Source organism: Furipterus horrens, unplaced genomic scaffold (assembly GCF_987537825.1).
Source record: "Furipterus horrens unplaced genomic scaffold, mFurHor1.1.pri manual_scaffold_4, whole genome shotgun sequence".
In the NCBI taxonomy this organism is placed as follows: domain Eukaryota; kingdom Metazoa; phylum Chordata; class Mammalia; order Chiroptera; family Furipteridae; genus Furipterus; species Furipterus horrens.
In genome coordinates this window covers 171,828,088-171,971,656 of record NW_028327174.1, presented here as the reverse complement: position 1 = coordinate 171,971,656, position 143,569 = coordinate 171,828,088, and the positions used below count along the sequence as shown (strand labels likewise).

Below are 143,569 nucleotides of genomic sequence, written 5' to 3'. Positions count from 1 at the left end.
ATACATTTATAGTGCACCTGCTATGCACAGTATGCTATACAGTCTAGGTCATCACCAGGAAGCTGCCTGCCAAAGGCCCTGTCATGCCTGAGTCTCCTAGCCACTGGGTGAGCTGGTGATTGTCGGTGGCTGTGCTCATGCCCAGACCCAAGGAGGCAACCAGGGAGTCAAAATCAGTGAGCTGAGTGGCCAATCTGCACTGGGAAGGGCTGGGAGGCCAGGTGCACCCAACTGGAGAGGCTTGAGATCTGGGTGGAAGTCCATGGACTTTGGTCTTGCTGTTTGTGGAATGAGCATAGTAATAATCCACCCCCAGCCCTTCTACTTGGCCCTGGTGTCAGGCAAGAGTCCATCAGGGCAGGAGGGGTTAGTGCAGGGTCCCCTTCCTCAAACAGGCACCCTCTCTACCACAGAGTGTTTACTCTATACTACGCACTTGCCACACCCTTTACCAACTCAACCTATTCTCCCAAGAACCTTGAGAGGTGAGGATTGGTATCTCCATCTTACAGATGAAGACACCCAGTTAAATCGTCGTCGTCGTCGGCAGCCGTCCGTCTCGAGAGACGATGGTGTAGCTTCTTAAGAGTCTATCTGCACCGCCGAGAATGGCTGTGCAGTCCGACTCGGGAGTGACACGGTATCTGTCTCCTCCCGTGTTGAATCGACATCTTACGATGACGCTGGAGTGTCCTCTCCAGTGAAGCTGAAGCTACAGAGCCTGGGCAGGGTGATATGGAGGGTCTGCTGTTGCCCATGCAGCAGACCCCCCCTCTCTTCGCAGCTGAAGGGTCCAAGGGAAAGACGGAGTCAATACAGCTTGGCTTCAGGTGCGCCGCAGGAGTTGCCGATGTTGACTACAACGTCAAACCGCCTTAGGGACTCCGGCTCCGGATTTTCTGTCGGGGTTTACTCCCTTAGCCTTTCCCCTGAAGAGGTATGCCGCAAGGCAGCGGAGGTTTTTTGGAGTCAGAGTTTTCCTTCTCTGATGTGCCCTGACTGGAAGATCGAACCAGCGACACTTAGCTCGCAGGCCGATGCTCAATCCACTGAGCCAAACCAGCCAGGCAAACCCAGTTAAATATCTTGTTCAAAATAACCCAAGTCAATTAAGAGGCTGAGCTGGATTTAAGCTCAGATTGCCTGGCTATAAAGCCTGAGTTATAAACCACAGCTCACTACCTGGGTGGGGGAGTCTTCCCTCCCCATTCTTAATGCCAAACTCCAAATCAGTCCAAGGCTCAGGTGCCTGGCCAGAAGGCCCCTGGGTTTCCCATTGCTTCTTCTGCCACCACTTCGCTCTTTCAATCTTCTTGTGAAGTCTCTCGGATCATGACTCTCCTCTTTACTCTGATTAATCAGGTGCCAGAGACTCCATTATTATTAGACCTTTCTTTTCTGTGGGTTAAGAAATTGCTGTTTGGAGCTTCTTTAAAATGCTTTAGTGTGGAAAAATTTTGAAACTGATTAAAGCAAAAATCAAAGGATGAAACTGGAATGTGAATGGCTGTTGGGGAAACTTGACAGTGGAAGGATCAGGCTGCTGCCCTCTGAACCCACTGATTGTCCTGCCTCACGAAGCAGGGGGCAACTAGAGAATATGCGCCTCTGAATGGGATGCAAGAGGAAGCACACAGCACTATTCACAAAGGATTCCCCTTATCTCACCAAAACTGAACCTAAATAAAATCACACCACTAGAGCTAACTTCCTGTATATTTTGAGAAATACAGGAGATGGAGAAAAAGTTAAATGACAACACAAGGAAGCAAGCAGACCAATCTAGAAAGTGGACTTCCTATAGAATCACATTTATTCAACAAGTAAGTGACATGAACAAATAATAGGGTGAAAGGGGTACTGCTCATGTTTAAGAGAGCACTTTACCTGCCCTGGCTGGTATGGCTCAGCTGGTTGGAGAGTTATCCTGTAAACTGAAAGGTCCCAGGTTCGATTCCTGATCAGGCACATGCTTAGGGTTCCAGTTAGATCACAGCTGGGGTGCATACAACAGGCAACTGATCATCTCAATATTTCTCTCCTTCTCTCTCTCCCTCCCTTCTCTTCTTTTTAAAATCAATAAGCACTTAACCCAAGGGATGTGTGATTTTGTTTGGATCCTGGCTCAAACAAACTAACAAACTAATGAAAAAAGACATTTTGAAACAATTGTGGGGACTCGATAATTTCATGGAATTGTTAATTTTGTTAGATATGGCATTTTGATAATGTAAGAAAGTGTTCATTTTAGAGATGAATATTGAAGAATGTAGAAGTGAAATGACATAATGGCTGGAATTTGTTTTAAAATATTTCATAAAAAAAAAGAAAAAACTAGGGCAGACAGTTTGGGAGAAGTTTAAATGGGGTTGGGCTGGAGCAGGTGAAGGCAGACAGTTCACTAGATGTATGAGAGAGAGAATATGAGAGGGCTGTTGGGTCATTTGTCCTAGAGCAGTGGGGTGAGATCTGGCCTGGGGAGATGCAACTCTCGTGTTGGTTGGAAAGGGCACGGGATGTGCAGGGCTGACTTCTCCAGGCACAGTGCCTGCAAAGTTGCTCTATTTAGAGGCTCACAAAAAACTGTTTTGTTTTAGAATAAGAAAAAAATGAACTTGTAGGCTGAAAAAAAAGTTTTTTAAGATTTTATTTATTTTATTTTTTAGAGAGAGAGGAAGGGAGGGAGAAAGAGAGGGAGCAAAACATCAATGTGTGGTTGTCTCTTGCACGCCCCAACTGTTGACCTGGTCCACAACCCAGGCATGTGCCCTGACTGGGAATCAAATCAATAACCCTTTGATTCACATGCCAGTGCTCAATCCACTGAGCTACACCAGCCAGGGTGAAAAAAAAAAAGTTTTAATATACAACATTAATATATTCATCTTTATATCAACACAGTTGTAAAATATAATTTATTTTTTTTTTTAATTTATTGATTTGAAAGAGAGAAAGAAACCTCAGTTAGTTGCTCCACTCATTTAAGCAGTCATTGGTTGATACTTTATGTGCCCTGACCATGCCACCTGCAACCTTGGCATATGAGGATGATGCTCTAACCAACTGAACTACTTGGCCAGGGCATAAAATAGTGCTTTTTATTTAATCTTTTCAAGGAGGAGAGTGCCCACAAGGCAAAAGAGGTAAGGGCTAGGAAAGTCAGAAGCGGCCCTGGGGCGGGGAGGAGGCAGCTCAGAGATGGAGCCTGAGGAAGGCAGGAAGCCACTAAGCCTGCACCGTGGGGAACATCTTGCTGGGGGTCGTGATCCTCCCTCCAGCCTGCATCCTTATCTCTTGTTCAAAGATGCATTAGGGCATCCTCACCCTGGGCCAGGAGCCAGGACTGGGTTTGACTCACCCTGGATCTTGGGCTGTGCCCAGAGCAGAAGAGACTCTGTCCGCCTATCTAGCCCAATCTGGCCCAGCCTGCACCCCAGGGACCGGTGCAAGCGTGGGAGGACCCTCCATTGACACTGGGAGGGGCCCAGGAACCGGGAAGGCTACACCCAGCTAGGGGTCCCAGTGTTCCACCAAGCCTTCCTGGCTGAGGCACAATGCCAGTAGGTTCCCGTGCCCCAGTCCCTGCCCACATAGACCTCTGTGCGCAGGCCCTTGGTGTAACCACTATATTCTTGGAAAGTTGTAAATAAAATCCCACAGGATGGCATGCTTTCCGGCTGAAGGGGGATAACTTATGATTGTTTCTTTCAGGTGTCTACTCCCTGTTTGTCCTCAGTGGAGTGCCTGTGTTTGGAGAGGCCTTGGGATTTGGACAAAAATAAGGGAGTGGGGAGGTAGCTCAGGGAGCTGCTGGCCTTGTCCATTTGCAGAGAAGGACAGCTGCCCCACTTGGGGAGCTCCCAGTGTAAGTGGGGAGACAGGGCAGTCACATCACACTGGGGCTGCCAGGCCACTGGGCCTGCCCACTTTGTCAGGCTGAGCAGGAGAGTGGAGAAAGAGTAGCTTGCCCTGGGGTGGCTGAGATGGGCTTTGTGCCCACCTCAAGCCCCCTGTTCCAGGCCCATAGCACCCGACCAGATCAGATAGGGCACGTTCCTGCAGTGAGCTGCCCACTGACTGGGACTGTGCTGACGCAGGCAGGAAAATATTAACCCAGTGGAATGGGCTCATAGTCACGTGTGCACGACTGTGTGTGTGTGTGTGTGTGTGTGTGAGAGAGAGAGAGAGAGAGAGAGAGAGAGAGAGAGAGAGAGAGAGAGATGGAAAGAAAGCAAACATAGAGCAGTTTTCACATGGAATATCAGACAGATATGCACATGTACACACACACTGGACCATTCACACACATGTTTACACAGACACATACAAAGACAACTACTTCCTATACATGAAAATTCTTTCAGTGTCTTTTCCCACCTTTGATGATGAGAACCCCTCCTTCAGGAAGCCTTCCCCGAAATCTCCAGCTCATACTAGAAAATGACAGGCCTGAGCTCTGTGTCTGGTTTTTGATGCCAAGTTAGGCAGTCTGACATGAGCTTTAGAGTGGAGCAGGACTGAGTGTAAATTCTGGTTCTTTGACTTACAGGATGTTTGCCGCTGGCAAGTGACTATGCCTCTGACTCTGTCTGCCCTAGTCTTTGTCCACTCTGTCCTGGAGTCCCAGGCATGACTCTGAGAAGAAAGGATAAGAACCAGAGCTGGGGGAAAGGGACCTAGTTATTGCAGTGTCAGGGTTAAAGACCACCCTGGGTCCTGTCTGTGCTGTTCCTCCTCAGTCTTGTGCCCAGACTAGCTGCTTCACCCCCAGTCTATCTGAGAGAACCCTGGCCTCCTAGGGCAGGGGCAGAGCCCTGATCTGGATGACCTTGGGCAAGTTGCTACCTTGTTCTGATCCTCAATTTCCTACGTGAAAAATGAGTTTGAAAGGAGACACTTACCTGGGTGAGATTTAAGGGTCTTTTCTTTCTTGAGCAGAATGAGAATCTCATGAACTTCAGGTGATTTCAGAAGCCAGGGCTCCTTTCTTACTCAGTGATGCCATGGAATCCTCAGTTACACAAAGGATTCCGGGGCTCAAAAGAGTCTGAAAAACCCCAAGTCTAAAATAATTTGATTAAAAGCAGTTTATATGATAAGTAAGTTAATCAAATGGCATGTTGGTTGAAAGAAATAATTAACTAAAATGAGTAGCTTTGTACATATCAACACTTTGGGGGGCATTTTGGGGAAGCTCAGAGAATTTTTAGCATCTTTGGGTATTTTTCTTCACTTTAATTTTTAAAAATTTCTATTTGTATGTTTACTCCTTATTGGGTTTCAACAAATTGTGTCTGCCCATGCTATTCATAATAGGGAAGAATTGGATACATTTAAAATTCTGTGCTGTACAGTCACATATATGATGTGGATGTGGCTCTATTGGCATGAAAAGTTATTCTGCATAAATGATTGAGTGAAAAAAGTATGGCACAAAAATCTTCTATAAGTTTTATTCTACTTATTGTTGACAAAGTGGGGAGGGGATGTTTATATGTGTATACATGAAAAAAAGATTAGAAGGAAACCTACCAAAATGTTAGTAGTACTTGTCATGGAGTTAGAAGTTGTCATGTCTTTTAAGGTTCTTTTGGCTTATTTGTATTTTAGGTAATAGAAGAATAAAAGGATCTGAGATTTTTTAAATTTGTTTTCTATTTTTAAAAAATTTCCACTCCAACGACAGACAATTATATCTGCTTGAATTGCTTGGCTATGTGTTCATAAATATTCAAATTTTCAGTTAGGTTGAATATTAATGACACCATTTACCAGTTCACATTGTAAGATTTTTAGTGTCATAAGTAAGAAATGGGAGATTAATGAACACTGGGTTATTTCCAACCTTTATCAAGTAAAAATAGTGTATTGCAGACAAAATTAGAGTAAGAAAACTGAACAATTTCTGAAAAAGGGACTAAATCCCTAAAGAAATACCAGTTTGCAAAAATTATCCTGTATCATGCCAACATTACCAATTCATTTTCAACCAAATTTGTTTTTTAGGTTGAATTTATTGATTAATAAAATTATATAGTTTTCAGGGCTATAATTTTATAATACATCATCTGTATAATGTGTGCCCACCAGCCCAAGTCAGGTTTCCTTCCATCAGCATTTATCGCCCTTTTACATTTTTTAAGTATATTTTATTGATTATGTTGTTACAGTAGTCCCAATTTTTTCCCTTTGCTCCCTTCTTTCCAGTACCCTGCTTCCCTCCAGCAATCCCACCCCCCTTAGTTCATGTCCATGGGTCATGCATATAACTTCTTTGGCTTCCCCCTTTCCTATATTATTCTTAACTTCCCCCTGTCTATTTTGTACAAACCAGTTGCTTCTTAATCCCTGCACCATTTCCCCATTTCTTCCCCTTCCCCCTCCCAGCTGATAACCCTCCAAATGATCCCCATACCTATGATTCTGTTCCTATCCTGGTTTGCTTAGTTGGATTTTGTTTTTATTTTTCATATTCAGTTGTTGATAGTTGTGAGTTTGTTATCATTTTATTGTTCATAGTTCTGATCTTCTTTTTCTTAAATAAGTCTCTTTAACATTTCATATAATAATGGCTTGGTAATGAAGATTTTCCTTGTCTGGGAAACACTTCATCTGCCCTTCCATTCTAAATGATAGCTTTGCTGGATAGAGTAGTCTTGGTTGTAGGTCCTTGCTTTTCATCACATTGAATTCTGCTTGCCTGCAAAGTTTCTTTTGAGAAATCAGCTTACAGTCTTATAGGCACCCCTTTGTAGTAACTCTCTGCTTTTCTCTTGCTGCTTTTAAGATTCTCTCTTTATCTTGAACTTTTGGCATTTTAATTATGATGTGTTTTGATGTGGTCCTCTCTGGGTCTAGCTTGTTTGGGACTCTCTGTGCTTCCTTCACCAAATTTTGGAAGTTTTCCTTCATTATTTTCTCACATAAGTTTTCAATTTCTTGCTCTTCCTTTTCTCCTTCTGGCACCCCTATGATTCGGATGTTGGCACGTTTAAAGTTGTCCCAGAGGTTCCTAAGCCTCTCCTCATTCTTTTCAATTTTTGTCTCGTCATTCTGTACTGGTTGACTGTTTTTTTCTTCCTTATGTTCCAAATCATTGATTTGAACCCCAGTTTCCTTCCCTTCACTATTGGTTTCCTGTGGATTTTCCTTTGTTTCACTTAGCATAGCCTTCACTTCTTCCCTTATGCATTTGCCATACTCAAGCATATCTGTCAAGCCTGTGAGCATCTTTATCACCAGTGTTTTTAACTCTATGTCTGTTAGGTAGGCTATCTCCTTGTCTGTTAGGTTGGCTATCTCCTCATCGCTTATTTCTCCCACTGGAACCTTGATCCATTCCCTCTTTTGGGCCAGACTTCTCCGTCTCCTCATCTTGTAAGGCTCTCACGTTTGTTTACCTCTGTGTCTTAGGTAGAGCTGTCACTCCTGTTACGTTGTAAGGGGCAGAGCCTTAGGTATTTGCCAGTACAGGGTGACCCAATTCACTACGCTGTGGCACTGTGTGTGGGGGAGGTGTCTGAGAGGGAACAATGCTGCTTGCTCAGCACTAGCCCCTTTTCCAGGCACTTCTCCCACTTCCGTATGGACCTAGTGCCTCTCTTTCTGTTGCCCAGGCCATTGTTCCCAAAGTGGGTGGGTCTGTGGATGTTCTAGGACGATGGGGGCCCTTTAAACAAGCGAACTCTGCTGAGAGACCGGCAGTTTCTTCCTCTGCCCTCATCCTCACTGGTCTGCACAGTCAGAAGCAATGAGGTTTTATTTTCTCCGGCGCTGGGACCGTGAGCTGAGAGGCTTGGTCTGAGGCTGGAGATGCGCCCTAGGTGTCCATTCTCACTTTGTGAAACATGTGACTGCGTTTTCTGCTAGCCTGCTGCTGCCACTATCACATCTGTTGCCACCACTACACCTGCCACCACCACCACACTGTGCCCTTTCCTCCCAGACTCCACCCCTGCTACCTGTCTGGATGAGTATTTCTTCTTTATATCTTTGTTTGTTGGAATTCAATGCAGCTCAATTTTCTGGATCTTCTGGTTGTCTCTAGTTTTGAGGTAGTTGTATTCCTTCTTAGTTGTGGAGGGAGATGCAGCATGTCTGTCTACGCCTCCATCTTGGCCAGAAGTTCCCAAATTAGTTTTTGACTTAATGGTCTGTTGCTGCCTTCATAAATGTTTTCTTGGGGCCTGTCTAGATGTCAAAAGTGGCTAGGTGGGAGAAGCATATATCTGCCAATTCCATTTCACAGACGAGGAAACAGGCCTGGTGGCAGGGACTGAGCCAAAGTTGTGCAGTGAATTTGACTTAAATCCAGGTCAGTGTACAAGGCATCTGGAGGGGTCTTCACTGCAGCTCAGAGCTAGGACACCCAGTTAAATTTGAATTTCAGAGAAACAATGGGTCGTGTTTTAGTATAAGTATGTCCCAAATATTGCAAATATTATTTCTCTGAAATTCAAATTTAGCTGGGAGTCTTGTATTTTATCTGATGGCCCTATTCAGAGTCTACCCTGTGGAGATAGGACCTCAGGTGTCCCTTCTCTGCCCTCCACCATCACCATCAGCCCCCAAGATCACCCCAGGCTCTGTCTAGATCCAACTCTGACCCAAATGCTCAAACTCATGGCCCCATCAGCTGCCTCTCTTCTCTACACAATTGAACTTTCTGTTCCCTCAGTCATCACTTCTTCAATGATGTGGCCACCTTCTCTATCCCACCAGCTCATCAGTCTGGGCCCCTCTTACACCAAACTCTGGGGCCACAGACCCTCTGAGCTCCTGATGGTCTGTCCGCAGCCCAGTGCATGGGGTTCCATCTCCTCCTCACCACCTCCTTCTCAGTCACCTTCCTGTCCCCAGAATCCCACCCCTGTCCCTTGCCCCACTCCCTCATGTTTTCTGGCAATGCTATTACCTCCCACGGTGAAAGTCTAGGTGCTGATATCTTCTGTCCTCTTTTCTTTCTCCAGCTGGACCCTTCTCCCAAGCTCAGGCCCAATTGCGCCTCAGCATACTGGATGTTCAAGGGCCTCAAGGACCCCAGGTTGGCTCCTTTGCTTTTCTCGGCTTAGGTCTTTTCAATGGCTCTTCACAGACCCTTGGGATGAAGCCTGATCTCGTGTCCTTCATGGTCTGCCCTTGCCCACTTCTCTAGCCCTCCCTCTGCAAGCCACTCACAGTTCCTAGAACACATTAGGTTTTCTCACAGTCTTACTGGGCTTCAAATGGCTTCAAATCATCACCCCATCTTAACCTCCCCACTCACCTTGGGGGACTCAGCTCCCATGTTATCTCTCCTGGAAGATTCTTGCCCTCCTCTAGGCTGGTTGGCTTAGCTATTGCCTGTATTCCCTCCACTTTATCACAGCGTATATCCTAAGTCATCTGCCTTTTATCTCTCTCTCCTAAGAGACATATGGGACTATGTCTTCTCCACATCTGGCCCCCAGAACCCAGCCTAGTAATTGAGCTTAACCTTTGACTCCAGCCTGGATCTCAGTTCCCTCCTTCCCCAACCTGATCCCAGCCCAATCCAGCTTTGCCCAAGCTCTGACCTCATTCTAGACCTCCGCTCCACTTTTTTTTTCAAAGATTTTATTTATTTTCAGAGAGAAGGGAAGGGAAGGAGAAAGAGAGGGAGAGGAACATCCATGTGTGAGAGAAGCATCAGTTGGTTGCCACTTGCACGCTCCCAACTGGGACCTGGCCTGCAACCCAGGCATGTGCCCTGACTGGGAATCAAACCACTGAACCACACCAACGGGGGCCTCAGCTCCACTTTTGAGCCTTACCCTATCCTTATCCCGACAGCACACACAAGAAAGGAATAAAGGCAGGTGGCCCGCATGCCCAGTGTACATTCTCCTGTTCTGAAGGAAGGACTTAGCATCCTGAACCTACCTGAATCTGCAGAGGTGAGGGGTGTGGCCTCAACGTGGGGGGCAGTGGAAGAGTTCATTCTTTAAGGATGACTTCTGACATTAAAGCCCTCAGATTGCAGCTGACCTCTGCCTCTCCCTGAAGAGTGACCTGCAGGTTCCAGACTTGGCCTGGTCTACTGGCGCCCTCTAGAGGAAGGTTCTATTACTAGAGCTGGCTTGGGGCAACCAACTCCTCCACTGCCTCCCCACAGCAGTGGCTGCCGGGCCTCAGAAGCTCCTGGACTTCTGGCTCACTATCCTACCACTGTCCTTGGCGTGTCCCCTGACAGCCTGCAGGCCAGCAGCCATTTCCTTTGGTTTCCGCTCTGGCTCACCTGCTGAAATCCCACATTCCTCATCCTTGGAGGCCCAGCCCTGCCCCAACTCCAGAAGTCCTCTCAGAGGGCAGCAGGTCCCCTTGCTTTGTCCTGACCCCACCTTAGGCACTGAGCTCTTGCAGCCCTGGTTGGGAGCCCCATGCTCTGGTCGGCATTGGTTCCTTCACAGGGGCCTCACTTGCCATTCCCAAAGGAAGTGTTTTCAAGGACAGAGCCTAGGTTTCCCCCGCCCCTGCTTTGATGTGGGCTCCCAGAGGATGAGACCCTGGCTTCTCCCATACCCCAGACTAGGGAGCCCCAGAGCACCAGGCTTGGCTTTCTACCTCCCCTCTCAGACTGGGGTTTCCTTGCAAATACGGCTTATGTGTCCTTCCCCTCAGACTGGGGAAGTCCAGAGCCTGAGTCTCCCCTTCCTCCTTCAGGATGGAGGCTCTCTGAGAACTGACCCAAGTTCTCCTCCCCACCCCCTCCACCTGGCTGTTGATCTCCAGAACTTTCCAGTCCATATTCTGCACAGCCCTCCCCACAGCCAGACACTCGGGAGCCTTTGGAGCATCCCCAGGTCTGGGTCCTGGGAGGGCTTCCTCTGGCTCTGGGCTGGACACTTGGCTTGAAGAATAGCCCCTTCCTCTGGGACCATGAGGTTGAGCACCCACTCGGAACACCCTCTGACTTCACAAGGGTTGTCTCAGAACCTGGTTTCCGTGGCGCTGCTGGCGGGGTAAGGGATGCATGCTATTCTGGGCAGTTCATCTGGACTTGGCTCAAGTGGCAAGGGCCAAACCTCTGTCTCACTGACCTCTCCCCTGGAGGAGCAGAGCAGAGCAGAGCAGCACTTGGAGCCTCCCCAAGAAGGGCTGAGAGGCGGGTCCTAGACTGGGGACACAGGGACAGTGGAACCCCAGTCCCAGGAGCAGCCAGAGCTGGGGACAGTCATGGGAAAACAAGACCAAGACTGGCTGTAGCTGAGAAGCCCCCAAGGTGAACACTGAGAAACATAAGGCACTTCAGCAGCGTGAGTCTGGCTCTAGGCAGGGCTGGGACAGCCTCCCTTCGGGCCCAGGCCTCGGAATGCCACTCCATGGGGACATTATGGGGAGGAGGTGACCCTGGGACTGTCTGGGGAAAGAACCCCTGCTGGGAGGTGAAAGCCTGGATGTCTGTTCTGGTTTAGTCCTGAGTTGCTGCCTGACACTCTCTCTGGGCTTCAGTTTCCTTACCTGTAAACTGGATGTTGGGAGGATCAGCCGTGGAGCTGAGATTGGGAGGATAGTTTGCGCTGGGCTGTCAGCAGGGCGTGGGGGTGGGACCAGGAGAGAGTGGAGACCAGCAACAGGGACTCACGCAGAAGGCATACAGATCAGAGAGATGGTTTGATTGCTGGCTTTGTGGAGCAGCTTCTCCCCCTGGAGTGCCCTCTTGAGAGGCTGGGGCTGGGGCTCAAAGGTGTCTGTAATCAGGGCTAGGGTTGTGACCTGGGCTTCAATAAAGGGACTGGGCTAGAGAACATCGGGGACATACAGGATGGGGAAATGCAAGGGTTATGGATAAACTTTGCTCTGAAGTGGGGGTGTGGACTAAATGAATTTTTAAGACCTCATCGTGTGTGTGTGTGTGTGTGTGTGTGTGTGTGTGTGTGTACGCAGGGAAGAGGTCCAGGGAAGTCACAGTTTAAGTCAGCAGCAAGAGAGCTTAAGCTTAGACTAAAGACAATATTTGCTGCATATGTGAGGATGGAGCCACTGAGGGGAGTCTGTGGGCATCCCCACTGTCCAGATGGGGTTGCAGACATGGGAAGGTCAGAAGGAGCTCTGAAGGGCCTGGTCCAGAGGTCAGGGGTCCTAAAGCCAGCATTGGTAGAGAGGGTGGGACTCCAGGGCCTTTTCCCATTGGCTGAAGCACATCCAACCCACCCCTACTCCCTGCCAGGTTGGCTGGGTTCAGGGTTTGGAACTGGAAGCAGCTGGCCTGTGGCTTCTCCCTCTGGAGCCTGAAGTCTGATGAGAATGTGGTGCCAGATTCTGTGGCCGCCCCCCACCCCCGGCCCTAGTGACCTCTTTTTGGTTCCACAGCATCTAAAAATCTGACAGAATATGACTCAAGCAGACAGGAAGAGGCGGTAAGCACCCACTCATCCCCTTATGCCCGCCTCCCATCTCCCACCCAGTCCACCCAGTGCCCTCTCTGTCCCACACGCAGCTTCTCCCTCATGTCAGTTGATGCCCTCAGCAGCTCATGGGGCCCAGAAGGGCCTCTCCCACTGGCACCCATAGCCAAGCATGGGCTGGGCTCTGGGGTGAGAGAAGGCTCAGAAAGACCTGGGTCAGTGTCCAAGGGTTGACCAGTGGGTTCCAACTACCCCCATGTAGATGGCGCTCAATTGAACTGAACTCATTACCTCTCATCCTCTCAGGCTCAGGTTTCTTTGGGGTGAAATAAAAGCCAACATCCTTGCTAAGGCTGAGGCCCTACCTACCTAGTCCGTTTCCTCTCTGACCTCCTCCTACCCCACACCCCCAACTCTCCCCACTCCAGTCACACTGACTTCCCACCTCCAAACATGCTCAGGGTCCTTCAGTGACTGTTTCCTCTGCCTGAAAAACTCTTCCCACAGCTAATCACATGGCTCACTCCTTCACCTCTTTTGTGTCTTTGCTCAAATGCCACATTCTCAATGAGGCTTTCCCTGTGTCTGCCCTATTTAAAATCACACACCACCTTTAAAAAAAAAAAAAATTCTTAAAAAAAATTTTTTTATTTTATTTATTTACTTTTAAAGAGAGGGAGAGAAACAGCAATGTGCAAGATATATATCAATCAGTTGTCTCTCGTGTGCCCACAACTGGGGACCTGGCCCACAACCCAGGCATGTGCCCTGACTGGGAATCAAAGTGGCAGTTGTTTGGTTCTCAGACTGGTGCTCAATCCAGTGAGCCACACCAACCAGGGCCAACTTCTTTTTCCTTGCTCTGTCTTTCTCCATAGGACATACTACCTTCTAACACAAAATGTAACTGCTCATTACATTTCATTGCTCCCTGTCAGCTGTACTTGTGCAGGGATGTTTGTCTGTGTGTGCATGCTTGGGTAGAGAGAATGAGTGGCTCCCCCTCTGCGCTGATGACATTGCTGTCTGCAGCCCAGGACTCTGTCCTGGACTTTTAGATTCTGTTCCCAAAGACCCACTGGTATCCCACAGGCAACACAGTCCCAGTTGGAAACAGCCTCCTCCACTCCCCCCAACCCCACCACTCTTCCTGCAGCCTCAGCTCAGTCTAAGATCCCCTTCTCCTTTGTTGCTCAAGCCAGACATCAAGCCTTTGTCTTTGACACCTCTGTTCCTCCTTGCCTCACATCTAGTTACCGATCTCCTAAAATATGTAAGATGTGCTCACTCTCACCATCTTTTCTACCACCATCCTATTTCCCCATGACCACTTTAGGCCGTTATCTGCTGATATTTAAATATTAAATATATTGAGGTGACATTGGTTAATAAGATCACATAGGTTTTAAGTGCACATTTTTGTGATACATGTTCTATATTGCATTGTGTGCCCACCACCCAAAGTCAAATCTTCCATCACCATATATTTGACCCCCTTTACTCTTCACTGCCCCCCTTCATTCTTTCCTCTGGTAACCACTGCACTGTTTTCTGTGTCTATAAGGTTTATTTTGTTTTTCTTGTTTGCTCATTTGTCACCTTTAGTTTTATATCCCACATGAGTGAAATCATATGACTCTTTTTCTGTTTGACTTGTTTGGCTTAGCATGATATTCTTAAGATTCATCCATGTTGTCCCAAATGGCAGTATTTCATCTTTTCTTATGGCTGAGAAAGTATTCCATTGCATATATGTACCACATTTTCTTTATCCAATCATGCCTATTCTTCAAGTCTCTTCAGGCCTCACCTCCTGGCTGGGGCTTCTCACCTCCAATGATGCTGCCATTATCCATCTTGCTCACTATGTAGAGCATTCCAAGGGTGGAGACTGAGTTTTTACTTTGTATCTGGTGCCTAACTCATAACTAGATGCTCAGTAAATGTTTGTTGAATGAATAAATGTTGGTTAGTAGGTTCAATGGTTGGCTTGAGGTGAGTTGGATAGTTTATTGTTGGTTGGTTAATTAGAAAATAAAATAAACTAGTTAATAGGAGAGTCAGTTTGTTGTTTAAGTTGCCAAATTGATTAATTACCCAAAGGGTTGGCTGGTGAGTTGTTAGCTATTTAGTTCCTTGGTGAGCACATATTACTTAGGTAATTATTTGGTTGGTTTTTAGTTTCTTTGTAGGCTAATTTTCATAGATGTCTTTTTCTCATTCTGTACCCTCTCCTTGAGCTATTTCATATATGCCTATGGGTCAAATGACCATCTATGTTTTGGTGACCTCCAGATGTGTATCTCTAAATGAGACCACATGACCAGCTGCCTCTTTACTGGTCACCTTCACCTATGTGTCTGTGCACCCAGAAGAGGACCCCTCATTCTCCTGCCTAGGCCTGCAGCTTCTCTCCCATGCCTCATCCACCATTCTGTTGCTTGGGACAGAACCTGGGGTCATCAGTGGTTCATCCCTCTCCTTTCTCCTCTCTGATCAACATCAAGGTCTGTCAGTTTGATGGTCTCCTAGCCATCTTCACCACACCTTGGCTCAGGCTGCTATGAACTCTCAGCTGGTCTGTGGCAGAAGCTTCCTGATGGCTCGCCATGGCTCCATGCCTGCTCCCTCATTCCAGCCTTCATAGAGGAGGCAGTTCTTCTGTGCAAATCCTCCACCTGGCCCCATGGCTCCCTGGGTTGAGTTCAGATTCCCTAACATGAGCCATGAGACCTTCTGCCATCTGGCTCTGTGCTCCTCTCTGCCAGTCTCATGCTACTTTCACTCCTCTCTCTGGCCAGCCCATCCTTGCAGAATTCCTCGACATATCATACTGTCTTCACAGCAAGCCTTTGCCCATGCCACTCCAACACCCAGAACTTCTCCCGCCTCCCCTGATGCTCCTTCACTTGGCCAGCCTTCTATTCTTGACCTAAATTTTCTGTCTCCTGGGAAAGCCTTCTGCCCCCTCCTCTAGGTCATTTGCTTTCTCCCTGCAATCTCACAGTGCTCACACTTCTCCTGTGGCAACACTTCTCACACTTTATGGTAATGGCTTCATTATCCGTTTTTCTTATTAAGAGTAGAGCTCATGCCAAACATAGTAGGCATAGTAGGAATTGAACAAGTCTTGGTTCAGTGGCTGGTTGGTTATTTGTTGCTTACTGTATCCTACCTGCTGTGTGGGGAGGAGGAAGGGGCCCGGGTTCCAGACTCTCTTCTTTTTTTTTTTAAATATTGTTGTTTATCTGAAATTCAAATTTTATTGGGCATCCTATCTTTTCTTTTTTTTAAAAAATAATTTATTTATTTATATGTTTGTTTATTTATTTTATTTCTTTAGAGAGGGGGGAAAGGAGAAAGAGGGAGAGAAACATCACTGTGTGGTTGCCTCTCACTTGTGCCCCCAACTGGGGACCTGACGTGCAACCTAGTAATGTGCCCTGACTGGGAATCGAACCAGCGACACTTGGCTCGCAGGCCGACGCTCAATCCACTGAGCCACAGCAGCCAGGGCCAGACTCTCTTATTGTCCTTGACTTCCTGCTCTGTCCGCCTCTCCTCTGCCTCTGTGGCACCTGTTCTTGGGTTCCTCCCTGCCTCAGGCTGCTCAAAGTCTCTTCTTTGGGGCTGAGGAGGCCAGTCATGGGGGCACAGGGGCCCTGCATGGTGATGCTTGGAAGCTGGAGGTGAACGGGAGCCCATAGATCGTCCAAGCAACTCTACATCCTGCCACGTGCACAGCCCCGGGGTTCTTTCCCTGGGGTAAGGACAGAGCAAGGACTGGGGTGGGTGAGCTATGAACATGGGGGCTCAGCAAGAAAAGTGAAGGGTGTTTTACCTGTGCCTGGTTTACAGTTCTCACTCCCTCTGCTTACTCTTTGCTGCTGTGAGGCTGGGGAAATTTAGAAAGCCTGGGGTAGGGTGGGGGGTGGTGTTGCTATCCTAAGTTGGGCAAAGGACTGGGTGCCTGGTGTGGGCTTCAGGCTGTCAACAAGGGAGGATCACCAGTCTTAACAAGCACTGAAGGCCACACTTAAGAGTTATCTCCACCTCTTATTCTTCTCTTTAGCTTCCACACCCCATCTCCTTCAAACTCAAGCTTTATCTCACCCCAGCCCTCAACAGATGGTGAAGCCTGTAACTCACTTTTTCCTCTGTCCATCCAATCATGAGTTTATTAAATAAATAATTATTAAGCACCTACCATGTGTAGAAGGTTTTGGGCACCTAGTGGAAAGTAAGACAGATGAACTCCCCAGTTTTCATTCATCCTACAATATATATTGAACACCTACTATGTGTCTGGCACTGTCCTAGGCACTGAGAATACACCAGGGAGTAAGATTCAATCCCTCCTCTTCTCTCTCCTTCTCTCTCATTGGTTCATTTGTTCATTCATTCATTCATTTGCTAACTCACTCGCTCACTCACAAACATCTGTTTGTGTTGATGTGGTTACAGAGCCTGACGCACTTTGCAGACCCTTTATCTTTGGCAGAACCTGGTGCATATTTCAGGCCTCCATGCTGTTTATACAGCCTGGGAGCAGACTTTGCCCCACCCTGTGCTGTTTCCAGAGTGCCTTGTGGTTGTCAGGTCCTGCCTGATGTCTTGTCTGTGTCCTCAGGGATCTGGTTCCTGCAGGTAGGCAGGCAGACAAATAGACAGACAACTGAGCTCCACCTTCCTGCCTGCCCTGTCCCATTTGCTTCTCCCCCGAGGCTCATTGGCACCACTGATGGCATTCGTCCGATCCCCAAATGCCTGCTCTGCAAAGTGGCCTTGTTGGTGTGTCCTTCCCACTGGGCTAGTCCCCACCAGAAGGAAGAAGGGGCACAACCTGACTGTCTAACCTCAGTTCCTCTTCACATCCCTGTGACACTCAGTTGTCTCTGATCTCAGCTGCCCCAGTAGCCCTGGGCAACAGGCGGTGCGTGTAGACAGGCCGCTGGGTAACACATTAACTCAGCCATTAGTTTAAAGGCTGATGGATAGCAAGTGCACTTGAGTCTCACTGCTGTTCATGGGCTCCGGCTGTTGCTTCAGGTCCACCCGCAGCGCCAAGATGATCCCGTCGCCCATGATGGTAAAGGCGCAAAGAATACTGCAGAAGGAGATGGTGCGAGAGTTCCTGGCTGAGCTCATGGGCACATATATCATGATGGTGAGTAGGTGGCACAGGGTGGGTGGGCTCTGAGGGAGGGATATGAACCCCGGGAATTTAGGAGGGTGAGACTCAGTAAGGTCAATCCATGACCCCTTCCCTCTGTTGGCCCCCTGGGTCACATTGTCCATTCCCCAGCCCCCAAGCATAGCAAAGCAGGGAGAGGGCTGTCAGTCTCTCCAAGTCTTTTGGGGACAGAAAGGGCTCATAATAAGTGGGAGCAGAACAAAATTATGGGCTGGGGGGGTGTCAGGGGGCATGGTTGGAAGTGGGGAGATGGGAAACCAAGAGGAAAGAGATCAGAGAGAATGTTTAGTGTCAGGTTTTGAGAATTAATCCTGAGGGCAACATAGGGAGACACTGAAGGTGTTCAAACAGGGGAACGTTGTGGTCGGATTTGGATTTTAGAAGGAAATTCTGGGTGTCGTGTGGAACCTCAGCAGAATGGGCAAGGCTGGAGGGAGGGGAACCAGTTAAGAGACTGTTGCAGAAACCTAGGATGGAGAGAGGGTGGCAAATGGTCCAGGGGTGGAGAAGAAAGCACATGTTTGAGGTAGTTGTAGAAGATGAAATAAAGATTTTATAAGCCATGGATGTGGGTTAGTGCTCAGGGAGCCATTCTGAGCTCAGGGTCCAGAGCAGGGCGAGAGGTGAGATCAGTTTGGACACGATCAGGTGAGGTGCCAGGGAAGAAATCTAGGAGGCGGTCTAGTATAGAGGTCTGGAGCTCACGAGAGTGGCTTGGGCTGGAAGTACAGAATTCATCAGAATATGGATGGTGGTTATAAAAACTGTTCAGTGAGAGTGTATAGGAATAAGAAATAAGTGGAGGACAGAGCCCTGGAGAGTGAAGACAGGCACACAAAGTGGTCTGAGAAGTGATGGCCAGAGAGGTGGAAGGAGAAAGTGGGGAGAAACCAGGTTACAAGAGTATGGGGGGGGGGGGGTCACAGGAGGGAGTGGTCCGCAGTGTGGAAGGCTGCAGACAGCCAGAAAAGGTGAGAACTGACAAGGGTCCTTTGGGATTGACAAAATGGAAGTCATCGGGGACCTTGGCAAGGGCTCTTTTAGAGGGATGATAGGATGGAAACAAGATCACAAGCAGGAGGTGATGTTTCTTAGAAACTCCCTCTCTTCACCTGCTTCAGCCCTGCCACCATCCCCAGCCAGCCTCTCTGCTCTAAAGCTGTAGCCATGTTTGCTTGCACCTTATGGAGGATTCTGGTCCTGACAAAAAGGAGCAGCCTCTGGGAAGAGAAGTGAAGGCAGCCAAGAGCACGCCAGAGGAAGTGGCGGAGAGAGGTGGTGTGTGTGAGACAGTGTGAGTTTCCCGAGTGTATGTGGTTGTGTGTGCACATGAGTATAACTGGCTGTGTATGTGCTGAGCCACAGGGTAGGAGATGATGGGACCTATGGAGCCCAAGGGACTCTGGATATGTGGGGGGTTCTTAACCTGATCCTGCACCGAGTCACCCGCTGGCATTGGGCTGATCGCTCTGTAGCTCGGAGTCAACTTCTCAGTTATAACATGTCCTCAATGGGGTCTTTGTGGGTTTTGAAGCTGGGCTTGAATTCTGGCTCTGCTGTCATCTACCTGTGTGATTTTCCATAAGTATCTTAACTGTTCAGAACTTTAGCTGCCTCATTAGGAAACATGACCCTAGCATCGAGCTGTTAGACTTGTGTGAAGAAGGCCAAGAGCCCAACACCCAGTTCACAAGTAGGACACATGTGTTGGCCTCTGGTCATTATGACAAGTGGTCTCAGCTGCTCTCCCCTCCCTGCCTCCCACCCTTCCCTCCACCCCCATTACTCACCCTCCTGCTCGGCTCCTGAGCTGTGAGGATAGCACTGGATTCTGGCTTGTCTTAATCCAGGGCTAGGTAACTCATTTATCACATTCCAGTCCCGTGAGAGCTGTTAAACCTTGGAACCGAGGAGGCAGACAGGTGCCTCCTTGGAGAGCTCTTAGAGAAAACAGGCACCACCCACATGCACTGATGCCTGCCCTTGTCTGCATTTGCCTGCCTTTTATCAAGATTATTATTGAGCACTTACTGCATACCAGGCACTGATGCTAAACTAAGCCCCTTACATGCAGCACCTTCCCAAATCCTCGCAACAGTCCTGTGAGAGTCTATTATTATCCCCATTTCTCTGATGGGGAAACTGAGGCTCCTCAAGACTGTTACTTGCCCAAGGTCATATTTTAACCCCTTGAGTGCCAATGTCGCTGTGACGCTGACAAATTTTCCCAAAATTGCCAGCGTCACTCCCAGTGACTCTTTTTTCGACGGTTATAAATGTAAATAACAATGGAATAATTCATATTTTATGTTTTGTTCTCTTTTTTGTACCTCAGGTTATATATTGATATAATTTTTTCTCATGTTGATCCAAATTTCAAATTACTCATGGCACTCAAAGGGTTAAGTTAAGATTAAATCCACTCTAGTCTAATATCACAGTCTTGACACTTAACTATGCTCTGTTCCTTAGCTTAGCTATGGCAGGCTTTCTAACACCCTAGCTTGTTAACTGTCCCCCAGCTGAGGTAACGCCCTCACTTTCAGGCTTTAGGTAGTCCAAGACCTCACTCTGGGCCTTGTTTTCCCCATCTGTAGAGTGGGGGCACAAATATTAGCCCTTCAGATTTGCTGTGAGAATTAAAAAGAAGTAACACATGGTACTGGCTGGGTAGCTCAGTTGGTCAGAGCATTGTCCTGACACGCCAAGTCTGCAGGTTCAATCTCTAGTCAGGGCACATGCAAGAAGCAACCAATGAATGCATAGATAAGTGGAACAACTTACCAGCATTTCTCTCTTTCTCTTTCTCTCCTCTCTGCTGCCCCCCAGCTCTGTCTCAAAAAAAAAAAAAAAAATAACATATGTGAAAGAACTTTGGGAGGTTTAAACTCATACAGGACATTGTATTGTTATTTTTAGTTGTTGGGCCTGTGCCAAATTGATTAGGAAGGACACTCAGTGAGTCATCAGGGTGAAGGTTCTCGTAGAAAAGCAAGTGTGACCTTGGGCTCCCTTTACTGCAGCCAGGATGAGGGAAATGGATTGTTCTACTCAATTCCCCTCTGCAACCTCTGGGGTATTGGCCTTGAGGCTGGCCTTGTGGCTGTTGGACAGGCTGGGCCACATTTACTGGCCAGGAAGGGGAGGAGCTGGGCCATCAGGGCTCTAAAACATCAGCTGTAGACAGAACCAAACCATAGGGCAGGGGTTGCAAACTCACACGCTCCAGAGGCCAGGGAGAGCAACTCAGAGCGGTGAGGCCTGTGGCTAACAGCGCCAGCCTGTGTCAGGACACAGCTGCCACTGTTCCAGCTGAGTGTTGCCGTGCAGCCCAGAATGCGGGCCAGCATCGCCTGGGTTCCTGATTTCTCAAGAGAAGCTGAAACTGATTGTCAAAGCCAAGTTATCCAAACAAAACGTGTGCTGGATGGATTAGGCCCATGGGCTTCCAGATGGCAAACATGACACAGGAAATCATGTGGGATTTATTCACTCATTCATTATTTCCTGAGTTTCTACTTGGAAATAAGGACCCTTGGTCTTCAAACCTGTTACAGAACCCCTGGGCTTCTCCAATTGAAAACAAACCCACGGGCTCTTTAGTTAGGGGCCCGATTGCCCGCCGCCAAAATTATAACTCTCAATACCAGAGTTTAGTGAAAAGAAAAAGAATTGTTTATTTAACAGTTATATAGATTTAGTTATTTGTGGATTTCTGTTGTTAAGTCTTATATTCTTTAAACACCCATAAACACATATCCTTGCCTCCCCACTACCAAACCAGGCCAGCCTTAGAAAAGTTAGAGAAACCGTTTCCCTACTTTCCAAACACAGTTCAGCTTTACCAGCAGCTGCCAATCACTCTTCTGATTGGGGAGGTCCTTTCTGTGCTGTGGTGCCCTCCAGCTCTCAATGCAGAACCGCCTGGATTCTCAGCCTCCTTCCTGCAAACCGCATGGATCTCCTCTCCTCAAAACCACATGGCGAGAGCCTCTTAAAGCAGACTGGAGACCCCTTCTCCAAGCCACATGGAGAACTTAGCTTCTTTATTCCACATGGAGAAGGCCCCTTTACCAAGCCGCATGGAGGGGGTGAGAGAGCGAGAGCGAGAGCGAGCGCGCGTGAGAGCTAAAATGTCCGCAGCTGCTTATATATCCCTGACTGCGTCCTCTGATGCAGTGGGTGTTGCAAACAGTTCTGACCATTCACAGAACCTTACCTAGGCTCTGTGTGCTTTCTCCATACCGTCCCCTGGTTCAAGACTCCTCCCATCTACCTGAGGCTTTGGATGCATTAAAGCCATTTTGCATAAGAAAGACACTAGCTACCAGCCTCAGGCATGTGGAGGCATTCTGAAAAGATGTTTCCTTCTCCCTATCCCCCAGCCGCAAAATCTGGGGATTTTTGGACTCCCTTGTTTCTGTAACAAACCCTCTGTGCTGGCTCCACTCCCTATACCCCTGATGCCTCCCAAACCTCTCAACCTGTCCTGGCCTCACTCCCCACTCCCACACCCCATCTGTTCCTGTCCTCTCCTGCCTCATCCTGCCCTCGGCCACAGGCTGACTTGCCTCTGGGCCCCTCTGCACCTGTGCTGGGGCTCCTGAGGAACACAGTGGGCCCTGCTCACTCCCTCACCTCTCTATCTGTTCTATTTCACTTATCCTCAGACTTCCCCAAAGCTGCTATACACTCTGCCTGTTCTTTTACCAGCAAATGGCTTGCTTTCCAGCTTGACAGAGAAAACCATCAGGTGGGCTTCCTGTGCCTGGCTGTCTGGCTCCTTACCCACATGGCCCTCTCACCACCAGAACACACCTACCTGTGCATGCACATATGGGGGCAGGGCCCCTCCTTCTTAGAGGACCCTCCACTCCTGCATCCGTCCCACTCCTCACACTACTGAGGTACTTTTTTTCATCCTTTTCTCTCTCTCCAGCCTCTCCCTCTCATAATCTTTAGGAAAAAAAAAAAAACCCTTACTTGAGAATATGTTTTTTATTTATTTTTTCAACATTGCTCTGTTGCTTCTCGCACACCCTAACTGGGGACCGGCCTGCAACCCAGGCATGTGCCCTAACTGGGAATCGAACTGGCAAACTTTTATTGATTTTAGAGAGAGAGAAAGGGAAGGCTTTAAAGTAGAGTATCAATTTTTCACGATCTAGGATCAGGTATTCCAGACAGGAGAAACTAGATGCATAAAAATACAAGACATTCAGGGAGCAGCGTGGCTGTTTGGTTTGAGGCTGTCTGGCATAGGTGACTGCCTCGGTTCACCTCCTGGCTTACTACATGCAGGCTGTGTACTTTGAGCAAGCCACTCGACTTCTCTAAGCCTTGGATTGCGCATCTGTCAAATGGGGAGATGAATAATACCAAAGGCATATGTTGGTGTAAGGGTAAAAGGAAGTGACAGATAAAAATTTTACCAGTGCCTAGCACATAGTAAGTTCTCAATAAATTGTTATTATTATTTAGAAGTAATACTATTGCTGAGTATAGAGACCACTGGAACAGATATGAAACTGAAAGGCAGAAATTATAGAGGGTCTTGAATGGAGGCCTCCTGAGTTTGGACTTTATCCTAGAAATGAAGGGGAGCCAGTGAATATTTGAATGATCAGATCTCTGTGTCAGAAAGGTCACACTTGCTGCAAGGAGAAGGCTGAGTAAGATCTGGGGAGAACATAAGCAGAACTGATTTGGGGTTGGGGAGGAGGGAGAGAAAGCTCTTATCTGTGACGTCCCAGTTGCTGGTTTGGCCCACTGGGAGGGCAACAGAGGATGAGGATCACATTTTCTGAGATAGTGAGCTTTCAACATAGAGCCTGAGATGCCTGTGGAACACCCAGACTTCCAGTGGGTACTGGAAATAGAGATCTGGCTCCTAGGTGGAGGTTTTGGGAAATTTAGTGCAGCAGGTATATCTGAAGCCATAGACCTGGTAGGAAGAGCTAGGAAGAGTGACTGGGGTGAGATGTGAAAGGGGCCAGGGATGGAGCCCTGGGATCATCAATATTTGTGAGACTGATGAAGGAAAAAGGATGTGGGAAGTAACTGCAGAGAGGGAGAAGCTACAGGTAAGAGGAAAACCAGGAGAGAGATCTCATGGAGGCCAAGAGGAGGAACTTTCCAGGAGCACAGAATGGTTAAGAGGGTCAAAGTCAGCAAAGTCAAGTAAGACAATGAGTGAGGGAAACTTTGGGAAATCAGAAGGCTGAGCCCACGGAGAAAGCTTCGGTGTTGGTGAGATGTGGAAGCAGAAGCCAGGGTGAGGAGGGAGAGCAAGGGGAAGGATAAAGGAGCCAGCAAGTGGGTTCTTTCCTGGAGTCTGACATGCTGTGTGTGTCGGGAGGGGCGTCTAGGACTCCGCAGGTGGGCAGGAAGGACGGGCTGAGGTGGGAAGGTTTACTTTTAGGAAGGAAGAGACCTGAGTCCGTGGGAGCCAGTCGAGGGGAGGGTGGAAGATACAGGCAAGAGGGAGGCCCCTGCAGAGGGAGGAGAGTCTGGGTGCAGGCGCCAGAGCAGAAGGGACAGGCTGATATAGGTTCAGGTGGGCGGCTGCAGGAGGTTGTGTGAGGGCCTAACTTCAGGCTTCTCATCTCCCTGCGAAGCGTGTCAGTTAAGGGTGTCACCTGAGGAGATCCAGCAGTTAGGAATGGGCAAGAGCTAGAATGACACCTGAGGACAATGGAAATGTTGCTGTGGACAAGAGTTAGAACCCCACTGGCTTCCAGGGCTGATGAGTGTGGGGGCCATGGCAGAGCCCAGACATGAAGTTTGGAGATGCCCTTGAGGAAGCTTCCTTCAGGTTAGGCTGCAGTGTGAGAGGCTCTGAGGGGTTCCATCCGCACCAGCCATGCCCTCCTTGAAGCCCTGCCTGCTTCCCTGAACTTCAGGTGGACTTGGGATCCAGGGGCCTGGATATGTTCATTAGAGCCCCTGACTCCGCTGCCTCACCCTGGCTCCTTTTGTACCACCCCCTCCCCCCAAATCTCACTGGTCAGGTGTTAGAAGCCTTGACAGGGGCAGGGGGGGAGAGGTCAAGAGGTGGGAAGTCTCTGGAGGAAGAGGGCATGGCAGAGGGTCTCTAAGGGCAAGTTGGGGATGCCCAGGGCGTGAGGGTGAGGAGCCCAAACTGAGCTCTGAGCCCTCTTCTGATGCTGGGGCCCTGGGCAGGCAGCCCCCTCAGAGGCCCTCCCTCGCAGGTGTTTGGCCTTGGCTCCGTGGCCCACATGGTTGTGGGAGATAAATTCGGGAGCTACCTCGGTGTCAACTTGGGTTTTGGCTTTGGAGTCACCATGGGAGTGCACGTGGCAGGGAAGATCTCTGGTGAGTGAGCCTGGGCCCTTCCTGACGGGCAAGGCCGGGAATCCCCTGCAGATTCTTCCTGCCCACCCCCAGCCAGCCTTCGCCCAGTCTGCCAGCACCTCACCCTCACTGGAGGGTGAACATCCTGAAGCCCTTTCCTCTGACTGTCTCTCCCAGACGCTTCACGAGCCTCCTTGACCTACCATTTTTACTAGTTGGGTCAACTTAGTCAGGCTATTTAACTTCTCTACTCCTTACTTTCCTTAATGGTCAAATGAAGATGGTGGTCCCTGCCTCAGTGGGCTCTTGCGAGAATTCAATGAGAGCGCAATGCATAAATGCTTGCCGTGTTATTGTTGTTGCTGTTCTCAGTATTATTTATTATCATTGGTTTCTGCTCTCACGCTCGTGACATACTTGCCCTCCTGGCAGGGGCCCACATGAATGCGGCTGTGACCTTCACCAGCTGTGCACTAGGTCGCATGTCCTGGAAGAAGTTTCCTGTGTATGTACTGGGTCAGTTCGTGGGTTCCTTCCTGGCTTCTGCCACCATCTACTGCCTCTTCTACAGTGAGTGTCCTGCCCCGGGTTGTCCATTTTTTGCCTCAGCCTCCTCCTCTGAGTTGTGGGGAGATCTGATAGCAGTGTCCTGGCCTGTGAAAATGTCTGGGAGAGCGGGGTCCTGGAGATGCTGCCCACCCCTCCATCCTACAAATTTATTTCTGGGACTCCAGTGGGGTTGAGCTAGGGGCAGGCTCACACTCAGACCATGTCTCCATAGCTGCCATTATGGACTACTCAGGTGGACTTCTGACAGCGATTGGCCCTTCAGCCACTGCTAACATTTTTGCCACCTATCTTCCTGCCCACATGACGTTATGGAGGGGCTTCCTGGATGAGGTCAGTGGTTCAGGGTGGTTGCCCCTCCTTTTGCCCTCCCCACCTCGGGAAGGGGCCAGCAGGCAGCCTCTCACCACAGAGAGGATCAGAACTCTGAAGGGAACTGTGCCAAGACATATCTCTGCCAGTGGGTTTGGGCTGGGGGCACTGCCGAGGCCCTGTGGCCTGGCTGTCACGGCATCTGCTCCCCAGGTGGTAGTTACGGGGATACTCCAGCTGTGTCTCTTTGCCATCACGGACAATGGGAACAACCCAGCACTGCAGGGGACACAGGCCCTGGTGATCGGCGTTCTTATTGTCATCATTGGAGTGTCCCTGGGCATGAACTCAGGATATGCCATCAACCCATCCCGGGACCTGCCTCCCCGTTTCTTCACCTATCTTGCCGGCTGGGGCACACAGGTCTTCAGGTAGTGCCCTGCCCAGCCCATTCCTTCGAGTTTTCTGTGGGTTCCCTGCATGCAGAGGGGAGAGGTGATGTGAGGTGCGGCCTGGGAGTCCTGCAGAGCTGCAGGTGGTCTAGGGAGAAAGGAGTTGGTCTCAACCTTCCCTGTGACCAGCAGTGATCCCACTCCTGGACTAAAGGTAAATCCTGCCCCAGATCCGCCCCATCCCTGAATCAGGGTGAAGCTGACAGGGCCCCAGGCTCAGGGGTGACTCAGGGGCTAGGATGCAGGTCTCCACTCTCAGACCCTACTCCCTGTCTGGGCGTGAGGGGGAATGCAGGTGCTATCCTGGGCATCGGCACTCTTACCAGGCCTCTGCCTTTTGCCTGCAGGGCTGAGAACTGGTGGTGGGTGCCAGTGGTGGCGCCGCCCCTGGGTGCCTACTTAGGTGGCATCATCTACTTGGTCTTCATTGGCTCCACCATCCCACGGGAGCCCAAGATATTGGAGAGCCCCACCGAGATTGAAGACCGCAGAATACCTGTGTTACCCAAGGTGATGCCCCACCAAACCCAGACCTCCTCCCTTACCTCTGTCTCCGTGTCTTCCTCCAGCCGACCTTCAGTCCAGTCCTTCCCACCCTTAAGTGACTCCATCCGAATACAGCAATTTTAAGTAAGATTGTTTGTGACCCCATCCCCATCCCAATAAAGAAAGCCTTGGCCCACAGTGGCACCCTTGCTTCTTGGGTGCCCTCCTATGGTGGGGCTTCCCTCCTGGATTCTTCCAGGAACTCTGCCATTATGCCACAGCCCAAAGCTGGAACATGGAGCCAAGAGGCCTCCAGCTCCCTCCAGTCCTGGGAGCTGGGGTGCTCCCTGGGGGAGCACGGGGAAGGGCCAATGGGAGGAGCAGGAGATTAAAAAAATGCCAGGCACAGAACGGTGGACTTTCAGGCATAGGGTAGGAAGGGGATGGTTTGGGGAAAGGACAACAGCTAGCTGGCGGGGGGTCAGCTCTGGGGATACCCTGAGCTGCCCTGGGACAGGACTTGAGATGCTCCCTCGGTTTGGCCAGTTTTTGCACCAGACAGGACAAAGTTCAAGTACGTAGATCAGAGTTTTGTTTTGTTTTGTTTTTTCGTTATTGCCCCACCTCAGAAGCCCTTCAGATATTTTTTTCTTAATCACGATATTTTAATACCACAGGTATACTGTATATTTGTATATGTACTTTATGCACATCTGAGTTTTATGCAAAAATAGTAAGTTCTTTTTCATTTCCCCCTTCCAAGAATCAATTTCCCCTTCCTTGGGGGCAAAATCACCCCTCATTGTTGAAAATGTAGATAGACTGAAAGTATGTAATGGTTAGAGGACTCTCCTTCCTTCCTGGTGCCAGAGCTCTCCCACATAAGAAATTTCAGAGTTAGAAAGGAACGCGCAGAGCCAGGAAACGACCTCACAGAGCTCAGCCTCTGGGGGGAGGTGGGGCAGTCAGAATCCACGGACTCCTGGGCCAGGCAGGAAACATCCTGCTTTCTGGGATTCGGAAGCCGGCATCACTCACGGTGCCTGTCACAGCCTCGCCTTTAACCTTTCAGCAGTTATTGAGCCTCCTGTGTGCAGGCCTTGTCTGGGCACTGGAGCTGCTGCAGTGGACGTGAGGCTGGGTCTCCGTCTTAGAGGAACACAGTTTAATGGGAGCAGGAGGAAAAAGCTAAGTGGGGAAAAGGGGCTGCATGGAGGCTGTGGGGCTCATAGGGGGCTGAAGCCCCGCCTTGAAGCCAAGGCCAAGGATGGTTTCCCAGAGTAGACAGAGAGGAGTTGGGATCAGGTGATATACTTTCTGGGGCTCGGTGCTGCATTTTAGTTTGTGGGGTTTGAGGGGACAGGAGGCAGAGGAGGCTGGGCATTCTGGAGGTGAGAAGAGATTCAGAAAGCCCACCTAAGCTGCTGTGTACAGGTTGGTGGCAAAGGGGGAGCTTGGGGCCTGCAAGGGAGTGTGGTGAGAGGCTAATCCTGGAGGAGCAGCGGAGTCCCTGACAAGTCAGTCCTGGTGGGTAAAACCTGCAGGACTTGGGCTTGGATTGAATGAAGGGGTAGGTGACGATGTGACAGGAGTCAGGTCTGACGTTCAGTTTTTGGCTTGGGCCTGGGACATTGGAGATGTTCCCACTGAGAGCAGAACACGGGAGAGGAACTGGTTTGGAGAGGAAGGTGGTAAGTTATATTGTGGACATGTTGAGCTTGAGTTGTCTGTCAGACATGAACAGCAAGAGCTGTGCAGTCTTGCGCAAGTTACTCCACCTCTCTGGGCCTTGTTTTCCTCATTTGTAAAATGGGTCTAATAATATTACCTACCATTGTGTTGCTGTGAATAGACAATGAAATAAAACGTGCATATTGCTGAGAACAGTGCTTGGCACAGAGAAGTGCTCAGTAATCAGTTATGTCTTTTGTATAGTCTGCAGTTCAGAAAAGAGCTGACGACAGAGACTGACAAAGCCGTGGCGGTGTGGCTGTAGCTGGGGCCAGGGAACAGTGAAACAGGGTCAGTGAGCAGGATCTTGGGAGAACAGCCGGGAGGCGACTGTGAGGTGTGGAGTAGGTACCCCAAAACGTTTGGCTGAAGGGGGGGGCACAAAGTGGATGGTCAGGGGACCCTGGAAACAATCCAAGTGTCCATCAACATGGCAATAAATACATACATCGCAGTACAGTCACATACAACAGATTGGCTATGTCAGTAAAAACTAAGGGACAGGAGCTACCTGCCACAACGTGGAAAAAGTTTGGAGGCATAAAAAGCAATGCAGTGGACTGTACACAGAATGACACCAGGTATACTGTTGACAAACAAGCAAGAAGTAATATATTCTTTGGGCAAACATATGTGATAAAATTGTATTTAAAAGAAAAAAATGTAAGGGCACACTCTCCCTCCCAGGAGCACACCTGCACCTTCCCTTCCCCTTCTTCTTCCCCCACAGTGATCCCAGGATGCTCGAGACTTGGAACCGGGGGACTGCGGGCAGGGGCAGTTCGTCCCGAGCTAACCCCCTGAGCCTGTCTGTATGATCCGCTTTTCTCTTTCTCTCCAGTGAGCTGGTAGCAGCTCCCGCCCGGGGCCAAAGTTTCTAGAGAGCCAAGCAACCCTGCCTACGTCTCCTGTTGCTGCTTCTGTCCTAAGCCCTTCCTGTTTCACTGTCCCCAGTTTTAATAAATACTCTCAAAAAAGTCCTTTCTTTTGATTTGTTTTAAAGAGGAGAAATTATATTGATTGTTGTTTACTGAATCTTTGTGTGAAAGTATCAAATATGTGTGAAATGCTACCACTGTATTTATGATTTATAAACATTATTTCATTAGTATTCATAGAAGTGATTAATATGAACATGATTACCAGTTTAAAAAAAAGAAAGAATGATTCTTCCAGGATATAAGGTTATAGAAATGGGAGATGAGATGGGGAGGAGTATGGGGGTGATGCAAGCTATCAATAATTTTCTGGTTTTGGAGTTGGGGAAAAATGTATGAGTTTATTATAGGATTGTGCATTACAACATAACTGTGATATATATTTGTAGATATCACATATTTAAAAAGATGAAGAAGAAATAGCTACAGCATGAGAATAGGTGGAGGGAAGATGGAGACTTGGAGCCTGTGAGATTACAGGGGGTCCAGGCAGAAACGGGAGAGGTTTGAGTATGTCTGATGTCCCACGGTGGGAGCTCAGCCATGGACCAGGCCTGGGAGTGACCAGGGAGGGGCCCACAGCTGGAAGTCCCAGGCGGTGGCTTTCCTCTGTGACCCTGGACAGGCCCCTCTCTTCCTCATTCTCAGCCTCTGTAGATCTATGAACATGAGAGGGTGTCCTTTCTAATTCCTGGTGTTTCAGAGGAGCGTAACCATAAGGCTTCACTCACAGGTGGAAGAGGCAGATATGGGCTCCAGGGTTCTGGTTTCTATGCTCCTCTGTCCCTCACTGACTACTTCATCCTCTGGCATCCACATGTCTCTGGGAGGTGGTATTAGAGCTAAGGCAGCCAGTGGGTCCACCCAGACCCCTGCCTAAAGCCCACTGCCCTGCCACAGACCTGCACTAGGCCCACTGCCCATAACATCCTGCAGGCTATTTGAGCCCTGACCCCAGTCACAGAGCATTTCTCTACACAGAGCACGGACCCCTTTCACTCTCTTGGCAGACATTGGTTAAAAGCCTACGACATGCCAGACACCATTCCAGTGCTGAGGATACAGGCACAAAGATATATGCCCTGGCTGGTGTGGTTTAGTGGACTGAGCGCCTACCTCCAAACCAAAAGGTTGCTGGTTCGATTCCCAGTCAGAGCACATGCTTGGGTTGTGGGCTGAGTCCCTGGGTTGGGGGCGTGTGAGAGGCAACCAATCAATGTATCTCTTACAAATGGATGTTTCTCTCCCTCTCTTGCTCCCTCCCTTCCCATCTCTCTGAAAATAAATAAAATCTTTAAAAAAGAAGATACACAAAAGTCCTTGTTCTCATGGAGCTGCCATTCTGTACAAAATATGTGGTGTGTTAGTGATACATGCTGAAGAGAAAAAGCAAGAAAGAGGGATAGTAAGTGTGTAGGGTGTGAAGACAGAGGCCTCACTGAGAAGGTGACTTTGAGCAAGACTTGAAGGGGACGAGGGAGTGAGCCATGTGGATGCCTGGGGGGAAAGCACGCCAGGCTGAGGAAACAGCCAGTGCCAAGGTCCTGAGGTGGGAACATGGAGGGGCCATTGCTGGAATGGAAGGAGGGAGGGGAGAGTGGAAGAAGACGAGGACAGGGTGAACTGAGGCTGGGCACAGGGGAGAGGTGAGACCAAGGCTTGGGGCAGAGGGTGAGGGAGGTCTCTGGGAGAGAGAGGCAGGTCTCACTGTAGGAAGGAAGAAAGGAAGGGAGGGAAGTTGGAAAGGAGGAAAAAAGGAAGGGGAGAAGGGACGAAGGAAGGACGGGGCTGGAGGCTCAGAGGCTGGGTCAGAGGCTGAGAGAGAAGACACACAGCTCAGAGCCAGGTAGACCCAGGCACAAGGTGAGGCCAATAAACCTAGGGTTGCACCTTTGAGTCCTCCAGGGACCCAACCACACCCCTGCTGACTGATAAGGAGGATTCCTCAGATGGGAGTCACAACAGGTCCCTGGAACAGCCCTGCCAAGGCCAGCAAGAATGTGTTCCTGTGAGACTCAACAGTTTGGCTGAACTAAGTGGCTGGGTTGGTGAAGAATGGGGTGGTCTGTGGGCTTCACTTTAAAACTGGTTTCTATTTTCTGTCCTAATGGCTTGGACAGAAAGGGCCCAGAGGTCTGAGAGGGGGCAAACCTAAAATATTCCCCTAGGCCCAAACTAAGTATAATGGACAAAAGGGTTCTGGACAGGTGAGACTTGCCTTGCACATCTTCCTCCAAAGAAGCCCTTTTTCCCCCAATGTGGGACATTGAAAAATTAATCCCTGCCTTTTGTCATCTAGTGGTTATGGTCTCAATGATGCCTTTTAACCCTGTTGCCAATTCCGTTGCCCCCAGAATACAACAAGGGTGCCAGCCTATTAAACCAAGCACGCTGTTGTCCGGGGACAGCCAACTTACCTGGAGTCTGCACGATCCTTCCCCATGTGGGAAGGCCACCCTCCCCTCCACACCCCCACTCTTATTAGGGATTTCTGGACCCAAGAGTAGGTAGGACGACAACCATGCCCAGCTTGAAGCAGCTAGAGGAGCTCGAGACCTTCGACCATTGTCCTTTATAAGATTATAAAGGGTCTTAAGTCTGAGAGGGGGGAATTGTTATTTTTTAATGTTATAAAAATTAATTATTAAAAAAAGACTAATATAGGAAAGGGTGAAGCTGGGAAACTTACATGCATGACCCAAGGACATGAACGAAGAGGGGTGGGATTGCTGGGGGAGAGGGGTTGTTGGGCAGAGGGGGGTAAAGGAGAAAAATTGGAAGTATTGTAACAATATAATTAATAAAATATACTTAAAAAAAAAAAAGAATGTGTTTCTGCCCTCCCCTGACCCCACATTCCCCTCCCTACCTGTGTCCTGGCTTCTGGCTCCGGGTTAAAGAACATCAGAGAGAAGATGAACTAAGGGAAGCTCAGGGCTAGGATTGGGGAAACTGGATAGGTGGTGGACACACCAGCAAAGTTTGGAGGTTGGACGTGCTGAATTGTAGGTTACTTGTGGGATATTCAGGGCAAGACATGGGCCTAAGCCCAGGGTGGCATTTGAAGGCTTGCAGCTGGATGAGGTGGCTCAGGGAGAGATGGTGGAGCCCGGTGGAGCACCCACGTGTGAGAGAGAGCTAAAGCAGAGGAGGCAGCCAAGCTCCACGGCCTTCCCTGGCCCCGGAATCTGAATACTCTGGGGCCTCAGGAAGTTCAGATGGGTCAGGGCAGGTAAGAGAAACCCACACTCTACTAGGAGACCTGGAGGAAAACGTTGAGACACTCACCCCCTAGGACTCCCTGCAGCTTCAGCCCCCAGCTCTGGTTCTGGAAACCTCTGACTCCTGCCCCATCCTCAGCTCCCTGCCCTCTAGATGGTAGAGTGCCCAGGGCACAGTCCTTGGACTGTTTCTCTTTCACCACTCCCCCAGCCCAACATAATCTCACCAGCCATTAAATACCATTCTATTCCAACAGTCCCCCAAATTAATCTCCATCACAACTGTTTCTAGACTTTAGGCTCCCATGTACCACATGGACAGGTTTTCATCCCAAGCCTGCTCTTCCCACACCCTTTCCTGTCTCAGTAAATGGCAAATGCATCTTCCCATTGCTCAGACCAAAAACTGTTAAGTCATCCCTGACCCTTCTCTGACATTCCATTGCAGCTAGCAGCAAATCCTATAGGTATTACCTGCAAAATGTGTCTGGAATCCAACCACTTCTCTCCACCCCAGGGTTCGAGCCACTGTCACCTCTCTCTCGGATTGTAACAGCGGTTTTCTGACCGGTGTCCCAGCCTCTCCCCTAGCTCTGAATCAGCTCTACAGCAGCTGGATGACCCTTTCCAAAAACGAGCTACCGCTTATCATTCACTCCTCTGCCTTAAGCCTTCCAAGAGCCCCCAGGCCCCTGCCGCTCTCTCCCTTCTTCATTCTCCTGCAGCCCGCTGGCTTTGCTGTTCGTTCAAGGCACAGGGCATGTTTCCACCACCGAGCCTTTGCCATGGCTGTTCCCTCTGCCTGGGATGTTCTTCCTTCAGATTATCCACATGGCTTATGCTTTTCCCCCTGTGCTTATACTATATCAACTAACAAAGAGTATTTTTAAAAAACTTAAAGGTGATACATTTAAAAGATGACGGGTATAAACACTTCTAAAAAGTTTTAATTAAAGAGCTTTCCTGAGGCAAAGTATAAACACTCCCTCACCCCATCCCTAGGCTCCTGGTTTGAGGATACATCCTGCCCCCTTGTGGCCATTGTAGGAAACCCTTCCATCTTCGGGGGCTGCTGGTGTTCTCTGCATTTGTCACCTAAAAACTCCTGCTTGTCCTGACCTCATGGGCCCTGCAGTCCCAGGGACTCCAGTGTGAGCTGTATGAGTTGCTGCTGCTTTGACCATGTAGAGAACACAGGTTTTGAGTGAGACCTAGTAGGAATATCAGATCCCCAGTTGTTAACTGAGTCATCTTGGGTTAGTTACCTAACCTCCAACCACCGGTTGGTTACCCCAGTAGTGAAATGGGGGTAATAAGAATACCCACTTCATGGGGCTTTGAGGAGCAAAAGATGAGCACAGTGCTTGGTGCATATTAAGAGCTCAGAAGAGATACTTGGGAAGTGTGGGTACACGGGGACTTCTGACTCCTTTCCCCACATGTCAGGCTTGGGGTGGGTGAGGGTGGAGTATGGGGTGTGTGTGACTGAAAGCCCCAACCCCTATCAGAGCAACTTCGGGACTGCTCTGTTCCTTCTACGTGAGCTACCCCCGAGAGACAGTTCTGAGTCAGGGTCCAGAGGCTTGATTGCGCTACCCTCCCAATGGCTCCGGGCAGTGCACGAGCAGAAATTACCACCCATTCACAGATGGGGAGACCAATGCCCAGACACCAAAAGCAAACTTCCCAGAGTCAGAGAGCTGAGGCAGCATTGGGCTTCCCAACAGTTCAGCTGGGTTCTCCACACCAAGGTCTCCCAGGAGGCTGTGTGTGTCGCATGAAGCCTGGGGAGAGGACAGCCTAGGCCACTGGGACAGACACCCAACCAATTGTCTGGGGAAGACAGTGCATCTTATCCTGAGGACTCAGGCCCCTCCAGACCGAAGGCAGCTCTAGGTTGGAAAACGCAAGGCCTGGATGCCAGTCCTGGACTGGCACACACCAGTGTGACTCCATGGAGCCTTGTTTCTTCTGTCTGGGCCTTTGTAGACTGTGAATTGATGGGCTTAAGAGAATGCCCCATGGAACTGTGCTCTAAAAGCCATAAGAGATGGTATGGGACATTTGTGCTGAGGCCAAGTGGGCAGTTTGGGAGAATTTGCCTGATGGGTATGACGGAGGAAGGCAGGTCTGAGGTGAAGCTCTAGCCCAGCCTGGCACTTCCTCCCCCATTTTGGAAGAGGTGGCATAGCGGTAGGTTCACCCAGCTTTTAGGCATTAAGTACAAAGGGCGGCACCATGCGGGAAGGACTCCCCACACCGAATCTCAGGACCTTCTGTTTGGGACTTTGCATGCCCCCCTCCCACACACAAACACACACACACACACACAGGCCTGCCTCTGGCCTGGCTGGGCCCTGTCCAGGACACCTTCCAGAGCTGCTCCACAGTCCTGCAATCAGGAGGGCTGCTTTCATCCCCAGTCCCGCACACAGCCCTCCACTGGATGCCAAGCTGGCACCACTGTTGAGGAGTCGGCCCTGCCAGAGGGAATTCTAGAGATAAGAACTTGGGTCTCTGGAAAGCTCTGGCCCCATAAACAAACTCCTGCTAAAAAGTGTGGGGCTGGAGGCGGAGTAACGATACTGCCTGGTACTTGGGGAGCAACAATTTGGAGTCATGGTGCCCACAGCTCCCTTCATGTATGGGGTAGTGGGGTAGGGGTAGCTTCCTTCAGTCCACGTTCATGTAGTCTTGTTGAAGGCTGCTGCTCACTGGATGAGCAGCTTCCTTTTGCTGAGGGCGTCTAAGGCCCCTTTGGTGATATGGGGGGAGAGGGGGCTGGCTCTCTGCTGATCCCTGGCATCCTATCCTACCTCCCCCGATTTCCTGAAATCTCTTCCCTCTTTGCAACACCAACTCCCACGACTCTCATCCTCTCCCTCCCAGCTCTTGGCTGGGCCTCTTACCTGTTAGCCCTGCAATTCCTGGGCAAACTAAGGTCCATGGCCACATCTAGCCTGCTGCTGTTTTTGTACAACGCATGAGCTAAGAATAATTTTCACATTTTTAAAAGGTTTGGAAAAATAAGTATTTTGTGATACAAAAATCAGATGAAATTCTGACTTCAGTGTCCATAAAACTTATTAGAACAGAGCTGTGCTCCCTCACGCATGTATTGTCTGTGGCTGCTTTCACACTACAATGGCACAGTTGGGTAGCTTCAACACCCACAAAGCCTGAAATATTTACTACCGGCTCTTTACCAGGAAGTGTGCTGGCTCCTGCTCTAGATCCTAAATCCATGCCAGCCACTCTCTGCTTAGGATCCTTCAGTGGCTACCCATGGCTCTCAGGCTGACCTGTCTACTTCTCCAGCTTCATCAACTGTCCTTTAGTTGTCTGACCATTCTGGAAGATCCCTTCCTCAAACCCACCACAAACCACACCTGCAGGCTTGTCTCATGTTCTTTACCGTCACGTGGCACGCTTCCCTCCTCTGAACAGCAGTTTGCACCTCCGGACTCAGCTCAAATGCTTCCCCCTGTTTTCCTTCCCCATCAGGAATCCTTCCCCCAAGCACCAGCTAACCCAGTCCTCACATGCTTCTTTAGCTTTTAATAAGACTAATGACCTATTTGTGGAGACCAACCAATTCCATTACATATATTCAGGTATGTGTCCCCTGCTGGATGACTAAAAACAAGCCACGTTTGCTCCCCATGGCCCTAGTACAAGGCTAGTGCTAAGTAGGCACATGAGCATTCACCTGAAGAGGACTGCTTAGCATTCTAACCTTTTACCTGGCCAGGATTATGAAGAAAAAAGATGCTTACATGTTTTCCAGATATCAAGTATCTTTTTTATAAACTTTCAACACTTATGATAGATCAGGCACCTCTAGGTTATCTCATTTACTCATCACAACCATCCTGGTGAGGTAGTTGATACCTCCATTCCACCAAGTGGCATGTTGTTATGTAGCAGAGCTGGAATCTGAAATCAGGTTTCCTGCCTCCTGCTGATCCCGAGATGCTCTCGCTGTGCAGTTCACTCACTGAACCCACTGATGGAAAGATGTAGCAGATGCCTGTGGACTTCCTACTGGGTGCAGAGCCACTGACCCTGTGCTGAATGGGCCCAGATAAGGTGGCTTTGTAGTTCATCTCTTCCCTCCAGTTGTCTATTCCCACTGCTGTACCTGATGCCTTTCAAGGAAGATTGTCTGGGCCAGGACCAAAGGTGGCCCCGCTCTATGAAAATTAAGTGTGGGATTTGTGAAGTCATTCCTCAGGTCTCAGGGGCCTGTGACTTGTTTTGGAGCAGAAGGAAGTTTTTGGAAGTCTGGCCCCCGTGCTGGAGGGGTGCCAATGCAGAAGGCCACACTAATGTAACTGGTGATGCACCTGCCTTAAAGGAGACTAAGAATGCCTCCAGTGGGCTGCTGAGATCAGCACTGAACTGTCCACACACTTTTTTGACTATTCAAACAGAAGTGCAGCACTCAGAGATAGGTAGAGCCAATATGGCGGCTGCAGGCCTGGGAGAAAGGAACACAGGGAAGGTAAGTCTACCTGAGACCATTTCTTAATCAGAGAGGTGTTGGGGCTACACTGGTCAGACTTAAGAGGCCACAGTGTGAACCTGGCAGGAGGAGCTTGCTGTGTGTCCTCTCTCTCCACAGTAAATAGCTCAAATGACTGTCATCCAACAGGCTCAGTGATGTAGTGTGAGGTGATCCCTGGACTCTAGAAAATGGAATTCTGTAAAGTCACCCAACCCCTCTGCTAGGTCTAGAGCTAATGGTACTGAAAACCACTAAAATAACTTCAGCTAGACACGTCTATGAGAGTTTTTGGCAAAAGACTCAGATAAGGAGCTGGGTTCAACAGAACATGTGTGATTCCAGATATGGTGTATCCACTCACTGTTTGGTATTTCAGACTGAGAAATTTGCTGTGTCTTTCCAAAGACTGTGATCAGTCTGAATTAAGAAAGGGAGGTGCATCTGATGTTGTGGGCATTTTCAGGAGGAGGGTAGATAACTTGGACAACTGAGGATATGACTAAGTGGCAGAGAGCCAGTTTCAGGCTATAACTCTGGTTTGTCCAAACCAAGTCCAATGTTCCCCTAAGGCTCTGAGAAATGACAGTGGAAGTGTTAGGAGCCTCTACAAATACATGACTGAATTACTAGTGACCATGCAGTCAACATCTGGCTGCACAGACACACTTCATACAGAGGGACTAGAGCACAGGGGATTTCTGACACACTCATGCCTTGGACATGTCAATACAAGACAGCATGTGAGGCTGAGTCCACCAGGAAGTTGGGAACAAGCATGATTTATCTGCTGGCAAATGAGGCTCCACCCGACCTAATCATTCTTTCATCTGAGTGCATCTTGAGCTTCTCAGTCCTGGACATCAAAGTAGTCAATTCCTGGCTCCTTGGCTATTTTCTGTAAGTTATTGCTCCCAGGATTCCTGAAAAGCAAAGAAAGAACTATCCATCTTTTGTTTCTTCGGGAAACAGATTCAGGTCTTCAGAAAGTTAAGGCTCGGCTGGCTTATCATTTATGAAGCTTTGATAAGATAGTGGGGTCTGCCATGAGCTGGGAACTATTGGAATTTGGCGATGGCACACAGGGACTCACTGTATTAATACTATTTTCTCTACTGTAAAAAAATTTCCCACAATACAGTTTTATATAAAAATAAAGCAAGAAAAGGAAAAAATAAAGACAGCATAGTATAAACAGGTCAACGACTCCACATGGTTATGTCCAGGTGGTAGTGGACACTCCACCCATTCCCCAAACCACTGCCATGTAGAGAGGCAGTCTGTGCTGAGTGGAATCCAGGCCGCCCGCTTCCCAGGTTGACCAGGGCTGACACTGGGAGCTACATGTCCCCAGATGCTCTCAGTGGAGCTGTGCCCAATGGGCAACACTTGGTTGCTCTGTCTAGTCCCAGCGGAATACCAATTGCTATGACCCTCATGATGACCTTGTAAACTGCCCTACTACCCCCCAAGAGGTTTTGTGCAGGGGGTACTGTTGAGGCTTCTGTGTGGGAGGCCAGAGCAGGAGTAGGGGGCCCTATGGGTCTCAGAACAACCTTCAGCAAGGCTGCTTCATCACAGTGGCACAGCCAGCTTCCCTCCTGGCAAGGGACAGAAAGGAAGGAGGGATGGTGCTCCTTCCCTGCCCCTGCCTGAGAAACAACCGGCAGACGTGCTGCTGATTGCAAATGCAGTTTTCTCTTCCCTATAAGTCACGAATACATGTTTTTGTTGTAAAAGTGACTCACAATCATATGGTAGTAGAGCAAAACATGAAAGTCCCCTTCTTTACTGCCAACTCGCCCCCTCCAACCTCACTTTCATCCAGAGTAACTTGTGAACCACGTGATGTTCCTAAATCACCTGGTGTGATGACTAAATCCACTCCCCAGGGTCTCCCTCTACAGTGTGGAAATTATGTCCAGGGACTGCTCTCTTGATGGGGAAGTGGGTGGGCATGACAAACATAAAATTGGGACACGGCTGGTATGACAAATGTGTCTGACATCTAGTCAAACCTTATATATTTGAACACAGTATTCCAAGGCCAGGCCTGAGAAGGCCACCAATGGCTGGTACAGCCCTACAGTTCAGCTCTGCCAGCTTTTCTGAAGAGACAGGACCCTTTGGAAAGCAGCTGAAGAATCCTTACTTGTCTGACTGATGTCTGTGATGAGGAATAGGTGGCGGAGGCCGTGACTGCATTTCCTTTTCAAGTATACCTGTCAGCGTGGTAGGAGGACAAATGGACTTCCCTCTAATAAAAGTCAAAGACAAAATATGAAAAGTGAGAAGTGTTTATGGAGACAGGCAGATAGCTGGAAATCCAGTCTGGGACTTTGGCACTGGGATGCCACTGAGCACTCTGATGTGACCTGTCTCCACTTCATTTAACTCTCGTCCCTTTCACCCATCTCTGCTGGGCCTGTTACCTGCTTTTTCTCATCTCACCCTTGCATCTTCTTCATGGAGAAGTTCTTGCTATTCTCTCAGGTTCTGACAGTGATCCTAGGTCCCCCTTACCCCTCCTGTCTCACATGCTTACTGTCCCAGTTTCCTCTGATGGCAATCACTGTTTACAGGGAATGTCTTTTGCGTCACAGTCCAGCATTCCTTCTACTTCCATCATGCCAGGAAAGAAGATAAAAAGGGACAGATGCAATGGGCAGGCATCCAACCCAGGCCCTCATGGTCTGTTCTTTCAGCCCAGGAATGCTGCCTCCAGTGACTGATGTAAATCTGGACAGACGTGAGGCTGTGCAGCCTGGTTTTGACCTTTAGATCATCTCAGAATGGCTGTCCCAGAAGCAGATTTCCCAACTATTCTTCTAGGAAAGGAAGCAAGAAAAGCAAGTACTGGCAGATTCTGCTTCCCAGTCCAGTCTGCCCCACCAAGGAGTTCCTCCTATGATGGCAAGATCAACCCACCTGACTGCAGTGACCACGACATTGCGCTTCGGTTCACTGTCATAGCTCACGCTCTCCAGGCCGTACACTTGGGCCAGCTCGTGGATGATCCGGCGATGGTCTCTGTTCATGGGAGGGAAGAAGTGGGTCTTCTTACTGTTCTTTCCCTGTATTAAAGAAAACGAATGATTGATAAAATCATCTTGAAAGCAGAATATGCTTACAAAGGTCCTTCCCCCAACTAGAACAGCCCGGGTCAGTAAAGAGGTGGCTGAGTATTAGAGGCCTACAGTATACAGCATTTCACTGACTGCCAACAAGCTGAGTGGTTTGGGAGACAAGGGCTGATGCACTTCCTCTATTCATGAGCCACAGTGTAGCAGCTGGCCGGGGTCAGGGACAGAGGGTAAGTGAGCCAAGACTTACACAGACAGTGGGGCCTATAAGTGGGGAGTGAGTGAGATACATCGATTGGTTGGCTCTCACATTCCCCCAATAGGGACCTGGCCTGCAACCCAGGAATGTATCCTGACCTGGAATCAAACAGGTAGCCTTTTGGTTCACAGGCCGGCACTCAATCCATTGAGTCACAGCAGCCAGGGCTAGGATTTTTATTTACATGTAATTTGACTGCAGATATCTTTCCTGAACCAGGACAGGGCTCCTGTGGATATTATTACGGCTGGGCTTTTGGGAAAGATAAGGATCCTCAAAAGGAAGCTTTTTTCTACAACTACTCTACATCAACAGTGTTTCTGGGACTTGATTTTTTATTAAGTTGGCCTTAGAGACATGTCCATTTGGATGTTTTGACTTCAACCTTATTCACGGCTTCCACAAGGGCTTCCATTTCCTTCTCAACATCACTGACAAACTTTAAATCCTTCCTGGAATGAGAAATCAATACAGTTAACTTGACCTGTTCCTGCTATTTGAAAATCCTTCCTGCCCACCCTCCCTACCTACAGAATGCAGACAATGGACAATGTGGGCAGAAAAACTGCAAAGGTCAGGAATTGTTAGATAACAGAATATTGACTATGACTGAACAAAGAAAGAAAAAACAAATATGAGAAAGGAGAAGATGGAAGGAGAAATAGCCATTTGAGGCCCAGGAGACAGGTGGACAATAAGAGCTGTTACTGCCCAAGTGAGGACCCATATGACTGAGACCTGGGTGGACAGAAGTGGGATTCAGCCGGAGAGTTTAGGCTAGTCCAGCCCCAGGGAGGCCCAAACTCCTACCCTAGGCCTCCACCCCCCGCATCCCCCGCCAAATTCAATTCTTCATGGGAATAGTTTTGAGAAACCAAAAGAATAATTTGTTATTAAACATTATATAATCTCCTATAATAGATATATAAACTTTAACTGGGTCAATCATAGAGAACATATTAGTTGCATCTTAAAAGACCACATATTCTTGTAAACTGCAATTAAGAAAGCAGGTAACAAGTTACATACCTGGCATCTTCTTTCAAACTGTCATTGAATTTTGATGCTGAAGAACGTACATTGAATGGATCAGAATCATCGCTGATATGAAATGCCTCTGCTAACTGCCTGAAAGTAAGAGGTATGTAAATAAAAGGACAAGAGGGGAAGGAAAACTATCTTATAGTAATACAGGGGGCTCGCTAGGTCCTAAGTTCTTTTTTAAAAATCTTCACCCAGGAATATGTTCATTGATTTGAGAGAGGGAGAGAGAGAAAGAGGAATATCAATTGGAGGCCTCCCATATGTACCCCAACTGGGGACTGAACCTGCAACCGAGGTATGTGCCCTGACTAGGAATTGAATCCACAACCCTTTGGGACGATTCTCTAAGCAACCGAACCACCCAGTCAGAGCATGTCCTAAGTTATTTATACATTAATGATCTCATTTCAGTAAACCTGATTCAGTACCCTGATTTAAAAAAAAAATTTTATTGGAGGGAAGCAGAGAGGGGAGAGAATCATTAATGTGCAAGAGAGACATTGCTCAGTTGTCTCTCGCACGCCCCCAACCAGGGACCTGGACCACAACCCGGCCCCCAACCCAGGCATGTGCCCTGACTGGGAATCAAACCGGCAACCTTTCGGTTCGCAGGCTGGCACTCAATCCATTGAGCCACATCAGCCAGGGCTCAGTACCTCAATTATTAAGGAAATAATAATAACAACTTGTGACAAGATACGGTATTGTCTTCACAGAATAAATAAACAAGACAGGTCTATGTGGGTCCAAGCAAGCCACAGGCTGACACTGGGGACTTGTACTTTCTGGTGTAGAGCAGGCTGGGGGATTAAGAGCACTGGGAATGGTCAAGGAGAAATGACCTTCTCTGAGGTTTCACCTAAACATCAGATACATAAAGTAGACCTATAAATATTAAAATTAATATCATGCCCTGGTTGGGTGGCTCAGTTGGTTGGAGTGTTGTCCCGTACACCAAAAGGGTTGCGGGTTCGATTTTTGGTCAGGGTATATACCTAGGTTTGATCCCCGGTCAGGGCGTGTGCAGGAGGCAATGGATCAATGTTTCTCTCTCGTGTCAATGATTTTCTCTCTTTCAAATCAATAAACATATCCTCAAGTAAGAATTAAAAATAAATAAAAAAATAAAATTATATCACATTATAGAAAGTCTGAAAAATAAAGAATTCCATTAACAACATAAGCAGTGCATTTTAGTACATTTCCTTTCAGATCTTTTCCCTTATAAATATGCTGTAATCATTGTATATAAAACTGCATCTTTTTCTGCCCTGTCATTATATGATTAGCACTTCTCATATTACTATTTGGTTTTCACACGTACTGTTTTAATAGCTGCATAATCCTCTAATTATGTATATACCACAATTTACTTAAACATTCCTCATTTAGGTTTCTTTAACACATCTCCAGTTTCTCACTATTGTAAGGGACACAATATCTCTGAGCAAAAAGCTTTTAGGATTACTAAGTTAAATGGTGTGGACCTCAGATCCTTGGTCATCATGGTCTAAATGGCTGCCACTGCTGTCCTTTTGTGTTTTGACTGACAATATATGAGTTTCACAGCATTGCACCCACACCCAATAATGTCTTAACCTTTTTTTAAAGAGAGATAAAATTCAGCTAAGCACTTACTACAATTTTCATTTACACTGAGACAGGGGTCTCTTGAAAGCTTAATGCACATAACAACTGGTTTACTATTGCTAGACCCTCCAATTTTTCAAGAGAAGCTTAATTTTCAAATTTTCAAGAGAATTCCGGCGGGGGGGGGGGGGGTATCAGTTAGCTACTAATTCAAATGTAAACGCCAATAAAACATGTCTGTGAAAAATCTGGGCTGCCAGTTTTTCATTTCTGCAATGAAGCATATACTTGCAACTTCACATGGCATTTTCTCTTTTAAATTTGCATTTCTTCTTTTCCCTTAGGTCAGTGGGTATTTAAGAAAGAGTATATAGTGAGGATTATTATGCCATTACTTTAAGATTGAGAAGAAATTCAAAAGGCTTTCAGAAATAGCCAGTTTTAATCAATAAGTGACAGGTACTGAGGACGTACTGTGAGCCAAGAGCTTTATGTTGCATCCTTAGTTTTAATGTTTTAATTCTCACAACTCTGGGAAGTAGGCACTATTATTGTCACCATTTCTATAGTTGTTGTTTTAAATCTCGGGGGGAGAGGTGGAGAGAGAGCAAGAGCGAGAGAGAGAAACATTGATTTGTTCTTCCACTTATTTATCCATTTATTGGTTGCTTCTTGTATGTGCCCTGACACGGGATTGAACATGCAACCTTGGCATATTGAGACAATGCTCTAACCAACTGAGCTGCCTGGTCAACCCTCAAAGTTTTTAAAGAAAATCAAAGCTTAGAGAGGACACGTGACTTGCCCAAGCTCACAACAGCTATGTGATTTGTGAAGCGAGAATTCAAATCCAGGCAATCTGACTCTAGAGCTCTGAGGCTCTACCTGCTACACAATACTCTCTCTCAACTCATAACAGTCATTTCCATGTTTTTAAGAGGACTTCTGTGTTTTCACTAGAGCATTTCTGAATACTCAGGACTCTGAATTCACATTTTACAGCTGAGAACACTATGACTAATGGTGCTTAAAGGGCAAGAGTTTTGAACAGCAGTTATTACACAGTTAACACAGGGGTCAAACCAAGGGAAATCTGGGCAATGCTATTAACGATCATATTACCTTCTATACACACAGCCACTTAAAGAGGCACTGTTAACAATCACTGAAAGTTCAACATAAAACGGGACTATACTCTGTTTGCATTTGTTTGTTTCTGTTTAACTTTCCATCTTGAAAAATTTTCAAAGACAAGTTGCAAGAATATTTTAATAAACTCTTATATACCCTTCACCTAAATCTCCAATTATTAACATTTTTACAGGGCTATACCTTTTAATCAATCTTTGTTGGTACCAGAAAGTTTGCCCATCATTGAATAAATGCCACTTAATCTGATAAAAACTATCCAGCAAACATCATATTTACTGGTAAAATATTTAAAGCTTTCTCTATGAGACTGGGGATAAGTCAGGAATATCTATTGTCACCACCTTCCATTCAACATTTTCCTAGAGGCCCGATAGCCAGTGCAATAAGGCAAGGAAAAAGAAGTTAAAAATTGGAAAGAAATACAAGTATAATCATTGTAATGAAACTACTATTATTAGAAGAGGACATGATTAGATACATGCAAAATCTAAAAGAAGTCATAAACTATTAGAAATAAGTAAATCTATGGGCCACATGGACTGCACACCCCCAACCTTGGAGGCTCCCCAAGGCTCCAGCTGTACCACCCTAACCCTCCCCCAGTGACCTGGCAGCCCCTGGGCCCAGTGAGCTTGGGCACTGTTGGTGAACTGGCCTTCCAGAATGCCAAAGGCATGATGGGGCCCCCCATGTCTGAGGCAGGGGAGGCCCCACAACCAGCCCGCAGCTGAGGAGTGTGTGGGAGCCTGGCTGGGAGCTGATTTTCTGTTGTCCTGGGCACACACGCTTACACCTCAGTGACTCGCAAGCAAAGACAGAGCTCTGGGGACCTGGGCACCATGGTGGCATGTGTAAAGTCTCCAAGAAGACTGGGATCACAACTGATGACACCAGCCTTAGCATCTAACATGAGCTGTCCAACTCACAGGTGATGTGTGAGCCAAATCAATGCATACATACTGCCCCTCAATCACAATAAACAAACTTCATTTAAAGTTAAAAAAAAAATTAAATTTAGCAAGGTTGTGAATACAGGGCAACAAACATTAACTATACTTCAAAGTGATCTATAAATTAAATGCCATCTCAATCAAAATCCCAGCAGGTTTTTTTGGGGGTAGATATTGATAAGGTAATTCTACAATTTAAGTGGAAATGCAAAAGGTCAAGAGTAGCCAAGACAATCTTGAAGAACCATGTTTGAAGAGATACACGTAGCAGATATTAAGACTTGTTATAATTGTACAATAAGATGGTGTGATATTAGTGCAATGGAACAGAATGAGCTCAGAAACAGACTCACATGTCAGTGACATTACAGAGCACTGAGAAAAGGGAGGGAGAAAGAGAGGGAGCAAAACATCAATGTGTGCCTCTTGCACGCCCTCAACTAGGAACCTGGCTTGCAACACAGGCATGTGCCCTGACAGGGAATCAGACTGGTGACTCTTTGCCACAGGCAGGCACTCAATCCACTGAGCAACACCAGCTAGGATAGAAAAGGACATCTTGATAAATGGTACTGGTCATATGGAAAAACACTACGTCATGAACTGTCCTTATCTTATGCTTAAAAAAAAAAACAGTTCAGGTCAACTGTGGATCTAAATGTGAAAGGTAAAAATAATTTAGCTTCTAGACCATAACATAAAATGTCATCATAATCTGATATAGACAAATATTTCTTAAACAGGACATAAAAAACCCTACTCACTAAGGAAAAGACTGATTAAACTGGACTACCTTAAAATCAGGAAATTCTGTTTATCAAAAGATACCATGAAGAGAGTTAAAAGTTAAGGCACGAAGTATGAAAAAATACAATACATAAAACCAACAAAGGACTCATACACAAAATATATAAAGAACTCCTACCAATCAATATGAAAAAAATAAAACAAAACAGAAAAAACAATTTAAAAATATATAGAAGACCTGAATAGGCACTTCACAAAAGATGATACCTGAATGGCCATTAAACATACAAAAAGGTGCTCAACTTCACTGGTCATCAGGTAAATTTAAGTTAAAAGCTCACTAACATCTATGAGAATGGATTAAAATGAATAAGACTGATGATTCCAAGTGCTGACAAAATGCAGAGTAATGAAGACGATGACCATGCTAGTGAAGAGTGTAATTTGGTACAAACATTTTGGGCACAGTTTGTAGAACTGACTAAAGCTGAGCATATATATATTCTATTAATATGCAGTTCTACTCCTAAGTTTATATCCAATGGAAAAAAAATACATATATACAGCATAGCAAGTATAAGAACATTCTTACAGAGCATTATTCATAATAACCCAATACTGTAACACCACATATATCTATTAATCATAGAAAAGAGAAATAAATCATAATATATTGATACAATAAAATATGTGGGAATGAAAACGAACAAAGTACTGCTACATTCAACAACAGGAATAAATGTCACAAAGGTAATAAAAGAAGCCAGATAAAACTAATACAAACTATATGATTTCATCACTTACATAAAGTTCAAAACAGATAATACTCATCTCAAGTGTGAGAAGTCAGGATAGAGGTTATATCTTTGTGAAGTACAAGAGAGGGTTCTGATAATTTTCCATTTCTTGACCCAGTGCTGATTTTAATAACACCATATTTACTTTGTGATGACTCACTGATCGGTTTACTTCTGATCTATATGTATGTTATACTTCAACATAAAAGCTCATTGAAAAATTTTAAGCCTCTTATCTCTTGTGGAATCAGGAAGTCTGTTAGTCATGAATAAGTATGCTGTGACATGTGATGTTTACACCATGCCCAAACCACATAAGCTCATGTTTCAGAAATATGCTGAAATCACATTAAGTAGTTTATCCTTAGACACTTCAATTCTAATGATCAAATTTCTCTTGCTCTCCAATAGCAGCAAAAGACTCAGAGCAGACACTGAGTGAACGCCTAGAGGGTTGCTCCCTTCCACTAGTGTCACAGAGCTCAAGGACAATGAGATAAACAGCAGCTGACACTACTTACTTTTTCCTTTCTAAGGCTGAGCACTCCTCATCACACTCCAGCCTTGGGAAGCAAATGAAAAAAAATAAAGTCAGGGCACAGGTTTCAGTTTCTATCCAGTAATAAGTTCTTAGACAGTCAACCTGGAAACGGAGCAGACTCTAGGCCTGAGCATGGCTGGATGAGGTCCCTCTCAAGGACAGGTGGGCAGGCCTCTGGGTTGTTAAAGTCTAGGAATCCTCAGAAGGGCCTCAGTGTCCCCTGCCTGCTCAGCCCCCCAAAGTGCTGCCAGTGTCCCTCTGAGAGCCCCACATTCCCATCTTGACATAGCCACCACTCTGGTTCTTTGTTTTCCAATGAGTTGGGCTGGAGACATCTATGCCTCTGTTTCCTCTGGCTACTGGCTGGAGTGAGGCCTGGAGAAGTCTCCTCTAGTCTCAGCTGTACCCTGGGCAGGATTCACTGGACTGGTTTGAGTGTGACTCACTCTCAAATGTCTGTTAAACACCTACTGTGTGTACAAGGCTTTACAGTAGGGGTTTGAAATAAATGAATTGCTCCTGCCCTTTGGAAATTAAGCCTAATAGGAGAAAGAAGGCACAGTCACACATTTAAAAAATTACCTGGCTTGGTTAAGTTCCTTCTTGGTAATTAACTTGCTGATCTCCACTGAATCTCCAAGCTGCATGTCTGTTATTTTAGAGGCCATGGAAATAGCAGCTCTTCTGAAATTAAAAAAAAAAAAAAAAAAAAGAAAGAAAAAAAGATAGAAAAGGCGTTGCAGTTTCACAAGAACCTCTTCATACCAGCACACAGAGTTCTTCTTTCAAGGCATATCTACCATTCAACAATTTGTGTGGCTTCGAAAGCCCATCTGTTATAAACCACTTCCATGCTTATGTCACATCTCCTCAATTAGATTCTAAGCAGCCAGCTGCACAGGGAAAGATGAGGTAGTCCACTCCTCAGAACCCTCGTGAACACCCAGGCCAATGCCTGGCCTCTTGGGGTACTCACATGCAGCCACTCGATGTTTGCATCCTCCAAAAGTCATTATCTCCATGGCACATCTCATATTTAATCAGATACACACAACCATCCATCCCTAACACCTCTGTACCCAGATTCCTGTGTGAACACACAGGCCCCAAGAGGCTACAAAGACAGTCAGAAACCCCCACCTCAGGGCTTGGACTTGGTCCTAGCTGTGCCACTACCACAAGCAGTCGGGCATTAAAGCAATTCATGCAATTTCAGGACATCTTCCCTGCGATCTCATGGTGTAATAAGACCAAAAGGGAAAGAGAGAGGAAGAAGGAGTAGGAGAAATAAAGAGGTTACTTTACAAATTTAAGTTCAGAAAGAAAGGTACATAAAGCAGTACCTTTTCTTTGAATCAGAAAAACTAAATTCAAGAAAATTTATTTTAAAAACTTCCCAATTTTTACAAAAGTTGCAAGAATCCTATAATAAACACACGTGTAACCTTCACCTAGATCCACCAATTGTTAACATTTAGGTAGCACTAACCTTTGATAAGTACTGGATGCTTCGGAGCAAATCATGGTTTCTTTTCTTCGTCCACATTCACACTGCAGCTCAATCTGAAATAAGATTAACGTGGAGCGACTTTTAGCCCATGGAAACCATGTGAATAGGCAGCTTTCACTTTTAAAGCCTCTCTCAAATCAAACCATGGCAGAGAAGAAAGACAGTGAGTGGCTGCCCTCCAGGATGGAGCAAGTTAATCACACATGCAAACTGATTACGCAGTGGCTGATATGCCCCTTTCTGGGAACTACTCCTGTCCTTAATCCCACCTGAAAGGACAGACCTGGAATGGCGTTTTTACCACTGAACCAGAGGGACACATTTGACCCAGGACCAGCCAAGGCCTAACCAGCTCCTCATCCCACTGCTTTCACCTCCTCAGGGGGCCTTCCTTAATCACCCCGACCACGTTAGTCCCCTTCTCACATACTCTCGTAACACACTCTGGAAGGGTGTCATACTCCCTCATGACACCACAGTCACAATTATCTGAGTAATCAATTAGGGAGTACCTGTCCCATCTAATTGAGGGCACCATGTGTCGCCTGTGCACTGGCGTAGCCTCAGCACATCTTGCACAAAACAGACCCTTATATATTTAAAAGGCCGTCTCAAGCTGGGCTGACAGAAATCTATACAATTTATTCCACCTTGCTCTTGTCAATTTAACTTGCAATTTCTTGCAACCGAAGACCTCTAATTAGGATGCATATCCAGGCGCTGCTGCAGGCAGTTCTGGACCCAACAGCAGCCCCAGAACCAGAGTCAACGCCCCACCTGGAGCCCGGAATACGCACGTTGGCTTTGCAGGCAGTCACAGGGCAGGGTGAGCTGAGGTGGCAGGGTGCCATACATGGGTGGCCACAGTCAGCTCTAGGAGTGGTGCAGGGCTGCTTGCAGGCCTCATCCACAAGACACTCTCCTTTGTGACAGAGTCTCTGACACTTGTGCATCCCACATTGCAGCGCGGCATTGCAGGGTAATCCGCAAGAGATATCAACCAGGTGACATGGGATGTTGCTTCGTAACTAGGAGACAGAAGTGGTCAGATTCTCATCTCCACGTGGGATTTGGACTGAGTTTTAACTTCCTATCTAAACATTTCTAAACTTTCAAAAAGAACATTTTTTAGAAGTTATTTTTATCTGAAAAAAATTAAGCTGATTTCCAAAGTCTGAAAGATTATAGTTTGAAAAGAAAAGAAATCTGAACTTTATTTAATGCTCGTTAGGACCCAAAAAGATTTGTAGTAACAGCCAAGTGTGCCTTGGGACATAAAACTTCCCAAGGTGGGTAATAAGCATGTGAATCCACAGAACTAGGGAGTATTTAAAAATGCTGTGACCGCCTTGGCTGCTGTGGCTCGGTGGATTGAGCACCAGCCTGGGAACCAAAGGTCCTTGCTTAGAATCATGGGCAGGGCACATGTGTGGGTTGCAGACCAGGCCTCCAGTTGGAGAAATGCCAGAGGCAACTGATTGACATTTCTCTCTCTCTCTCTCTCTCTTTTTCTCTCTCCCTTCTCCTCTCTCTAAAAAATAAAGAAAATCTTAAATACTCAGACAATGTTTTCCTTCCTTTACAAAGAGCTAGGGCAGAGCTGACAGACCCCGAGAGTGGGGGCACCAGTGGCCATGGTTTTAAGACTGCCTGCAGGACTGTTTTATGTAATTAAATACTCAGCTCTCCTCATGCTTCCCAACTCAGGGTCTCCACAGCTTTAGACAGTTCAGTCATTTAAAAATTAAGAGTCAACAGGCCATGTAATCCCCAGCTCATTTTTTCTTAGAAATTGCCTCCTTCCAGTATTCCTCACTCCAGGAAAAAGATGCTGGAATTTTTTTCCTGTGGAACCGAAATTACTTTTATATAATCGCTCAAATTCTTTCAAGAACCCTCAAAATGAGAAATATACTTCAACTCCAGTGACACCTAACTTTTACTCTTGGAAAGAACTCCAAAGTCTAGGATGTACAGCCTCGTAATGCTTTGAAATCAGTACGTTGGAAGATTGTAGTTCCCAACCATTAATCACCTCCTCTACACCCAGGGCGCTGGGGGTAATTTTTGCACATGCTGTGCACTCTGCTGCCCCTTCCGTGAGTTGGCTACATTCTCACTATCCTTTAGGATGTTACTTCTTCTAGAAACACCTTCCCTGGGTAGAGGTCTCTTCTCTCCCCTTCAGTGCTTTGTACTTACACTCCACAGGGGCAGGGAACACAACTGTGTTGTTCATTTCTGAGTCATCTGAACCTAATCTTTACCGAGCGCCTAGTAGGCTTGCAAAAAATATTTGTTGAATGAAGTCTGAATAAGCCGTCAACACAAAGATGATAAGGCATGAATGTCATAAGAGTGGTTACTCTCAGAGGAAGTAAGATTTATAAAATAAATACTAAGGACTATGACTTGATAACCACTCACAGGAAATAAATGAAGAAAAATAAGTCTATCAAGATAAGAATACTGAAAGCATATTGTCATAAATGTCAAGAGTTTCCAGAAATGTTGGCCAAGGTGTTATGAAATAAAAAAGCAGGTAACAAAACAGTATAATCTTAATAGAGTAGGAGCAAAGTGTGTATCACACATGACTGGTACTCTATACACCAGAAGAGTAAGATTATTTCCTTCTGGGTAGCAGAACTCTACCATGAATATGCATTTTTAAAAATAAGTGTCTTTTAAAGTTCAAAGGGTCCATAGTCAACAGTTCTGAATACAGCTTAGAGGCTAAGAGCAAGGATGCATGTCTTTCACGGCAGTGGCAATGTGGAGGTGCAAGTGAGCCTGGAGGAAGGCGTTCGGGCCCAGCAGTCAGGATGGGAAGCTGTGTAGGGTGTACAGAGAAGAAACAGGGGCTGCTGTTGGAGAGCCCACCTCCATTCCCGGGATGCTCACACTGTTAGCACCTTTGCCCAGGCTAGTAATTTCTCCCCATGCTGGTTAACCTAGAAGCTGTCTCAGAAAACAGCCCATGTTCTCAAGGCCAACTGGCTAAATTTTACTTATTGTAAGCAAAATGCTACTGACTGTATGACTCCATTTATGTGACATTCTGGAAGAGGCAAAACTAAGAGGGCAGACAACAGATCATCGGTTGCCAGGGCCTAGAGGTGGGGAGAACAACAACTAGAGAGGGACACAAAGGAATGTTTTTTGGGGTGAACGAACTGTTCTACATCTTGATTGTGGTGGTGGTTACATGAATGGATCAATGCTGTTGTCAAAACTCACAGACCTGTACACTACAAGGTAAATTTTATTTTATGCAAACTATACCTTAATTAAAAAGAAAGAGAAGAAAAAAGTGTCAGTAGCAAACCTGTGCTTCTTGGGAGTGTTAATTTTGAGAAACAATGAGACTAACAACTCAAAATAATTCAATAAAAATAAATCCTTGGCTGGAATAATGAACACGAGAGAGAAAACTTACCTCATGTTTACCCATGCACCATTTCTGAGTTAGGAAAGTACATGGGGGACACTTCTCTTCACTATGACAAGAATGGTATACTGAAGAAAGAGAAAGGTAAAATTAGGAATAATGTTTAAATAAAGCTACATAAACTATCACACATGTCATAGTGGCCTATGACAGGGAACTTTTAAACTTACAATACTTTAAAAAATGGTCACAGGAAAGTAAAAAGTAGCTGGCTTTATGTCAAAGTGTTAAGGGATAACCAAGAGTGAGAAAAAGAAACCCAGCTGAGGGGGTCAGACATGCTATGCACAGGAGCAGGGAGGGAGGCAGCCTTCCTGCCCCGATCCCTGCGGCACAGCCCCATGGTCTGTCCATTCCACTCAAGTCATTCTTCTGGCCGGACCTTACACAGCAACTGCTCACTCCTGCTCAGACATCTTTGTTCCTCATCCATCTAACATGCTTCTGCTGACTCTTTTCAATCCCTTGCTGCCTGTATGAGATAGTTCATCCAAACTCACATCCTACAACAAAGCCTTCCTTAACTGACCACACCCTGCCCTGAGCTCTCTTATATTCTCTGACATCTTAGTTCTTACGCAGATGGCTTGCTGCCAAGTTATCTGGCCCATCTTCACGTAATGGTTGGTTGTGTCCTGTTCACTTAATTACCAACCCTTTCCTCTCCAGGAGAACATAAGAACCTCAAGGTCACGGGCTCTTTTTTCTTTCTCTAAACCTCCTTCTGTGTCTGATACCATGCTGGATATACAACAAATACTTAAGGAAAATTAAACGAATGCCAAACAAAAAAGGCTAAAAAAATAAAACTCACAGATGGTTTTAAGTTCATATTGTGGACGTTAACCAGTAGGATTTGGACTTCATCTGTAACGTGTGCAAATGAGTGTAGAGGAGGGAGCGGACGACTACTGGCTTGGGCATTTACTTCTTGCTGGTGTGAACACCACAGCAGGGGCCTTAAAGACTAAGCTGGGGGTGGGGGTGGGGCACCCTAAGGTCCCCAGGGAAGGAACTTTTCACCTCATAAAGAACTTACTTAACTGTTTTACTCTAGTAACTTAAAAATTGAGAGCTAGCTGCCTGTCAGTCTGAATCAGATGACCAGACTTCTTAAGTATCAAGTCTGATGACTTGATAAATTTCAGGTTTGCCTCTGGAACTTGGTAAAATGAAATGATTGGCCTGATACGGTTCTAGAGGAAAGCCAGTGACTAGACTGGACAGATATGAAAAAAAATGGGTGATAATAAGTAGTATAGGCCTGGTGTCTGCAGCAGACCATTGGAGATAAACTGGAAACAACTTAAATGTCCAGCAACATAAGACTGACTGAATAAGTTATGGTCCATCTATGCAATAGAACACTCCACTGCCATTTAAAAATCTATTTGTAATAAATATCCATTGGTAAGGATGCTTAAATTATAGTAAGAGAGAAAAATGCTAGTTAAAATGAGTAAATTCAGTAAAATTCCACCTTTATTGTAGGAGAAAAAAAACAAGAGCAAAGGTATATTTTGCCCATGAAAAAAGTCCCCCAAAATACACAGTAAGTTTAAGTCCTAAAAGATGACATAAATGATATTTCAATCTTTTGACTTTATCTCTATTTTTCTTTTCTTTTTATAAAATAAACATATATTGCTTCAACAACAATGAAACCCAAGTTACTTCTAATTTTGTAAAAAGATGCTCAACTTTGAAATATGCACCAAAAGCAGAGGCCACAAAGAAAGAAAAACCATCCCTAAAAGACAATACCTGCGAGGGCTTCTCCTGGCCTTTAGGTGCATTTGACATTCACAGAGCAAAGCAATGGCAGGCACTGCGATCACAGAAGCAGCCCCTGAGCAACTCTGGGAGCAAGGGTGCCATCACAGGATGACCTCAGAGCAGTGAAGACCATCATGCAACATCCTAAATGACATGGTGTGAGCAGGCTGTAGGTGTTGAGGCAAGGGGATGGGACATACCTGGGTGGTCACATTCATGGACTCTGGCGCAGGTCTGGGTACACTCAGGGGGCCTGGTACCACAGGGAATTGGAGGGAAGATCACTGATGCGCCACAGTGGCAGGTTAATTCATCAAAACCTGGTGGAGGAGTGGGTGAATTCATGAGTTTGGGATGAGCACACTCTTATTTTACACATACACACTTTCTTTTTTTGGCTTATAGTTCTAGAGAATTGGCTACTTTTTAAAAAATGTTTTTATTTTGTGGTAGCTGAGCTGATGACAAAGAAGCAGATATATATGAAGTGTTTCATTTTTACCCACAATGAACTCTAAGACCATGAACCCAAGACAGTTTTATGTGTATTTTATAAACCAAAGACTTACAGGGCATCTCTTTTTGAGAGAACAAGGAGACTTCCACTATAGGTACAGCTCTTTTTTGGTTACAAAAATTGGTAGAGATTATGAGAGCTACAGGTAATTAACAAACACAAAAATATGTATTTGAATATACACCCGGGAGAGCCACTGAAGCCATTCAAGAAAATTCTTTTAGGTTAATCAATATCTATGGTGCTTGAAATATAATGCTGAGATAAAGCACAGGACTACATCTGAGTTCCTTAGGCACAGTGCATAAGCGCAATCAAAATGAGACCTCACAAGGGTTGGCTCTAACAAGCAGCCTACTTTGTCAAGAGCTTTCCTATCCCTCAGACCCTCTGGGGAGCCAGTTCTCCCACTCTGGGCCATGGTAGAGGCCAGACCCTAGGCCATGGTTCTCAACTAGGGCCCCAGAATTAGGAAACCCCAGGGCCTTCTAGGATCCCCCCATACACACTGCTCTTTTTCAGTCAACACTCTCTAGCAAACCCTTCAAAGGCTACACAATGTGGTAGAAAGAGCCCTGTAAACAGTCAGAAGACTTAGGCTTCTAGACTTAGACCTACTACTTATTTGCTCAGGGACTGTGGGCAAGTCCCTCTGAGCTTTCTTGTGGTCAAAAGTGGATAAGAAACTTTGACCTATCCACTTAAGAAGTTTACTGTGAGAATGAGCTAATATATGTGAAATAGCTAGGTCAAGGGTAAGGGGCCATATATATATATTTTTAATCCTCACCTGAGGACATGATCATTGGTTTTAAGAGAGAGAAGAAGAAAAGGGCGTGGGGCAGGGAGAGAAATATTGATCAGTTGCCTCCCATATATGCCCTGACCAGGGATTAAACCCACAACCTAGGTGTATGCCCTGACTGGGAATTGAACCCACAACCTTTTGGTGTATGAGATGGTGCTTCAACCAACCAACTGAGCCACCTGGCCAGGGGGCCATGTATGTTTTTCTATAGAACTCCAAAACAGATTTAACGCCTTTTTGAAACAAGGCAAGCCTAACATTCTAGAGAAGATATTTTGGTAAACCCTGAATCAGGCCAATATTTTAATGCAGCAGTTCTAAATTGTGCTCTGATGATCCTAGGGGTCCCTGAGAGCCTTTCGGGAAATCCACAGGATCAAAATTGTTTTCATAATGATACTGATATTACTTACTTTTTCCACCATGTTCACATTTGCACTATTGGTGCGAAAGCAAAAAAAAAACAAAAAAAACTGCCTGGGCCATAGCCCAAATCAAGGCAGCAGTATCAAACTATAATCATTGTATTTTCACTGCCAAGCACTTAAGAGTAAATAAAAAGTGCCAGTTTCACTTAAGAAAGTCCTTGATGAAGGAAAAAAAAATCTTGATTTTTTTAAAACATGCAATACCTGACTATTTAGTAAGGGGCACTGACCTCTTTTCCCTTAGATTGTCAAATTAAAAAAACGACAAGAGTCAACACAATAGCTGTCCAGTGTGAATGGTCTATCTTGAACCATAAATATATAGGTCATATAATAGAGATGCATCTTATTGGTCATGTTACATAATAAGTTTGCTTCTGATTGGTTAACTTTTGGTATCAGAAATCCTTATATACAAGTATAAGCATATGATTTTTTAAAAAGCCACTGTGGAGCAAAAAGGGTAGGCAATTCCAATTATTATTATGTTTTGTAAATCAAAATTGTACCTATTTTTTTGTCAGATTAGCAAAAAATATATTTTTTGATGTGCTGTAGACTTTTAGTAATTCATTTATGTATGCCATGAGATGAAAAAGGTTGAAAATAGCTGATATAGAGAAAGAAGAATTGGTGAGGACAGAACCTGGGTCTATAATAATTAAGAGGCAAGTAACGGAAGAGGTGTTAATAGACCAGGTTCCATCTTAGGATCACTGCCTACATCCCAAGTTCTGTACATTCAGGAATGACAATACAGCATTAGGAATAACTTAAAAAAAAAATTAAACATATCAGAAATACTAAGACTTATTAGTAGAGTAATTCATACCAATTTAAGCATATCATTCTCTCAAAACAGATTATGTTTCTAAATTTTTAGAAAAATATTATGATAAAGTGTACAGTAAAGACACTCACTGGCTTGCCAGCATGTCTGGCAGTTCCCGCGATGACAAGGTTCTTCACATCTATGAAGGCCACAGCGGAGTTTCCTCCCACAAATCAAAGGACACTTGTGCTCCTTATCCTAGGAAGAGATTTATATTTGTTTACAAAATCATCTCTATTTTGTTATCCATAAACAAAATTAATAATTAAAAAAGAACTCTCCACATTTATGGATGAAATGATGTCTGAGATTAGTTTCAAAATAATCAGGGGAGGTGGAGTTAGTGGAGATGTGGATGAAACAAGGTTAGTCATGAGTGGATCACTACTAAAGCTGGAGGTTGGATATAAGGGACTCATACTAGTCTCATCTGCTATTGGATGTTAGAAATTTTCAATTACAGGAAGAAGTCTTTAAGCCTTCAAACACTAGTTTCTAAATAAGTTTTGATATACTGTATAATTTCATCACTCTTCACCATGTCAATACATTTTAAAAGTAACAATTACGTATTTTTTATACATAAATATACACATATGTGTATGTGTGTATATATGCACTGTCTTGCTATTGGTACTGTTATCTTATGCACACACACACACATGACAAGATAACATAGTACCAACTGCCAGGAAGAGTTTCCTTTATTTAGTTCCATAGAAGTGAGTATTTCAGATAACTAAAATTTGCTCCTTTCAAAATGTCACACTCATTTGCCTACCAACTTGACACAAGGGGTATGTGAAACCTGAAGCCCCAGCTGCTAAGGTCAGGGACAGTGCAAATCTCCTGTAGAGGACTGTATGTTCATCTAGTGGCCTTGGGCTCTGCTCTGTCTTCTTTCTCTTCCTCCTTGTTGCCACTGGCTGACTTTTTAACCTGACTGAGATCAGCTTTGTCTGGACAGCTCTCTGACTCCTGCTCAAGGGACTCCTTCCAGTAATTTCTAAATCTGGGCTACATTCCAGACGGCTGAGGCAATCTGATTGTGCCTAATGACAGGCCCACTTACCACACAGCATATCTCATTACATTTATGCCGTCCACACAACCGTTTCTTGCTACACCGCTTGTCACACATAAATGTAGCATCTGCTATGGCCAATTAAAAAGGAAAACAAAGCAAAGGAGATTAATATTCATTCAACAAATACCTGAGTGGCTATAGGCTTAAGAAATACAGATGTAATAATGTAAATAAGCGGTAAAAATGTTACGGTGAAAATATATATTAAAATAACATATCACTTTTCTCTTCAGATTGTCAAAAAGAAAACAGCCCTGACTAGTGTGGCTCAGTGGGTTGGGTGCTGTCCCGCAAACAGAAGGTTGCTGGTTCATCGGAGCACATACCTGGGTTGTGGGCCAGGTCCCCACTTGGGGGCCCCAATTGATGTTTTCTCTTGCACATCTATGTTTATCTCCCTCTTTTTTCCCCTCCCTTCCCCACTCTCTAAAAATAAAATCTTTTCAAAAAATAAATAAAACTGCATTTATGTTGTAACTTTTTCAAATTATGTTTTTAATAACTGAAATTTTTACTGATGTTTTGAGGCAGGTATTTCTTGTTAGCGACTTTCTGTTACGTGAGACAATACTTCTCCCTGGGTTTTCCAATACCTGCAGCCAGAAGTATCCTAACCAATTAGCTTTCTTCCTGACCAGAGTATGAACTTCTATTCTGTATACATTTATCTTCTATAACTTTTCAAAACAGGTTTCAAGGTGGCTTAAAGAAAAGATTATGTTATGGTTAGCAAAACAGAAACAGCCTTAATAGACAGGGACATCAGCATCAAGGACAAAGGAAGAAACGATATTAAAGGTTAAGAAGGCTGCTGGCTGAGTCCCTGTTCCAGGTATCCAACATCCTATCAAGGCTTACAGGGCACAAGCATCAGAGTCTGTGTGTAAAAGGTTTGCTTCATTAGGTATTATTTACCTTCACTTCTCCCCACCAGTATTTTATTATGAAAAATTTTAAACACATACACAAAAGTAAACAATTTTACAGGGAACACTCATATGTCGACTACCTATATTCTACCTTTAGTTATTTTTCACGTATCTATTTTCTACCCACCCATCAATTTCTTTTTTTCTTTTTTTGATGCATTTTAAAGTAAGCTGCAAACATCAGTATGCATCCCCTAAAGTTTTCAGCACTTCATTAACTAGAATTTAATTTATGATTATTATTCTTTTTCTTATGAGGTAAAAGTTACATACAATGAAATCCACAAATGTTGTGTCAGTTCGCTGAATTTTGACAAATATATAATTCTATAGAACATTACCTTTACCGCAGAAAGTTCCCTCATGCCCCTTCCCAGTCATACCTTCACCTTTGAGACTGGTACATGGAAGCTCCTATGGAAAAAGAAAAAGAAACAGTAAGTACTTTAAGAATAAGTGAAACAAAACAACTATAGTATCACACTAAATGTTACATGCATATCCCAAACATGTTATACTTCTCTGGCAGTCAATTTATTCACCAACTTCACCTGTCTGGAGCAAGGTGACCCCAGTCCCTATATTAATATACTTTACTAACTTTTCTTGTAAAAATAATTGTAATAATGTTTGTGGCCTGGCCTCCAAATGCATAGCAGATCGTCGTCGTCGTCGGCAGCCGTCCGTCTCGAGAGACGATGGTGTAGCTTCTTCAGAGTCTATCTGCACCGCCGAGAATGGCTGTGCAGTCCGACTCGGGAGTGACATGGTATCTGTCTTCTCCCGTGTTGAATCGACATCTTGCGATGACGCTGAAGCTACAGAGCCTGGGCAGGGTAATATGGAGGGTCTGCTGTTGCCCATGCAGCAGACCCCCCCTCTCTTCGCAGCTGAAGGGTCCAAGGGAAAGACGGAGTCGATACAGCTTGGGTTCAGGTGCGCCGCAGGAGTTGCCGGTGTTGACTACAACGTCAAACCGCCTTAGGGACTCCGGCTCCGGATTTTCTGTCGGGGTTTACTCCCTTAGCCTTTCCCCTGAAGAGGTATGCCGCAAGGCAGCGGAGGTTTTTTGGAGTCAGAGTTTTCCTTCTCTGATGTACCCTGACTGGAAGATCGAACCAGCGACACTTAGCTCGCAGGCCGACGCTCAATCCACTGAGCTAAACCAGCCAGGGCAATAGCAGATCAGGTATTATAAAATCTGAATAGAAAGAAGGGCTGCTAAAGGTAGGCAAAGAGAAGTAACTGCCTGGTAGGGTTACAGACAGACAGAAAAAGCAGAAAAGAGCAGATGTAAAAATTGAAAATATGTAACAACCTGATGCCAAACAGCCCGACACACTCAAGAGCACCCCTGACAAGCTAGCTGGACTACAGCGAAGTGGAATTACAGTATACCTTGGCATTCCAAGTTTTATTACTGCGGTTTCCATTATGTGTGAATAGCCCCAAAGGTCTATTCCATGTAATTTTGCTGAGGCATGGTCCTGAATAACATGTGTGGTAAGGCTGGTACATGGGGAGCAAGTCAGTCACTTTGGGCAGAGTGAGCCTGGCTGGCTGTCCAGCAACCATATTTGTATTTGGCTTTGATGCCATTTATAGGTTTGCATTTTACTCAGAAATCAGCTAAATGATAAAAATATGTCTTCTTTGTGAAAATGACCCTGAAAAAAAAGGGGGCAACTACTACAGTTGATAACAGAAGTAAAGAAGTCTAAGAAATTGAAGCTTTTTTGGCTAAAAGATGTTTTAGATAAACAATGAATTGGCTGGGTTTGACAACACAATGAAGTTCCCCACGTGCTTTCTAGAGATATAAAGCAGTAGGGGCTTAGGAAATTGCCAGGGGAGTTTTCCAGTCAATGCAAACACTGGATTGTACAGAGGAAATTACATGCTGGAGTGGTATCTACAGCTGTAGGGAAAGACAGAACTCCTATAAATCTCTATAATAAATATAAATTACCAATAAAAATTTAAATACAGTATTCTTTACAGAGAGGCAGTTAAGATATATCATACATATCTCAAAGACTCCCACCAAAGTGGTTAAAGGAAAACAACCCTTGAAGCTTTAATAAATGTTTTATCTATCTAGAAAACTTGTTTCCATGGAAAAGCCCATTCCATTATGAAAGATATTTCATGAAAAATCTATAGTCATGAAAATCTGGCTAAACAATGAGGTGACGGATCATTATCAGCATTCTGAAGAGGTTTTTCACTTTCCCAAGGGTTTAACAGAATTCATGTTAATAGTTAACTTGTACAGCAATTTTATAGTAAGAGTTTTATTTTCAAAAATTCAATTTACACATAGGTTTTCAAGAATACACTCACTGCCATGGGGTCTACTCTTCGAGGGAGTGAGGACAGAGTGAATGAGAAGTAAAAAAAGCTGAGCGAGAATGGGATTGCTAGGGAGAAAGAAGCAGTGACAGCAGCCATTTCAAGTTCACATGTCCCAACACTGCTTGTGATTCTTCATCACAAAGAGCACCCTTGGGCATTATTAAATTTCTGACTACTAAATCATAGCACCTCAGTCTTCAAGCGCGCATTTACAAAGTATAAAGTGACCCTGTACCTGACAGTCAAACACCTTTCTGCCCCATGTATTCAGTGGCTTCTTTCAGAAAAAAACAAAACAAAAAACCCCCATAATGCTCATATAACTTTTGCATGTAAACAGTGCTTTTGCATTTTTTTCTTTTATTCTGAAGCTTAACTATTAAGGTAGCTCCCAATTTATGGATTTTATCTTCAGAATCATTTGCAAGGCAGTTGATAGCCAGACCCTGGGCTGTTCTACGAAAAGAACCAACTGCTCAGAATTCTGTCCACCCTGGCCTGTGCTCTGCTGGGACAGGTGCTGACAGGCACTGAAATGACTAGCAATAGGTCAGAAAGCAGCACAGATCGATCAACATCCAGTTTGTTCAAGATGATTACCCAAGACTTCCACCAGAAGGCTCTCTGCCTCTTCTGGTTACATACATAGGAATGGGCACTATGGCCTAATTCCAAAATGTTAAGACATCCTTTTTATAACACAAAGTCCAATCAAAACTGCCCAGAGCAGAACCTTTGGGTATCATGCCTGACAGGAGTGTCATTGTATGTCTGGGGCTCTGGGTCACAAGTGACTTGGGTCATACAGTCTAATAAAATGATTTAGGGTACAGGCTGGCCACACTGGGTAGTCTTAGGGTGGGGGCTGACCACACCAGAAAGGCCAATGACTTGATTTAGGGTGGGGACTTTGGGTCACACAGTATCAGTAGACCTCTGGAAGGGCTGGAAACTGACATCAGCTACAATGGCAGTCAATCATGCCTACATGATGGAGCCCCAATAAAAACTGGGTGAGCATTCCTGGTTGGCAATACTCCATTGTATGGTCACATACTGATGCTGAAAAGGTAATGCTGTTTCAATTCCATGGGGACAGGACAATTGGAAGCTTCACAATTTTGTACTTTCTTGAACTCTGCCCTACATGCTTCTTCCTTTGGCTGATTTTAAGCTGTATCCTTTCCCTGTAATATACTGTAACCACAAGTATAACAGATTTCAATGAATTCTGTGAGTCCTTCTAGTGAATTTCCAAACCTTAAGGGTTGTCTTAGGGACCACTGGACTTACAGTTGGTATCAGAAGTGAGGATGGTCATGTAGACTGTTTTACCTAATTCATTAATTGTCTATAAACTCTTGCTGTAGGTGTCAGAAGTGAGGGGAATCTTATGGCCTAGATTCCCTCTAACTTCTTAGTTAACTCTTTGCAACAGTGCTATTGTTCTTCTCTTCCAGCATCTTGCATTATCATTCTTGTATTTATTAGGTCTGTATACTTGCCTGAGCCTTGAGTGCCAGATCCCTTCTCCTCCCTATATACCTAGCCTGTAACTTGTCCATAGTAGGTGTCAGTATACATTGACGGGATTGAATGAATCATACACAGTATGACAGTAATAAAACTGAGGTTGTTTTGATTCCTCCCCTTCCTTAATCACCAACTTAAAAGGCATTGGTGGCAACAATTCTAGCATTTTTTAGGACTTACCTTTGTTCTGAAAGAGCATCTGCAGGAAATAACTGATGTGCGAGAGCATGGTCCACAGTCTCCTTCATGGCAGAGCTTTTCACAGGTATGAATGAAATCTTTAACAAAAATAAAAAGAGCCAGGAATGAAAACTGCAACTACTCATTTCAGACTCCCAAATTCACTAGCCACATTGGTCTTCTACCTCTGTTCCCTGCAACTCCAGAATCAGAGTTGAGGGAAGAAGAATAACATCAATGCCTCTTCCCCATCTCCCTTCATCCAGCAGGCTGGGCCTTTTCCAGCAACGACAGGACCCAGCATTAGTCACTGGAATATGCTTTGGACTGCATGGTGCTTTGCCTAAGTAAAAGAACAGATTTGCTTCTCTCCTTATTTAGGCTCCAAGTCTTCAGGTTAGATTTAGATCTCCTAAACACTGTAGCCATAAATGACTTTACTGATATGCTCTTGACTGAAAATCATCGGAGATCAAAAATAATCAGCAGCCAAGATCGATAATCTCATTGACTAAAGCTCTGTGAATGTCTGCTGATAGGTGGCCTACAATTCTTTCTGTTAAACTAGGTATAGGACAAGTCCTGTTTCAAGGCCCCTCAGGGATCACCCATAGTCTCTTTAGCCTAATTGTATTTGACGCTAAAATCTATTTCCTGAAGAGAGTATATCATTGGCTCTTGCTTTTTATTTGCTAAATTCGGTTTGACAATCTGTTTTTTGTTTGTTTAATCCATTCATATTGTTATTGATAAAGTCTGCCATTTCACTTAGTTTTTTACACGTCTCCTGTCTTTATTGTTGTCTAATCTTTCTTTAGTGCTTTCTTTGCACTAAGTGAATATGAAGTGTAACATTTTTTCCTTTAATGGTATTTTTTACTACATTTTTAAAGTTAATGGTTACTCTAGGGCTTACCATAAACACCTTATTAGAATCTACTTCAGATTTAATTAACTAACCTAATTCAGTGAGATATAAAAGCCTTACTCCTATATAGTTATATTCCCTCTTCTTTTTTGTGCTATTGTTAGACATAGGACATATATATGTATATGTTATAAACTCAATAATATAGTTGTAATTATTACTTTGTACAATGTTATGGTCTATTAAAGAAGCCAAGAAAGAAGAACATTATATACTTATAGTTTGTTACATTTTTCTTATTTACTATTTTTGGTTTTCTTCATTTGTTTCTGTGAACCTGAGCTACCATCTGGTATCATTTCCTTACTCCAATACAACACTGATCCCACTCACTTCCTTTGTGCTGTTATTATCAGATATATTTCTATCTATTATAGGTCAAACAATCCAATTATATACATATTATTTTATACAATTGCTTTTTAAAATCAGTTGAGAAAAGAATATGCATTTATTCTATCGTTTATAATTATGTAATACCTTTACTCTTTGTTTTTCTCATGTGGATTTGAATTTACATCTGGGTTTACTTGCTTTCAGCCTAAAGAAGCTCCTGTAGTAGTACTGTAAAGTAGCAACAAATTTTCTACTTTTCTTTTCATTTTTGAAAGATAGTCTTGCTGAATATAAGATTCTTGGCTGCGCCCTGGCTGCTGTGGCTCAGTGGATTGAGCATCAGCCTGCAAGCCAAGTGTCGCTGGTTCAATTCCCAGTCAGGGCACATGACTAGGTTGCATGTCAGGTCCCCAGTTGGGGGCACGAGTGAGAGGCAACCACACAGTGATGTTTCTCTCCCTCTCTTTCTCCTTTCCCCCCTCTCTAAAAATAAACAAATAAATAAACAAACAAATAAATAAATTATATTAAAAAAAAAGATTCTTGGCTGGCAAGTCTTTTCCTTTCAGCACTCTGAATAGGTCATCCCACCGCTTTCTGGTTGTGATGTAGTATTATCCATTGTTTCTGAGAAGTCTGCTGTTAATCTCATAGGGGTTCCCTTGAGTCATTTTTCTCCTGCTGCTTTAAAGATTTTCTCCTATCTTGGGCTTTCAGCATTTTTACTATTTGTCTAGGTGTGGAGTTCTTTGATTTTACCCTATTTAAGTTTGTTGGGCTCCTTGGATAGACAGGTTAATGTTTCTTTAAAAGAAATCTGTAAAGTTTTCAAGTCATTATTTGTTTGAATATTTTTCTGCTCTTTTCTCCTCTCCTGGTATTCCCATTATACATACGTTTATGTGTTTAAAGGTGCCCCACATTTCTCTGAGGCACCGATCACTTTTCTTCATTCTACTTTCTCTCTGTTCTTTGGATTATATAATCTCTACCAATGTATCTTCACATTCATTCATCCTTTCTTCTGCCAGCTCAAATCTACTGTTGAGCCCCTTTAATAAACTCATCTTAATTACTGAACTTTTCAACTCCAGATTTCCCATTTGGTTCTTTTTTGTAATTTCTATCTACATTAACATTCTCTGTTTGATGAGACAATGTCTTTATATCTTCCTTTAACTCTTTAAGCATGATTTCCTTCAGCTCTTTAAACATGCTACCTTTGAGTGTTTGTTAAATCTGATAAAGGTCACGCTGACAGAAAACAAGCTTTCTGTTGCCTGTGTTTTTTTTCCTGTTTCTTTACATACTTCATAATTTTTTGCTGGAAACCAGACATTTTTGGTAATCTGTTTGTTAGGGCCAGAGACCAACATCATGCCTGCCACCTGAGTCAGGCCTTGCAAAACAGGCTTTGCATAACAGGTTATAGGTCAGTGGTCACTGTGTTCTTGGAACCTGTGGCCTGCGGTCATGCAGGACCTGAGCCACCACCTGTGCTGAAACAACGCTGTAGTTCCACCCTCATTGCCCCTTCTCTCCCTTGAGCATTTCCCAGAAACAAGGACCATAAGTCTCCTGGCAGCCATCCCTCATCAGAGGACATGGTTGTTTCGCAAACACCTGCACCCTGGACATCTGGACCCGTCTGGAACCAACCAGCAGGGTGACTCACCTCCTTCAGAGTCTACTCCACTCCCTTAAAAACCCCTTTCTGCTTCCCTTGGGGACTTAGCCCAACTGGTTGCAGTGTCTCCCTTCTAATAAAAGCCCTTAAATGGACTTTTTTTGGCTCTGGATCCTTTCTTAGCCACCTTGGCTACCTAACATTAGTCTGTATCAACTCTGGACACTGCTTTCTCCCTCTCTCCCCCCACAGCATTTTTGTTGTTGTTTGCTTGTTTGTTTTGTGACTTACCTAGGTTACTTTAGTGAACCCTATTTCCCCTATGGTATAAAGCTTTGGCATCACTCTGGTGCCTTGAAGCCTTGAGGTGTGTAGTCACCCTAGAATGACAATGGTTTTAGCAGAGCTCTCTCCAACTGTCTCTTGCCTGGAGCTCTCTATTAAGCTATCTGCCTCATTTGGTATTACTCTGTTCTGAGGCTCTAGTAATTGCCGACTGGCTGCTCTCCAGTTCTCAGCAACGCCTTGAGGCATAAATTGTCCAGCAGTTTGATCCAAGGAAATATCGGCAGTCTGTGAGGCAAGGGTGTGAGGCTTGTTCTGACCCCAGGAAGGGCTCCTCTTAGCCATCTCTTTCCCTGGTTCTTTCTGGTGAACTAGTTGGCTTGTAGTTTAGCTTACTGCTCTTAATTAAGAGGAGTTACTGTTTTCTAAAGGGCCTTAATCCTGAACTTTACCCCACACTCTGTTTCAAATTAAAGTTAGTTCCTTTAGGGAATACTTTGGAGCTTGTTTTCTGATGGACAGCCTCTCCCCCTGGGAAGTCTCAGCCACTACTCTGGGTTCTGGATGAGATAGTAACTTCTGATTTTCTTGGCTTCCTTTTCCCAGTGTGAAACCTCTGCCCTACAAGTGAACCAGGGTGAAGGTGATGGGAGCCCCTGACCTCTGAGCTGTGCTCACCAAATATTTAGCCTCTTTGACTAGGAGTTAGAGGGTATGAGAAATGCTGGTACTCTGCTCCACCCAGTGAAAAACCTTGACTAGGAGCTGCGGGCAGAGGAAGCCCTGTCTTCTTGGGCACACCCATCCTGAATGGAGCTTTTGTTAAGCTAAGCTGGGGGTTGGGGGAAAGGAAGAAGTGGTTCATAACTCAAATGACACAGATTCTTGTAGTTCTTTCTGAGTTGTAGTGTATTTTATTCAATAAATATTTCTTAATGATGTATATCTGTAGGACAATTCCCGGAGACTTTAAGTGGTTGCTTTTTTTTTAAAAAAAAATCGTTTTTACCAACTGTGCTTATTTTGCTGGGCAGTGGGTCCAAGTAGCTGCTCATGCTACCACCCTGAAAGCAGAACTCCATCTAGTCTCTAGTACTAAAGTTATGTGTCCAGAATGGAAATTTCCTACTCAGTGAGATACTAAAAGACCTAAACGAGCTTTATACAGATATGCCAGATCTGAACAGACTTGAGTCACTGTTAACCACTAGCCAGGGGCTTGCCTTTGAGCTTATTCCCAGTTCCTTAAAAGTCTCTCAGGGTTAAAATCCTTCACCTGATCTTATCTCACCCCCATGTCAGTTCATAATGATAATTACTATCCTTCTTTTGGACAAGTCCCTTTGCATTACCCATTTTACATTTCCTCTTTCTCTCATTGCCAGCAAGATATCTTAGCCTCAGGGTAGGATTTCTGGTGATTACATATGAACTTCTTACAAAACTGATTCATATGCTTTCTGAAAAGGGAAGATCTTTACAATCCTTATTGATTTAGAAGTCATTTGATCTCCATTTCACAGGGCTTACCTAAAGATACATTTTCACAGTGGAGAAGGAGAACCGAGACTGATTCTCCTAATGCGGCTGGAACACTGGAACATGTATTGAAATATGAGAAGAAAGCATGTCTCTTCTACATGATTTTACACTCAGAGTGAAAAACAGAATTAGGTAGGGTGCTCCTACTGGTTCTTGCTGGTACTTGGAATGTGAATTCTCTTTTTGATAAAATGCAAACCCAACCTAAAGAGTTTAGCTTTACCAGTTAGTATTAGGAACACCTCTTTTATTCAGATTTCATTGCCCACTTACATTTTTCTAAGCACACAGCCTTGGAACACTCACTTAGGAGAGAATTTGCCGGGTCGCTGTAAACTGTACATATATATTTCCCAAGGACTGCCTCGGAAAGTCTCTGTCAGAAACACACTATTACTTTACAGCTAATTCCAACAAGCCTTTTCTGGTTTCTATATCCAAGTAATCACGAGCTACAAGTCAGAAGAAAGGGAGCACCACTAAAGGTAGGACAAGCACTGACAAGAAACTAAATAACAAAGAGCTTTAACAAGTAGATAAAACAATCCGAACTGCACATTGGTGTGGGGAAATCACCTGAGAAACCTCAGCAGTCCCTGAAGGCATCACTGTATTCAGAATAATAAAATAACTGAGATTCAGAAAAATAATGACTTTGGGTTAATAAAGGGAAAAAAATTATCTTCAGTTACGTCTGTTTAAAAAAAGAAGAGATTAAAGACAAAAGTCTTTAAAATTATGCTCAGGAGGTATTATCCTCAGCTAGATGGGAAACTTAGCTATAAAAGAATAACATTTCCTGAGTGGTCCAAATGGCTAAAATTTTAGTATACTTAGAATTTTAATTAAGATGTTCCTATTATATGAAAATGTTTCAAGCACTTAACTGACCCCTGGATTAATAAAAAGGATATATGGCATTCTCACTAGTGTAGGCTACTAAGAGAAATGGTAACCCCCACCCCCACCCCAGTCCCCTTGGAATAGTATCTCCCCACAGCTGACCTGGGTTAGTAACAAAATACCCAAATTAGAAATTATTTGGGTAAATGTGGGTTTTCATTAATATATTCTGAGGAGGAAAGAAAATGTGTCCATACAAATTTGATCCTAATATTTAGAAAAACCTCTGATACTGTAACTGGAATTTAAAACTATTTTGCTTAAGTAGTCATTGCTGCCAAACACTTACATTCATATCATATGCCCACTAGTTACCTGAGGAGCCACAAAGCAGAGGCTTGCCACACACTTTTCCACATGTAGGGACAGGATCCATGCATGTTTTCCGACTGCTGCTTCCAAGCTCTACCAGTTGGCTGAGAGGAGTTTGCCCACAAGGGCAATAGCGCACCAGATGGGGGAGCCGTGGGCACGGCTGGCAGGGCTGAGGGTGGCACAGCTGAGAACACATGTGGTTCCCACATTTCAAGACCCTGTTAAAAAAACCATACTATTAAACAACTGTTGCATAAAATACAACTTTATTTTAACTGAGAAAAACATAAAACCTTACTTGCCACAGATCTTTAAACAGCCAAAGTCCCCAAATCCATCAGACTTTCCTATGTCTGTTCCACATAACACATCTCGGGAGGTGCTGCCACAGTAGCATACTTGAGGACACAATCAAAAACAAGAGATTAGTAACCTGTATGGGTTCTTAAAATATTCCAAACAATCTATAGGAAAACACAAAATATTACTCATTAGTGTTGATCGGACCTGATGCAGAAATGAATGTGGTTTATATAGAAGCTCTAAGTCCCACTTAAGAGCTTCATCATAGGAGGGAATAAAAAAGTCCTGTTAGACTCTCAGCATCTCATGGCGCCTCTGTAGCATATTCTGAAAACAGCATTAAGTGAAGCAACCCTCTAAATTAAGTGAGTAAAGTCTGGTACATAAGGTCATGATTGAAAACCAAGATTTTGAATTCAATTTGAAGTAATCATGTTCAGGTATTCACGCTGAGTAAAAAGTTTCAAATATTTTGAGACTTTTATTTGCTAGATTAAGAACCTAGTCTAACATCTATAGATTTTCCTGTGGGTTCAAGAAACAATTTATTCCTTTATTTCTTGGGGTCAGCAATAAATGTGTTATGTTTAAGGAGTTATGTTTTTCAGGTATTATTATGTAACAGAGTCTGATAAGAATTTTCATCAACTTAATTTTTCTGTCACTTTACTTTTCAATTTATAATGAAAATTTCTCCCATTAAAATCAGTCTATGCAGCCCTGGCTGGTGTGGCTCAGGGGACTGAGTGCTGGCCTGTGAACCAAAGGGTTGCAGGTTTGATTCCCAGTCAGGGCACATACTTGGCTTGCGGGCCAGGTCCCCAGATAGGGGTGCACGAGAGGGAACCACACACTCATGTTTCTCTCCCTCTCTTTCTCCTTCCCTCTCTCTAAAAATGAATAAAATAGTTCTAAAAAAATCAGTCTATGCAAATATACCGACCCCTACATAAATGCAGACCAGAAGAGTAGAAACTAAATTGAAATTCTTCAGATCTAATGATGCTTTCCTTCTTCTTCAGTATACTTAGATATCTACTTGCACAGAAAACCAACAACAGAATGAATATAACATTATAAAATCATACCAAATCTTAAAATCACATACTTGGTAAAAAATAAAATACAGTGTGTCTAACAAAACATTAGAAATAATGCTCATAAATACTGTATTTTTAAATTTAATTTATTGGTGTGACATTGGTATAAAATATTGTACTGAGCAGACCAAAAACTTTTATTGAGACATGAAAAGGAGGAAAGCCTCAAATCAATGAAGACATACTAAGACTCTGAGTTTTAATATATACATTCCATAGCTATTATAAAAAAGATAATAAGTGTTGGTGAGGATGTGGTGAAAACGAAACCTACATACACTGTTGGTAGGATTGTAAATTGGTGCAGCCGCTATGGAAAATAGTATAGAGGTTCCTCAAAAAGTTAAGAAGAGAAAAACCATAAGATCCAGCTATTCCACTGCCGATTATTTATCTGAAGAATATAAAAACACTAATTCAAAAAGATATATGCACCTGCCATGTTCATTACAGCATTATTTCCAACAGTCAAGGTATGGAAACAACCCAAATGTTCATCGACAGACAAATGGATCAAAAAGATGTGGTGTATACATACAATAGAATATTACTCAGCCATAAGGAAAAAAAAGAGCCCTGACAGTGGGACTCAGTTGGTTGGGGTCACTGGCTCGATCCCTGGTCACGGTGCCTGCCTGGGTTGTGGGTTCAGTCCCCGGTCGGGGTGAATATGAGAGGTAACCGACTGATGTTTCTTTTTCACATCAATGTTTCTCTCCCTCTCTTTCTCCCTCCCTTTCCCTCTCTTAAGAATAAAATATTTTTTAAAAATGAAATTTGTCATTTGCGACAACACAGATGGACCCTGGGGACATTATGCTAAGTGAAATAAGTCACATGGAAAGGGCTAAAAACTCTGATTTCACTCAAATGTGAAATATAAAACAAAAAACAAACAAAACAAAAACAAACACAGATACAGGCAACAGAATGGTGGTTATCAGAGGGGACGGGGAGTGGGGAGAGGACGAAAGGGTAAAGGGGGTCGAAATGCAGGATGGATGGAAACTAGACTACTGGTGGTAAGCACACTACAGTGTATACAGATATCAAATTATAATGTTGTACACCTGAACTTATATAAATTTTATTAACCAATATTCTATCAATTAAAATAATATATAAGGGTACTTCTCATTGTTGTGAGTGTATGGACTTTGAGTTTTTGAGCCTTTCCAGAGAAAGTAAGCTAAAAGCATACATAGGAAGTAAAAAAGGAAGATGTGTGCTAGAAAGAGAAAAAGAATGACCCAAAAAACCTGCGCAGACTTAAAAGTATTCTTAAAATAGATATTGATGTTTTAATGAAAGATGTTCAAGAGATAGCAGCTGTGATGGTCCACAAACATTCTGAAGAGAAAACCCAGTATGTGGTAAAAGATGAAAATGATGACTTGATAATGGAGACTGGTTTTAAGAGAAACAGAGTCTTCTAGACCAGCACGGACAGTCTGGAAGAAGACCTCTACTGCAAGCCTTAACCTGTTCAGCAATTTTATCGACTCAGGAATGAAGACTCAGAAGGAGACTTCCAGTCAAGAAAGAGGTGGCATAGGTAAACACAGCTTGCCTCCTCGTACAACCACAGCAAAAACTACAACTAGACTACAAAACAAATATCACCCAGAATCGTGAGAAAATTGAGCTGTGTGGAAGTCTGACAACCAAGGAATTAAAGAAGCCACATTCAGCCTGACAGGTAGGAAGGGCAGAGAGGCACTAGGGTGCAGAGATATGGAGACCCAGAACGGGCGGTCCCACACCCACGAGTGGTAGATAAAAATGAACGGATACCTTGGGAGTGGGGGAATCCCAGCCCCACACCAGACCACCCAGCCCAGGGTTCCAGCGCCAGGAAGATAAGTTTCCATAACTTCTGGTAGTAAAAATCAGTAGGGGTTGGGTGGTAGAAGAAACTGCAGGATTCTCAGGAGTCTCCTTATAAAGGGCCCACAGCGGACTTAGGATTTAGGCAGATTCACTCCCTCTGGACTTCAGCACCAGGGCAACAGCTGGAAGGGCTCCAGTCACATAAGGAGGACAAACTGAAGTGACTGGCATCAGTGAGTGCCAGGAGACAGCTTCCTTCTGGACAAAGCTCCAGAGTCCAGGCAGCAGCACTGTCCCCTTTCTGAGCCCTCCCCCACACTGAACCACAGAGTAACAACACTGGTAACCCTGCCCTGGAGATTACCTAAAACTCCACCCCATCCAACTCACCAGTGCACTTTTCTACGAAAGGTCACACTGCTAAGACAGGCAGCCAAAGTAGCTCTACCTAAACACAGAAGCAAACACAGGGAGGCTGCCAAAACAAGAAGACAAGGAAATATGGTCCAAATGAAAGAACAGAATAAAATTCCAGAAAAAATAACTAAACAAAATGGAGATAAGCAATCTATCAGATGCAGAGTTCAAAACACTGGCTATCAGGAGGCTCAGGGAACTCACTGGGTACTTCAACAGCATAAAAAAGATCCAGGCAGAAATGAAGGTTACACTAAGTAAAATTCATTTACAGGGAACCAACAGTGGAGGAGACGAAGCCAAGAATCAAATCAATGATTTGGAATGTGGGGAAGAAAAAAAACATTCAATTGGAACAGCAAGAAGAAAAAAGAATCAAAAAAAAAAAAAAAAAAGAAAAAGAAAATAGGCTAAGGAGCCTCTCGGACATCTTCAAATGTACCGATATCTGAATCATAGGGGTACCAGAATCAGAAGAGAAAGAGCAAGAAATTAAAAATTTATTTGAAAAAATAATGAAAGAAAACTTCCCAAATGTGGTGAAAGAAACAGACATGTAAGTCAAGGATGCACAGAGAGTCCCAAACAAGGTGGACCCGAAGAGGACCACACCAAGGCACATCATAATTAAAATGCTAAAGGTTAAAGATAAAGGGAGAATCTTAAAAACAGCAAGAGAATAGAGTTACCTACAAAGGAATGTCTGCCCATAAGACTATCAGCTGATTTCTCAAAAGAACCTGCAAGCAAGAACAGACTGGCAAGAAGTATTCAAACTAATGAAAAGCAAGGACCTACAACCACGATTACTCTACACTGCAAAGCTATCATTTACAATGGAAGGGCAGATAAAGTGGTTCCCAGACAAGGTAAAGCTAAAAGAGTTCATCATCACCAAGTCATTATCATATTGAATATTAAAGGAACTTATTTAAGAAAAAAGAAGATCAAAACTATGAGCATTAAAATGGCAATAAATTCACTACTATGAACAACTGAATCTAAAAAACAAACTAAGCAACAAGGAGAACAGAAACAGAATCATAAATACGGAGATCATTTGGAGGATTATCAGTTCAGAGGGGGAAGGAGAAAATGGGGGAAAAGGTGCAGGGATTAAGAATAAGAAGCACAAATTGTTAGGTACAAAATAGAAAGGGGGATGTTAAGAACAGTATAGGAAATGGAGTAGCCAAAGAACTTACATGTATGGCCCATGGACATGAGCTAAGGGGGGAATTGTTGGAGGGAATGGGGGTACTGGGCAAAGGGGGAACAAAGGGGAAAAAATTGGGACAATTGTAATAGTATAATCAACAAAATACATTTTAAAAAACTTAGAAAGAATGCTTATTAAAAGTACAGATAAAGCCTAAAGAGATCCTAGGAGAGTTATAATCTGAAAAGATAGACTATATTCATGCCAAAATACTCTGCTAGATATTTAATGCAGACAAATGAAAATTTCTCAACTGAGTTTGAAAAATCAACTACACAAAAACAGAAGAGACTGGGATCCATACAAATCTGTACAAAAAGACTTTGATTTAGATGAGTAAAAGCCCCACATAAATCAAGAGCTAAAAATGGTGCCAAGATCAAAGGGACTCTCTGACACCACAGACAATTCTGCTAAGACCAAACTACCAGTATATATGTAATTCTTGCCTTATCTCAAAATAGATGTGAAACAACATGTAAGGATACATGAAAGATAACAAGAAAACAAAAAATGTGAAAAGAAAAACAATGCTAGGGATACAGAATAAATCACAGCTAAAAAATATATATACTATAAAGACAAACATTAGGTCAGATAAACAGGGTTCTTTAGATAAAAAGTGATTATAGCCTTTGAGGAAAAATATCCTTGGAACTAAAGCAGATAGGAGTTTTTGCCAAGAGAACCCATAGAGAACACTGAATAATATAAGGCACATTTCCTTACATAAAATCCATATAGCACACACCACAAAACATTTCATAGGACTCTTTCTTATTGTAAATGCCAACATACATCTTGCCCTGGCTGGTGTGACTTAGAGGGTTGAGCTCCTGTCTGCGAACTGAAAGGTTGCTGGTTCAATTCCCAGTCAGGGCATGTGCCTGAGTTGTGGGCCAGGTCCCTGGTTGGAGGCATGCGAGAGGCAACCAATAGATGATTCTCTCCCTCTCTGTTTCCCTCCCTTTCCTTTTCTCTAAAAATAAATAAAAATTTTAAAAAATCAACAGCATTACATCAAGGTAAAGCTTAATAAAACACTGTAGCCCTGACTGGTGCGGCTCAGGGGTTTGGGCATTGCTCTGCAAAGTGAAAGGTCACCATTTTGATCCCTGGCCAGGGGACATGACTGGATTGTGGGCTCGGTTCCCAGTTAGGGTGAGTACAAAAGGTAACTGATTGACGTTTCTCTTTCACATGGATGTTTCTCTCCCTTTCTTCCTCCTTTCCCCTCTCTCTAAAAATAAATAAATAAGATCTTTAAAAAACAACTGTAGGGAACCAGCATCCTCACAGATTAGAGGCAGTGTAAAAACAAAGGAATCACGTAAGTAATCCTTTGTGATTCGCTTCTTTCACTTAGCATGTTTTAGAGGTCATCCATTTCATAGCATGTATTAATGTCTTACTGTTCTTCTTGACTGAATAATACAAACAGTCCTGACTTATGATGATTCAACTTAATGATTTTTGACTTTATGATGGTGTGAAAGCAATACACATGATAAAATACATGAGATATTCAACACTGTTATAAAATAGGCTTTGTGTTAGATGATTCTGCCCAACTGTAGGCTAATGTAAGTTTTCTAGGCATGTTTAAGGTAGGCTAGGCTAAGATGTTATTGGGATGTAACCTCATCGTAAGTTGAGGAGCATCTATATTTCATTTTATGGACATACTACATTTTGTTTATCCATTCATCAGTTGATAGACATTTGGATTGTTTCCACATTTTGACTATTATGAATAATGCTGCTCTAAATATCCATTCGCAAGTTTTGTGTGGAAATAAACATAATTTCATTTCTTTTGGGTATGTGCTTAGGAGTGAAATTGCTGGGTCCCATGGTAATTCTATGTTTAACCTTTTAAGGAATCAAAGACTGCTTTCTAAAGTGGTTATACTATTTTACTCTTATGGTTTTAAATTACCTTTCCCTAGTGTTTAAAGGTGTTAAGCACCTTTCATGTGTTTATATATATATATATATAATTGATTTTAGAGAGACAGAGCGAGAAAGAGAGAAAATATCAATATGTCATTTCACTTATGTATGCATTCATTGGTTGTTTCTCGTATGTGCTCTGAACATGGACTGAACTCACAACTTTGGTGTAGCAGGATGATGTTCCAACCAACTAAGCGACCCAGCCAGGACCATTTATATATTTCTTTTGTGAAGTATCTATTCAAGTATTTTTCTTTTTTAAGATTTAAGGAAGGAGAAATAGAGGGAAAGAAACATCAATGTGTGGTTACCTCTTGCGTAACCCCAACTGGGGACCTGACCTGCAACCCAGGCATGTGCCCTGACTGGGAATCAAACTGGCGACCCTTTGGTTCGCAGGCTGGCGCTCAATCCAAAGCCAAACCAGCCAGGGCTATTCAAGTTTTTTGCTCACTGTTTAAGTTGTTGATCTTTTTTGTTGATTTCTAGGAGTACATACAATCTGTGATTTATCTATTTCCTTAATGGTGCCTTTTGATAAGTAGAAATGTTTAGGTTTGATGAAATACAATTTATTTTTTTATTTTATGATTAGTATGTTTGTTGCTCTGCCTAAGATACCTTTGTCTAAACCCAAGGTCATGAAAATATTGTCTTTTAGTTTCTTCTGGAAGCTTTATGTTTCTGGGTTTTACATTTAAGTCCGTGATCCATGTATTGACAGAATTAATTTTTGTGTAAAGAATGAGATAAGGGTTCAGGTTCATAGTTCTAGCAGCACTTGTAAATAGATTCTCATTTCCAATTGAATTATCTTAACAGCTTGGTTGAAAATCAACTGACTGTATATATGTGGGTTTATTTCTGGATTCTATTCTCCTCCATTGACCTAGTAGTCTATCTTTATATCAAAAAACCACAGTCATAATTACTGCAATTTTGTAGGTTTTGAAATCAGGTATAGTTTAACTCTTTCAACTTAGCATTTTTTTGAAGATTATTTTGAACTTTCTGGATCCTGATTTTCAAGTAGTTACTTTTTAAAAATTGTCTAAGCATTTCCTTTTAAATGGCATTTTAAAATCAATTGTCCAGCTCTGGCTGGGTAGAAGAGTTGTATGGAGTGTTGTCCCGATATGCCAAGGTTGCAGGTTTGATCCCTGGTTGGGGCACATATGAGAATCAACCAATGAATGCATAAATAAGTGGAACAACAAATCAATGTTTTTCTCCCTCCCTTCCTCTGTAAAAAAATTAATAAATAAAATCTGCTGTCCAAATTTTATAAAACAATGACCTTTACTGGTATTATGTAAATAAAATAATGAAAACCATCTTAAACATTAACATACCTTCAGTTCTCTCTACCCAAGGTACAAAACCTAATAGTCTTTGTGACTATAGGTTTGAGATGAATCCATGTCATCAAGACAACCATAAATAAGGTTCCTGAAAAGTACACAGATTTTGCTGGATGGTGTGTTCACCACTTACCTTGGTTCAATATGATCCGGCAAGGCTGGCACTGACCCCCATGGCACAGCTCAGCACAGTGGTGCTGACCACAGTTCAAAATATTCTCACATGGGTTAGAACAGTGGACTGAGACAGCCTGACCACAGCGAACTGTGTGCCTGTAAAGACAGTAGATGTAAAGACAGCATTAACCTAATGTTGGACATTAAGTTCCTATTTGACAGCTAAAGTAGTACTAAAGCCCAAGCCTTCCTACCCAAAACCTACTAAATCTTTCCCTTGGCCCCATTTCCCCCCACTTTGTCTTTGTTTCCCTCCTCTAATCCTTATTTCCTCAATCACTCTCCACAGAGGCGGATTTAACGACAGGCGCACCGGGTGTGCGCCTTGGGCCCCGATTCTGAAGGGTCCCACAAAACCCCAACTTTACACTTTTTTCTAATGACATCAAGTTTGGTTTCATTACTATGATGCATAAAATATGGTTAACATGTATTTTTATTTTCCCTGTCTCTCTCATTTTTTTAAGGGACCCAATATTTTCTTCTGCACCTGGGGCCTCAGCCGACCTTAATCTCCCTCTGCTTCTTCACTTTCTTCTTTTTCCTCCTTTGCTTTCCTTATTTCCCATTCTGCCTGTCTCTGTCGCCTATTTTCTGGTGAGTGAGGAACTAATAGCTATTCCTCAGTTTCTATTATATGCAATTTCTTCTCTGAGTTCCCATGAGCAGCATGCAGGAGGAGAAAGGGCCCGGAGCTCCTAGAGTAACTTACAGATGGCAGTAGGAAAGCTGGTGAAGTGTAGTTACAATGGCATTCTCCAGTGACCTGGCACTCAGGCATTTTATGCAGCTATAATACTTAAGAACATACTGTATATGAATTTGATTCATGATGGAGAAATCATTCTGGTTTTGTTCTAATAAACATGCTGATTCTGCTGAGTTATCAGCTAGAGGAGGTTATGAGGCCAGGGCTTTCAGACAATTGTCTTCATGTCTCTTTCCAGGTTAATGGTTTAGAGCTTGGAGTCTACTCTCCTGCATGAAGAGTTTTATTCTATCCCCTATTCCTACTTCAACTACATATTTTGTTTTAAAAAGACACTGTTATGTCCCTGGCTGGATAGCTCAGTTGGTCAGAGCATCGTCCCGATACACCAAGATTGTGGTCCCTGGTCAGGACACATAGAGGAATCAACCAAAAAATGTATAAATAATTGGAACAACATGTCCATGATTCTCTCCCTCTCTAAAAAAATCAGCTATTATTTTAAAAAGTCACTGTTATGTACTTAAGATGATCAGTTTCCAGTGCTCAGTATCATGGCTAATATCAACCCCTTGAGGAAAACACTATCACTTCCACTTAATGATAAAAGAACAAGGCTTAATGAGACCAAGCAACTTGCCCAGGTCAACAACTAGTTAGTGGCAGAGCCCAGATCTGACCTGTTCCATGGGACTCAGGCCACACTGTTACCCTCATAAGTTCACTAAACATTAAACAAATGCATATTACTGAAAACCTGCATGATCCCATCTCATATTGTGGTCCAGAAATTATTTTATGGTCTTATACTGGGCCTCAGAGATGCTCCACAGTTATCAGTGATCCTTGTACTGATGATGCAGGAGAACTTGTATTATAATGAAAATAGGGCAGACTCTGGGGTCACTTTTTATTCCATTCAACATTATTCACTGAAAACCTCCTAGATACCAGATACTGTGCTAGCCATAAGTAAGTGGTTCCTGTCTTCTAGACCTAAAAAGGCCTGGGTTCAATTTCTGGTTCTTTCGCCCACTAGAGAGGTTAAGAAAAAAATCCCTGTCACCTTGACTTTTTAATAAGTAATCTCACTATGCATATAACTTCTTAAGCACTTATAAGATTGCAAAACAGGATCGAGGCAGCATAGGAAACTACCATTTATAGAAAAGTACTATTTACACCTCAGAGAAGGAAAACTCTGACTCCAAAAAACCTCCGCTGCCTTGCGGCATACCTCTTCAGGGGAAAGGCTAAGGGAGTAAACCCCGACAGAAAATCCGGAGCCGGAGTCCCTAAGGCGGTTTGACGTTGTAGTCAACACCGGCAACTCCTGCGGCGCACCTGAAGCCAAGCTGTATTGACTCTGTCTTTCCCTTGGATCCTTCAGCTGCGAAGAGAGGGGGGGTCTGCTGCATGGGCAACAGCAGACCCTCCATATCACCCTGCCCAGGCTCTGTAGCTTCATCACAAGATGTCGATTCAACACGGGAGGAGACAGATACCGTGTCACTCCCGAGTTGGACTGCACAGCCATTCTCGGCGGTGCAGATAGACTCTTAAGAAGCTACACCATCGTCTCTCGAGACGGACGGCTGCCGACGACGACGACGACGACTATTTACACCTACCCACTAATCTTTTATTTTAGAAACACACACAGAAATCATCAATGTGGAAAATGAGTCTTCTTTAGAGTATAATTTTAACTTTACCTGGTCCGTCCACATTCACATGTTTTAGTCATAAAGGCAGGGCAAGGTGGGCAAGGCCCAGGATGGCAGAGACTAAAAAAGAAAAACTTGGATGAATATATCACACCTATAAATCAAACTTGAACAAAGCTGCCCCAACTGACTTCCACTGTAATATAGCAACAAATGAAAGGACTTCAAAATGTTTTAGTGTTTGTCTAGAGTTGGTTAAAATATCTAAACAAAGATAACAAGGCTTTTAAACAAAAAGAATTGACAGCATTATCATCTTAAGAATATTTAGCCAGAAAAGTAAAGCCCAAGTCAAAATACTGGTTTTATTTGGGTCTGATAGTCAGAGATGACATTTCCCAGTATGTTCTTGGTCCACTTAGTGCAGTGTGGAGGCATAATAACTGCTTGCCACTCAGGTGAATAATAGGATGGCTAATGGAGTACTTCAAAACCTGAGCAAAATAACAGCTCAAATCTACTAGGTCCACGAAAAGTATAGACATTTTCTCATTAGCTAGTCAAATAATAACCCAACTATGTGCTAAGGATGGGAACAGTGAAAAGAAGGTTGACATGAGGGGAGGCATTTTGATAACAGAGAGAGAACGAAGGGGAAAGGGCCTCATGGGAAGAACTGGGTTTAGCAACATGCTATGGTCAGAATTATATCTCTGAATAAATACTCTTGGTATATATATATATATATATGGAAAAAAATTTTACACAATGAAATTATATATTCAAATAAATGCTGCTCTATTCAAAGCAGACACCCTAGTAAATTACATACCTATTCAAAAATACCACTACTTAACACCACTGTGGGAACTTCTATAACTGTTTTTTTCTTTTTTTGCAGTTGGGAGCTTTCTGAATAATGGCAAATCACAGTCCTTTGGGAATTAAAAGTCAATCAAGCTAAGTCTAACTGATCAAGTAGGTTAACTGAATTTGGTATAAAAACCAGGTGTACCTGCCCTGGTCAGGTGGCTCAGTTGGAGCACCATCTCACACACCAAAAGGCTGTGGGTTCAATCCCTAGTCAGGGTGCATACGGGAGACAACCAATAGCTATTTCTCTCTCAGGACATCAATGTTTCTCTCTCTCTCCCTCTCAAATCAATAAACATATCCTCAGTTGAGGACTTCAAAAACGTACCAGGTGTGCCTACAAAGTCTGCTTGGATTTTTAAATGTGACTTCTCAATTAGTTCTGATATTCTTAAATGAGCTTTAAACACTGAAAACAACCAAGGAATAAGTGCTTCATCTTCTAAGTTGACCCATTTTGAAAGAACCCACAGAAAACATAAGTTTAAGCATGTGTATGTCTTTACAGATGAGTATCATTATTCAAAACTTGGTATTTCACATGATATGCCTCAACCCTTTCAGGTGAAACTATTTTCATGTCTGCACATTTAAATAACTTTAGACTGATAAGCTGTTGGTCAGGAGTGGATGACTTCAGGTTATTTCAAATATCCATGAAGCATGCACTGAATTCAAGTTTTCATAACCTTTAGAGCAGTGGTTCACAATGCTGGCTTCATCTTAGAATCCCCTGGACAGCTTTAAAAATGACAGATGTTCAGACCTACCCCCAGAAATTCTGATTCAATTGCTCAGAGGTAGAGACTGGGCACTGCTGTTTAAAAATGCTCCCTAGCCCTGGCTGGTGTGGCTCAATGGATTGAGCGCCAGCCTACAAACCAAGGTGTCACCGGTTTGGTTCCCAGTCAGGGCACAGGCTTGGGTTGCGGGCCAGGTCCCCAGTTGGGGGCGCATGAGAGGCAACCACACATTGATGTTTCTCTCCCTCTCTTCCTCCCTCCTTTCCCCTCTCTAAAAATAAATATATAGAAATAAAAATGCTCCCTAAATGATTCTAATAGGTAGCCAGGGCTAAGAACAACTGCTCTAGAGGAATTTTATAATCTGAGAACAACCCAAGATAGAGGGGTGAAGGGGCTAAGTGTGGCTTCAGTCCTGATAAGTGTAAATTAGAGAAACGCAAAGCTTTCTTTTGAAAGGAAGGTATCGCTGGGGTATGGCAATCTCTAGGGTCCTGACTGGAGTAAAAGGTCAGTTCCCAAATCAAGAGTAGAATTTCCAGAGCCAAAAAAAGCAAATTTTATGGCCGCCTGTCCCTTCAGACATGGTGTTGATCATCTGATCTATATAACATTTGACAGTCGCAACAGGGCCCATTTCTACTGAAGGCTTCGGAAGAAAAGTTCATGCAAAGGATTAGTTTCTTATTACTGAGCTTACTTAAAATGCTAACTAAGGGAAGGAATAGTTTATATAGATGAGTCCCTGGGTTCTGAGGAAGGACCCATGGAAGCAGTCAAAGGGAAGGGGAGGCTGACTGCCCAGAAGGCGGCAGCCATGCTGTTTAGTCTGGTTTGAATAGCTCTCCCCGCACTGACAATTCTCCAGCACCGCCCCACATCTTGATCACAAGACCTTTGGTCCAACATTTACTCTTGCTCCATGCAGAAGTACCGAGATAACAGTCTGATGTCTGTTTTACTCTTAGATTTGGGTAATAAAAGCAAGAATTACCATTTTTTGACCACTTGCCATGTGCCATACTCTGTACCTAGCCTCTTAGGAGCATTAATTCATTTAATAATCATAGAACTCTGTAAGTCAATCATATCATAATTATATTACAGGCTCAGAGAAATTAAGTAACTTGTCCAATATCACATAACTAACTGTTCCACACCCAGGAATTAAACCTTGGTCTGAGGTTAAAGCTTGCAGAAATTTATTTGTAACTGGTCAATTGTTTATTATTGTGCATTTATCTTACTATTTAGAAGCTGACTGGATACATTCTAAAGCTCACTACTTATTGTAGGGAAGGGATTCACATCCTAAAAACACTGCCCAATGGGACCCTACACAATTGCTCTTCCCCCTCCTAATACACTCTCTTGGGCCTAGATATCAGTGAGGGGTATTTTGTTTTAGAAGCCAACAGTGAAATATAGTGAGAGGAACACTAGCTTTGAAAATCCCAGCTCCACCATGTCCTAGCACCGTGACCTCAGGCAAGACATTTGACCTTTCTGGGACTCATCTGTAAAACGGAGATGACAAATATTGATATATCTTTGGGATGTTTTAAGAATTCAATGAGTTAACTTTTACAAAGTACTCAGTAAATGATACCACATTGCCTTTTATCCAGTCCTGTTACATGCTAACCAGATATGTGTACTCAAAGCCATGAGCAAAGTGGGTCCATCAAGAATTCCCTATGGATCTCGCATCCCAACTTACAGGTTACAGGAATGTGGGCAATCCTGTCCAGGCTGCTTCTTTCTACAAACCTCACCACAACTATGTGGAATTTCATTTCTGCTCCATTCAGGATTCTTTACTTTGCCTAAAACATATCAGATCAAACAGTCAATGGTACAAACTTAAAATGCATCTTAGACTTTAATGTAATAATATGATATAGTTAGAGAGCATGGAACATTTGTGTGGTTGTCAGTAGTTCAACAAACACATTATCCTACATCCTTAAATCAAAAGTTGAATGTAATTCTAACTCATCAAAAGCTTCACTAAATCTTAAGTTATGAATTGCCTGGAAAAGATAGGTAAAACATCATTTTTACTTATAAAAATGCCACTTTGACTAATGGACACATTTAATTCAAGAAAAAAACCTACAAAATAAGCCTTATGTAAATGGGCCCTTGAATTGATATGGGAATTTCTGCTGTAAGGATCAGAAAGAGGGAATGAAGGAGAGGAATTGGGGGAGAAAGAGGCCGTAAGAGATGGAAAGGACATAAGTCCCCTATATAGTAAGAACTCAACTCTTCTAAAGCTATAAAGCAGGCATGAAAGGGCTATATTTTTACAATCAATGTCACTCTGCATATCTTTAGTGAGCATCTTCCATCAACTTAGCATAGAGGCAGAAAGAGTAAAACTGAGGCACAGGACTCCTCTTTGTCCCAGAGGAATTCATTTTTACTTGGACAATTTATACCCTAAATGACAGTCTGTCCCCAATCCTTCGGCTCTGCTTTTCTCTCTAGCCTGTGTCTTTCAAAACTCTTATTCATGTCCTGACTGGTATGGCTCAGCGGGCTGGGCATTGTCCCATAAAGCAAAAGGTTGCCGGTGTGATTCCCAGTCAGGGCACATGCCTGGGTTGCCGGCCAGGTTCAATCAGAAACATCTGATTGATGTTTCTCTCACACATCAGGTCTCTCCCCCTCTTTCTCCCTCCCTTCTCCTCCCTCTAAAAATAAGTAACTAAAATCTTTTAAAAACAAAACAAAACATCTTTTTCATGCTGTGAGGTTTCATACACCTAAAGGCCAATTTTCTGCACTGCCCTAATCCTGTTTCAGTCCTACTTGTTCAATTGCCTGCTGAACATCTGTGCTTGGGTTTCAGTCACCTCAAACTGCCTACACCTATGGCCAAAGTTAGCGTCTTTCCTCTTACGCTCCTCCCTCTTCAGTGTTCCCCATTTCTTCCAGCAACGCCATCACAACCAGTCACCTTCCTTTTTCCCTTCCATATTCTACTTTATCACCAGATCTTGTGAATTGTCCTACCAAGGATATCTCACCTCATCCTCCCCTCCACTCCTGCTCTAGCCTCACTACTGGCTGGAACCTTATCTCCAAACTACTGGAAAAGCTTCCTTGCCTCTGTGCTTTCTTGCTCCGCTACAGTGTGACCTGATTTTACCCAGCTATCTTTCAATGGCTCCAGCTCTTTTTCCTGACTCTAAATAACTTTTTTTCTCCTTCTCCCAGGGTTCTGCATTAGATCCTTTTTCACTCCCTTCCCACTCAGGTCTCATTTAGGACTCTCAACTGCAACAACTATCAATGCTAAGTCCTGATCTCTCTTCAAATACTAACGGCTTGTTGAACATCTTTCACTGAAAGTCTTACTCCTCCAACTCAACATCTCTAAACTGAACTCATTATCCCCACCAAACCTGGTTCTCTAGATCTGCCCTTTTTTGGTCTTGCTATCACCATCTCCAAAAGCATGAAACTTGGAACCACATTTGGGTTTCTCCTTTTCTCGCTGCTATTAATTCCTGTCTGCCTTTGAAATCTTCTACTCCCCCTTTCTGTCCCACTTTAAGACTGATTATAGATTTTTATTATTCTTCACCTGGATTACTGCAAGACCCCAAACTGTTTAGGCCCCCAAATACTCCACTCACTGCCATGAGTTTAAGCTTAATAAAGAATCACACTGATGCCCCAGTGGCTTCCCACAGCCAGACAACGAGGTCCCAACATCTAAGCCTGGCATCAAGAAGTCAGCCCCATCTTTGGAGTCATCTCCCACTCCTCCACCTTCCTAGATCTGGGCTCCATAATCAGATGACTACCTCTTCATCCAATAGATTCTAAGTTTTCTTGGTTTTTAACTTCTACTTGTGCTATTCTCTTCAACAAACCTTCCCTCATACCAAGATTTTACCTAGTTTAAAGTCATAACTCAACCCAAAGATATTCTATAACTTTGTACTTGTAGTAGAATATCAAGTTAATTGTGTCTTAACTCTTAGACTGTAAGCTCTGAGAAGTCAACAGTCTTAATTCCTCTGTTTCTTCATGGTGCCTGGTACATTAATAAGTTCTCAATAAAGTGCATTAAATTAATGGCCTTCTGGAAGAACAGAGTGGGATAAAGTCATCAAGTAAAATAAGGGCATTATTTGCATTCCCATAGTATTTTATTTTACTCAGATCATCTTGACCTTCACCCCACTTTCTTCTACCTTCACAGGTCTGATGTCTAATTTTATCAGTGAAGGCTTTAACAAGAACTTTAATTTCACTGTGATACTTTATGCTTAGAGCCCTGGCTGGTATGGCTCAGTTGTTTGGAGCATCATCCCATAACCAAAGGGTTGTGGGTTCAGTTCCTGGTTAGGGCACATGACTGGATTTTGGGTTCAATCCCCAGTCCGGGCATACAATCCCTAGTATGGGCTCATGCAGGAGGCGGCTGATTGATGCCTCTCTCTTACATCAACATTTCTTTCCTTTTCTCTTTAAAAGCATTGAAAGTATGTCCTCCAATGAGGGTTTTTAAAAAGCCCTTTAAAATTAGGTAATCAAGCCTTGGTATTGGTCCTATTTGTCCAATTTTCCATTGCTTTCTTGCTTCCAGTTTAATGCTGTCTTTCTAGCAGAACATTCTAGAACATTCACTTCTTCAATTAATATAATTTAGTATCTAATACAGCTCAGATTTTGTCAATAAAACATGTAAGACCAGTAGATTCTGAATAAAAGAGCAGACAAAGAGGGAGAGAGAATATGAAAAGAAAGCTTCCATCCTGGCCAAGTAGCTCAGGTAGTTAGTGTTGCCTGATACACCAAGGTTGTGGGTTTAATCCCTGGTTAGGGCACACACAAGAATCAACCAATAAATACATAAATAAGTGGAACAACAAATGGATGTTTCTCTCCATCCCCCTTTGTCTCTCTCTCTCTCAAATCAATAAATAAAAAAAAATTTTTTTAAACGAAAGAAAAGGAAGCTTCCTTTGGAAGCGAACATTTAGGGTCAGATCTTGAATGATACAGTGGATGAGGATTTAAAGAAAAAAAGGGGAAGAGCATTCTAGATAGTTGAGAAGTTCACCAAGAGACTGACTCTAGAAGTTAAAGAGCTGATGGCCAATGACTGCCTTAGTGAAAGCTGCTAGTTAGGTAATAGGAAAAGAAAAATATGAACCTATTAGTTAGAAAAATAAGGAGAGTTTGCACAAAAAAAAAAAAAAAACCCACAAAGAGCTAGTCATTTCAAGAAGGGCACAGTTAAAAGTGTCTAGCTGTTGTGCTGCCAGAAAGATCAAGAATTTATAAACCAGCCCTGGGTTTGGTCAGGAAGAGGTCACTGATGACTTCTGAATATAGTGTCAGTGAGGTAACAAGGATAGAAGCAAAAATGCAATAGTACAAGAATGGAGACATGCTTAAGAAACAAAGTTTGAAAAATCAACAACCACTAGGTAAAGGTTAATTGTGAAAAGATAGGCAGGAAAGTTGGGGGGAAGACATGTAGGAAATAAGCTAGCAGCAGGAATGAGCATCTGGATCACAAAAAGTTTTTTCCTAACACAGGGGAACTGAGATATTTAAAAACAGGAGGAAGGATTCCATAACTGGGAAGGTACAAGGATAGAATAAGCAATGCTAGTCTACAGAAAATCTCTCTTTATTATAGAAAGCAATGACTGATTCCTTGGATTAAAACAAAGCGTACTTTAATACTACTCTTTCCTTATGCTGCTCAAACCTGGGATATCAAAGCTGCCACAGCTAGAAGTGAGAAGAAGCCCATGTCTATACCCGCCTTTGCCATCTGATCAGCTCTGGTCTAAAAGCGAAGTCCAAGGAGACCAGCACGACAGCTAGGAAGCAGCATAAGCCTGGAGGGCATGACGTAAAGGTTCTTCTCCAGAACAGCCTGCCAAGAGCACCAAAGCCTGTGACTCTAGCTGTGTAATGGACCACATGCATACGATGTCTTGTAGACCCTTGCAGCTTTGAAGTCTTATTAGTAACTTCTAAAATATGCCCAGCAGACCACTTCTCCTGGACTGGGAACTGAAGTACAATGCACGAAGTAGGAAAAACTCCAATGTATGCAAAAAAAACTTACCACAGAAACAAGTGTAGGTATTAGGGACATGTGCAGAAACATTCTGACAGGCAGGGCATCTCCAGCCGCTCTGGCCATCTGCCAAAAACAAGGGAGAAAATCAAAATAATTCCCTTTGAAAAACACACGTAATTTAAAAAAGAAAAACTAAACCTATAGGAAGCCATAACATTGATGCAGTGGTGGTAATTTCCATGTTAAGGATATAGACATTAAAGAACAAATTCACAATACTGATTTCTTTTGCTTAAATACTGCATTTAGGCTTACATTGATAAAAACTTTAGATACAGTGAATCAAGTGAGTATCCATTTTGTTCTTTTTAAATTTGAGATATAAATGACATATAACATTATTTGAGTTTAAGGTGTACAACATGTTGCTTTTATACATTTACATAATGCAATATGATCACAATAGTGCTAGCTAACACCTCCATCCATCCTATAATTATCATTTCATTTTGTATTGATAATGTTCTATTATAGTATTTCTATTTTTTTAAATCTATTTGAGAGAAAGAGAGAGAGAGAATACTGATTTGTTGTTCCACTTAGGTATGCATTCATTGTTTGCTTCTTGTGTGTGACTAGAGATTGAACCTGCAACCTTGATGTATTGGGACGACACCCCAACCAACTGACCTATCTGGCCAGGGCCTGTACAGTATTTCTAATGTCAAGGTAAACATTGTCTGAATCTTGGCTTGAAAAAAATAAAAGATAAAATATTTGAGTACATACAGGAAAACCAGATATCTTAAATTAGAAGAGACATAGCAGAAAGCATATTATTAACATTTGCACTATCCACAAATACTAGTATTCTTTGAGAAAAGACAACAAAATACTACAGAGAAGATCTGTGAAAGGCAAAACCAATTTTAAACATTCCAAGTAGCTTTCTATAAGTTTTCTACAGCAAACTATACAAGAAATGTTCTCTATAGTTGCTACTTAGAGAAAAGCTACCATTTTCAGTAGACATGATGACTGATTTTATTTTACCTTAATATATTTTAATATTGTTATGTTTAGCTCTTTTGAGATCTATAGCTTAATACTGGCCATCTGAAATATGTGATTGAGACAACACACTCTCCCTGTAGATAAAAGATTCAAGAAGAATTAAATGGCATTTTAATAGCTGCACATATCAAATGGGTGAGAATAACTACTCGGAGGAGAGAAATGACTGACCTGCATGAGATGCCGGAGACCTTGCCCATTTCTTTATGCAGTTCAGATGAAACACATGGTAACAGCTCTGACAACTCCACACTGGGGCTGTGACGCGAACCAATTCACAGCACACCATGCACTCATATTTTTCAGTAGTTAGTTGTTCAACCAGAGAACCTGTTGAAAAAACAAACCAGATAAACTCAAACACAGAAAACCAGTCCTTACTATAGTCAACCAAGGATCAGCAAGACATTTGAAAAAACCCAAACAGAGTTTTTAAAGGATGTCTGATTTTGAGCAAGGTGTTTGTTCAGAGTTTGAGGCCAAGAAGAGACAAGAATATATAGAGGCAGAGGACTTAAGAAGTAGACACTCAGGTGGAAATTCCCACAATTGAGGAAACATTCCTAAAAAACTGCCCAGGAACAGACCAAAATAGCCAAATGCTCCTCATCATACAGCTTGAGCATCCACAGGAGCAGCGTGCTCTAAGGCCTTGCCTTACCCTCCTTAATCTGGCAAGCTCTAGGTCTACCAGATCCATGGGTTCAGGCTAGGGAAGGGCTTGTGAGTGGTCAGCTGCAAGGAACCAAAGCCTGGACAGGTTCTAATGACCTATGGTGGTAGGATGGTTCTAGCAGTTGCCCTGAAAGTCTTTAGTTGATTCATTCAATAAAGATATGCTTAGTGCCTACCACAAACCCCACAGTAGGATTATCAGATTGAAGGAGAAACAGTCCCTGGCTCCATAAGCTTGCCATCTGGTGAGAGGGAACAATGTACAGCATCTTAACTATCCTCCCAGATTTAGCCCTGGCTGGTATGGCTCAGTGGAATGAGCAATGACCTGAGAACCAAAAGGTTGCTGGTTTGATCCCTGGCTTGGGTTGTAGGCCAAGTCTTCACTTGGGGACATGTGAGAGGCAACCAATCAATGTTTCTCTCCCTCTTTATTCCTCAAAACCTTCACCCACTTTCAGACTTTTCCCTCAAATATGCTCTCAACAAAGTCTTTCTGTCCCAAGTATAGTCAGGTGATCTCAAAGCTGAGTATATATATATATTTTTTATTTTTCTTTTAAAAGATTTTACTTCTTTATTTTTAGAGAGAGGAGAAGGGAGAGAGAAAGAGAGGAAGAGAAATATTAATGTGTGGTTGCCTCTCGCTCACCCCCAACCAGGGACCTGGACCACAACCCAGGCATGTGTCCTGACTGGGAATTGAACCAGCAACCCTTTGGTTCACAGGCTGGCACTTAATCCACTGAGCCACACGAGCCAAAGCTACTTTTTATTTTTTGAGTCCATATTTTTAGCATTTATTTCACAATGTTATTTTATTTGTTTTCAGGACCAAATAGGTTACAAAAATAAAATAACTAACCTTAAATACACCTGGCCCAGCACTGTGCTAAAGCACTTTACACATATTATGTAATTCTCTTAACAAGGCTGTAATATGAGTATCATTTTATAGATGAAGACACTGAAACTCACTTATCCAAGGCCACAAAGCTACTAGAAATTCAAAATTCAAAATTCAAACTCACTTCTATATGATTCAAAAGCTCACATTTTAATCCTTTGGTCATATTAGCTCTCCTAAGATTACTTTGTTTGTATAATTTAAGGACAAAAAAAGTATGTACACCCAAGATTGCATGCTCTGTGAAGCAGGGACAGGGTCTTCTCTGCCTTGCTCAATGTATTATTTCCAGTTCCTGACATATACCAGGTGCTCAATAAACATCTGTCAAATGAGTAGATAAAGGAGTAAAAGAGTCAAGAAAGTTACATTTAAAAAAATATTCCATCTTTGCATCAAACTCAAAGGGAAGTCCAGGATAATAAGGAGTGGAATACATCTTTCCACTGGATGTGGCAAACAGGAAGCCATTCATGACCTTACCAGTAGCTCTCTGAGTCAGGTGGTAATGATGGTGGAAGACTGAGAAGTAAGTCAAGATAGGGAAAAGGAAAAAAGGCAAACGACTCTTGATCTGACTATAATGAAAAGAAAGGAAACACTACTGGGAGGTCATGTAACAGGGTAAGCTTTTCTTGCAGGGGGTAGAACAACCCTGGGAAGATCTTCGGCCTGAGAACTTGGGATAGTAAATGCAAAAGAATGATGGCAGGAAACACAGGCGATCTCAGAATGAAAGAAAAGGAAGAATGGGCACAGGTGTCTCTGAGTTTGAATAAAGGGAACAAAAAGTTCAGAAAATTACATCTGATGATCTCCCCTTTCTCAGTGAGGTAGGAGACGTGAAGTCTGCTGAGATTGAGGGAGATGGATGTTAAAGGATTGTGGGAGATGAGTGTAAAAAAGGTGTAAGAGTGGAGAAAGTCTGGAGCAGTCTTAGACGAAAATGGAAGGACAGCTGACCACGGTCATATAAGAGAAAATGGGGGTTGCGGAAAGCCAGCTCGGGCTGGAGACCACTATTCAAAAATATTTACAGTACTAAAAACTTACTATTAGTCAGACATTCTTTAGACACTCAAGTTGAACAGTAAACAAAGCAGACAAAAATCTTCTGCCCTATGAAGCTTATTATCTAGTGGGGGAAGATATTTAAACAATAAATTATGAAAATATGTAGCATCATCAAATTGTGGCAAGTGCTATGGAGAAAAATAAACCAGGAAAGGAGGATAGGGAATGCTGACAGTGAGGGGATCTATTTTATACCAGGTGATCAGGGAGGCTCCAGTGGGAAGGCAAACAAACTGCAGCAGCCCCAAATCTGTACTATTACGTGATCACCGGGAACAGCACTCTGTTAGCCAGATCTGGAGGAGAAAAGGTCGATTACGCCAGGGATGGGATTCTGCCAAATGGCTTGGCAGTAGGATAATACATACTTTAAATGACCTACAATAAGACCCGCCTAGAGAGGGAATGAAGATGGGTAGGAGGCTCACAAAATTGGTAGTGGGTGGAAGAAACTGAGGGAGCCAGAAAGACAGGAATTTATGGTCAGAAAGTGGACTTTAAGATTTTGGGGAAGAGATCCAAGATGGCAGAGGAGGCATAAGACTATGATCTCATTACCTGAGTGATTGTCTGAATGTATAGGCCTCACTTAATCCTGTCTGCATCGCTGCCTCCTGAGACTCAACGGTTTGGCTGAACTAAGTGGTTGGGTTTGTGAAATATGGGGTGGTCTGTGAGCTTCAATTTAAAACTGGTTTCTCTTTTCTGTCCTAATGGCTTGGACAGAAAGGGCCCAGAGGTCTGAGAGGGGGGAAACCTAAAATATTTCCCTCAGCCCAAACTAAGTATAGTGGGCAAAAGGGTTTTGGACAAGTGTGACGTGCCTTGCACCCCTTCCTCCAAAGAAGCCTTTTTTTTCCTTAATGTAGGACATTGAAAAATTAATCCCTGTCTTTTGTCATCTAGTGGTTATGGTTTCAATGATGTCCTTTAACCCTGTTGCCAAATCTGTTTCCCCCAGAATACAACAAGTATGCCAGCCTGTTAAACCGAGCATACCGTTCTCTGGGGACAGCCAACTGACCTGGAGTCTGCACGATCCTTCCCCATGTGGGAAGGCCACTCTCCCCTCCACACCTCCACTCTTATTAGGGATTTCCGGACCCATGGGTAGGTAGGACGATGATCATGTGCAGCCTGAAGCAGCTAAAGGAGCACGAGACCTTCGCCCATTGTCCTTTATAAGATTATAAAGGGTCTTAAGTCTGAGTTGGGGGAATTGTTACAGAGTGGGGGGTCCCCACCAAAATAAATTAACTTTAAAAAGATTAGAAAAAAAGTCCAACTAAGCAAACCAGAATAGGAACAGAATCATAGGAAAGGGGATCATTTGGAGGGTTATCAGCTGGGAGGAGAAAGGGGGAGAAATGGGGAAATGGTGCAGGGATTAAGAAGCATAATTGATTGGTACAAAATAGACAGGGGGAAGTTAAGAATAACATAGGAAAGGATGAAGCCCCTTGGACATGAACTAAGAGGGGTGGAATTGCTGGAGGGAAGGGGGGTACTGGGCAGAGGGGAGGGAAGGGGAAAAAAACTGGGACTACTGTAACAACATAATCAATAAAATATACATTAAAAAAAAAAGATTTTGGGGAAGGGGAATCCCCAGGGTAATTTCTCTGGTAGTGGGTATGGAGATGGAATGAAGGTCAAAGTCCTATGGTTAATAAGATCAGAGAACCTGAAGATGGCACAATGCATATGATCACTAAAGTCACCCAGAATAACAGCAAGATTTGTGGTAAATCAGTTCTCAAATTTGGGCATGCCTTAGAATCACTTGCAGGCTTGTTAAAAGATAAGACCGCTGGGCCCCACTCCCAGAATTTGTTTAATAAATCTGAGGTGAGGTCCAAGAATATGCTTTTCTAACAAGTTCCCGGGTGTGGCTGATGGCTGCTGGTCTGGAATTACACTGTAAGAACTACTGTGGTAGAGAAAAGATACAGGCCACATTAATTAATAAATGGGGGCTGGGAAATTTGGAGACTAATTAATGATAAGATAGGCAGCTAAAAGGTGATGTGGCATTAGGGTCAATGAAGCAAGGCTTCTGAAACAAAGAAGAATGATTTAGAAAAGGTTTCTTACCTCCTCCAGCACTACTACCCTAGTCCAAGTTTTCATCACCAACTACCCGAATTACTGCAACAGTCTCCTAACTGGTCCCCTTCTTCCTTAGAGCCTACTCTCCACACAGCAGGCTGAATGCTCATTTTAGAATGTGAGTTAAGGTCACGCCACCCCTTTTCCCAAAACCTTCCAGCTGCTACTCATCTTCTTACTCAGAACCAAATTTAGGAGCCTCACAGAGTCCAGCCCCTGTGATTTCTCTGATCTCCTCTCCTATTCCCCTACCCCTCATTCACTGCTCACAATGCGGCCCTCCCACCCTAGTCTAAACCTGTTTCTTCCTCTGCCTAGAATGCTCTTCTCCAGAGAGCCACAGTCACTCCTGCACTTCCTTCTGGTCTCTCTTCAATTGTCTCCTCATCAAAGAGAGCAATCAACCTATACAAACTAGTGCCCCTGTTCTGCTGTCCTCTTAACCTGCTTTGTATTTCTTAGTTTACCACCCACTTAACAATAAAAATGTAAGTATTTCTGCCTGTCCTCCCTACCAGATTGTAAACCCCATCAGTGCTGTATTTCCAGTAGCTAGACCAGTGCTTGGCACACAGTATTTACTCAATAAATATGAATAAAGTATTCTCAGGAGTATGTGGGAATGTGAGGCCAACAGATTTGTTAGGCAGAACTCTAAAATGGCTTCCAAGATTCCCACCCCAGGGTATGCATGTCCTTTATAAGCTCCTCCCCTTGAGTATGGGTGGAGCCCTTTAAAACGGTCTAGGCGAGCCCTTTAAAAGGGTCTAGAGATTGAAGACACAAGTCAGAGAGGTTTGAAGAATCTATGGCAATTGCTTTCCTATAGGACGTAAAAGCAAACTACTAAGTTGTGAAGAGGGCTCATGCGGTCGGGAATTGCAGGTGGCCTCTGGGACCTGACAGTGACCCCCAAGCAATAGCCAGCAAGAATATGGGGTCCTCAGTCCTACACACGTAAGGAACTAAATCCTACCAACAACCAATGAGCATGAATGAGGGCCCTACACCACAGAAGAGACTGCATCCCTGGCCAACTTTCAGTCCTGTGAGACTTTGAGTGGAGAACTCAGCTAACCTGTATCCAGACTCCTGATCCACAGAAACAGCGACATAATAAATCTGTTATCTTAAGCCACTAGATTTGTAGTAATTCATTATGATGCAATAAGAAATCACTAACCAGCCTTAAGATTTCAGAAATAACTCTAGTATAACATTGTCTAGGTTCACACACAAGTTGAGGTCCGAAGAAGTACTGCCTGTGAAGTAAATCTAGAAGAACTATAGGGCAGTATAAAAGCAGGTCCAGGCAGGTGGTGGCTTCACGTGTTAGGCTGTATGTCGCATTAAACTGGAGGGAGACCAGAATATGAAGGTCCATGAGGAAGAGCTAACAGAATGATCTTATTTAGCCTAGATGAAATAAATCCTCAGGGCAAAATGAGAAGTGTCTTCAAATATTACAAGAAGCTGAATTGCAATGAGGGGGAGGGAAACTGTGAGGAGAAAGACTACGTGCTGTGTGGCTCCAGAGGCCAGAACTTGAACCAGAGGATAGAAAGTATTTCTAGAGCCCTGGCTGGTGTGGCTCAGTGGTTTGAGTGCTGGCCTGTGACCCCAAAGGTCGCCGGTTTGATTCCCAGGCAGGGCACATGCCTAGGGTGAGGGCCAGGTCCCTGGCTGGGGGAGTGCGAAAGGCAACCAACTGATGTTTCTCTTGCATATCGATGTTTCTCTCCCTCTCTTTCTCCTTCCCTTACCCTTTTTCTGAAAACAAACAAAATCTTTAAAAAAAAAAGAAAGCAAGAAGGAAAGAATTTATAGAGAGGAAGTTTTCAGGTCACTGTAGGGAAGAACTTTTAACAGTCAGAACTAAGTACCTACTATATTCTAAGAGCTGTGTTAGGCAATAGGGATACAAAATTGAGACCACAGATACAATCTCTGCTTTTAAGGAGCTTACAGATTAGTGGAGGGCACTGACATAAACAAATGATGGTTTCCAGGGTAACTTCTATAACAGAAGCACGTAAGACTATATTTAAAGGACAGACGTGTTACAGGGCAGAAAAGGTTAAGTCTATCTGTAAAGGTGAGAAAAAGTTTCCTGGAAATGTGACAAAAACTAGCTTTTGAAAAATGAGTAGGAATTCACAAGCGAGCTGAGTGGTAGACGTTCTAGACAGAGGGAGCCACATAGGCAACAGCATGGGAAGCTAAAATGACATTGAGTCCAGGGAATAAAAGTGATGGGGACCAAGGCAGCAGAAGATGGGGGTGTGGGGTAGGGCAGAAGCCAGAATCTACACGTGATGAGAAAAAGTGAACAAAATTAAGTGGGGGTGGCGGTGGGAGGGTGACACAGTTCACTGTCTTTTAGAAAAGTCGCTCCCTGATACTGGTGTAAGAGATGAACCAAGAGAAATTAGAAATGGCGAGATTAGTTAGGAAACCTTGCAGATGAGCAGACAAAGGATGATGCAGGACTTGTGCTTTCACGATTCAAAAAAATCCTGTTACCAAACGTCTATACCACCCATGGATGGATTTTTCAAAGCCCTTACAAAATTCCTTATTTGCAAGGAAAAAAAAATCCCTTATTTGTATTTGCTTATGATATGAAAACTAAGTAAATGGTTACCTACTGGAGAGGGGAGAAGATGCTGGCAGAACCCAGGCAGAATAAAGCGACAGAAAGAGACTTTACTGTGTACCTTTTTATACTTCCTGGTTTCTAAGTTGTGTGAATATATTACCAATTCAAAAACTTAAAATCAGAGAAACAAAACATTTCCACCCATCTAGGTAGATTTACCTGTGTGTGTTTCCACATTCTTTAGCATGGGGTTCTGTTTGCCTCGGAGAAAAGATGTTACTTGAGAATCCTGCCTCCTTATAGATTTCTCCAAGTTAACCCTTTTGGAAGACTTGTTGATGACTGCCAAGTTCCCATTGTCATAGGCAGATTTTGCTGGTCTTTCATAAAGATTATCCTTTGGCATAGGGGTCATGTTGTTTCTGAGTCCTGCATTTGTGTGTCGTTGGCCCTCCTGTTTTAGTGGATTCCTGCCTGGGCGTGGCCTGGCCCCTTCCACTTCCCAGGGAGGCCTTTTCTGTGAGTGTCTTCTCTGCTCATTACGTCTGGCCCCAGACCCATCCAGTATTCCTTTTTTAAAGGATGCATCCAAAGAGTCAGGTTGGATAACCACCACAGGCTTGGAATTTTCAGGTCCGGTATCTTCAGGTTTAGGAGTCATTCTGTTACCCCACTCACATTTGAGTTTCCCCTTGACTTTTGGTCCTCTACCATAGCTGTATAGGAATTGGGTTGCTTTTTTTGGCTTTGCTCCCCTGGGATCTGCGCCAATAATTTCCTTCTCACCTTCAGCAGGGCTGTGCTCTCTGGGCTTTGTCCCACTCTCTGATCTGGCCGCGCTTTCTAAGCCAGATGCATCTGAGGTTTGGTCAGTTAGACTCTGTACTCTTTTGACTCTGATATGCTGCTTTTCACTTCTCAATTTCTGTCCAGGTTGATTCTGAAAGCTCTTGAGTGATTTATTAGAAGCAGAGGATTGCAGAAAAGGCTGTTGATTCTTAGGCTTGCTTCCTGAAGAATAACTGTGCTGATGAATAGCATAAATGTCATCATAAGGGACTTGCCTGGAAAGGTGACATGGAGGTGGTGAACTGTAATTTCTTCTACCAATCCTATTAGAATCTAGTCTTCTTTGACTCCCATAATTTAGACCAGAATTTTTTCTCTCCTGAGGAATGAACTCAGAAGCATCTGTACTGAATTTAAAAGTACCTAGGACAAAAGAAACAGACATGCCAGTAAAGAAATTAATCGGTCAACCATGAAGCCCATAAGACTGTAAACCATATCTAAAAACTATTTTCCTATGGATTTTGTATAAAACAGGCTCTTAGTAAGAGCCTATGTCTCCTATGAAGGTGACGGAAGACTGATTATCCCATGTGCAGTAGCCTCACCAACAGCCACCACCAAGAGTTGCCAAGTAAAACTGCTCACCTGGGCCATCAGGCATTATTTATACATGCATTAATTTTATTAAAAAATTTAAGGTCAACAAATAGTTCAGAGTTGAGAAATCAGTCAGCAGGTTCCATGTGGTCTTCCAAAATTCTAATGTAGCATTGCGTATTATCAAGTGAACAGGCTTAGGAATCAGCCAAAATAAGTTTAAAGTCTGGCCCTCTAACTTAAGCTATGAGCTTAGGGATATCACTTAACTGCTTTTAGCCTCATCCATGACAGAAGTTGATAATACTATAGATACTACTTAGCATAATGAGTACATTAGTTCCCATCTCTTCCCCCCAGGAATATATTAGGGTGGCCAAAAAGTTCATTTAGTTTTTTCCATAAAATAAAAGACACATTTTAAATATTCACCAATAACTTCACTGATTTGGGTATTTTGAGTATATTGGCTATCTCAGCGTGGTATAACATTGATTGTTCTCAATTTGATCACTATCAACTTCAACTGGTCTACCTGATGATGGAGCATCGTCCAGCGAGAAATCTCCAGCATGAAACTTCACAAACCACTTTTGACATGGTCAATCAGTCACAGCACATTCTTCCATACACTGCACAAATCTTTTTTGCATTTCAGTTAACTTTTATCTTTCTTGAAATAATAAAGCATAACATGCCAAAATGTTGCATATTTTCTTCCATCCTCGATATTAAAATAGCTACACAAAAATTCACCAAGTTTGATGTTTTTAAAAAATGCACACTGATATGACAGCTGTTACAATACAATCTAACAAAATTGTTTTGAATGACGTTAAAGACAACTAAGTGCTACTAGAGCCATCTTATGGAAAAAATCAAACAAATTTTTTAGCAAACCCATATTTTACGTTTTCCATACATAACCTCTGTAATATAATCCAGAGTCCCAGAGTCTCAAAAATTAAGCATATGCCCCTTTGACGCACTCATTTATTCTCACAAGATGCTTCTTTGTATAGTCAATTCAGTTCCTATACTAAATGATTTGCCTAAAAATACAAAACTAGCCTTGGCTGGTGGCTCAGTGGTTTGAGTGCTGGCCTGCGAACCAAAGGGTTGCCGGTTTGATTCCCAGCCAGGGCACATGCCTGGGTTGTGGGCCAGGTCCCAGTTGTGGGTGTACAAGAGGCAACCACACACTGATGTTTCTCTCCTTTTCTTTCTCCCTCTCTTCCCCTCTCTCTAAAAATAAAAATAAAAATAAATACAAAATTAATTAGTAGCAAAGTCAGAACTATACTCGTCTGTAATATATAGAACATATACCATGAATTGACAGGGCCTAAAAGATAATAGGTTTAAGTCCCTGTCTATTAATTATTGTGTCCTTATGCGAGTTACTTAACCCCAATTTTCTTATATGTAACGGAGATAGTAATAATTCCTACATTAAAGAGTTGCCATGAAGAGTAAAACAAGTTAGTGACACATATAAGGTGGTTAAAATGGTGCTTTATTATTGCTGTTATGATTACAGACTATCTGAAACACACAGACCTAACCACTGATGGATGGACACAATTCAAAGCCTGGGGGGTTTCAGGTTTAATAATAAGCCTGTTAGGTACTTTATCATGCATTTAACGTGTGCCAGGCACTATTTTAAGCACTTTGCGTGTGTTAACTCATTTAATCCTTACATTCCTGTTGAGAAAACTGAGACACGGAAAGAGTAAGTAATGTGTTCAAGGCCACAGGGGTATTCTAAAGCAGATTCAGAATTCCATAGCAGGCTACGTGATTCTAGAAACATGCTCTTACACTATCACTATGGTACACTGTCAGAGGTTGGGCAGCTAGTACCATAGAAACATACACTAAAGAACTGAACAAGCCCTGGGCGATGTGGCTCAGTTGGTTGGAATGTCATCTGGTAAACTGAAAGGTCATGGGTTCAATTCCCAGTCAGGGCACATACCTAGGTTGTAGGGTTGCAGGTTCAGTTCCTGGTCGAGGCACGTACAGAAGGCAACCAATCAATGTTTTTCCCACAGCGATCTCTCTCTCTCTCTCTCTCCCTTTCTCTCTCTCTCGCTCTCTCCCTCCTTCTTTCTTTCTCCCCCCCCACCCCCTCTCTCTTTCTCTCTCTCTCATCAATAAATATATCCTCAGGTGAGGATTAAAAAAAAAACTTTGACTTTGTAATATTAAAAAAAAAAAAAGGGAACAAGATCATAAAGGTCATAGGGGCAACCTCTCATTCAATCCAGGATTTGTTCTGAAAGCTTCCATACAGGCAGAATTCTGAGGATGGGGTGGAGGGCCTTACAAAATGGCAGGAGGATTAGATTAGACCAATTCAGAGAGTAGCAGAGGTGTCTGGAAACCTAACAGATAAGTTAAAGGTAGGAATGGATAGATTAGACCAAGTGGGTATTGTGTAGTCCTTTCCTGTGTGAAGAAGCAAGGTTGGAGAGAGGGGCAGAAAAAAGTCAGTAAATAGCCTGGTAAAGGATGGTGTTTCATGTTAGGCAGGAAGGAGTTGATACAACTAGATTCTAGACAGGGCAGCACCTATTCATATAAAGTACATGTTCCATTAGATGAGGCAATAGGCAAAGCCCTCAGAAAGACCCTTAAGAGATACGAGGAAGGGAAAAAGGGCACATGAATCAGGAAACTGGACCTGAGACATAAAGGTCTGAAACTGCACCCGCCCCCCCCAACTATTTAAGTGGCTGGAAGTTACTCAGTAAATGGAATTGTCACACCAAGTGGCACCCTAGATCTAAGATTACACGGCAGCATGGTAGGTGTCCAACAGGTGGGTGCAGCAGAGTAAACTGTAGACTATAGAGTCCAGAGACAAAGCTGGCATTGGAGTCTGCCCATGCGCAGAAAGATAGCTCCTGGGACCAAGCTGCTGTTTGAGGACAGAGGCAGGCAAGAGAACTAAACCTTGATTGGGGATGGAGGTGTGGGTTAGAGATCACAATGAAATAAGAACATGGAATAGAAACTAAGGCAAAAGCAAACTCAGACACAGGAGAGGGAGTGGAGAGATCTTTGGAGTAGTGGACTTTGTTTCGGTAGATGTGGCGGAGGAGGCTGTAACCTGGGGCATGACACTGTTGGCCAAAACTATGACTCACAACTAGTCCCACCCAATTCTTCCTCAAACACAGAAGGGTATAGAAATGGGCCAAAAGTAAGCACAACGATGAAAAGATAAATGAATCCACTTTTTTTTTAAAGTTTATTTCTTGATTTTAGAGAGAGAAAGGAAGGAGAAACATTGATTTCTTCCACTTACACATTTATGAATTGTTTCTTGTATGTGCCCTGAGGATTGAACCTGCAACCTCGGTGTTTTGGGACGATGCTCTAACCAGCTGAGCTACCTGGCTAGGGCTAAATGGATCCACTTGAGAGGAGATGGGAAAAGAATTGGTGGGAAAATAACACAACACCAGCCTAAAAAGGTTCCCACCTGCCAGGATGATTTAATATCTAAATCAGGGCTGCTGTATACCAATGCTGTGTTTTTTCCAACTTTCTGACCAAGATCCACAGTAATAAATAGGTTTTACCTGCCACCCAGTACACAAATACATATATACTCTTCTTAGTACCTAAACAGCAGGTAGGTGGCTGAACTAAGACTCAAATGAATGACTGCTTACAAAGCGCATGCTTCAAATTGCTGCCGTTTTTCAAAAAGAGTGGGTCCTGAAATCAAATCAATGTAGTGGGTTGCAGCAAGTAATTTTTCAATAGAAATAGAAAATGGAGTGTATTGTGATAGTAAGGAAACACCACTGCTTCCTGAAACGTTTGCTTCGCTTTTATATTTATATTTACATGTATGTGCACTGAGGTCTATCAGTAAAACGTTCCTTTTCGGTTTCTGTCCAAAAGTTTGCAAAACAAAGATTGAAGGTACATTCTTAAGGAAAGGAAAATGGATGTTATAGTAACAACGAAACGAAGCTATCTCTATACACAAGAGGCAACAACGGGGAGAGGAAGTGAGCTAACAATTATGGAACAGGTAGAGTACAGGGCGGGAGCCTTCAGAATTAATCACCCCAATTGACAGATGAAGAAAACGACTCAGTCACACTGCGAGAGTTTGTGGCAGGCTGGGACTGGAAACCACAAGTGTCCGACCTGCGCCGCTGCATCAGGACCCACGAATACACCTTAAGCACAGCGCGCAAAGCCACTACGCTCCGAGAGCGTGCCTGTCACCGACACCCGCTTGTCGGAGATCAGTGCACCAGCTGCCCGGGGAGGGCCGGGACACCCACAGCAACTCCAGGGCAAATCCGCTCTCCTTGGATACCCTGCTATTGGGCTTCACGACCTAGTCAAGGATAGTCTAGAACTCCATAAGCAAGACGCGTAGCGTGGCCCTTCCGAGCCACTATCCCCAACCCTAGTCCGCGCCACTCCCGCCACACGAATGACCCAACCCCGAGCTTCAGCAACTCGAAAGGGACCCACTCTCACGCGGGCCAGAACAGTACCTGAGACCGGAGGTGCCTCCGCCATCCCGTGAGCGCAGCAACACCTCAAGTGAGCTCTGCAGTCCACCAAGCGCTGTCACCCGGTCACGTGCCCTGTACTTCCGGCGCCGCGGGAACGTTCTCATCAGCGCGCCCGACGGAGTTTGCGCGGCCTGAGGCAACTGTGCTGTGCTCCCCTGACGTCAGACAGTTGCGCCAGGCTCCGGGCGGAAGGAGGGTACAACTGGGTCCAGGGTGCAGGGAATGCGGGCGTAGTGCGGGCTCTCAGGGAGTTGCGTAGTCGTTGTTCTTGTTTCTAAGAATCATTGTGCTTACATGCTACTTATTCCCTTTTGCCTTGCAACCTAACCAACTTCATTTGGTCTTCTGGAGTCAACTCAGATATCACCTTGTTCCTAGAGTAGTTCAGGCTTCGGGTTAAAAAAACAAAGTAGTCAAAAGGCAACATTGGGGGAAACTATGCAAAACAAGGGGTAATATACAAAGAGCTCTTACAAATCAGAAAAAGATAAACCACATGTTAGAAATGGTAAAGACCTCACCCTGGCTGGTGTGGCTCAATGGATTGAGTGCCGGCCTGTGTGCCAAAGGGTTCCCTGTTTGATTCCTACTCAGGGCACGTGCCTGGGTTGCTGGCCAAGTACCCAGTTGGGGGAATGCAAGAGGCAACCACACATTTATCTTTCTCATGATCTTTTTAAAAGAAATGGTAAAGACCTTGAACCAGCAGATGACAAAACAAATACACAAGGATACAACATGAGGGAAAGTTTGGAGGCACTGATAATTTTTAAAGTATAAATATTTAAATGAATGTGTGGAGTGTTTTGTTGTATTATTAAATAGAACACAATGTTTAAGTGTGAAGCATCTACATTTTGTAAAGTCACTGGTCCAGGCTTCCACAAGAACACAAAATAGATTTATTCATTCACACGGTTTAATACATACTTTGTCTCGGGCATTTCTTTAAGTGCTAGAGGTAAACGGTGAAGAAAACAAACATGGGCCCTGCCCTCCTGAAGTGCATTGTCTAGTAGGGGAGATAAAAACTAAGTAATTTAGGCCTGGCTGGTGTGGCTCAGTGGGTATCCCCGTGTAAACTGAAAGGTTGCTGGTTTGATTCCTGGCCAGGGCACAAGCCTGGGTTGTGGGCCAGGTGCCCACTTGGGGATGTGCAGGAAGCAACCAGTGATGTTTCTCTCTCTCTCTCTCTCCCTCCGCTCTCTCTAAAAATAAAATCTTTTAAAAGATGAAGTAATTTATATTTACAAATTAATAATTTGTAAAATAATTTCAAATTATGCTGATGTTATGAAAAAATTAAGAGCTTGAAATGTTCAAGGTATTGAGATATTTGCTGGAGAATAGTGAGCAAACGGAATGACACAGTATGAAATTGGAGGTGGGTAAGGAGATCATGCAGGTCACCTGCAGATCATGATAATGAATTTTATTTCAAGAGCAATAGAAAGTTATTGAAAGATTCTAAGCAAAGAAGTGGAATGTGACTTATACTTAAGGATTTCTCTTGCTCCTAGGGGAAGAATGAATTGTGGGGGAGCAAGAATAGAGCTGGGCAGACCAGTTACATTTTTGTATTATGCTAATGCAGAATATGAAGGTGGCCTTGTTAAGAGTGACAGTTAATGTGGAGTATATTTGAGATATAATCACTATACAACTTCCAAACTTTCCCCCAAACAACATGTGTGAAGTGCTCTCATTGTTATTTTAATTTGTGTTTCTGATTACCAATGAGTCTGACATTTCTTAGTGACCTTTTTGAGTTTCCTTTTTAAATTGCTTGTTCATATCCATTGCCCGTTTTCCTATTGGGCTTGCACTATTTTTCTTGCTGATGCTTTCTTGTATGTTATAGATATCAATTCCTTGTCAGTTTTAGACATTTCAATTTTTATCTTCCATTAAGTCTATTAATTTTTTCCTTTTTTTGAACATAAATCCTTAATTTTAACAGATAAGTTCACCAAACAAACCTTGTTGTCTGTCATCTTCAGAAATTACCAGATGTATAAGTTTGGGTCCATTCAGGAGAGAGGAACCACACAGTAATTTTAACAGAGAAGGTTTTATTTATTTATTTAAAGACTTATTAACTATAACAAGGGATTGGAGTAATAAGGATTGGCTAGTAAAGAATCGAAGGAATTCTAAAAGAAAACAGCATTAGCAATATAATGAATAGCTGCTACCTGTAAGGTTGATTGAGTTAAAGTGTCCAATAAAGATCTTGTTAGAGAGGATGTGCCTGTGGCTCACTATGGCAGGGAAGCCACTGTGGTACTTCACTGGCAGAAGTTGCCAAAAACCTACCTTGAAGTTTGCTGGGGAACGTCATTTACAGAGAGGTGTCTCACAAGAGGCACTCTACTACAAACTACCCCAGGGGGGATGCCCGAAGTTTCAGGCTGCTGATCACTATACACTGAAAACACCAGCTGCCAAAGAAGCCATGTGCATAGCCCGAGCCAGAAACTGGAGAAGTTGCCCAGAGCACAGAAGCCGGCCTAACCAGAACACTAGAAACCGGAAACAAAACCCTTTTTACCTTCAATATCTCTCTGGTGCCCTCTACTGACATAACTTAATACCTGCGAGCTGGCAAAGGAGAAATATTTGAAGGGCCCAAATCCATTTCGCAGAGCAGGCTAAAAGGGTAAATTTGGAACTGAAAGGCAATAATTTATTACTGGCACAGTAGGGAATCTACTCATTATTTTCAAAACTTGTAAAAATGGGAGTAACCAAGCATTTATCCTGCCTTTCCTGTACAAGCAGTACTTCACGCAACATACCAAAACTTATGACAAGGAATGAAAGCAGTGCTCAGAGAGAAATTTACAGCTGTAAATAATTACATCAAAAAGAGGTCCAGCCCTCGTTGGTGTGGCTCAGTGGATTGAGTGCCAGCCTGCAAACCTAAAGGTCACCAGTTCAATTCCTGGTCAGGGCACATGCCCGGGTTGTGGGCCAGGTCCCCAGTTAGGGGCGTGCAAGAGGCAACCAATCAATGTATCTTTCCTACATTAATGTTTCTCTCCTTTTCTTTCTCCTCCCCTTCCTCCCTTTCTAAAGATAAAGAAATAAAGTCTTTTAAAAAAAAAACTCTTAAAAAAATTGGCTATCAAAACATGAAATATACATGGAAGAAACTTAGATGCATATTACTAAGTGATAAAAGCCAATTCAGGAAACAAAATAAATAAATAAATAAATGAGACAACATCAAACTAAAGAGTTTTTGCACAGCAAAGGAGACCATCAACAAAATAAAAAGACAACCCGTGGAATGGGCGAACATATTTGCCAATACATCTGATAAGGGATTAATATCCAAAATTTATAAAAAACTTACAAGAGTCAACATAAAAAAAATACAACCCAATTAGAAAAGGGGCAAAGGACTTGAATAGATACTTCTTCAAAGAAGAAGTACAGATGGCCAATAGACATATGAAAAGATGCTCGACATGACTAATCATCAGAGAAATGCAAATTAAAACCACAATGAGATCTCACCTCACACCTGTCAGAATGGCTGTCATCAATAAGTCAACAAACAACAAGTGTTGGTGAGGATGTGAAGAAAAGGGAACCCTGTTGCACTGTTGGTGGGAATGCAGATTAGTGCAGCCACTGTGGAAAGTAGTATGGAGACACCTCAAAAAATTAAAAATGGATATGCCTTTTGACCCAGCAATTGCAGTTCTGAGAATATAGCTAAAGGAACCCAAAACACTAGTTTGAAAAAACATAAGGACCTCTATGTTCATTGGAGCATTATTCACAATCACTAAGATACAGAAGCAGCCCAAGTGTCCATCAGGAGATAAGTAAATAAAACAACTATGGGGCATTTACATAATGGAATACTACTCAGCTGTAAAAAATAAAATTTTACCCTTTGTGACAGCATGGATGGACTTGGAGAACATTATACTAAGGGAAATAAGCCACTCAGAGAAAGACAAATACCATATGATTTCACTTAGTTGTTGAATATAATGAACAAACTGAACTAACCAGCAAAACAGAGACAGACTCATAGATAGACAGCAGGAATGACAGCTATTGGGTGGCAGGGGAAAGATAGGGAGTGGAGGGATCAAGCAAAAAGGAAAAAGGACTCATGGATATGGACAATAGTGTGGTGATTGCAGGGAGGAAGGGGGTAAAGGAGGTTAAATGGTAATGAAAAAATACAATAAAAATATTTTTTAAAAGAAGCCAATCTTGATTATTGAGACTTCTGGCCAAGATGGAGGCGTAGGAAAACACACTTCGTCTCCTCACACAACCATAAGAAGGATCACGACTAATCTCAACACAAAAAACAACCAGAACTGCCAGAAAATTGAATTGTATGGAAGTCCCACAACCAAGGATTTAAAGAAGAAATATTCATCCAGATGAGTAGGAGGGACGGAGACAGGGATCCAGGGCAGAGAGGAGACAGTGGCAGTGGTGGTGAGGCAGCAGAGGTGGATGGCAGAACAGGCAGTCCCACATTCATGTGTGCAGATAAAAGCTGAGAGAGTCACCTGGGGAGCGGTTCCAGCCTCAGTCCAGACCATGCAGTCCAGGTTTCCAGCGCTGGGAAAATAAAGCCTCATTGCTTCTGGATGTGAAAACCAGTGGGAGTTGGGGTGGCTGAAGAAACTGCCCATCTCTCAGTGTACACAAACCCACCCACTCTGGGACCCTTCTTCAGGGCAACAGCTAGAAGGGCACCGGTCACATATAGGAAGTAGGTGAAGTGACTGGAAAAGAGGCAAGTGCTGAGCAAGCAGCATTGTTCCCTCTCTGGCCCCTCTCCCAAATATAGTGCTGCAGACTGGTGAAATGGGCCGCCTCTGCACTGGCGAATGCCTAAGGCTCCACTGCTTACAATGTAGCAGGTGCACCAAAACAAGGAGTTAATGCAGCTGTACCTAATACACATAAACAAACACAGGGAGGCTGCCAAATTGAGGAGACAAAGAAATATGGCCCAAATGGAAGAAGAGAACAAAACTCGAGAAAAAGAACTAAACAAAACAGACAGACAACCTATCAGATGCAGAGTTCAAAACACTGGTGATAAGGATGCTCAGAGAACTCATTAAATATGGCTAATGCATAAGGGATGGAATGAAGGCTACACTAAGTGAAATAAATAAAAATCCACATGAAACCAATGGTGAAGGGAAGGAAACCAGGGTTCCAATCTGATCTGGAACAAAAGGAAGAAATAAACAGTCAACCAGTACACAATGAAGAAACAAGAATTGAAAGAAAAACAACAACTAGGAGATACTTAGGAACCTCTGGCACAACTTTAAACATGCCAACATCTGGATCATAGGGGTGCCAGGAGAAGAGGAAGAGGAAGAAATTGAAAACCTGTGAAAAAATAATGAAAGAAAACTTCCCAAATTTGGTGAAGGAAATGGAGATACAAGCCCAGGAAGTGCAGAGAATCGCAAACAAGCTAGACCCAAAGAGGGCCACACCAAGACACATCATAATTAAAATGTCAAAGATTAAAGATAAAGAGAATCTTAAAAGCAGCAAGAGAAAAGATAGTTACCTACAAAGAGATTCGTATAAGGCTATTAGCTGGTTTCTCAAAAGAAACTTTACAGGCAAGAATGAACTGCAAGTATTCAAAGTGATAAAAAGCAAGGACCTAGAGCCAAGGTCCAGCAAAGCTATCATTTAGAATGGAAGGAAAGATAAAGCGCTTCTCAGACAAGGTAAAGCCAAAGGAGTTCATCATCACCAAGCCATTATTATGTAAAATGTTAAAGGGACTTATTTAAGGAAAAGAAGATCAAAATTATGAACATTAAAATGACAACAAACTCACAACTATCAACAAATGAATCCAAAAAAATGAAAACAGAAGAACTAAGCAAACAACCAGAATAGGAAGAGAATCATAGGTATAGGGATCATTTGTGGGGATATCAGCTGGGAGGGTGAAGGGGGAGAAAAGGGGAAATGGTGCAGGGATCAAGAAGCATAATTGGTAGGAACAAAATAAGGGATGTTAGGAATAGTATAGGAAAGGGTGAAACCAAACAACTTACATATACGACCCATGGACATGAACTAAAGGGGTGGGATTGCTGCAGGGAAGGGGCTATGGGAAGAAGGAGGGCAAAGGGAAAAATATTAGGACAACTGTTACAGCATACTCAGTAAAATATACTTAAAAAAGAAAAAAAGAAAAGGAAGTTCCAGGTAGGGGAAACTACATAAGCAGAGGCCAGGAATAATGATGTATGACTTGTTTATTTTCTCTGAAAAGTTTCCACATTTATTTACATGCATTTAAAAGTTACTCCAAGAAATCATTCTGCCACCCTGTTTAATATTTACAGGTTTCTTGGTTGGGAATAAAGAATCAAAACACAGCAAATTTAAGTAATTTACCCACAGCCCCTTTATCTCCCATGTAGTCACTACAACAGGGCTTGCTGCCCTTTCTTCATCTTGCCTTTCAGCCAAAGAGCCAAGATTGCACAGGCAGCAGCTCAACTATAGTCACAGAGTTTGCTTTGATTTTTTCCATCCATCGGGTCATAGAGGAAGCTGCCACCGAGCCTGACAGAGTTGGCACTCAAAAATGTGGAATGAATTAGTTTGAATGAGGATTAATAAGTAGTAGTTAAAGCAAACAATTAAGGAAGACCCTTAGTGGAGGGGGCAATGTTGCCGCATTGACAAGCAGGGTTTTCTAAAAACTTCCTGCAACCATTTGTTTACACACATCTTAAATTTATTACAAGATATTCAAAAAATTTTAAACAGTACAAGAAAAATATGAAGTGAATGGTTTATGACACTAAAAACTATATTTTAAAAAGCAAATCTGGGAACTGAATTCCCTTATGACTCCAAGGCTCTGGTTAAAATGCCTTTTTTTCTATTGATGTTATTGGTATGATTTTCACTTTATTCTATTGATGTCCTCTCCTGCAAGCCAGAAGTGACTTCAGCAACTCTGTGAAAACCAGCGATCAATTTCTTGAGATCACTGATGTCTGAGAAATCTAGTCAGTTTTTCACAAGGAATTGGCTTTTGCTCAGCTTCCCTCTCTCCCTACGGTAAGTAAACAGGTGTCATTGTCTCCTCCGCATGACCTTTTACACCATACTTCTCCTCAGGAGTGTCTAACCAGGACAGGCCCAGGCTCTGGGCTCTCGAGAGTACTAGTATGAAGGGAGCCGCTTGGCTGGCTCTTCTCCCTCTCATCTGGGGGAACAGGCACCTGCTTCACAGGAGACGACTCTGGGGTCTGGAAATCAGGTGCAATGAACATAAAAGTTTTTAAGTACGTGTGCTGGCAGTTCCCCACAGCTTTGGGGACTGCGCATTGGAACTAAGGGCTTTCTGGATATGCTCTTTTCTGAACGACTGGGGCACTCCTGGAGTAAGGGCCTCCCAAGCGTGGTTGAACTGGAAGAACGCTGTGGACTCTCAAATGTTAGATGTAGAAACCTGGAGGCGGTAGATTTTCGACCTGAATGTCTTGCCTGGTCTCGATGATGTCGTTTCCGTCTCCTGTTGGCTAGGAGCCAACTTTCTGGTGTTGTATCAAACTGAGGTAATACGTAGGAAGTGATGGTGTTGTGATCAACGGGCTTGCTGGGCACCTGTCTAGTGTGGGTGATGGGAAGCTGCGGCGATCCACAATGGTTTGGGGCCCTCCAGTGGATGTTGGTGGAATTGCAGCTGGGCTTTCTGGGAAGTTTGGCGGCGGTTTCTTCTGGGAGACAACAATAGGTGAGTGAAGAGCAGTTAGGTAAGGGGAGAGGCTCCAGTTCCAGCCCATACCTAGTTTGCAGGTTCGATCCCTGGTCCTAGCACAAATAGGAGGCAACCAATGATGTTTCCCTCTCGCATCGATATTTTTCTCTTTCCCTTCCTCTCTCTCCGCCCAGTGGCGTCCGGGCCGCTGATCCCCCAGCTGCTCCGCGTTCGACCCCTGCCCGCCCCCCGCCCCCCCCCCCGCCCCAACGCAGAGACAAGGGCCGGGCCGATTGGCCATGACTGTATGATTGATGCGAGGTAACTAGAACCAATTATTAGGACATAAAATTAAAAAAATATAACTTGGCATGGAAAGAGGCTGCAGAGAAATATTCAGGACTCTGACGATTAAGTGACAGGAACCTAACTCAAACTAGTTTAGGCAAAAAAGGGGATTTATTGGCAGAATCCTCAGCTCACAGGATTAAAGGAAAAGTTGTAGAGTCTTGGAGCACTCTGGGAATATCAAGGATTAGAAGTCAGGGCTAAGTGCCATGAGGATTCTTTTATTCTGCCTCTTACCTTGGCTCCTCTCTGGTCTCAATATCTCAGAGTTCTTGTACTGACAGTTTTAAAAAAAAGAAAAAAAGCATTTCCCCTAGTTTACATTTAGAAAGTTTGAGGGATAAATTTCATTGGGCATAGCTGAGTCACAAACCCACTCCCATAGCTCAAAAGAGTAAGAGCAGGGCTACTCTAATTGGTATTTTCCCAATAATCACAGTTAAAATGGGGGGAGTCACCAGTTCTCTAAAAGAGAATTCTATTCTGAAAAGACTAAGCAATAAACCATTACTGAGAGACAGGGACCAAGTCAGAGGCAGCTTTTTATGCCCTACTGGAATAATGTAGTCAGACTGATATTTTAGAAAGGTTAAGTATAGCTGTATGTGACAAATGGACTCAAGGAAGTGAAACCGTTCAAGAAGAGAAAGCAAATAATTTATTACAAAAGATTATGTGAATGTTGTCTAGATCAAGGAGAGATGAGAGAAGAAAGGAGAGGAGAGGTTGGATTTGAGAAAACTAAGGGATTAAAAGATGGGAAAAGAAGTCACCTGACCCTGAAATGGAAAATTCTTCAAGCCTCCCTTTTTCAAAAAGCCCACCAGCTTTGTTCCCCAGCTTATGAAAGCAGGCCAGCACCCGAACCAATTCAGAGGAACTTCCTTTCCTCTGTGTGCCTCCCTTGTGCTGAACCATAAGCTTAATAAAATCCATATGAAAATTTCTCTGGGACTTCCTCTCGATCCCTATCTTGAGGAACCCAAGAACCCCAATGCCGGTAACAGTATCCAATGCATTAAAGAGGTCTGGCTGGAGGACTGTCACCCATTAAAATTAACAATATAAGATCACTGATAATATTAGCAAGATAAGAAGTGTTTGCTGACGGATGTTATATTTTAGGTAATAGTGGGAAATTTAATTGGGAATGCCCAGAATTGAAAATAATGAGGTCTAGGCTAGTGCGTTATTTTGAGTCATTAATGTCTAGGTAATAGTTAAAATCATGGGTGTGAGATATTTTAAGAAGAGCATGAAGGGTGAAAAGTCCAAGACTGAAACTAGAAGAGAAGAAATATTTAAAGGGCTGAGTGAGAACTTGTAAGAAAGTCAAAGAAGGTTTCAAGAAGGTAATGATGAATAGTATAATGTTCGCTCCTCCTGAAAGCTTCTTGGGAGAGTGACATTAGTGGGAGTTGAACAGGGTTACATCTGTCTCACCCCCACCTATAACTAAACAGTAAAGTGTTTTTTAAGTATATTTTGATAATGCTGTTACAGTTGTCCCAATTTCTTTTTCCCTTGTTCCTCATTGCTAAGTTCTTCCACTGGAACCTTCATCTGTTCCCTCTTTTGGGCTGTATTTCTGTTTCCTCAATCTGACAAGCTCCTGTTTGCTTCTGTGTCTTAGGTAGAGGTGTCACACCTGTTATGTTGTAAGGGGTAGAGCCTTAGGTATTCATCAGTAAGAGGTGACCTGTTTCACCCTGTTTCGGCACTGTGTGTGGGGGTGAGGTCTGAGAGGGAACAGTGCCACTTGCTCAGCACTCACCCCCTTTAAAGTCACTTCACCTGCTTCCCGTATGGGACTGGCACACTCTAGCTGTTGCCCTAGATGTTGTTCCCAGAGGGTGTGGGTCTGCAGAGGTTGTAGGACTGTGGGGGCCCTCTAAACAAACGAACTCTGTTGAGAAACTGGCAATTTCTTCCTCCGCCCCAACCCCTATTGGTTTACACAGTCAGAAGCAATGAGGCTTTATTATCCCCAGTACTGAAATTGTAGCTGTGTAGTCTGGTGTGGTGCTGGGAGTGTTCCCCAGGTGTCCCTCCCTGCTTTTTTAATGTGTGGCTGCACTTTCCTCCGGCCTGCCACAGAAGCTGCTGCCACACTGCGTCCTCTCTGCCCCAGCTCTGCCCTCCTTCTTGTTTGGATGAGTATTTCTTCTTTATATCTTTGTTTGCTGGACTTCCATGCAGTTTGATTTTCTGGAACTTCTGGTTGTTTCTAGTTTTGTGGTAGTTGTATTCCTTCTTAGTTGTGGAGGGAGACGCAGCGTGTCTGCCTAGGTCTCCATCTTGGCTGGAAGTCTTAAATAGTAAAGTTTTGAAAAGAGGAACTGCGACTCTTGCTATCCCTTGGGTTGATATAGAGACTCTATAAAGCTGGTGTTCAAAAAATGTTTATTAGATTATACTGTTGGCACATGAAAGGCTGGTACATGTACCATTGTGAGGCATCAGTGAGGTTGAGTGAGGAAAGGAGGATGGATCATTAAAAGACCCTGAAAATTAGGCAGGAATTTGGACTTGCTGTAGTATTCCCAAGAACAGAATGAAGCCCCTGCACCATTTTACTAATAAGGAAACAGAAGTTCAGAGAACTGCGGAGGCTACTTAGTAGTGATCACATGACAGACCCAGGGCCCAAGCCTGGATTGTTCCTCGCTCTTTCCTGTATACCACAATGCCACCAGGTAAATTTGATTTCTGAAGTGGAGGTTTTAGGCTGAAGTGATATTATTAAAATTATATCCTTTTGAAAAATATTTATTGAATATAAATAAATGACTTATACATTAAATATCAAGAAATATTCATTACTGATTACAAGTCAGGTTGTAATACTGAAGGAACCAGACTCAAAACATCCACTCATGACACCGTGATAATTCCATTCCAATATTGGACACAATACTGATTACTCACAAGACACAACAAAACTCATCAGAAAAGACCATCACTTTAACCAAACTATAATACCACAATAGAAAATGATTTTGAATCATAATGTGGACAGTTCCAGTAATCCTATCCGCCTTATCAATTTATCAGGTCAATTTGACATTGTGGAGTTATACTATCATAAAATCTAAAGAGTCCCATTTCCTTGGTTTCATTTCAAATTATTATTAAGGAATAAAATCATACATACCCATTGATACTTTTAAGTAAGTTAGTCTTTCATAAGGAAAAAGGAATAAAAATTTAGTACAGAGAAAGTATCCCCCAAATGTTGAGTCTCTTAATGGAAAAAAAAAAAAAAAAGAGCAACGTAATTAACTTTTCCTTTAAAGAAAGGAAAGAAACCTTAATCTGTTATGGTAAATTTGGAAAGATAAATATATCCTAGTCCCAGAATAAGTATTTATTTTACACGATGTACTTGAACGATGCAAGTCTATGAGGCAGGGATCTGTGGCAATCCAAATTCATCCACCAGGACTCCATCCTGAAAAAAAGGAGCAATGTTTAGTGCCAGTATTTTTCAACTGATTTAAAAAAAAAAAAAATGAGTACAAATACTTAGTAGTTAAAATTCATCTTGAAAATCAAAATCCCATTCAGAAGATGAGAAGGAGATTTTTTATGAAAGGTAAAGATGGAAGTGATGAACCCAGAAAAGAAATGGAAGAGATCAAAAGGGGTGATCTTTGTAGGGTAAAGGAAGAGTAAGAGAGAAAGAGAAACTTAAGTGCAAATCTAGAAAGGAGAAAATAAGGCTGGGAAAGTTAGTCCTTGCCTACAGATTCCCATTTTCACTCTGATCCCTAAAGTGAACAATTAACTTTTATAGCCTCCCAAATCCTTGAAGGAGCAGTGCCCTAGAACAGGCCATTACTGCTGTATCACACTGTATCACAAACTACAGGCAGTGATACCACTATCAATTAAGAAACCATATCCCAACAGCATTTTAACTCAGGAACCCATGACCTTTTAGAAGTGGACATAACATATGTGCTCCAGGGAATTAAAAAGGTGGGCTATGGTACTATTAATAAAAATTATTTCACATGTACTGAGAAAAAGCAAGCTATGCACCTGGAACCCTGATGTGGCCAGAGTTGTGGGGCAGATGGGAGGGGTACAGTAGGGGAAGACAAACATTATAGAAATCAGCTATAAAGGACCTGAGAAATGACCTATTTGCCACTTTTTGCTGCCAACATTTTATAGGTGAAAAAACACTGATGAGATTCAGAGAGAAGACATGAATTGCTAATTTGCTCTAAGTCGCACAGTGAGTAAAGGCAGAGCTGAGACCAGCTTCCGCTAAAGGATTCTGTCAACTACATTATGCATATTCAGTGGGCATGTTGGGAGATAAGGCAAACACTAGGACTATAAATGTCCTGTGGCAACAATAAAATGACACACTATGGCAGGCACTACTGGAGTGAACAAAATTTCATAAGCAGCAAAATTTTATCTATTTATAATAATGATAACCATGTCATTTTGGACAGGGCTTTAAATCTGTAAAGCCCTTTTACATACAAGATCTAATTTGAGCTACACAACAATTATGTGAGATCATACCTGTATTTTACAAATGCAAGGAATAGAAAAGTTCAAAACAGCTAAGTGGTTTGCCAAGTTCCACAGTCAGTGGCAGAGACTTAAACCCAGATGTCCTGTTTCTTTTACTGTATTGAATTAGAATCTTTCTACATTAGGTATTATACTTATTAATCCCTAGTTTTAAAACATCCACTCTATAATTAACCGGTGTGCCTGGAAAGTAGAATTTCCTTTTACACTGCTGCCTAGCATGGTTCGTGCATGTGCTGCTAATAGTTTTGCAGGAAACGTCCAAAACCTTGCACTGAGTGCCACTTCACAAGGGTAATTTGTAGTATTATACAAATTGTCATTGTATAAAAACATTATGGATATCCATGACACTATTTACATAGCCTGTCCATAATCCAATGCAGGAAAACTGGGCTTTCAAGGATGCCCAAAATAATGACTGAGATTTCCTTGTTTTGACTGAAGAGTACCTTTTAGATTCCCAAACTGGTGATCAAGCATAATCCTTTATAATTTATATAGAAAATATTAACAGAAAAAGCTTTCACCTTATTCTTTGTGTCAGTGGGAACACCTTCTGGAATTGCAGGTGCAGATGCTGCTTCATCCAAGTAAGAACTGTCTTCATCAGCCAGAAGCTCATCACCCAGAGCATCCAACTCTGAAATTGAAATAGTTGACATTTCAAAAATATATAAACAAAAAAACCCCAAAACTGGCAGCCCAATTATTTATAAGATGAACATTTAAAAACAAAGGGTAATGGACTATTAATTTCTATTTTCGAAATAAAAGATTAGCATTATAAGAAATTTTCAAGGGAACTGATGGGATAAAATCTATGAAAAACCAAAATCAAAATAAAACAAACTAGCAAAACAATCACTGCCTGTGGGTTTATAAGGTCCCCGTCTTCAGAAGAAGACTCTAGAATTATCAATTGGCCAATTCAAATTAAAAAATTCTGATAACAAATGTAAAAAATTATCTCTCATTTATTAAGGAACTTGAAAGGAGACAATGAAAGTAGGCAGAAATTGTACACAGAGTGATCATTACATGAAGTCAGGCTTTAAAAAAAAAAGTCTACAGTACAGTGAGTAGAAAGTGATCAGGAAGAATGACCATACCAGGCAGAGACTCATTAGGGGAAATTCTAGATGGGAAATAAAAAAAATAAAGAAATGAGCAGGGGGGAGGTTCTAGGAAAAAACAGAAAATGGAGAGGGAGACGGGGAGAGAGAGAGAAAGAGAGAAAAGCAGTAATGTTACAGGGATATTATGTTACAGAAAACCCAGTGTAGTTGTTCTGCCTTCTACCCAGTTAACCATGCTAGAAATTGACAAGATATCCTAGATACCTCCTTTTCCCTCCATATCCAATTAATTAAGTCTTATCCATTGAACCTCCTAAAATGTCTTCAATCTTTCTTTTTAATCCTCACCCAAGGACATACTTATTGATTTTAGGGAGAGGGGAAGGGAGGGAGACAGGGAGAGAAACATCAATTGGTTGCCTCTTATTCATGTCCCAAATGGGGAATGAACCCACAATCCAGGCATGTGCCCTGACCAGGAATTGAACCCTTGACCTTTCAGTTTATAGGATGACGATCCACCCAACTAAGCCATACAAGCCAGGGCAAAATATCTTCAATCTCTTCACTTATCTCTGTTTCTGCTACCACAACCTTAGTCTTAAGACACCATCATCTCTTAAACAGATTGCATCAATAGTTTCTGAACAGCTCTCCCTGAGGCCACCCAACAACCCCTCTCATGTTTTCCTAACTCCTACTCATCCTTCAGTTCCCGTGGCTGTCCCCCACTTCCAAATATGAGGCTTGTCCAGAATGTATCCAACCATGTAATATGAAAAATAGAGAAATTTACTGAAAAAGATACAAGATAAAAGAAACATTGTATATAGGGCAATGATGACTGAGACCCCTTCAAAGTAGGCACCTTGGGACCTCACACAATTCTCCCTGTCACCATCAGCTGTCCCATATTTTTCTGAATCTCATCAACAGTCTGAAATCTCTTCCCTTTCAAAGGTGATTTTAGTTTTGGGAAAAGCCAGAAGTTGCAGGGTGCCAAATCTGGGCTGTAGGGGGGCTGAGTCACCTGGGAGATTTGATGTTTTGCCAAAAAATTCTGCATGAGACGTGATGTATGAGCAGGCATACTGTCATGATGAAGCTGCCAATTACCAGTTGCCCATAGCTGTAGCCTTATAAATCACCTAAATAGTTTTAATGCCAAATGTGATGTAGATTCATTGCTCTACTCACTCATTTTGAACGCGATGGCCACACAGTACACATGCTCACTCAACAGCATCTACCACCCCCACTGACTAGTACAGTGAAGTCGTCATTGTTCATGCATGCACATTCCAGTCCACTCTCCTTAGCTGACAGGTTACATTGGGTATTACGTTCTAGACCTCCCCCCCTCCCCGCGAAGTAGGAACCTTACATTTATTCTACACTCTTAAACCTATGTAACTTTAACAACATATGTATACACTACCACAAAATCCCACGATACAGTGAAAAAACCAAGATAAATAATTAAATATAATATTTTAAAAAATCCTGCAATACAGTGAAGCCATAAGTGAACCACGATATAGAGAGGGACTACTGTACTAACAATGGCTGGACTTTTTCAGGACAGACCTCATATGTTAGCTTTCCCAGCTGTGCGCTTCATAGTACCCCAAACCTCTCCCACCATTTATGCTCTTGTAATTAATTACTTGAAAGCAGTAGTTTCTTACCTCTGCTCAAGAAGCTTCATGAATGCAGGGGTTATATTTGTTTTCTCCAATGCTGAATCCCCAGCACCAAACAGTGTCTGGCATATAGCAGATGCACAGTAAGTATTTGCCAACTACTGTTTCTTGATCTGCACTGCTGTTCTGAGGGAGAGGACTCCAAGTAGCAAAATAGGGAACGAAATCAAAAGGAAAACAGCAGGGAAAGGCAGTATTTAGATACCAAACACTGGGTTAGCAGAGGCCTTTGCGTGCACCTTCCTTCAGAACTTGTCCCTCCCAGAGTTGCTGGTGGAGTATGCAAGTTCAATGTGGCTGCCTTACAAGCTCTCTTCCAAGACTATACTGTAAACTCTCTGTCAAGGAACCCTCACAGGAATTTTCTCTAGCATTTGGGAAAAGGTCCTAGGTTCCTTTCAGACCCTTAAAGCTACATATGCATTGCTTTTCCTATCACTTACCTGCTTCTAGGTCATCTTCATCTAACTCTGGGGTGCCGTAACTACGACTTAGTGCTTCCTGGATTTCGTTTGCATCTTCCATCATATCCTCCAGCTGGTCTTGTAAATCCTATAGGAATACATGACAGAATTTTTATTCATTTCTTACCATTTTTTTTACCTTCTGCCCTACTCTCTCCTCTGAATCTTAGAAAGGGGTATTTCTTTAAAAAATGATATACAAACAAATGCAGAACACATAACGAATTCTCAACTGTTAGTTCCCCTCTTTTCCCCCAGTCCTTGGCTAGTGACTAGTTTTAGTGAACAGCTGAGCAGGGGCTCCTCTAATGGACATGTTCAAGTAACTCCTAGATGTCCTCCTAATTAAAAGTATAAGAAAGCAAGCTTGAAGAATTATTTAAAAATCATAAGTTTGAAGAGTTTCCCTAACAGTAACTATAAATGTCACTGATCCATATAATTCTCCTCTCTTTTGGTGGTAAAAATGTAAACTTAAAAATAAAGAAGAACAAAACTGGTGATCTTATATTTGAATTTAAGGTGCCTCATGGAAATCCGAAGTCTTATTACAAGAATAGATGTCCATTATCTCTCTGTCATTACAGAAAGTTTTTACCTGAAATGTTATATCAAGCAACAGTTATACTATAAACATTTTTCTAACTAATGGAAAAAAAGAGGTAACTGAGACAAACAAATTACTCTTCTTGAGTTTGCCAAAGACTGACTATGTAAGAAAAGGGGCACTAGAATAAACAACTGGGTTGTATAAAGTTATACTGGGCCTGCCATGGTTGGGGAAACACAAAATGGATTCAGGTTAGGCTGAATATCTGAGACCAGGCTCGTGAAAATAATTGACTGAGGGCATAAATCATCTGTGAATAATCTATTGCACTTAACTGGGAGACTACTATAAGGCCAGAAAGAATATAAAACCAATCTGAGTAGTGGTATAGCATAATAAAGAGCAGTTAGTAATCAAACATATCCAAGCTAAAATTTTGTCATTACTCCACGAAAGTAATGTCTCTAAGCCTTAATTTCTAATTTCTTTATCTATAAAATGGGATTATTTAGTAGCCATATCTCATAGGGTTATGTAAAGATTTATTACAATAATATATGTCAAACACTAAGCACTTAATACTATATCTTCTACTGTGTTAAGGATATACAGAACAATATACTCTTCACATACTGAAAATTCCATAGAACGAGGTAGTGTTGATACTAAAGAAGGTCCAAATCAGCATTATCTATCCTTCAGAATTTCTAGAGCCATACAAAACATCTGAAAACTCTTTCCTGATCCCCAAATCTGAGATTATAAAGTAAATACAGGGTATAAAGTAAAACAGAAAAAATATTTTTAAAAAAGAAAAGAAAACACCTGGCTTTCCTGCATTTCCAACTGTCAAACTACCACATTATACATATGTAACATTTTGCTAAGAAAAGCACTGGCTGATACAATAATTAAGAGTGAAAATAGACTTCTGGCCAAGATTGAGGCGTAGGTAGACACACTGCGTCTCCCTCCACAACTAAGAAGGAATACAACTACCTTAAAACTGGAGACAATCAGAAGTTCCAGAAAATTGAACTGCATGGAAGTCCAACAAACAAAGATATAAAAGAAGAAATACTCATCCAGATAAGTAGGAGGCGCTGGGGTAGAGAGGATGAGGGTGGAAGTGGTGGCAGCGACAGCTGTGGCAGCAGTGACAGTGACCATGACAGCAGCAGAGGCAGGCCGGAGGAAAGCCCAGCCACACATTAAAAAAGCAGGGAGGGACACCTGGGAAGCACTCCCAGAACCAGACCAGACCAAACAGCTCATGGTTCCAGTGCTGCAGAAAATAAAGCCCCATTGCTTCTGACTGTGAAAACCAGTGGAGGTTGGGGCAGAGGAAGAAACTGCCAGTCTCTCAGCAGAATCTGCTTGTTTAGAGGGCCCCCACAGTCCTAGAATGTCTGCAGACCCACCCACTCTGGGAACCATGGCCAGGGCAAAAGCTAGAGAGGCGCCAGTCCCTTACGGGAAGTGGGACAAGCGCCTGGAAAAAGGGTCAGTGCTGAGCAAGCGGCATTGTTCCCTTGCAGACCCCTACCCCATATACAGCACCACAACATGGTAAAATGGGTCGCCCCATACTGACAAATACCTAAGGCTCTGCCCCTTACAACGTAACATGTGAAACAGCTCTACCTAAGACACAGAGGCAAACACAGGAGACTCTCAAGTTGTGGAGACAGAGAAGTATGGCCCAAAAGAGGGAACAGACGAAGGTTCCAGTGGGAGAACTAAGCGATGAGGAAATAGCCAACCTAACAGCCGTAGAGTTCAAAACACTGCGATAAAGATGCTCACAGGCTTGACAGATATGCCTGAGTAAGGCAAACACAGAAGGGAAGAAGTGAAGGCTATGCTAAGTGAAACAAAGGAAAATCCACACAAAACCAATGGTGAAGGGAAGGAAACCGGAGTTTAAATCAATGATGTGGAATATAAGGAAGAAATAAACAGTCAATTAGTACAGAATGAAGAAACAAGAATTGAAAAAAACGAGGAGACGCTTAGGAACCTCTGGGACAACTTTAAACATGCCAACATCTGAATCATAGGGGTAGCAGAAGGAGAAGAGGAAAAACAAGAAATTGAAAACATATGTGAAAAAAATAAGGAAGAAAAATTCCCCAAACTTGGTGAAGTTAATAGACATACAAGTTCAGGAAGCACAGAGAGTCCCAAACAAGCTAGATCCAAAGAGGACCACACCAAGACACATCATAATTAAAATGCAAAAGGTTAAAGATAAAGAGAGAATCTTAAAACCAGCAAGAGAAAAGCAGAGAGTTACCTACAAATGGGGTGCCTATAAGACTATCAGCTGATTTCTCAAAAGAAACTTTGCAGGCAAGAAGGGACTGGCAAGAAGTATTCGATGTGATGAAAAGCAAGGACCTACAACCAAGATTACTCTATCCAGCAAAGCTATCATTTAGAATGGAAGGGCAGATAAAGTGCTTCCCAGACAAGGTAAAATTAAAGGGGTTCATCATCACCAAGCCCTTATATGAAATGTTAAAGGGTCTTATTTAAGAAAAAGAGGATCAAAACTATGAATATTAAAATGACAACAAACTCACAACTATCAACAACAGAATCTAAAAGAGTAAAAACAAAAACAAACTAAGCAAACAACCAGAATAGGAACAGAATCATAGGTACGGGGATCATTAAGAGCATTATCAGCAGGGAGGGGGAAGGTGGAAATGGGGAAATGGTACAGGGATTAAGAAGCATAATTGGTAGGTACAAAACAGACAGGGGGGAGTTAAGAATAATATAGGAAAGGGTGAAGCCGAAGAAGTTATATGCACGACCCATGGACATGAACTAAGGGTGGTGGAATGCTGGAGGGAAGGGGGGTACTTGGTGGAGGGGAGCAAAGGGAAAAGAAATCAGGACAACATAATCAATAAAATATAATGAAAAAAAAAGAAAGAAAGACAAAAGAAAAGTGAAAATAATATAAATTAATTAAGTCAAGCTGATACTATGCTATTACATAAAAAGATAAGACATTCTCCCAAAATCATTTATGAATAGGCTTCCTAGCAATAGACTCGAGGATAGACACAGGAAAAAAATCATCACACAAAGAACTGATGGATTCAATACTGAATAAACAAACAAAAGAAATATAAACAAGTGCAAGCACTAGACTTGATGTGCAGAAACTAAAAATTAATAGAGATAGAAACAGAGCTATACACATACACACACACAGAAGCAAAATTAAAAAATGAGAGCTACAGGCCCTAGCGGGGTAGCTCAGTTTGTCAGAGCGTTGTTCTGATACATCAAGTTTGTGAGTTTGATCCCTGGTCAGGGCACAAACAAGAATTAACCAATGAATACATAAATAAGTAAAACAACAAATCAATGTCTCTCTCTCTCCAGCCCTACTTCCTCTCTAAAAAAAAAAAAAAATCAAGGATGCCAGCCTGCTAAACCAAGCACGCCATTGTCCGGAGACAGCCAACTGACCTGGAGTCTGCACAATCTTCCCCATGTGGGAAGGCCACCCTCCCCTCCACACCCCCACTATTATTAGGGATTTCTGGACCCAAGGGTAGGTAGGACGACGACCATGTCCAGCTTGAAGCAGCTAGAGGAGCTTGAGACCTTCGCCCATTGTCCTTTACAAGATTACAAAGGGTCTTAATATCTGAGAGGGAGGGATAGTTATTTTTTACAAACCATGGGTATGGACTTGGGGGGGGATTACTGGGGGAGGGAGATACTGGGTGGAGGGGAGTAAAGGGGAAAAAATTGGAACTACTGTAACAACATAATCAATAAAATATACTTTAAAAAAAAATCACATTTTTTTTAAAAGTGAGAGCTATAAAACAATAAAAGTATTTTACAGTATTTTAGGAAAACAAATGAAATTCAAAATATATAACCCAACCCAAGATATACACTCCAGACCTGGCTGGTGTGGCTCAGTGAATTGAGTGCTGGCCTGTGAACCAAAAGGTGACTGGTTCAATTCCCAGTCAGGGCACATGCCTGGGTTTCAGGCCAGGTCCCCAGTTGGAGGTGTGAGAGAGGCAGCTGATCCATGTATCTCTCCCACATCTCTGCTTCTCTTTCTCTCTTTCTCCCTACCTTTCTCCCGCTCTGAAAGTAAATAAATAAAATCTTAAAAAAAAAAAAAGTGATACACACTCTAAAACAGTTAGAAGAGAAAGAGGTTCTCTACCTGTCATGTGGGCATATCTATTACAAGACAGGTAAAGGATATTTAGGCAGGGAAACAGACAGAGAACCACAGGTGAAAGGTAAGAGAGGCCTACCAAAAAACCAGAAACACCAAAGTTTCTATTTTATCACATAGCTCTAATTAAAACACAAGGAACCCTAAAAGCAGAAAATAAAATTCAATTTCATTGTATTTTATTATCAAATAGTATTACACAAAAAAGACAAGCATACATATAACATTTTTCTCAGTAAATGTCCTGAAGATATCACTAAGCTTAATGCCTTGTAAGCAAAGACTGGTGAAGAATCAGACAGATGACTACGTGTAGTCTAAGGAGGAACCCTCAGAAGCAGCGGGAGGGAAGAAGGCTGTAGCTCCTCACTCCTACAGAGACTGAAAGACCAGCACTCCCAGAGAATCCCTCTGCAGGGTAAAATGCTGGGTACACAGTCAGTACTCAACCAACACTTCTTGAATTGGGCAGAACTACTTTACGTCCTTTAGTAGCCTCTCATTCATTTGTTCATGAACCATCAAACACTTTCTGAGCATTAACTACTATAGCCAGGCATTGTTCAAGGCACTGGGGATACCGTAAACAGAATCAAGTCGCTGCACGGATACAGACATTTACTCAAATAGTAGACATAAAGGGCACCATTGTATTTTCAGAAAAGTCTCTTCAACTCTGGTCAGCTGCCACTCCCTCCCTCTGCTATCTCTGCTTGCCATCTGGGCTGTTCACATGAGAGAGTGAGAGAAGCCAAGCTCTTAGGGCTCTCACCTCCCAGCCAAAACACAATCTTAAAAGAAATGCTAATTTTAAGGACCTAATGACATTATTAAGAATCTAGAGAATTATTAGAAAAAGAAACCACCCCCACACCAGGAACTGTTTTAATCACTCTACGTATATATGCTCACTTAACACTCATGACAATACTAGGAGATGGGCAGCAACATCACTACTTATAATTGAGGAACAGACTCAAAAATCATTGAGTTAGAAGGAACAGGAAACTGGGTGCTTATTTATCAGTGCTAATTATGTGCCAAGCATTGTGTGTGTAGATATACCAGCTCATTTATTTCATCTTCATAACAACCATATGTGGTATTAGGAGCCTTGCAATATGGAAAACAATACCTCTGGTACCCTTTCCCAAAGTTACTTATTCGTAAAGGGCAGAGCCAAGATTCAATTCCTCTTATGTGACCTTCCCATCACATACACATTCATTTGGATTCTTTCAGAAACTGATGCACTTTTGCAGAAAGCAGTATATGTCTCACCTCAATCTGGTCAATTTTCACTTGCTTGTATGCCTTCTTCATTTCCTTTACTCCCAGTTTCATAGCATCAACCTAAGAAATGGTTAAGAGAAAACATAATGTCTGAACAAGCTATGCTGGTTAAACTGTCTTTTTAAAAACCATGGGAAAAAAGCACAAGTGTACAAAAATAAAATAAAATCATGGGAAAAGGTGCTATGCAAGTACCGTGGTCTTGGTGTCCTTCAATGACTGGATGGTGTAATTGGCTTGTTCCATGTTAAATGACTGTTGGGCGAGATTGTCCCGCTGCTGCTCATACCTTTTATTAGAGTGAATTGAGAATGGCACATGTGAGCCAGAGAGAGAGATCCTCAGGAAGAAAGTATCTCTAATACTAAATAAGAGAATTTTCTTTAAAATAAAAAGGTTTTAAATTAAATATACCAGAAAACTGGCCAAAACATTCACTCTAACCCAGCGATTTTCAACCGTTTTCATCTCATGTCACACAAACTAATTACTAAAATTCTGCGACACACCAAAAAATGCATTTTTTGCCTATCTGACAAAAAATAGGTACAATTTTGATTAATTCATACTGGACAGCTATTGTTGTGTTGGCTGTTGTCATTTTTATTTTTAATTTGGCAATCTAAGGGAAAAGAGGTCAGTGCCCCTAACTAGTCAGGTATTGCATGTTTTAAAAATTCTTGCCCTGGCTGGTATGGCTCAGTTGGTTGGAGTATTGTCCTGTAAACCAAAAGGCTGTGGGTTCCATTCCCGGTCAGGGCACAAGCCTGGGTAGCGGGTTCGGTCCCTGGTTGGGATGCGTAGGAAAGGCAAGCAATAGATGTTTCTCTCCCTCTTTCTCCTATCTCTAAAATCAATAAGCATGTATTTGGGTGAGGATTAAAAAAAAAAATTTCTTGTGGCACACTGGTAGAAAATCGCTGCTCTAACCAAATACCATTTGATGACCCCGCTGGTCTTTTTCTTTTGTATGTATTTTAGTTATAACACTGTTTTCCATTTATTATAACATTTGTTGCTACAAAATCTTAATATACATGTCTCTATAATATTTTACATTATTTCCTATACTAAGTTCTGGGGCAAAGGGAAAGACTATTTTTAAGGCTCTTCATATATAAAGTGAAACTATTTTTCCAGCAGACTGAACTCCTTGAGGACAGGTATAATATTTTATTAATCTTGTACCCATAATTAGGTAACCCATCTGACCTAATATAATGCCTGGCACTCAAAATGTTTTTTCTTAATAAAACATACATTTTTATATCATAAGGTAACACTACCTCAAAGACTTTCATCAATAATATTTTTTTCTTTTAATCCTCACCCAAGGACATTTTTTTCACTGTTTTTGAGAGAGAGAAGAGAGAGGGAGAAACACTGATGTGGGAGAGCAACATCAATTGCCTGCCTCCCATACACGCCCAGACCCAGGACTGAACTCACAACCTAGGTATGTGCCCTGACCACAACCTTTTAGTTAATGGAGATGATGCTCTACCCAACCCAGCCACGTAGGCCAGGGCCGTCATTATATTCTTTATACAATATTTGAAAACCATCTAATTATCCAACCAGGAGAAAAATGGTCAATTCATAGTGTAGGGAAATGGTGGTGGAATATTAAAAAGTATAACATTTCCAAAGAATATTTAAAGGGACAAAGAAATGCTCATGATATAAGGTTAAGTGGAAAAGGATACCTTAAAACACACCATTTCTTTTCTTCTAAAAAATTACGTGCATATATATTATGTATGCTCAAGCATGGAAAAGAAACTGTAAAAAATCGGCATTTTAAAGGTGGTTTTTTCTGATAATAGGAATCTAGTAAATTTTCTTCTACTCATGTTTATGTATTTTCCAAGGTTCTATAATGAACATGTATTTATTTTAAAGATTTTATTTATTTATTTTTAGAGAGAGGGGAAGGGAGGGAGAAAACCATCAATGTGTGAGAGAAACATCAATCAGTTGCCTCTTGTACACGCCCTAACCAGGGACTGGCCCGTAATCCAGGCATGTGCCCTAACTGGGAAACAAACTGGTGATTTTTCACTTTGCTCAACCAACTGAGCCATGCTGGTCAGGGCTGTATTCTTTTATTTAAAAAAAAAAAATTACTTAAAACTTGCAATGCTACTGATTAAGGAGGCAACAATTTGACCACACTGTCACCATTTCTTTTTCCAATTTTATCTAATCTAGAAGGAGTAAGATGGATATGATGTCTTATAAAAAGTCACTTTATAAATAGGAAAAGAGATCAACAATCTTTCCAGTTCCTTAGTAGTTGGTTACATCTGACCTCTACAGCCCTGCAAAGTCTCTTCAGCTAGAAGCCCACAAGAGTAAGCAACAAAGATAATATTTGGCTTCTGCTCACACACTGGGATACAGTCACCTAAAAAAAATTAAGGACCCTTCAATCTTCTGGTGGGAGGGAACAAATATTCAAGATTCCCAATTTTACAGAGAAACAAAAATTAAAAAGGCACACTAATTAAATAAGTAATGGAAAAACCAAACCCTATAGATCTGGGCAGTCCAATACAGAAGCTACCAGCCACATATGGTTAAATTGTTAAAACTAAATAAAATTAAAGTTTGAATTCCTAGTCATACTAGCCACAGTTCAAGTGCTCAATAGGCACCCATGGATAAGAGCTACTGAACTGAGCAGCATAAATATAGAACATCACTAACATAGCAAAAGTTCTGTTTGAATGGCTGGTGCTACAACAGATGTTGCTCAATACAAATGGGGAGAAAAACTCAGCTAACTATATATGTAGATAAAATTTGTAATTAAACGAAGAATGCTTATAAAATGGTATAAAAACCTGAAGAAACGGATCATTTCTCTTTTGGTCAAACCTGTGAAAGAAAGATTATGTCTATAACTTACATCCTCTTTTGCTTTAAAACCCGCAAGGCTTTCTGCTTGACCATATTCTGAGGAGAAAAACAGATTTTAATGAAAAGAATTAGAAAATATACATATGGTAAAAGAAATCTCCCATATCCCAAAATGTACATATCTACATACTCTTTTTTTCAAAGCAGCAGATACAGTAGCTCCTGGATTGCTCTTCGCCTCCCAAGCACAGTCTTCAAGCCTCAGCGAGTCTCTGCCTTTGTGTCCCACAGCTCAGTGTAGGAACTGCATGCTTTTTTCCTAGTGCGTATTAGCTTCACCCCCGGCTTCAACAGTGCTGACTTTTTATATTCATTTGCCTTAGGAGATTCCCAACTTGGACATCCTGCTATCCACTCAAACTCAACATGCACAAACTCCTCAATCTGCTCTCTCCTTAGAAATTATTAACAACCGCCCCACTATCTCTCACTTCTCTAAGTTTTGAACCTTTACATCAGCCTTACCTTTCCTCTCTGTTGTCAAGATGTACAGTCATCTTGTTACTGATTTTCAGAACTCACTTTCAAATTGATTCACGTCATTCTCATGACTACCACCACAGTTTAGGCTTTCATCTCCTCAAGTCTAGATGAGCTTTCCTGCCTCTGGTCACTCTTTATTCCATGTCTTAACTAAGATGGCTGAGAAAAGCCTCTTGTCACTTCCCTTTCTATACTGTTCCATAAATCATTTTATTTGTCTTCTCCATTGAAGAAGGGAAAGCAGGTATTACTTCACAGACAGTAATAATACCTAACATTTACTGAATGTTTCTATGTACCAGACACAGTACTATGTAGGTCACATAAATTACCTTGTTTAATCCTCCCACTATAATGTAGGTATTATCCCTGTTTTACAGATGGGAAAACTAAGGTTCAGTGATGCTAAGTAAGTTGCCCTAGCTCAAATGGTTAATAAGTTATAAAGATGAAAGCAAAGAAGGCAGTTTCATATCTACAGTCCATGTACTTTAAGACAGTGCTCTATGTTTCTACCTAACAGAAGAGGAAAATAAGAAATTAAGTGACTTTATCAAGGCCACAGCTAGTAGTAAAGGTGTTAACAGAACACTGGTCTCCAGGCCCTAGCTGGTTAGTGTCATCCCAAAATGCCATGGTTGTAGGTTCAGTCCCCGGTCAGGGTACATACAAGAATCAACTAGTGAATGCATAAATAAGTGGAACAACAATTCGATGTTTTTTTTTCTCTCTCTCCCTCCCTTTCTCTCTCAAAAAAAAAGTTAATTAATTATAAACAAATAAATAGAACACTGGTCTCCAGATGCCCAATTCAGTACTTTATTCCCAGTATGCCACTCCTATCTAACATGGCAACTCATTATTCCTGAATATGGTCCACCCCTTCTCTCCAGATGGCCGCATTCTCAATAGGATATACTAATTCCCACATACATGCTTTCGGACATGTGATCAGTGTCTTTTCTCCAAAAGGTCAAACCACAGTCTCCCTCTCATATCTGGTTGTAAACTCTCTTCCCTGAGTGTTTCTCTTCACATGGGTTTTCTCTTACCAGACAGTGAACATGCTGTATCTCACCAGCCCCTACTTCCACAGGTGCTGAAGTTAGGCTCTCACAGCAGCTGCTGACTACTTACCTTTGCAGGACCCTCTCTCATCTTCTTGATCTGATCCTTATACTTCACTAACTCAGTATCCAGTCGAGAAATCTTCTTGTCAATGGATTCTGCCCTGCTGTCCACCTTGAGGGGGAAAAAAAGAATCAAAGGCAGTTGTAGCTACATACTTACATAAGAAGGGGCAGGAGAAGGAAAAATATGGAGGAAGAAAAAAATTAAGAGGACCATATGGTGGAGGGTGGAAAACTGTGGTTCCGAAAGTGGGAGGGATTCCCACAGAAAACATTGGGGGATTTTTATAAACTATACTCCACCCCCCAGATTCTGATATTCCAGGGACTCCCTCAGGTGCGTTTGGGAAGAAAAATAATTTCAGACTCACTAGGCTAAGCTGAAATTTCTCTAGAATAAGAAACTAGTTAGGCTGGGACTCAACCAGGAGGTATGTGAAATGAGTTAAGTGTCCAGTGGACCCTGGCTAGGGCTGTAGATCTAACGCTGGTGGCTTAATGTGCAGGATCAGGATTCTTAATTTTGTTACTGAGATTCAGGAACTGGGTAGATTTGTTGACCTAGGATATCAAGTTGTGGGTCCTGAAGTGGGAGAAGGATGCCGGATGAAAGAGGGGCAGGGGGTCGGTTTGGACGAGGTGGGAAGGGTGTACGGGCCTACCGCTAACTGGGCTGAAGGGATAAGAGCGAGTGGACGCGGCAGTGGGCATCAGAAGGGGTCGGGTGCCAGTGATGGGTCAGGGGTCCCTGGTTTGTGGCGTCAGGAATGACCTGAGTAACAGGAACGAAGGTGGAGTGAAAAGGGCCAAGGTATAATGGGCCCGGGAACAGGAATGGGGTGGAGGAGTAGGAGCTGAGAGCCAGAAGGTAGGTGAGGAGAGGAGTTTCAGAGGCTCCGAGCCTAGTTATGAGTGGTCAAGCGCCCACCGTGCCAATGCAGTCAGTCAGGCTGGGCGGCGGAGCCTTGGGTTTCGCTTTCCCGAAGATTCGGTTCATCTTGACTGGCCGCGAAGAAAACCCAAACAGTGGAGCAAAGACCAGAAACGGAAGTAGAGACACCGCCGTCTCTGCCTTGACTTCCTGCTCCCAGTGCGCAAACGCAATGAGCGTATTGGAGTTTCCCAACCCTTTCTCCGGGTTTTCAGCTCGGCCTTCCGGGAAGGAGAGCTCCAGGAGATTGGAGGTACTGGATAGAGAGTCAGCGTGGGGCGTGGCCACACTTGGTGATATGGGGGCGTGGCTCACGTCAGCAAGGCGTGGCCCCATCTGAGGGGGTGGGAGCCCGGGGGGCTTCCCCTGTCTAGGGCTGGGTGGAAACCCGGCTATCTCCTAGGAGCTTGGCTGGAGTCAGGAGGGACTGAAGGAGCCCGGCGGGGTTCCCAAGAACGGTGTTCAGCTCCCACTGCTGGGTGAGGAACAAGTGCGGGTCTGGCGGAGCGCGGTGGCGCGCGAAGACCGAGAGGAGACCACCGGGAGCGGCTGGGCCCCCGGCGGCGCGCCCCTCGGCCGGGCCGAGAGTCGCGTCAGTCGGTGCCCCCAGCCGAGCGCGGTCCGCCTCCCTCTCAGCGGCTATCAGTCCAGAGTGCGGCCAGCGGGCATGTCAGATCCACCAGGGGCGCCGCCGGTGGCGCTCGCAGGCCGCGGGTGAAGAAAAAAGTGCGGCTCCACCCGGCCCAGAGCGAAGAAGTGGCCCTAAGCGAAGAGGTGGTCCGGAGCGAAGAGATGACCGGGAGCGAAGAACTTGCCCTTAGCGAAGAGGTGGCCCCAAGCGAAGAAGTGTCCCAGAGTGAGGAAATGGCGGCAGCTGGACTCAGCGTGACCGTCACCCACAGTGAGCATGGTGGCCGGGTGGGTTCCTTGCCACCCTACGAAAGTCTGGCAGGGTCTGAGGGTTTGGCCACGTGTTCTCCGGCAGCGCGTGTCCATAAGTTTGTCTTGGAGTCCGGAAGTATGGGTTCTTGTTTGTGTCTGGGGGACCGGTTTTTGTGCGGGTCAGTGTTAGCGCACCCTTCTCTGTGGCCGCAGTATTTTGTTTCAGGTTGTGTTTGCTCTTCGATGTCATACTTCACGTCGTAGTCCTGGTTGTATGTGCGAGCGCGTGGGCCTGCAGAGCTACTGTGGGTCTTTGTGTCAGGCTTGTATTTGGCCATGTGTATGACTGCTGTGTGTCGGGACGTCTATGTGTGTGTCGAATCTGAACTCATGTACACTGTTTGAGTGAGCCGTGGGTCCAAGCGCACACTCTGGGCCCCTTTGGGTCTGCCTGCTGTCGGAGTTGACACAGAACCTAAACAGTCAATTCAAGGGAGGGCTGAGTCCCTGAGGTTTCCTCAGGACCAATCCTGGGAGACCGCAGGGCCTCAGAATCTGGAGACCAGGATTTTAGATCCTGCAGTTTTGAGTGACCTTGGGATGTCTCCTGTCTAGGCATCTGTTTTGTTCTCTGAATTAGAGTTGTTAACACCCGTCCCATTGACTTCATGTTTGTTGAGCAGGCTCAAGGCTTGTCCTAATGTACCGTAAACAGGCTACCTCCTTACTGCCCAGGTACCTGGAAAAGAATTTGCACCTCTGCTCCAAAGAGAAATTTTCTGCTGTTTTGAGTTTATTCATTCATTTACCTATTTAATGAGCACCAGCCATGTATGTGCCTACATGTGCCCCAGGGGAGAGAGACACCTGGAGGAAAAAACAGTCCCTTGCCAATTATAGCAAAGGAGACAAAGGCCAGTACAGTACAGAATAGAGGGCATTCAGGCCACAGGAGGCAAGTGGCTTGTGATAAAGAGCATGGACTTTGGAATCAGATCTGGGGTCAAGTTCTGACTCCACAGTTGGGTCTCCATAGGCAGGTCTTGACTGAACTCACAGACTGCTTATCTGTGAAATGGGGAATAATACGTAGTACCTATTTCATAGGGTTGTTCTGAGGATTAAATAAAATAGCGCATAAAATGAGCCTAGTTAGCCCCTGTGCATGTTAAGTGCTTAAATGTTAGCTGATATTACTAATATTGTGAGTTATAATAAAGGAAACAAAAATCCTTGGCCAGGTCACCCAAAAAAAGCTGGGCAGATGGGGGCTGTTTGGAGTAGGTTGTATATGAACTACACCTTGAAGGCTGAAAGCTCTGTACTTAAATATAATGAAGTGTCAGCCTAAATTGGTTTATGTGAAAGAGTTTTCTTTGTTGAATACTTTTCTTTCTTCCCAGGCAATGAGAAGCACGACCTACATGTTACTCCACAACAAGGCTGTAGTGAACCAACTGTCCAAGACCTGGCCCAGGTTGTCGAAGAGGCCACAGGGGTCCCACTACCTTTTCAGAAACTCATATTTAAGGGTAAGCATTTCCCTTCCAGTTTGAGCCCTTATGGCTAAAGAAATGGTAACTCTTAGTTTTCGAAATTGGACAATTCTTATTTGCTGTTTCTTTATTTCTTCAGCAAATAAGTGCCGGACACTTCCAAGCGTTTGGACAGGTATTAGAGTTGGTCACATGACGGTGGCAGAAATCTTATCTTTTTCTTTTTTTTTAAAGATTTTATTTATCTACCTTTAGAGAAAGGGAAAGGAAGGGAGAAAGAGGGAGAGAGAAACATCAATGTGTGAGAGAAACATAGATTGGTTGCATTTTGCAGGCTCGCAACCCAGGCATGTGCCCTGGGTGGGAATTGAACCGATGACCTTTTGGTTCGAAGGCCAGTGTTCAATCCACTGAGCCACACCAGCCAGGGCAGGAATCTTACCATTTTTGATGAAGCACCTGGACAGTCTACCCAGGCTAAGGTAGATCCTCTTCTCATTGTATAATATACTCACAGGGAACTCCCTATCACTTTGGCATACCTTGTACTGGAATTACTATTAATTAATTGTCTTCATAGTTGCTCAATATCTGATTTCTCTGTTAGAATAACAAACTGTGAGGGCAGAGATACTGCTGTGTGTCCAGTGCTCAGCACAGTGCTGACATAGGTAGAGGGTGTTGAATGAACAAACTTACCAGGGGCCTGGCTGTGGCAGGCCCAGTGGATGATGCTGGTTTCTGCCAGGACCTACCTCTTCCACACCCCTACCCTCTATCTTTGAATTCTCATGGGAACCCATTATTTTGGTATCTGATGGGGCCAGATTTGTCTCATTTAGTGCCAATCATAAAGTAGTTAGTGATGGGAAGCATTTTTATTTATATTCACAGTGTAACTCCTTATTTGTTTGTTTTCATTTTAAAAACATTTCATTTTAGAATTATAAAGAGAATAAAAACTCACATTTCAAAATAGAGAAAGCATAAAGAAAAAAATGTTCTTCTGGATATGATCCCTCATAACATTTCAGCATATTTATATTCAGCTTTTTTGTTTGTTCTGGCATCTGGGAGTGCAGGTTCTTGTTTGTGGGCTTTTGTTGTTTTTTATCCTCACATGAGGACTTTTTTTTTTCATTGCTTTTAGAGAGGGAGAGGGGAAGAGAGAGTGACAACGATGCAAGAGAGAAACATCAATTGGTTTCTTCCTGTATACGCCCAAACCAGGAATTGGCGTCCCCACTGGGGATTGAGCCTGCAACCTAGGTATTTACCCTGACTGGGAATCGAACCTGCAACCTTTTGCTTACAGGACAATGCTCCAACCAACTGAGCTGCACCAGCCAGAGCAATGTGGGTTTTTGTGTGTGTGTTTTTAAAAATTTAGTTGATAAAACTAGGATCATATTGATTATACAGTTTTTAAAACTTTTTTTCCCAGAAAACACTGGATCACCAGCATTTATTGTGGCCTTAAAGTTTGCTGAAACAATGAGTGTTAATGCCTATAAAGTCTTCTATTGTTTCTCAGCCCCCTATTTATGAATTTCTAGCTCTTTCTAGTTTCTTACTATTATGAATAAGGTTGCACTGAAAATTATTGTGTGTAACAGTTAGTTTGCAGGCACATATGAGTTATTTGTTTAGGATTATAGCTGAAGTGAAATTACCGAATCAAGACACTTCTAAAAAGGTTACACCAAGTTATCCTCTTCTCATTAGTGAAAACACTTGTCTATCTCCTTGCTGAAATCTGTTTTCAGTGTTGTACAATTGTTACAACTTGGTGTAACTTTCTTTTCTTCAGGAAAATCTCTGAAGGAAATGGAGAGGCCATTGTCTGCACTTGGAATACAAAATGGCTGCCGAGTCATGTTAATTGGGAAAAAGGTAAATTGCTTTTTCCACCAGAATACAACCAAATCAAATGACTAAGGTCTTTTATGCATAGTTCTGTATAGAAGGCAAAATTGGGGACTCAGGTTCTGCATTGGTGAAGCACTCTCTAAACAAATGTGGTCTCCGTTTGTTTGATGAGGTCACCAGTTTTGTTGTTCTTATGCCCTCTGGCTTCTGTTGGTTTGGCTCCTGCTCTGAAGTTAGGAGCAGTTGTGCTGCCTCAATAACACAGTTTTTATGTTGGTGGTGGAGTCTCAGTCTGATTGAAAGGTGCCTAAGACAGGTCTTACTCAGTTGGAGGGGATTTGCAAGAGAACATTTTGTTAAACCTGTAGATTTACAAAGTAAACACAAGTTTTAGGCTCTCTCCCTTTAACCACCCTTTTTTCTAAAATCTCCCACAAAGGAAAAATCTCCTTGGCTGGAAAGAAAGGTTCACATTAAAGAACTGAGAGAGAAAAAGAACCAGTTGGTGGCAGGTGATGAAAATAGCCTCTTGGGTGATGAGAGGGGGCCCTGGCCAGTCCTGCATTGTGACGCAATGGAATTGTTGGTCACATGAAGTTCCATTACTGTGAGTGAGGTGGCTGATTCAGAGTGGAAAGAGGGTGAGATTAGCAAAGTAGAGGCAAACAAAATCTAGTCCAGACTGGGAACTGCTAGGAGACTGACACTCTGAATTCCGCCACAAAGAAGAATGTGAATAATTTGGAATAGTGTAAAAGCAGGAAGATGCTGGCTCTGGCAATCAGTTGTTTATCTGAGAGAAGGGGAAATACTCCAGATTTCTTGCTCAAAGGTCAGGGAGAACAGTGATGGGCAATGGGCAGATCCCAAAGGCTGAGGTTGAAGAAGCTGTAGGACCCCTGATTGGAGCTGCCCTGAGGTGTGTAGAGCCAAATCTGATTAAAGTCTCAGCTCTACTTCTTTTTGGTTGTGTGATCTTAGGTTATAATAACCTTAATCTCACCATCTAAAACAGTGCCTGCCTCCTTCATTGGATTTTGGTAAGGCTTAAAACAATATTGGTGAAGTGCTTAGGATAGTGCCTGGCATAGAGGGAATGCTCAATAAAGGTATTCATCATTGTCATGTTGGTGGGTGACATTTTGGAATTCTATTCAAAGGAATAGTGGAATTCTACCTATCTAGCCATTCTGGACTCTTCACAGGTGTTTACTATCATTTGTTCACTCTCCAAGGATCAGACTATCTTTTCATGACCAACCCCAGGCTGAGGTTGAGTCTGGCTCCATTCTCTGAATCCAAGTTGTCAGGGCCTTGCCAGAATGCTTACCTAATACCTTCTCTCTAGTATAAAGTCTTTGTAGATCGAAAACCTGATGTATATCCTGTGGCTTGCTTTCCAAGAAGCAACAGAATTAAGACTTATTTTTGGTGAGTGGTTTAGCCCAATTGTGCTCAGACTTTTTTTTCCTGACAGGGGATACTGTTTTTGGTGATTATTAGCTTCATTTTATTCTTAAACATTCCATTTTTAAAAAGATTTTATTCATTTATTTTTTAGAGAGAGGGGAAGGGAGAGAAGAGAGAGGGGAAATAAACATCTATGTGTGAGAAAATCATCAAGCAGTTGCCTCGCACACCCCTAACTGTGGACCAAACCTGCAACCCAGGGTGTGCCCTGACCGGGAATCTAACCAGCAACCTTTCACTTTGTGGGATGATGCCCAACAAACTGAGCCACACTGGTCAGGGCTCTGTTTTATTTGTTTTATTCTTAAACATTTTAGAGCAATCCAGAGGAAGAAGTTGAACTAAAGAAGTTGAAAGATTTGGAGAAGTCTGTAGAGAAGATAGCTAACCAACTGGAAGAGTTGAATAAAGAGCTTAGTGGAATCCAGCAGGTAACTCTCCGTGGACTTTGACTGTTTATCTTCTCTAAGAACTTTGTGGAGAAACAAATGTATGTTACAAGAGCAGGCTCTGTAGTCAGACTCCTTGGGTTCAGATCATGGCTCTACCCTTTCTATCACTGGGGGCAACTCTACCTTTGTCTCAAGGTCCTCATCTATAAAAAGGGGGAAATGATGATACCTCCTCCCTCTTAGGGTTATTGTGATGATTAAATAATGTAGTTTGAACCTGAGACATGCTAAGTGCTCTTTAAGTGTTATCATTGTTATTTGCAAACCCCAGCCAGCATCCATTTGTGCTTCTAGGAGAGTACTTGCTATGTTAGGGGTGTGTATTGTCTGAAATAGAATAGGTAACTTCTTTCAGTCTAGTCCAGCGATTTCAACCATTGTGCCACAAGAATTTTTAAAACATGCAATACCTGACTACTTAGTCAGGGTCACTGACCTCTTTTCCCTTAGCTTGTCAAATTAAAAAATGATGTAACAACAGTCAACACAACAGTAGCTGTCAGGTGTGAATGAATCAAAATTGTACCTATTTTTTGGTCAGATCAGCAAAAATTAAACTTCTTGGTATGCCACAGAATTTCATTTAATTTTTAATTTTTATTTATTTATTTGGCAGAGGGGAAGGGAGGGAGAAAGAGAGGGAGAGAAGCATTGATGTGAGAGAGAAACATGGTTCACTTGCCTCTCACACATACCTGGACCAGGGACCGAACCCACAACCTAGGCATGTGCCCTGACCAGGAATTGAACCGGTGACCTTCGGAAGACAACACCCAACCAACTGAGCCATACTGGTCAGGGCCAGAATTTTAGTGATTAGTTTATGTGTGCCATGAGATGAAAAAAAGTTGAAAATCGCTGGTCTAGGCTGATATAATGTGTTTAGCAAAGCAAAGAACATCTTATTGATTCATAAAAGGTCCAGCTTGACTGGATCTTAGTGGGGCGGTCATCCAACTCAATTTCTTCTTTAGAGGTGGGATACTGGAACCAGGTAAGGATTAGAAACAGCCCCAGACCATTTGTTTTTTACCTCCTCGTTTTATAACTTTTCGTGTTTTAATTATAAAACTAATACAAGCTGATTGTATATAACATTTAAATAAATATATGGGCATTAATATAGAAAATAAAAATTACCTATTAGGCCCCAATTCAAAAATGACCATTACTAAAACCTGGAATCTATATTTCTGTCTTTAAAAAAATTTGGTATGATGTTATGCACACTTTGTAAATTGTTCTTTTATTGGATAAAAAAATTGAACATTTTCTATGTCATTAAAATGATCATACTTTTCAAAAGTTGCATAACATTTCATCACATATGAATATATCATGGTTTATTACCTAACCAATTTTCTGTTGTTCATCACTTAATGTTATCTGACCATTTTGGGCAATGCTTCTTTGAAATCCTTAGATATAAATCTTTTTTGACTATTTCTGATTTTTTTACTAGAATAAATTCTTTGAGTGGGAATTGCTGGCTAATGTTTACTATATGTTGTCAAATCTGGATCTGTAATTATTGGTTTTGATAAACATCCCCAGAGATCCCTGTTGCCACCAGCTAACTGGCCATTTGGCCAAGCAATGTGAATAAAGAGCAAGACAATTTAATAAAAATAATATAAGTGCTGCCATTTGTTAACACATGTCTATGTCAGGAATTACATTAAGGGTCTGCATGTATTCCCCTTTGTCCTCACAATAACCGTATGGGTCGTGGGTATCATAATCTTCATTTTAGAAATGAGGACACTGAGGCGCAGGTAGATTAAGTAACTTGCCCAAGATCACAAGCCAGTAAATGGCAGCAGAATTCAAGTCCAGGCCTATCAAACTCTAAACCCTGTGCTCTTAACATCTACCTCTTGTGTGTAGGTATATTCTTCTGGCTTCACCAGAGCCAGAGCTGAGGAGGCATTTGCAGCTCCAGTGGGCTATCATAGAGTGGCCTATTGCAGTGCTTGGGGTGGCCCAGGGCCAGCTTTTCTGTTTTTTCCAAGAGATGAAGTTGTAGGTCTGAGGTTTGGCCCAACCTATTAGACTCAGGGTGTGGCTGCTTCATCAGTGCCTCAGCTTGGAGTTTTCCATCAGCCTCGAGGAACCTTTGCAAGAATGCATTATTTCTCCATAGGGCTTTCTGGCCATGGATTTGCAAGCTGAAGCTCTCGGCAAACTCGATAGGAGAGTAAAAGCCACAATTGAGCAGTTTATGAAGATCTTGGAGGAGATTGACACACTCGTAAGTAAATATTCACCTGAGAAAAACTAGTTTCCTTTGACCATATTTTAATCAGTTTCACTCTTTCAGTAATGCAGCCTTATTGTCTGAGAATATCAAGCACCTGCTGTGTGCCAGACACAGCTAGGTCCTGGGTGAATGCACAGAAAGATAAGACAGTTCCTGATTTCTGGGCACCCACATCCCACCAACACAGGGCTTTTATCATTTTTATTAATGTGTGCTAGTAGCACCCAGTCCTTACAAAGCTGGGATCCAGAATGGTCAGTGATCTCTTGATCAGAGAAACATAAGGCTTCACTTTTTGATATTCATGTGACTGATATTCCACTGAGCTCATTATGTGCACAGAATTCAGTCAGACCCAGTTCTTATGAAGCTGTTGGGAATCATTGACGCCATGTTCCCTTTTACAGATGACAATAAAGATATTTCTAGCCTGATGCCTCATTCCTGAGGGTGAACTCCTCTGCTTGGGATTTGGGGGTGGGGGTGAGGGGTGTAAAGAAGAACCAAGGTACTTTTCCTGCCACAACATAGTATCCATACATAGAGAAAAGTGAAAGAACAAAGTCTATGTTAAAGATCAGTTTCTGTGGCCCGGACACTGAGAACAAAGGGAGTTTTTATAAGAACAAGAGCCATGGAAGGGTCATGTAGGATATAGATTCAGAGAAATGATTTCTGAAAATGCATGTCCCATTCACACTGGTGACCCATGATCTATTGTATTTGGTGTACTGTGGATATTTCTGATGTGTTCTTATGTCATTTTCACTGAAAATTAATTTTGTATCAACTTATTCTTCCACAGATTCTACCAGAAAATTTCAAAGACAGTAGACTGAAAAGGAAGGGGTTAGTGAAAAAGGTTCAGGTGAGTTGTGTAGTACACATTTCAAAGGGTAAAACATTGTGTCTGTGTTTATCTGTTCAAAGAAGGGTGTAGTAGACGTGTATGTGGCTTTTTTTTTTTTTTTTTTTTTTTTTTTTGGTCGTTATTCAGCATTCAGCATGAACCCAGAACATAAGAGAATTACTTCTCTCATATCCCTGTAATTATATTTGAATTTAAATTAATTGGGAAGCAGGATCACTGGGGAGCAGATGGGGCTGACACATTCATATATACAGTGCCCTCTGAAATAGTACAGTTGTAGCATCAAGGCTTCCTGTTGTCACCACCCTTTTGGGGTTCTGGGCCTAGAACATTGTCAGAAACCCTGGTCCTGTGCTCCCTCTCCCCCACATCCTCACTTTGAAGCTGAGGCCATCCTGCGCAGCCTGTTTCAGCATGAGTCAGTCACCGTGGGTTCCCCAGAGTGGCTGAGCACAGAGCCTTGGGGTTGCCTAGCTCTGGATGGACCCTCACTGTCATGCATTGATCTTTCAGGCATTCCTAGCCGAGTGTGACACAGTGGAGCAGAACATCTGCCAGGAGACGGAGCGGCTCCAATCCACAAACTTGGCCCTGGCCAAATGAAGTGAGGCAGGGAGAGGCTGTGCTACCCTAGGAACGGTGCCACCAGCTCTGCCCCGTCTGTAACAGAAGTTACCTCTTTCTCCAGGGCTGCTGGGGACAGTTTGCCAATTCCCAGTTTTCCTTCTACACCCGTTCTCAAAGAACAAGTATTGTCTTTACAATATTAAGTAGAGCTCTTGTCTGTTTTCCTGTTCTGTCTCTGTGTGGCTGTGCTAGCCAGCAGTCCACCTTGTCTGGGAGAGCCCAAGTCTTCCCAGGTTTCTTGACCTTTGGATACTCCCGTTTGTCTTGGGGGTAGTTTGGGCTTTTATAGGCCACCTTGGTCTTCAGATACATGAGGCTTTTTTGCTCTTGTGATTCCATAGTCCCATAGATGTAAATCATGATCATTGGGAGGTTGTATCTAGTCAGGAATGTTGTGAATGGCTTGGAACAGGTGTTCAGCACAAAGTAGTCCAAGTATCCCTTTTTGTGACCTAATTCTGGAACAGCTGGCTCACAGACCGTGTCCTTACCTCCCAGTAATCCTGCAAAGCCACAGTCAGGAGGTCTCGGGGCTATTGCTAGGGTGGAGCCTGTGGTTGATATATAGACTTCCTTGTCCCCAAGCAAATTTGTAGAAGATTAGAAGCCAGTGTTGACATAGTCTCTGCTTGAAATCAACTCAGAATCATGCCTCCGGAAGGGCAGAGAAGGGAGCACATAAGTAAAGCAGGCAGATGGTAAAAACAACCAGAAACTTCTCAGGAGGTCCTTCAAAGGCATTTCTGTTAACACTGTCCTGAGATCTGTATTTCCTTCAAGGCTGTTCCCTGTCCATTTTGTGCCCCTTCTCCATTGTTGTTAAAAATAAATAGTTTGTATACACATCAACAAGCAGAAGAGTGCTTAAACTTTTTTTTTTTTAATGAAGTATGAGAGGCAAAAGATCCTGTGGTTCTAGTCGTACTTTTATAAAATTGAGAGTGATCCTGCATGCTAGCACTCTTAAACCGGTCAGTTGCTGTCACTCCATTTTTTCACACAGTACCCAGGAGACAGGCACTTGACGGACAACTCTGAGGCCAGCCTTATTTGGCAGAGAGGGCATCATTGAAATCCCAGGAATCGAGGACTGTGTGGGTGGAACCAAGACAAGGTGGTGGTAGGTGGACAAGTGGGTGAGGCTCAGGGCCCAGCCCAGCCCACCACCAACTGTAATCAGAGCTATTCAGCACTTACCTGTTTTTACTAGTAGCTGTGTCGCCTTGGGTCACAGCATTTAATGAAAAGTTGTTTGCCAGATACTGTTTTAAGTACTTTAAATGTGTTCGTTGTTTAATCCTCAAACAACCTAAGAGGTAGACAGATACTAACCCATGATGGAGATGAGGAAACAGAAAACTTAGGTAATTTGCTGACGTCATAGAGTAAGTGGCAAAGCCAGGACACCAAGCTGGGTAGTTTGATTGAGAGCCCATGCTCTGACTCCCTACTGTACTGCTTGCCAGTCAACAGGGTTGTACGTTCTCTCTCGTTTTCTCTTCCTCTCCCTCCTTATCTCCCATGTTGGTCTTTCTACTTCTTCTCTGGTTCTCTCCAACTCATTCTCCACAGAGCACTGTGAATGATTATAAAGTACAGATCTTACCATGTCGGTCCCCTGCTTAAAAACCTTCAGTGGCTTCCCATTTCTCTGAGAATAAAGGCCAAAGTTCTTACTCTCCACCCTCTCCCCATTTCATCTTGGGCCACTCTCCTGTTTGCTCCTTGCGGTCAGCCACTCTGGTCTTTGCTCAGATCTTCAGATGCTCTGTACCCTCTCCTTCCCCAGGGTCTTTGCACACGCTGTTCCTCTGTTGGGACAGCTCCATACTACCCTTCCACCACTGCCACCCCTTTCCTAGGTAACTATTTATCTTTCAAAACTTAACTCAATCCCTCTTCCATGGACTATCTGAGAACATTTCAAGGCCTCTCTCATAGCTTGCCATAACTTTTTTTTCACAGCCTGTATCATAGTCTGTGATGATTTATTTATGGGATTGTTTGAGTTAATATTTACCTTTTATACTTGACTGTAAGTTCCTTGGGTTAAGGAGCTTCTTTGTTTTGTTAAGAGTGTGTTTCAAACACATTGTCTGGTTTATAGTAGATGCTCAATAAATATTTGGAGAACGGTACCTGGTTGATTCTGCCAGGAGCATATGCTTGTCTCAAAGATTAAGCCATGCATATCTAAGTACACATGGCCGGTACAGTGAAACTGTGAATGGCTCATTAAATCAGTTATGGTTCCTTTGGTCGCTTGCTCCTCTTAGTGTTATTTACAATAGCCAAGTACTGGAAGCAGTCTAAGGGCCCATCAGTAAATGAGTGGATCAAAAAACTGTGGTACATTAATATAAGGGAATACTATGCAGCAGAAAGAAAGAACTCCTGCCTTTCACAGCAGCATGGATAGAACTGGATAGTATTATGCTAAGTGAAATAAGCCAGGCAGAGAAAGGCAAATACCATATGATCTCACCTATAAGAGGAACCTAATGAACAAAACAAACAAATGAGCAAAATAGAATCAGAGGCATGGAAAAAAGGAGCAGACTGATAGTAGCTAGGAGGGAGCGGGAAGGGGATAAGCCGGGAAAGAAGGGGAAGGGTCTAGTCAGGGAACATGTAGAAATGACCCATAGACAGGGGCAACAGGGCGGGTGGGGATTGACTGGAGGGGGAGATGGGCAGGGCAGGGGAGAGTAACTGGGGAAAAATTGGGACAACTGTAAAAGAACAACAACAAAAAAAGGCAAAAAAATAAGCATAGGGATCTTTGGACACTTGGGAGTAAATAACTATCCTAGAGGGATTATGAGGGGTTTACAGAAAAGATACTGAAATTCTTAAAGATGTCTGGGAGAAGCTGGAGAAAGCATAGTCCAAGCAGAGGGAAAATAATTGAAACCCAGACAATAGAAGGATCAAGAATTGTGGAGCTCATCGACATTTAGGGACATTTACTGGCCTTAGGATTTCCACTGGCATAAGAACAGTAAAAGGGACACCCCATGTTGGGGTTTCAGTAGTTCATTTTGACAGAAATGTACACTCATGACACCCTTGTCTACAGTGACATCCTTTTCTGGAGATGCATCAGCACCAACCTCCCTTCTGGCTCTGTAACAGTCCACATCCCACCACAAGCAAGTAAGTAATTAAAATTTTAACTTAAAAGGTATTTGGAGAATGAATAAATGAACATTGAACAGAAATTCCCACAGCTGCACTCCGCCACTGACGCTGTCAGCACTGGAATTTACAGCATCAACAGCCATCGTTTTATTTAAGGGTTGAGAAAAGAGGTCCTAAGGCATGGGCTACCTGACAGGTATGCAGAGTGGTGACTCGGGCCTGGTCACACAGCTCACCCATCCGCGGGGTATCTGCCTGTGAACAGGGAGAGAACATCCCTTCTCAGTCGCCTACTTCCGTGGGGCATGATAAGTCCTCCTGCAGGGGAGTAAATGGGGCTCTGGGATCCAAAAATCTTTTTTTCAGCCTCACAGAACTGGAAGATTTCTTCCACATGTGGTCTGTTTTAGTCAACGATGTCCAATTATCCACAAGGCATAACTTAAAGATTAGCTCATCTGAGAAACCCTTCTTCATCTGATAGCTAGTCCTCTTTTAGTTGAAAGAACCAGAAACTTAATTCCAAGGACATAGTCAAAATGGAAATTTTATTGTCAGGATGTCAAGTTAGCCCATGTAACTGGGAAGTTCAAGGACACCTGGGCTTCAGGAATTCAAACTGTCTGGAATCACTCTCTCTTTGTATGTCAGCATCATTCTCTCAGTCCTGCTTCTTCCACAAAGTAGGAAGCATACCTGCCAGCAGCCCCTACTTTGCACATCTTACAGCTTCTCTGCCAGAGGAACTGACCATTTTTCTTGTTTCCAATTTGAAAAATCATGAAGAATCTTTTGGCCAAATCAGCCATGGTCAGAGCAGCAGAGTTACATGTCATAGATAGAACATGTAAGGACCCACACTTATATTTCAGGGTGGTTCCCAGAGGCAGAGCCACAGTTTCCGCATCTTTAAAGTAGGGAATTGGGTATTTTTTCCACTGTGCCACATTGCTCAAGCAGAGTCTTTATGATTCCTTTGTGTGAATGGAAGCCTGGGAGAGAATGGTCACTGAGAAGCTTGGCTGAGCTATGCCACTTGAGTGTAAGACAGGTGTCCCACTTAGAGCAGAGACTTAGATGTCACAAATACCCACTCTCTACCTACAATAAGTGAACCCCAAATTTTCAGCTTAGCATATGACAAACCAGCTAAAAACTATTTCCCAGCCTCCTTGCACTAGTATGGACAAGAGAAGACTACATTTTTAAAATCTTAATCTGAGGCTATGTTTGTTGTAGAAAGGTAGGAAAGGAGAGAGAGAAAAACCTCAGTGTGAGAGAGAAACATTGATTGGCTGCCTCCCACATGTGCCCAGACCAGGGATGAACCTGCAACCTTTGGTGTATGAGATGATGCTCCAATCATCTGAGCCACCCAGCCAGGACTAATATGTATATCTTATGTGAAGAATTTTTGGAGACAGTAGTTTGCCCTTTCTTCCTTTCTGAGGACTGGAATATAGGAATGATGGCTGAATTTGGAGCAGCTGTCTTGGACCTTGAGGTAGAGACTAATGAGGAGGGCAGATAACAATACAGAAGGAGCATGGAGTTGGCTTAGTAGCTGGGTCTACGTGAGAGAAATGAACTTCTGTTTAAGCCACAGTTATTTTAGCTTTTTGGTCTCTTGGAGCCAAAATTGATCTTACATTATCCATATGCAGGTGAGAAACAGGAGATTCTCCCATCAGTAGCA

At 43.2% G+C, this 143,569-nt stretch overlaps 4 protein-coding genes and 1 pseudogene across 12 annotated transcripts; 2 read left to right on the top strand and 3 right to left on the bottom strand.

Moving 5' to 3' along the window:
- The first annotated feature begins 11,170 nt into the window (after window positions 1-11,170).
- Window positions 11,171-29,401, top strand: AQP7 (aquaporin 7). 6 transcript variants are annotated; one of them, XM_090274280.1, is made up of 9 exons: window positions 11,171-11,273; window positions 12,331-12,377; window positions 17,415-17,532; window positions 24,771-24,894; window positions 25,306-25,443; window positions 25,655-25,773; window positions 25,966-26,183; window positions 26,552-26,714; window positions 29,263-29,401. In XM_090274280.1, the coding sequence occupies exons 2-9, from the start codon at window positions 12,352-12,354 to the stop codon at window positions 29,263-29,265; spliced, it is 909 nt and encodes a 302-aa protein (XP_090130406.1). In that variant the 5' UTR covers window positions 11,171-11,273; window positions 12,331-12,351; the 3' UTR covers window positions 29,266-29,401. The 6 variants fall into 6 exon arrangements, with proteins under 6 accessions (XP_090130406.1, XP_090130403.1, XP_090130407.1 ...); XM_090274277.1 differs by having other exon boundaries at window positions 26,552-26,834; XM_090274281.1 differs by lacking the exon at window positions 29,263-29,401 and adding an exon at window positions 29,152-29,254.
- Window positions 29,402-37,850: 8,449 nt separating this feature from the next.
- Window positions 37,851-101,447, bottom strand: NFX1 (nuclear transcription factor, X-box binding 1). Of its 4 annotated transcripts, none has more exons than XM_090274273.1 (24): window positions 101,365-101,447; window positions 95,663-96,655; window positions 88,251-88,409; window positions 87,051-87,128; window positions 82,665-82,770; window positions 79,377-79,448; window positions 76,909-77,048; window positions 68,888-68,987; window positions 68,590-68,807; window positions 62,654-62,751; window positions 58,927-58,999; window positions 57,642-57,721; window positions 56,659-56,767; window positions 54,185-54,304; window positions 52,197-52,276; window positions 49,555-49,785; window positions 48,737-48,810; window positions 47,830-47,931; window positions 47,228-47,269; window positions 41,456-41,554; window positions 40,812-40,878; window positions 40,013-40,158; window positions 39,237-39,341; window positions 37,851-38,007 (listed from the first exon to the last, which is right to left on the bottom strand). In XM_090274273.1, the coding sequence occupies exons 1-24, from the start codon at window positions 101,387-101,389 to the stop codon at window positions 37,935-37,937; spliced, it is 3,390 nt and encodes a 1,129-aa protein (XP_090130399.1). In that variant the 5' UTR covers window positions 101,390-101,447; the 3' UTR covers window positions 37,851-37,934. The 4 variants fall into 4 exon arrangements, with proteins under 4 accessions (XP_090130399.1, XP_090130400.1, XP_090130401.1 ...); XM_090274274.1 differs by having other exon boundaries at window positions 47,830-47,928; XM_090274275.1 differs by having other exon boundaries at window positions 58,969-58,999.
- A 6,899-nt stretch (window positions 101,448-108,346) lies between these two features.
- On the bottom strand, window positions 108,347-109,147 carry LOC150013301 (RAD9, HUS1, RAD1-interacting nuclear orphan protein 1 pseudogene; annotated as a pseudogene).
- Window positions 109,148-111,857: 2,710 nt separating this feature from the next.
- CHMP5 (charged multivesicular body protein 5) lies at window positions 111,858-129,034 on the bottom strand. Its single transcript, XM_090274270.1, has 8 exons — window positions 128,803-129,034; window positions 127,882-127,986; window positions 126,251-126,297; window positions 123,535-123,628; window positions 123,328-123,399; window positions 117,251-117,359; window positions 114,556-114,668; window positions 111,858-112,922 (listed from the first exon to the last, which is right to left on the bottom strand). Exons 1-8 carry the CDS (start codon window positions 128,869-128,871, stop codon window positions 112,872-112,874), a joined length of 660 nt encoding a protein of 219 aa, XP_090130396.1. The 5' UTR covers window positions 128,872-129,034; the 3' UTR covers window positions 111,858-112,871.
- A 95-nt stretch (window positions 129,035-129,129) lies between these two features.
- On the top strand, window positions 129,130-140,991 carry BAG1 (BAG cochaperone 1). Its single transcript, XM_090274271.1, has 7 exons — window positions 129,130-129,706; window positions 131,091-131,219; window positions 132,994-133,076; window positions 134,840-134,953; window positions 137,118-137,225; window positions 138,040-138,102; window positions 138,619-140,991. Exons 1-7 carry the CDS (start codon window positions 129,598-129,600, stop codon window positions 138,706-138,708), a joined length of 696 nt encoding a protein of 231 aa, XP_090130397.1. The 5' UTR covers window positions 129,130-129,597; the 3' UTR covers window positions 138,709-140,991.
- The last annotated feature ends 2,578 nt before the right edge of the window (window positions 140,992-143,569 follow it).

Bases quoted from the DNA above. Each gene is read 5' to 3' on its own strand.
- AQP7 (XM_090274277.1), top strand. From the start codon at position 12,352: ATGACTCAAGCAGACAGGAAGAGGCG. The intron at 25,774-25,965 runs GTCAGTGGTTCA...TCTGCTCCCCAG, and splicing joins GGAGGGGCTTCCTGGATGAG to GTGGTAGTTACGGGGATACT. The intron at 26,184-26,551 runs GTAGTGCCCTGC...TTTTGCCTGCAG, and splicing joins TGGGGCACACAGGTCTTCAG to GGCTGAGAACTGGTGGTGGG.
- NFX1 (XM_090274273.1), bottom strand. From the start codon at position 101,389: ATGGCGGAGGCACCTCCGGTCTCAG. The intron at 88,410-95,662 runs GTAAATCTACCT...TTTTTTCAACAG, and splicing joins GAATGTGGAAACACACACAG to GTTCTCTGGTTGAACAACTA. The intron at 47,932-48,736 runs GTTAGTGCTACC...TTTTAATTTCAG, and splicing joins GCATCCAGTACTTATCAAAG to AAGAGCTGCTATTTCCATGG.
- CHMP5 (XM_090274270.1), bottom strand. From the start codon at position 128,871: ATGAACCGAATCTTCGGGAAAGCGAAACCCAAGGCTCCGCCGCCCAGC. The intron at 127,987-128,802 runs GTGGGCGCTTGA...TTCCCCCTCAAG, and splicing joins TGACTGACTGCATTGGCACG to GTGGACAGCAGGGCAGAATC. The intron at 123,629-126,250 runs GTAAGTTATAGA...CTCTAATAAAAG, and splicing joins GTTTTAAAGCAAAAGAGGAT to GTATGAGCAGCAGCGGGACA.
- BAG1 (XM_090274271.1), top strand. From the start codon at position 129,598: ATGACCGGGAGCGAAGAACTTGCCCTTAGCGAAGAGGTGGCCCCAAGC. The intron at 129,707-131,090 runs GTGAGCATGGTG...CTTTCTTCCCAG, and splicing joins CAGCGTGACCGTCACCCACA to GCAATGAGAAGCACGACCTA. The intron at 131,220-132,993 runs GTAAGCATTTCC...TCTTTTCTTCAG, and splicing joins TCAGAAACTCATATTTAAGG to GAAAATCTCTGAAGGAAATG.